General features: G+C 47.8%; 5 protein-coding genes and 1 pseudogene across 8 annotated transcripts; 3 read left to right on the top strand and 3 right to left on the bottom strand.

Annotated features, from left to right (window-relative positions):
• Window positions 1-23: 23 nt before the first annotated feature.
• ZNF786 (zinc finger protein 786) lies at window positions 24-15,816 on the bottom strand. The gene is made up of 4 exons (XM_046020108.1): window positions 15,707-15,816; window positions 8,339-8,465; window positions 4,371-4,523; window positions 24-2,474 (listed from the first exon to the last, which is right to left on the bottom strand). The coding sequence occupies exons 1-4, from the start codon at window positions 15,722-15,724 to the stop codon at window positions 499-501; spliced, it is 2,274 nt and encodes a 757-aa protein (XP_045876064.1). The 5' UTR covers window positions 15,725-15,816; the 3' UTR covers window positions 24-498.
• A 4,074-nt stretch (window positions 15,817-19,890) lies between these two features.
• Window positions 19,891-20,011, bottom strand: LOC123952353 (annotated as a pseudogene).
• Window positions 20,012-20,064: 53 nt separating this feature from the next.
• Window positions 20,065-32,785, bottom strand: ZNF425 (zinc finger protein 425). Of its 3 annotated transcripts, XR_006820468.1 has the most exons (5): window positions 32,696-32,785; window positions 31,582-31,708; window positions 28,352-28,507; window positions 22,338-25,480; window positions 20,065-21,195 (listed from the first exon to the last, which is right to left on the bottom strand). XR_006820468.1 is itself a non-coding variant. In XM_046020109.1 (4 exons), the coding sequence occupies exons 1-4, from the start codon at window positions 32,711-32,713 to the stop codon at window positions 23,526-23,528; spliced, it is 2,256 nt and encodes a 751-aa protein (XP_045876065.1). In that variant the 5' UTR covers window positions 32,714-32,785; the 3' UTR covers window positions 22,274-23,525. The 3 variants fall into 3 exon arrangements, 2 of the variants coding, with proteins under 2 accessions (XP_045876065.1, XP_045876066.1); XM_046020109.1 differs by lacking the exon at window positions 20,065-21,195 and having other exon boundaries at window positions 22,274-25,480; XM_046020110.1 differs by lacking the exons at window positions 20,065-21,195; window positions 32,696-32,785 and adding an exon at window positions 30,151-30,286 and having other exon boundaries at window positions 22,274-25,480; window positions 31,582-31,709.
• Window positions 32,786-51,904: 19,119 nt separating this feature from the next.
• ZNF398 (zinc finger protein 398) lies at window positions 51,905-78,669 on the top strand. Its single transcript, XM_046020113.1, has 6 exons — window positions 51,905-52,176; window positions 55,821-56,216; window positions 64,887-65,013; window positions 65,562-65,675; window positions 75,232-75,345; window positions 76,624-78,669. The coding sequence occupies exons 1-6, from the start codon at window positions 52,153-52,155 to the stop codon at window positions 77,772-77,774; spliced, it is 1,926 nt and encodes a 641-aa protein (XP_045876069.1). The 5' UTR covers window positions 51,905-52,152; the 3' UTR covers window positions 77,775-78,669.
• Window positions 78,670-88,515: 9,846 nt separating this feature from the next.
• Window positions 88,516-113,015, top strand: ZNF282 (zinc finger protein 282). The gene is made up of 8 exons (XM_046020111.1): window positions 88,516-88,770; window positions 91,081-91,500; window positions 98,008-98,134; window positions 98,654-98,773; window positions 100,055-100,174; window positions 102,059-102,172; window positions 103,275-103,388; window positions 109,425-113,015. The coding sequence occupies exons 1-8, from the start codon at window positions 88,606-88,608 to the stop codon at window positions 110,177-110,179; spliced, it is 1,935 nt and encodes a 644-aa protein (XP_045876067.1). The 5' UTR covers window positions 88,516-88,605; the 3' UTR covers window positions 110,180-113,015.
• A 7,191-nt stretch (window positions 113,016-120,206) lies between these two features.
• Window positions 120,207-135,567, top strand: ZNF212 (zinc finger protein 212). Of its 2 annotated transcripts, none has more exons than XM_046020116.1 (5): window positions 120,207-120,354; window positions 130,096-130,485; window positions 130,783-130,909; window positions 132,762-132,851; window positions 133,587-135,567. In XM_046020116.1, exons 1-5 carry the CDS (start codon window positions 120,208-120,210, stop codon window positions 134,441-134,443), a joined length of 1,611 nt encoding a protein of 536 aa, XP_045876072.1. In that variant the 5' UTR covers window position 120,207; the 3' UTR covers window positions 134,444-135,567. The 2 variants fall into 2 exon arrangements, with proteins under 2 accessions (XP_045876072.1, XP_045876071.1); XM_046020115.1 differs by having other exon boundaries at window positions 133,584-135,567.
• The last annotated feature ends 5,189 nt before the right edge of the window (window positions 135,568-140,756 follow it).

Below are 140,756 nucleotides of genomic sequence, written 5' to 3'. Positions count from 1 at the left end.
ACAGAAACAGACTGGGATTCAGAGAACTTGTTTTATTGGTCGGTTTCAAAATAAATGACTCAAAAACAAATCCAACATCATATCAGGCTTGCAACAAAATCCAGTGGATTTAAACCCCCCAGTTTAGGATCACACCGTGCAGAAGAGTCAAGTGGACATTTAAGAGCCACCGCACGTCCTCAGCTTGGAGAACAGTACTGGAGGGGCTGTCTTAGTTCCAGCGTGGATTTCTGAGCTAGCGTAGCATTTGCGGGGAAGTTACCACTTACGATAACAGGGAAAACAGGTATCTCTTTTATCAATAGATAGGAAATATGACAGGTGATGCGCTAAATGAGAAAATCCTGGGGGGTTTCTCAACTTCCTAACCGGAGTTACATTCTTGCTCAAAACGGGGGCCCTGTTCCTAAAATCTGTCTTCCAGTGGGTTTGGCTCTGGCTGCTGTGAATTTCCAGACCACATCAACTCCCCCAAGACTCTGTATACCCTCCACGGCCTCAACTCCAGTCAGCCTCGATCATCGCAAACAGCTGGCTGAGCCTCTTCTTAACGTCCGGCTCATCTGGAGCACTGTAGGATTTCGTGTGCACCCTGAGGTGTTCCACTAGTTTCGACTTATAAATGAAGCCCTTCCCGCAGTCGCCACAGGCAAAGGGCCTCTCGGGCCTGTGTATGCGCTGGTGCCGAAGCATGTGTCCCTTTTCCCGGAAGTTCTTGTCACACTCGGGACAGCGGAAAGGTCTCTCCCCTGTGTGCAGGCCTTGGTGGCTGAGCAGCTGCGCCTTCAAGCGGAAACTCTTGTCACACTTGGGACACTGGAAAGGCTTCTCCCCCGTGTGGGTCCTGATGTGCTCGATGAGTTTGGACTGCTTGGCAAAGCCCTTGCCACACTCGCAGGAGAAGGGCATCTCGCCGCCGTGCAGCAGCTGGTGGGCCTTCATGTCGGCCTTCACGCGGTAGCTCTTGCCGCACTCGGGGCACTGGAAGGGTCTCTCCCCCGTGTGCAGGCGCTGGTGACTCAGCAGCTGCCCCTTGAGGCGGAAACTCCGGTCGCAGGTGGGGCACTGGAAGGGCCTCTCCCCGCTGTGCACGCGGAGGTGCTCGGTGAGCTTGGACTGCCGGGTGAAACCCTTGCCGCACTCCCCGCACGAGAAGGGCCTCTCCTTGCTGTGCGTGCGCTGGTGCGCCTTCAGGATGCCCTTGAGGCGGAAGCTCTTGGCGCACTCGGGGCACTGGAAGGGCCTCTCCCCGCTGTGCACTCTCAGGTGCTCCCGGAGCTTGCACTGGTGCGTGAAGGCCCGGCCGCACTCGCCGCAGGAGAAGGGCCGCTCCCCGCCGTGGCGGAGCCGGTGCGCCCGCAGCATGCTCTGCAGGCGGAAGCTCAGCGGGCACTCGGGACACTGGAAGGGCCTCTCGTCGCTGTGCAGCCGCTCGTGCCTCAGCAGCTGCCCCCGCTGGCGGAAGCTCCTGCCGCACTGGGCGCACCAGAAGGGCTTCTCCCCGCTGTGGACGCGGCCGTGCTCCGTGAGCTTACACTGCTTGGCGAAGGCCTTGCCGCACTTCCGGCAGGGGAAGGGCCGCTCGCCGCGGTGCACGCGCTGGTGGCCCCTGAGCAGGCCGCGCAGGCGGAAGCTCTTGCCACACTCCGGGCAGCGGAAGGGCTTCTCTCCCGCGTGCTCCCGGAGGTGGCCGGCGAGCTTGGACCTGGCAGCGAAGTGCTTACCGCACTCGGCACAGGAGAACGGCCTCTCCCCGGCTCCTGTGCAGGCGCGGCGCTCCTCACACGGGCTCGGCCTCCCTCCCGAGGAAACAGCGGCCGGCTCAGCCCTGCCGGGGAAGGCGCCATCGCCTTCTCTCCAGGAGCCTAGCCTCTCCCTGCGAGTCCGCACGCCGCCCCCGGACCGCAAGCTCCCGTCACATCTGGGGCACCGGGACGGCGTCTCCCCCTCGTGCGGGAGGCGGTGGCCCAGAAGAGGCTGCTTGGGCGGGAAGCACGTCTGGCACTCGGGGTCCCGCAGGGCGCTCTTCCCCGCGTGCACAGCCAGATGCGCGAGCAAAGGCCGCTTCCGGCGGAAGCTCCTCCCACAGTCCGGACACCGGAAGCGCCTGGGAGCCTGAGGGCGGCTCCGCTGTGGCTGCCGATCGGGTTGGCGGCTGCGCTTCCTCCAGGACCTCCACGGCTGGTCCTTCAAGTGGCTTCTCTGGTGCTTCTCCAAGTGGTCCTTCGTCCAAAAGCTCTCCCCGCAGACAGCGCAAAGGTGCTGGGTGCCCTCCCAGGAGGAGGCCTCCCGCCGGCCAGGGAGACCCAGCGTTCTGGGGGCTGCTGGACGTGGAGCCTGAGCGTCACAGCTGGGTGGGTTCGGGAGGGCGATGCTTTGGTCAAGCCTGAAGGAAACATCTTCCCCTTCTCGGGAGGGTTCGGAGGGGCACTGGCCCGCTCCGCGATCTACTTGGAAACGGCACTCAGCTTCTCCTGAAATAGAAACAAACATTCAGTCAATATTCCTGCCTGTGGCATGACTAAAGGCTTATGTCACCAGGAGAGAGACCTTAGGGAACGGTGCCGTCTGGTGGCCTGGGAACCCAGCTCCCACGGGTCTCCACCGCCAGGGACACTTCATTGTGGTTCTGTGTCATGGCTGAGAGTCTGTCTGGTGAGAGTCTACTGAAAACTAAACTGAAAAACATCTTAAAACAGGAAAATATAGGGGTGCCTGGCTGGCTCAGTCGTCAAAAGAGCATGTGGCTTTTTCACAGGGTCATGAGTTCAAGCCTCACTTTGGGTTTAGAGATCACTTAAATTACACATAAGAAAAAAAAAAAAGAGGAAAATATAGGTCTCAAACACGGGGCCTAAGCTTTGGAATTTGGGTTCAAATCCCATCTCTCCACTGTGTAGCCTTTGTCAAGCTAATCCCTCTTTCTTGGCTTCAGTTCCTTCTGCAGACACAGGGAAGCAACAGGACATTTCACTGTCATGAACTTCAGGTGAGCTCCTGCATGTAAGGTGCTGAGCACGTGACTGGCATACCGAACACACCTGTGAGTGCTCACCACCATCAACCACGGGCTATCACACTTTGCCATTCTGATGTGCAGACATTCCTGAAATCAGTAAGTGATGACGGCACTGTCACTCACAGACCCTAACACCACAGTCATGACCCGGGGGATGTCCCTAAGGCCAGGCAGCAGGGCCTGGTCTCTTCTCCCCCACTTCCTCACACCTACCCCACAAACCTTTTAAAAAGGTTTTTGGAAGAATTGATAACAGGTGGCAAAAAGTGAAATAATTTGTGGAGCGAAACTCCTTTACTGTCCAGAAAGAGGCAGCCAAAAACTCAAGAAAACTGTTGACAAGATTTCTTGGGCTGATGCTCCCATTGGTTTTCTCATTCCATACTTTAATGCTGACTTTTAAGAATCCAAAAATCTCAGGGGCACCTGAGTGGCTCAGTCGGTTGAGCATCCAACTCTTGATTTTGGCTCAGGTCATGATCTTGGGGTCATGAGACTGAGTTCCAAGTTGGACTCCACACTCAGCAGGCAATCTGCTCAAAATTCTCTCCCTCTGCCCTGACCCTCACTCATTCTCATTCTCTCTAATAAATACATAAATATTTTTAAAAATTCCAAGAATCTCGGGCACCTGGGTGGCTCAGTGGGTTAAACCTCTGCCTTCAGCTCAGGTCATGATCTCAGTGTCCTGGGATCGAGTCCCACATCGGGCTCTCTCCTCAGCAGGGAGCCTTGCTTCCTCCTCTCTCTCTGCCTGCCTCTCTGCCTACTTCTGACCTCTCTCTGTCAAATAAATTAAAAATTAGAAAAAAAAGTTAAAAAAAAAATTCCAAGAATCTCAGACTCTTCCATCATAACAAGAAACAACACAGGAGAGCTGAGTTTTAGGTAAGCAAGGAGAGTCAACAGTCTCCAGACAGGAAGGAAGCAGTTTTGATCACTAGTATGTGGATAACCAGTCTCTGGGTCCTGCCATCCTCCCTCTCGCCTTACCTACCACTAACAACAGCTCACATTTACTGAGCTCTTAGTGTGTGCCAGGTATCACTTTAACACTTCATGTATGTTAACTTATATAGTCCTATCTAGGTATCTTCATTGTCTTCATTTTCTAGGTCACGAAACTGAAATACTGAGAGGCTGAACAACTTGCCCAAGGTGTCCCCAGAAAAGACAAGACCCAGACTCAGACTCTTGAACCCACACTCCCAACCACTGTACTTTACTGTGTTTCTCTAGAATACACCAGATGTCAAGCCTCAGCCCAGCCAAACAGGAAGACAAGATCAGAAAACTTGAACAAACTGAGTGTACTGTCTTGAGGACAGGGCCCTGGTTTCTTAATACTCACCCCAAAACTGATGGCCCTCGATAACTGGATCAAATTGCAAACGAGCAGAAGAGCAAATTATGGTTCCTGATTTCTGTATTTCTTGCCAGTTCTGGAAGAACTCTCTCTCCTGTTCCATCCAGGATATTAGTTCTGGTTTGGGGAGTCCATTATCTGTGCAAAAATGTCAGACAGGGTCGTTTGGTTTCTTTGAGCACTAAATTTAAGCACCCCGAGATGCTTTAAAGTTTTCAAAATGTACTCCTAGGAAAACGCATGAGACAAGAAGTAAAAAAAGTAGATTATAGGTTTACGCAAGGAGGAGCAAAACTGCCCACATTTCCTAACAGTACTTCCTAATCTATCTGGACCTGTTAAAGCAATTTAGTGTTTAAATCCTATCTTTTGGGGGCGGGGGCTGGATGGCTCAGTTGTTGAGCAGAGTCTGCCTTCAGCTCAGGTCGTGATCCCAGGGTTCTGGGATTGAGCCCCGCATCAGGGTCCCTGCTCGATGGGAAGCCTGCTTCTCCCTCTCTCACTCCCCCTGCTATGATCCCTCTCTGGCTGTGTCTCTCAAATAAATAAATAAAGCCTTAAAAAATAAAATAAAATAAATAAAATAAATCCTGCCTCAGTCCCCATCTATCTAGGAATGTGCATTTTGTCATGGGTTTCATAAAACTCACTAGTAGTATGCTTTGAGAATGGTGGAACAGGCCCACAGACAACTGGAGATGCCATGGGAAGAGGGGTGTATGCAAAATAAGAACTGGAATGCCTATTCTAGGAAATTTCAAAGTAGGTAAATATTCTCAGGAGTCCCCTGGTGACAGTGCTAATCACAGCCCAAAACATGGCAGATTCTGCTTGAATAAAAAGGGTTGCAAACAATGAAATAAGCAAATGAAAATAGTTACAAGATTGTCTAATATATGACCCCATGCCCCTAATAAAATGTTCATGTATTTTCAAGTAAAACTTTGTTTCAATAATATCTCTTTTACAGAATATAAATTATGCTTCATAGATTGCTAAAGGGAGATCAGTGTATAGTTCAGATCAGAGAAAGAGAGTAAGCCAGGTAATGCCTCAGGGACAAAATGTCAGAGTGGTGTAGTATGTGTGGAGACTGGTCACTCCATTCCAGATCCCTCCCTGCCCCCTGAAATCTGACTTCAATCCCAAAAGAATTCTAAGTCTGCTCTTAGAAGAAAAGGAATCACTATCTTTTATTTAAATCCATACACCTATCCTCAATCTTCATCTATTGAAACCTCAGCATCTTTTAATTTTTTAAAAGATTTTATTTATTTATTTGACAGAGATCACAAGTAGACAGAGAGGGAGACAGAGAGAGAGAGGGGGGCAGTGGGATCCCCGCTGAGGAGAGAGCCTGAGGCAGGACTCGATCCCAGGACCCTGAGATCATGACCCAAGGTGAAGGCAGAGGCTTAACTTGCTGAGCCACCCAGGTGCCCCCCAGCATCTTCTTAAAGTATTTTTCCAAAAATAAAACCAAGAAAACAATTCGATTTACAATAACACCAAAAAGCATACCACACTTAGGAATAAACTTAATAAAAGAAATGCAAGACTGACACAATAGAAACTATAAAATATTGCCGAAAGAGATTTTAAAAGTCATAAATAAATGGAAAGATATCTCATGTTCATGAATAGGAAGTCCTAATATTATTAAGATGACAATATTCCCAAAGGGGGAGGCGTGGGAGGACGGGGTAACTGGGTGATGGACATTAAGGTGGGCGTGTGATGTAACGAGCACTGGGTATTATATTATGTAACTCATGAATCACTGACCCCTACCTCTGAAACTAATAATACATTATATGTTAATTAACTGAATTAAAACTTTTAAAAATGAGTAAAAAGATTAAAAAAAAAAAGAAACCCTTGCTGCTTTTCTGATATAAACATTTAAACCTATACACTTCCTAGTGCTGCTTTGGTGCATCTCACAAATTTTGCTGCTTTATATTTTCATTATCGTCCAACTTTAAATATTTTCTAATTTCTCTTGTGATTTCTTCTTTGGTTTATAATTTATTTAGAATCATCTCATTTGAGGGGCGCCTGCGTGGCTCAAGTGGGTTAAAGCCTCTGCCTTCAGCTCAGGTGATGATCCCAGGGTCCTGGGATCGAGCCCCGCATCGGGTTCTCTGCTCAGCAGGGAGCCTGCTTCCCATCCTCTCTCTCTCTGCCTGCCTCTCTGCCTACTTGTGTTCTCTGTCAAATAAATAAAAAATCTTAAAAAAAAAAAAAAAGAATCATCTCATTTGAAAACAAATGAGTAAAAAAACACACAGCAAAATCAGACATAAATAGAACAAACTGACAATTGCAAGGGTGAAAGGGGAAGGAGAAGGGCAAAATGAGTGACAGGGAGTGGGCGACACAGGCCTCAACTATGGCATGAATGAGTCACAGGAATGAAAGGCATAGCACAGGGAATACAGTCAATGATGCTGTCAATGATACTGCACTAGCGTCCTCTGGTGACAGATGGTAGCTACGCGTGTGGTGAGCATAGCACACAGAGATGGTGAATCACTGTGAAATACACCTGAAACTAATGTAATATTGTATATCTATTACAATTTTTTAAAAAAAATTAAACAACATATAGCTATAATTAAACAATGTGAAAGTAAAAAATAAAAATAAATTTTTAAAAAATGACAATATTCCCCAAATCCAATCTGTTTTTTGTTGTTATGGTTTTTTGGTGTTTTTGTTTGTTTGTTTGTTTGTTTTTTGCAAAAATTGACAAACTGATCCTAAAAGTAATGGCAATCAAAACAGCATGGTGTTGACATGAAGATAAACATATAGATCAATGACACGGAATTGAGAATCCAGAAATAAACTTCTACATTTATGGCCAAATATACAATACATTTATGATTCTCCAAAAGGGTGCAATGGGGGAAAGAATACTCTTATCAAAAAATAGTGTTGGGACAACTGGATATTCATATGCAAAAGAAGTGGATCCCTACCCCCACCATATAAAAACCTTAACTCAAAATGGATCAAAGGGGCGCCTGGGTGGCTCAGTGGGTTAGGCCGCTGCCTTCGGCTCGGGTCATGATCTCAGGGTCCTGGGATCGAGTCCCGCATCGGGCTCCCTGCTCAGCAGCGAGCCTGCTTCCCTCTCTCTCTGCCTGCCTCTCTGTCTACTTGTGATCTCTCCCTGTCAAATAAATAAATAAAATCTTTAAAAAAAAAAAAAAAAGGGATCAAAGACCTAAATGTAAGCACTGAGGGATGCCTGGGTGGCATAATGAGTTAATGCTGCCTACACTCGATAAATCAAGTAATAGAGATCAAAGCATGGATAGTTAGATTGGAGGAAAGTCCAGTAAGAACTAAAACAGAAAAGGTTAACAGTGTTGCCTTGGAGAGTTATCTGAGTACAGGAGTGAGGATAAAGCAGAGACTTTATCATTCATTTGATAAATAAAAAAAATTTTTAAAAGACCAAGTAAGCAAAAAGACTAAAAAGAACATCCATTACCATAACCATGAAGAGACTGCTGCTATTAACTGTCTCAGGGTACAGCCTTACAAAATCTCACTGGAGGGAAATATTTTAGCTTTTCTGAGTTATACAGACCCCACAGTAAAAACTGACAAGTAGCGACATCCTAGGGTAAAGATACACATTATGGACACGAGCTGGGAGTGCTCCCATACGGAAATCACAGCAACCTGTGAGCGTGTAGTGACTACAAGCCCTTAGTCACCGCTGACCACCACACATCAAAGTCTTAAATATTCTCCTTTCTCAATGTCTACCCTTGAGTAAGGATTAGCAATGCTTACAGAAGTATTAACGAAGAGGACTCGGGGCTAAAAAATACCATTCTGAGTTAATTTCTAAGAAATCTGACCTAACAAACAGGACCATCTGAAAGCTCTTCCAGACCTAGTTCCATGACTTCCCCACAAAATTGAGTACTTCTTACCTAGAGAAACAAGAATCTCGTAATTGGTTCTCATAACATGCTTGTAAAGCTCCTTCTGCCATGCCTCTAGGTTCTGCCATTCTTGCTCCGAGAAATAAATGGCCACATCCTCAAAAGTCAGAGGTAACTGAAATTACAGACATAATACAAACACAGGCATTAGTGCTTCAAAAGGATTTCAGCTCCTTCTCATCAATTCTTTTTTTTTTTTTTCTTTTTATAAGTAAACTCTATCCCCTAGGTGGGGCTCAAACTCGCAACCCTGAGATCCAGAGTCACACGCTCTCCCCACTGGGCCAGCCAGGTGCCCCTCTTTGTCATCAATTTAAAAAATTTTTGTAGTGTACACTGCTTTTGTCTATTCAGCAGCTTCCTCCTTGGGAAATACTCCTTCCCCTACTCCAGTCATGTGGTTCTACTGTTACCGACTACACCGTCCACAGTTCTTTATGCTCATTCAAACTCTATATGCATATGGATGGTAAAGAATTTTTTTTTTTCTTTTAAAACAGTGGAAATAGGGTGCCTGGGTGGCTCAGTGGGTTGAGCCTCTGCCTTTGGCTCAGGTCATGATCTCAGCGTCCTGGGATCGAGGCCCACGTCCGGCTCTCTGCTCATCGGGGAGCCTGTTTCTCCTCACCCCTGCCTGCCTCTCTGCCTAATTGTCATCTCTCTCTCTCTGTGTCAAATAAATAAATAAAATCTTAAAAAAAATTGAAACAGTGGAAATAAATCAGTGGGTAACTTCATTCATTTAATATATTAAAGATACCTTTCCAGGTCAATATGTAGAGGCAAAACCAGGTTTTTGTAAATTGCAGTATATTTCATGCCATGAGTACATAAACCTCACTGATAGGACATATATTGTTTCCATTTCCTTTATAAACAATGCTCTGATATGCTTCCCAATATATTAGTACTTTTACCTCTGTAAGATAAAGCCTAAAAAGGAAAACTACTAAATCAAAAGTCATAAACATGTTCAGTTTAATAAACACCATTAGATTGCCCTCCAAAATGAATCAGCATTTTTGCCTTTGCTAGTAAGACTTTTTTTTTTTTTTAAAGATTTTATTTATTTATTTGACAGAGAGAGAGAGAGAGAAATCACAAGTAGGCAAAGCAGCAGGCAGAGAAAGAGAAAGGGAAGCAGGCTCCCCACTGAGCAGAGAGCCTGATGCAGGGCCTGGGATCATGACCTGACCAGAAGGCAGAGGCTAAACCTACTCAGCCACCCAGGAGCCCCTTATTTCTGTACACCTTTGCCAGCACAGGTTTTGTTTTGTTTTGTTTTGTTTTAAGATTTTACTTATTTATTTGACAGAGATCACAAGTAGGCAGAGGCACAGGACGTGGCAGAGGTGGTGGGGGGGAAGCAGACTCCCTGCTGAGCAGAGAGCCAGCTGCGGGGCTCGATCCCAGGACCCTGGGATCATGACCTGAGCCAAAGGCAGAGGCTTAACCCACTGAGCTACCCAGGCACCCCCAGCACAGGTTGTTCTTAAACATTTTTATTTTTTATTTTGCCACTGTAATGGGTAAAAAAAAATTGTATTTATTTTAATTTGCATTAATTTGTGAAGCTTAGCATCCTTTTCATACTTTTCTGGGGAGGGGAGCATTCCACATAACTTCGTGCAGGTCTGTTCACATCCTTTGCTCAACATTCTAGTGGGTTCCTATAATTTGAACGGACTTTATCACATTAGGGTTAATAATCCTTCAATTGACTAGCAAATGCTTTTTTTAAAAAAAGATTTTATTTATTTTGGAGAGAGAAAGTGAATGCAAGCATGAGCAAGGAGAGAGGCAGAGGGAGAAGCAGGCTCCCCACTGAGCATAGAGCCCAGTGTGGGATGTGGGACCGTGTGGGACTTGATCCCAGGACCTTGGGATGATGACCTGAGCTGAAGGCAGACACTTAACCCACTGAGCCACCCACACGCCCCTCACATTGCCTTTCTCTTTTATTATTATACTTTGCAGAAGAATGTCTTTTGGGGCTTCAGGGTTTAGTATGTGGATTTGGAAGACTTCCTAAGATTATAAATACTCTCCTAAATTCTTCATAACATTCTTGTAACTTTTGTCAGAATTAGACGTTCTTCATCTGGAACTTTTTTTTTTTTTTTAAAGATTTTATTTATTTATTTGACAGAGATCACAAGTGGGCAGAGAGGCAGGCAGAGGGGGTGGGGAAGCAGGCTCCCTGCTGAGCAGAGAGCCCAATGCAGGGCTCAATCCCAGGACCCTGAGACCATGACCTGAGCTTAAGGCAGAGGCTTTAACCCACTGAACCACCCAGGCGCCCCTGGAACTTATTTCTGCATATCATAACCAGAAGGAATATAATTCCTTTTGTAAGTGGATATTCACTCATCACAAAGGTTCTTGAACAGTCCATTCTTTTACCATTGATTTGGGATCATTTTTCATTAACTAGGTTTCCATTTATACTTGGGTATATTTTTGTTCCATTGGTAAATGTGTCTTTTTTGCTACAATACTGTACTGCTTAATTCTTAGTTGTTTTTTATAGTCTTTTTTTTAAATTAACATATAATGTATTATTATCCCCAGGGGTACAGGTCTGTGAATGGCAGGGTTTACACACTTCACAGCACTCACCATAGCACATACCTTCCCCAGTGTCCATAACCCCACCACCTCTCCCTAACCCCCTCCCTGGGGCAACCCTCAGTTTGTTTTGTGAGATTAAGAGTCTCTTAAGGTTTGTCTCCCTCCCGATCCCATCTTGTTTCATTTATTCTTTTCTACCCCCCAAACCCCCACGTTGCCTCTCAACTTCCTCATATCAGGGAGATCATATGATAATTGTCTTTCTCCGACTGACTTATTTCGCTAAGCATAATATCCTCTAGTTCCATCCACGCCACTGCAAATGGCAAGATTTCATTTCTTTTGATGGCTGCATAGTATTCCATTGTATATAATATACACATCTTTTTTTTTTTTAAGATTTTATTTACTCATTTGACAGACAGAGATCACAAGTAGGCAGAGAAGCAGGCAGAGAGAGGAGGAAGCAGGCTTCCTGCTGAGCAGACAGCCTGATGTGAGGCTTGATCCCAGGACCCTGGGATCACGACCTGAGCTGAAGGCAGAGGTTTTAACCCACTGAGCCACCCAGGCGCCCTATACCACATCTTCTTTATCAATTCATCTGTTAATGGACATCTAGGTTCTTTCCATAGTTTGCTATTATGGACATTGCTGCTATAAAGAGTAGGGTGCACATGCCCCTTCGGATCACTACATTTGTATCTTTAGGGTAAATACCAAGTAGTGTAATTGCTGGGTCATAGGGTAGCTCTATTTTCAACTTTTTGAGAAACCTCCATGCTGTTTTCCAGAGTGCTTGCACCAGCTTCCCACCAACAGTGTAGGAGGGTTCCCCTTTCTCACATCCTCGCCCGCATCTGTCATTTCCTGACTTGTTAATTTTAGCCATTCTGACTGGTGTGAGGTGGTATCTCACTGTGGTTCTGATTTGTATTTCCCTGATGCCGAGTGATGTGGAGCACCTTTTCATGTGTCGGTTGGCCAGCTGGATGTCTTCTTTGCAGAAATGTCTGCTCATGTCCTCTGCCCATTTCTTGATTGGATTATTTGTTCTTTGGGTTAATTCTTAGTTTTATCAGATATTTTCTATTTAAGAGGACGTGATCATCCACCACCAACTCCATCATTTTCCACAGGAGATTGTCTTAACTTTTCTTGTCTGTTTTCTCATCTACATACATAGGAAAGATACTTTGTCAAATTTATATAAATTCTATTCGGATTTTGATAAGAATATACTGATTTTGAGAGAATTGGATCTCTAACACAGGATCTTTCCTTCCAGAAACATCTCTCTCATTTATCTAGACATTTCTATGTGTTTTAGTAAAATTTAGTTTCCTTCATATAGACCTTATATAATTCTTGATAGGTTCATTCCTACAAACTGTAGAGTTTTTGTTGCTACCATGTTTGAGGGGTTTGTCCCATTAAATTTTTTTTTTTAAATATTTTATTTACCTGACATGGAACGAGAGTGAGAGAGAGAGAGGGCGTACAAGCTCCAGGAACAGCAGGCAGAGGGAACAGCAGACTCCCCGCCAAGCAGGGAGCCCCAAGTGGGGCTCGATCCCACGACTCCTGGATCATGACCTGACCAAAGGCAGCCGCCCAACAGACTGAGCCACTGAGGTGCCTCTCCCATTAAATTTTCTAATTATGAAAGCTTGGGAAGCTCATTTTTATGTTTACTATGGAAATGAATTTCCTTGTTGCCTAACACTGTCAGTTGACTGCCTTGGAGTGTCTGCACAGAGAATAAGATCTGCAAATTAACATTTCTTTTAATGATTAAGCCTGTAATTTTTTTTTTTTTTTTTTAAGAATTTATTTGAGGGGCGCCTGGGTGGCTCAGTGGGTTAAGCCTCTGCCTTCAGCTCAGGTCATGATCTCAGGGTCCTGGGATTGAGCCCCGCATCGGGCTCTCTGCTCAGCGGGGAGCCTGCTTGCTTCCCCCCCTCTCTCTGCCTGCCTCTCTGCCTACTTGTGATCTCTCTGTCAAATAAATAAGTAAATTCTTTAAAAAAAAAAAAAAAAGGAATTTATTTGAGAGAGAGAAAGAATGACAGAGAGTATGGTTGGTGGGGAGAGTCAGAGGGAGAAGCAGGCTCCCCACTGAGCAGGGAGCCCAATGCGGGGCTTGATCCCAGGACCCTGGGATCATGACCCGAGCCAAAGGCAGCCACTCAACCAAGCCACCCAGGTGCCCCTCTTTCTTGTTTTTTTTTTTTTTTTAAAGCAAAAGGTAAGTTGTTAATTTTAAACCAGTAGGTTTTTCACAGAACTCTATAAATTACGCATCTATAGTCTCCTGCATATGAGACTAAGCCTATCATTTCTTATTTTTATCTTATTGCATTGGCTGGAACGATGTTGAGTAATAGTGATGATAGCATGCAACTGTTTTATTCTTTAAAGGAAATGTTTCTAATGCTTCTCAAGTAATATTTGTTGGTTTCCTTTAAGTTATTAAACAAGATGCCTTCTGTTCCTAGATTACTAAGAGTTTATCCAGAACTGGTTTTCAATTTCACTGCTTTTTAAAACAATGCATTAGAAAAAATCACACATGCAAATGTGTTTAATAAAACATTTTTTTTATTGTGATAGCCTTGGATAAATCAAACACTTTCTAAGGTGTATAACTAGAAGCATGTAAGTTATATATTTGTTAAAGTACTCTAATTTCATTAAGTATACATTCTTTTAGGGGCACCTAGGTGGCTTAGTCGGTTAAGCATCCACCTTTGGCTCAGGTAATTATCTTATCTGGGGTCCTGGGATCCAGTCCCGCATCGGGCCCCCTGCTCAGTGGGAAGCCTGCTCCTCTCCTACTCCCCCTGCTTGTGTTTCCTCTCTTGCTGTCTTTCTCGCTGTCAAATATATAAACTCTTTAAAAAAACAAACAAAAAAACCTTTCTCCTGGTGTATGTCTTATCTTTTAATTTTATTTACGCTTATATTGTACATATATTTTCAGTTTCAATGCAAATGTATCAATCTTAGGTCATTTTGCTTTCTCTGTTTTAAAAAAAAATTCCTATATGTAGGTTGCAAAGATATACTAAATTTTCTTCCAAACGGCTCAAGTTTTACTTTTCATATTTAGATTTTAAATTTATCTGGAACTTGGTTTTTTAATTTTATATATTATATACAGTGGTGATTTACCTCAATGTATATTTTATATATTATATACGGTCGTGATTTACCTCAATGTTATTTTCCAACTGGAGAAGGCAATTGTCCCAATACTGCTTTTGAAGGTCTCTGTATTACTTTCCTAAAGCTGCTGTAACGAAGTACCCTAACTGGATGGTTTAAAACAATAAAAATGTATTCTCTTATAGTTCTAGTGGCTAGAAGTCTGGTATCAGGTGTCAGCAGGGCCATGCTATCTCCAAAGCCTCCAGGGGAGAATCCTTTCCATGCCTTACCCTTAGCTTCTGGCAGTGGCTAGCGATCCCTGGTACTTCTTAAGGGTGCATAACTCCAATCTCTGTCTCCACTGTAACAGGGTGTTCTCCCTTTCTGTGTCTGCGTTTCTGTACCTCTTCTTACAAAGATACCAGTCATGGTGGATTAAGAACTTACCCTATTCCCTTATGATCTCATCTTAACCAATTAAATCTACATCAACTTACTTCTAAGTAAGGTCACACAATCTTGAGGTTCCAGGAAGGACATGAATTTGGGGGAGACACTATCCAACACAGTACAGTCTGCATGTGGGTTCTCTTTCCATTTCCACTGCTTTGTGTCTGTCCCTGCTCAAAACAGCACTGTAGTAATTCGATGGGCTTATAGTAAGTTTTATTGTCTGCTAGTGCAATTCCCCTTTCGTTGTTTTTTTCAGAATCATATTTTGACCTTTATTTTTCCAAATGAAATTTAGAATCTGTTTGTCTAAATTCACAAAAATCTTACTACCATTTTAATAAAACTGCAGTAAATGTATATGAGGTTGGAAGAAAAGTATCATTTTTACTGTATTTAGTCTTCCATTTATAGGCCTGGTTATCTCCCATTTATTTATAGTTTCTCCATAAAGGTGCTGCATATCTTTTGAATATTTCATCCTAGAAATTACATTTTCTTAGCGGAGACTGTTAACGTTATTTGGAAATCAATAAGCTCATGAATTCGTTTAGTCATCAGGAAAAATGGTCAGAATGAAAATTTATACGCTATTTTTAAAAACACAATGGCCATTCCCTCTAAACTTCGATTGCAACAAAACTTTAAATAATTAAATAATGTATATTCTGTTTAAGTTTTTATATCCTATTCTATTCCTTCCAACTTGTCTTCTTTCCCTCCTTACACTCAACACAAACTGTAACACGCTAGCGGCTAAATTACCTTATTCAAGCCGCTGCCAGGCAATCTCTTCAACCCTCAAAATCTTAAGTCTTTCAAAACACTTGTTCTGAACTCAGTACCTGATGTAAAACCGGCTGAGCTCGAACACGCACCGCCGGCACCAGACCCATTTCTCTGCTCTCCCTTGCCCGCCTCCGCCACGCCCGGGCGCCCCGGGCCAGGCTGGGCCCGCTGCTGAGGAGGCCTGGTCCACGCTCGGTCTGTTAGCCAGGGCGGCCACGGACGAGTCCCAGAAGTGGCGGTCACCGGCCACTCGGAGCCTCGAGCGACCCCCGGACTCCGCTCCACCCGTCCACTGCAGCCGCCCCGCAAGGAGCCCGGACGGGTACCCGCCAAGCCGCAGCTCGGAGCCCGCCCCGAGCCCCGCACCCGGATGTCCGCGCGGAGAGCCTTTCTTACCGGAGCCGGTTCGGCCATGGCCCTCGCGCTCCCGCCCGTCGGCGGCTCGGTAGACGCCGAGTTGTACAGCGGCCCCGCGGAACCTACCTCGGCTCGCTGCTACCCGCCCGGCCCAGCCCCGCAGGCCCAGCCCCCGCGCGGTGCACGCTGGGACTCGAGCCTGACTTCCCCCCAACTCTCCCCACAGCGCCCCCCGCGGCCCGGAGGAGACAGCGTCGGCCGCAGGAGCCGCCCTCACAGAACTGGGCGCACTGGCCGCCCCGGTGCCGGTGGCGGATCATCTCGCTCTGCCCGGGGTCTCCAAACGACGAGGACCGAGACCCAGACGCGCTGAAAGGCGCTGGAGAGGGGGAGACAGGTGGTCGGAATTCATTCTCGGGGAGTCAGGCAGGCATATGGCTTAGCTGACCCCATGGACTTAAATTAGGAGCATGACTTATAGTCTATAAAATAAAAAAACCCTGTCTTATAACCTAAATATGAAATGGACCTTAAATTTAAGAGTCTTTCACTCTTAACCACCCAGCGTGGTTGAAGTGTTGAGATACATGTAATTGCTATCCCCACCTTAAAGCTTTTCTTAAAAAAAAAATTAAAAATATATGAAATTAACAATAAACAAACTTAATAAGTAAAAGTTGTTTGTAATTCTGACGGTCTCATGTAAATGCTCTATTTCTTCATATAAATTTCCAGTCTCTGTCCACAGACATGTACTTTTTATATGGTTCTGAGACACATATTTTTTGTTTCACTTACCACATCGAAGTTTTTCCATGTTCCTCATAATCTTATTAATTATACTCTTAAATGGATGTGATTCAAGGCAATATATTAATTTGCTAACGTTGCCATAACAAAGTACCACAGACTGGGCAGTTTAAAGAAATTAACTTTCTCACGGTTCAGGAAGCCAGAAGTCTGAGATCAAGGTGTCAGCGCGGTTGCTTTCCTCTCAGCACTCCTTGGTTTGCAGATGGGCAGGTCCTTGCTGTGTCCTGCCAAGGTTGTTCCTCAGTGGGTGTCCTAATCTCTTCATATTGGACTAGGGCCCACCCACAATGACCTCATTCTACCTTAACTGCCTCTCTAAAGGCCCTGTGTCCAAATACAGATCTGTTCTGAGGTACTGGGGATTAGAACTTCAACACAGGAATTTTTGGAGAATACAATTCAGCCCACAGAAGGTAGGGCAGTATTTATAAATATTTAGGGACAGTTAAAAAAAAATGTGGTCATAAATAATGCTGCTTGAGTATTTTCATATACACAGTCTTAAAATATAGAAAGTACAAAGTGCAAAGGATAGACCAATACATTAAATTAGATTAAGATCTAAAACTTTTTTTTTACATCAAAAAACGCAATAGCCCAGCCAAAATTAGGTCAGACTGGGAAAAGGTATTTACAACAAGGAAAAGCATCCAGAGAACAGAAATAACTTCTAAAAATCAAAAGACTGCGGGGGAGGAAAATGTGCAAAATTATGAACAGTGAATTCACAGAAAGGCGAAACAAATGAAATGGCAATAAAAACACAAAAATGTTCCATCTTGTTAGTCAGGGAAATGCAGTATCTGCTTATGAATACGTGCATATCCTCTCGCCCAGCAAGTCTTACCTTGGCGCTATTTTTGGCCATTTACATAGGAGCTATATTTAAGAATCTCTAGCAGCATTGTTTTAAGAGCAAAAACAGGTAAGCAACTTAAATGTCTAGCAACAAAAACTAACGAACTATAGCTAAAAACAGCATACATGCATAGCATTGACATAATGTTGAGTGAAAAGGCATGTTGCAGATTACATACAATATGGTACTTCTTACAGAAACTTTAGAACATATAAAATAGCGTATGTATGATTTAGGAGTAATACACATGTAGGAAAAGCGTACAGACAGGTGCATGAATACTCGACGGGATAGTAGCTACCTCTGGAAGCTGGGATGAGGAAGGGGTGGTGAAGAGAGGACCAAAACCAAAGTTACACAGGCGCTCCATCAGTACAGATGGCCCCCCGATTTGGGATGGTACCACTTACAATTTCTCAGCTTTACGATGGTGTGAAAGCAATATGAATTTTGATCTTTTCCTGGCTAGTGAATGCTGGGGGATCCTCTCTCGTGATGGTGGGCAGCTGCAGCTCCCCATCAGCCATGTGATCACAAGGGGCAAAACCCGATACGCTTACAACCATGGGTACCCACACAGCCTTTGTCTGTCACTTTCAGTACACCAGTCAGTACATTACATGAGATAGTCGACACTATTATAAAACAGACTTTGTGTCCGGTGGTTTGCCCAACTGTAGGTTAATATGCTTTGAGCACATTCAAGGTAGGTTGGGTTAAGCAATGATGCTCAGTAGGTTTAGGTGTTTTAAATAGTATTTTCCACTTATGATGGGTTTACTGTGACGTAACCCCATTGTAAGTCACAGATCTGTACTGTAATAACTTATTACTTAAGCTGACCCAATGGCTCACAGGTGAACATTTTTTACACCATCCGAATCATCTGAATATCTTTTTTTAAAAAAGGATTTTATTTATTTATTTATTTGAAAGGGAAGGAGGGAGCACAAGCAAAAGGAAGAGACAGAGGGAGAAGCAACCTCACTGCTGAGCAGGGATCCCAACAGTAGGGCTCGATCCCAGGATCAAGACCTGAGCCGAAGGCAGACACTTAACCGACTGAGCCACCCAGATGCCCCACACCTTCTAAATATCTTTAACATTGCAAAATACATGTAAATAAATTAATCAAGTCATCACTGAGTTTTGCTATCTCATGGGGAGGGACACAGGCTTGTGAAAAAACAATGTCAAAACAATATTCAGTAATACTATTAACAGAGGGAAACATGAAGCACTGTGGGAACATTAAAGAAGGGATTAGCAATCTCCAGAGGAAGAGTTCATTGAAAACTCCCTTTGTCCTGCTTTTTGACTATGAAACTATTCTCACAAAACTTTACGATATGTGTACAAATCACGATTTATCTGTCATTATAACTTCAGTTCACAAATACAGTAACATGTAACTTCTAACATTTATTCTAAAATTGCATTGTGATTTCCTCTTTAACCTATTAGTTCCTTAGGAGGGTATTTTTAAAGTTTCTAAGCCTAGCAAGTTTTGTTTTTAGTTTAAAGTTTTCGTACTTACTCCTAAATTAACACTTCATGGTAGGAGAAATTTGATCACCATGAAATGGTCTTTTAAAAATATGTTGAGACTTAACTGTAACCTACCACATAAGTTAATTTTCATAAGTCCTCTGTATGTGTTTAAAACCGATGTTATTTCCTATACAGGGCTTTCAGTTGGGCAAAACTAGTAAATTTTTTGCTGTTCATATCAGATTATTAATACTTAAGTTTATTGTCTGATGCACACATTTATGAAAGCTATGCTAACTATCCAACTAAAATTATAGTACATTTATTTTGGTCATTTTGTTAACTTTTGCTTTTCTTTTTTTTTTTTTTTGAAAGATGTTATGTATTTGGGAGTGAGTGAAAGTGAGAGAGCTCATAGAGGAAGAGGGAGAAGCAGATTCAGCTCTGAGTGGAGAGCACTGAGTGGCAAGCAGACACCTAACTGACTAAGGTATCCGGGCACCCCATAACTTTTGCCTTTCATATTACAAATCCACATCATTAGGTGTTTACAGTTCATGGTTCTCCCCCCGCCCCCCCCCACCAAACAAGTTCATGATTCCTAGATCTTCCTAGTGGATTTTTACGGATTTTGCCATGAATTCTAACTTGTTCTCATATAGTTTCACCGGACTTCATTCAGTAAATCCTTTTCTATCATTTTATTTTCATTCTTTACTGTCTGTAGTCATCACTCTTGTAAACTTTGTATAGTAAGTATGAAGTTTTAAAATATCTGACAGTCTTCGGTGTACTTAACTCATTACTTTATTATTTTCATCACCCTGGAAATTATTTCTTTTCCTGCCTTCAGGTGGATTGAAACTTTTCTGTATTCCTTTTTTCTTCAGCTGTTTCAGAAACTATATATTAACATATTAGTGATCGATCTTGATTTTTTTAACAACTTCATTGAGGTACAACTGATAGACCATAAACTGTATATATTTAAAACTTATAATTTGCTAAGTTTTGCCGTATGTGTAAGTTCACGAAACATCCTCAGAATCACGATAATAAACATACCTATAATGCCCCAAATTCTCCATGCCCTTCATGTTTTCCTCTTTATTCTCTTCAATTAGCAATAATCGTGCCTCAGATAAACCTCATTGGCTATGATACTGCCACTGCGCAAAGCTTCCTCTTTATTCTTTTCAAAGATTTATTTGAGAGAGAGCGAGAGAGCGAGCATGAACAGGGGTAAGGAGCAGACTCCCTGCCGAGCAGGGAGCCTGACTTGGAGCTTGATCCCAGGATCCTGAGATCATGACCTCAGCCGAAAACAGATGCCTAACTCACTGAGCCACCCAAATGCCCCGATTTTTCTCCTTATTCCTGAAGCGAGTTTCACCATCACTGTGGGTGTGGATTAATTTTTACCATCCTCCTATGTAATGGAAGTGCACTTCTCAGTTGAGAACTTTGGAAACCTCTCAGCCATTTTGAGGTATTGCTACTCAGCCACTCCCCTTATTGTTTTTTTCCTTCTGGAACTGTTAGTTATACATTGGAAGCTCTCAATTCTGTGTGTATCTTCACTGCTTTCATACTTTTTCATATTTCTCTCTCTACTTCATTCTGGGTAGATTCCTAAAGCTTGCTCTATTCAGGGTCTCAGGTGAGTCAGTAACTTTATCTTCTCGTTTCCAAGGCTCTTTTTCATATCCACTTGTTTGTATATCATTTCTTCACTTTTTATTAGTATTTTTAAATGTTAGAATCCATTTATATTTTGATGAATGAAGTGTACTGATTTTAAGGTATCTTCCAGAATTCTCTATTACTTTAAATTTATATGGAGTGAATTCATCTTCTGATTTTGTCTTGTTGGGCCACTTAAACTTAGATCTCTTTATGGGTTCTAAAATTAGTCTGCGGGATCATTCAGAAGGGGGTTGGTAGAGTTTCAGGGTTTTTTGAGAACATGCACACATCCAACTATTCCTGCTAGCTGCTTTGCAGCTGTGTCTACCTGATTCCCTAGAACCCTCAAGTCCATAATCAAGTCCTATGTGGTTCGGTGCTCCTTCACCCCGCCCGCCCTGTGTAAGTGGGTATAATATAGATCCAAGTATTAAGCCACAGAACGGCTTGATCTGGATGGAGAAAATGCAAAAGCAAGATCAAATTCCAGCCCTGGCAGGGGTTCAGTCTATGAGGGAAGCAGGCAGGTTACAGGTGGATGCGAAGAGTGCTATTAGAGAAAGGAGTTTCGTGGATGCGCTGACACTGTGCGCATACCCCAGACGTTCCTGGCGTTGAGACTGAATGCTGCAACCAGGAGTTAGGAAGATGAGGGAGGAGTTATGAGGACAGGATGCACCTGGGAAAGAGAGCAGTCATTTGGTAAGAGTGAAATTCATATGGTAAAGAGGTAACAAGCTTAAGCTGAAAAGGCAGGTCTGGGTCAGCTTGGAGGTTTTTTTCCTAATGTCATGTTAGAGTTTGCATTTATAATAAAATCACAAACTTCTAAAAGTATTATCTGGAGAATAACATTTGAGTTGCATTTTAGGAAAACCAATCTGTTACAAGGGGGATGAATGCACTGCCCGAAAAAACTGTTAATACGAACACTAAACAATTTTTAAAAGTTGGCTTCAGTTAGGGGTGATGGTAGAGATAAAGAAGGGGGTTTGGGAGGAATTTAGAAGACAGGTTGGGTGTAGGAAAACCTAGATCATTATCAGATCTGGAGACTAGTTAGTGCGACTTTAGAGGTGGGAAACACAGAAGAGTATACGAGGACGTGCAGAATGAGGGCTGATACGGACAAGGAGTCCTTTCTGAGGCATTTTGTGTGTGAGATGCCTATGGAAGTCAGAAATACTCAGGAGGAAGTTCAACTATGGATATGGATCTGTAGACCTGAAAGTCATCAGCACCCAAGAGAGAACACATGACATCACTACCCAAGCTGTGGCTCAGAAGAGAGACGGACAGACACATAGAGCTAGCTGTTAGTTTGGTTGTTTTTTGTTTTTTTTTTTTGCGGGGGGGGGGGGCAGGTGCTTCTTCACCATTCTTGGTATTTTTTCCCATTTAGGAAAGCACAGCACTCCTAATCTCTGTGCCTCCTCATTCACTTTGTTCAGGTCTAGTGCACATCTTTAGGTTCTCCAGTATCAATTAGTTAAGATGAAGAGGTCACAGGGTTGGGCCCTAATCCAATAGGATTGGTGTCCTCCTAATAAGAGGAAGGAACACCTGAGATTCGCCCGCACCCAAAGAAAAAGCCATATGAGGACCCAGGAGGCCAGTTCTCATCAGAACCCTGCTGGCACCTTGACCTTGGACGTCTAGCCTTCAGAACTGTAAGAAAATTAGTCTCTGTGGTTTAAGCTACCCAGGCTGTAGCATTTTGTTATAGCCTGAGCTAATACATCCCTAATGTAAGAAGCTTTCATCACAAGCAGCTTTATTACAAAACAGAGGAGAGAAAAGGCTGAAAGGAAAAGGCCTAACCTTAACTTCACGGGATGACAGAATGCTTTCAAACAGAGCTTTCCTTCTTCCGGTTTCGCCGCTTTCTACATCACATGTTCTGAAACTTTTCAAAGAATTTCACTTGAAAAGACTGTCACTCAGTACATCTGGGGAGGGTCCCCAGGGCCTGTATTTTCCACATGTCTGCCAGGCAGGCACAGAGTTGTCCTGAGGTACGCTGGTGAAAAGGCCAGCCAAGGTTGACGTCCAGCCCACACGCGCCTTGGCATGGGTTAGGGAAAGTGTCTTCTTCTTTGCACAAAGGCACCACTGATTCACGAGATGCTTGCAGGGATGGACCAACCGGAGGTGGCATCTCTCCTTTTTGTATAAATGCTGATTTGCAGGGTGCCCTTGGTTCCGGCTGATTCAGGTAATCCACGACCACCATGTACTATAAAAATGGAAAATTTACATAAGCCCCAAGGATTTCCTAAGGAAGCAAATCTATACATTTTTGTAGGAATGATATTAAAAGACAGTCCAAAAGATAGACAAAGGTTTGCTAGAACAGACTGGAAAATCACCTTATGATGACAGATTAAGCCACAGAACAAAACAATGGAGTGACGTCCTGGAATGGCAGTATTTTTCCCTTTGGTATTTACCTAAGAGACCCCAATATTAAGGCAAGTCTGTTTCTTGGCGAATTGACATACACTGTTGAAAATGCAGAGGGGTTAGATACAAGTCTTTGTTACTTGCAATCGTGGACTTTTAGGTGATTTAAATTAAATTAATCCAGAGGGGAAATGACACTTATGTGTGCCACCGTTAACAAAGGAGATGGGAGATGACATTTATTTTTGGCAACAGAGAGAAATCCTCCCGAGACACAGATGCTCTCTCACCACGCGGGAGAAAATGAAAATTCACTAAGAGAACACTGAAAACTTCAACACAAATTAAATAAGGAGGCCTGGGAACAGGAAGCGGAAAGAAAATGCTCCTTCCATGACTGGCAGGCCTTGCCCATGGGGATTACAGAGCAGAGATGTCTGGACCACTGGGAGTCTCTGTCAAGCAGCCATCATGCCCTGCCTGCTGCGCAGCTGGCCAGTGTATGAGGCCAGCGTTTGTGAATTCCTCATCCAGCTTATGCCATGGTTCCAAGAGCCGCGGGTTCCAGCTGAAAGCTGTCACTGCTTCCTTTCTGCACTGCTTGACCTAGACACTGAAGGGCTTCTCCTTGGCATGTACCGCAACGTGGGTGTTCAGGGCCCCCATGTACGTAAAGCTCCTTCCACACTCATCACAAGAAAACGGCCTCTCCCCTCTGTGATGGTGCAGATGGGTCTTCAAACTTCTCTTCTGGAGGAACCCCTTGCCACATTCCGAGCACCTGAAGGGCTTCTCTCCACTATGTGTATGCAAATGGACCTTCAAGCTTCCCCTTATGCAGTAGCTCTTGTCACACTCGGGGCACTGGAAGGGCTTCTCCCCACTATGGACTCGAATGTGTTCAGTGAGCCTGTACTGCTGAGTGAAACTTTTGCCACATTTAACACAGGAGAATGGCTTTTTGTCACTGTGCTGGAGCAGGTGGCTTTTCAAATTTCCTTTGAGACGGAAACTTTTGTGGCACTCAGGACACTGGAAGGGTTTCTCTCCACTGTGGATTCTCTTGTGTTCCGTGAGCTGTGACTGCTGAGTGTAGGTCTTACCGCACTCACCGCAAGCAAACGGCTTCTCGCCCCTGTGTATCCGCTGGTGGGATTTCATGGAGGCCTTCCAGAAGAAGCTCTTGTCACACTCGGGACACTGGAAAGGGTCCTCCCCACTGTGAAGTCTCATGTGCTCGGCAAGGTGCGAGTGTCGGCTAAAGCTCCGGGGGCACTCAGAACAGGAGAAGGGCTTTTCTCTGGTGTGGACCTTGAGGTGCTCCGTGAGCCTCGACTGCCGAGGAAAGGTCTTTTTGCACTCACCGCAGGAGAATTCCTTTTGCCTGCTGTGGACTCTGCCATGGCGAGTGAGCTTAGAGGGCCGGGTAAACCTCTTGCCACACTCGCCACAGGAGAACGGCTTCTCCTCACTATGTAAACGCTGATGGGCCTTCATGGCATTCTTCCAAGAGAAGCTCCGGTCACACTCGGGACACTGGAAGGGCTTCTTCCCACTGTGCTGAAACAGATGGGCTTTTAGGCTTCTCCTCAGGCGGAAACTTTTCTTACACTCGGGACACTGGAAGGGCTTCTCTCCGGTATGGACTCTGATATGTTCAGTGAGTTTCGTCTTGTGGGTGAACTTCCTACCACACTCGTCACAAGAGAACGGCTTCTCTCCACTGTGCGTCCTCTGGTGGGCCTTCACGGCAGCCTTCCGCGAGAAGCTTCGGCCACATTCTGGACAACAGAAGGGCTTCTTCTCGTTGTGCTGGCAAAGATGGGCCTTCAAACTCCTCTGCAGGCGGAAGCTTCTGTGGCACTCGGGACACCGGAAAGGCTTCTCCCCTGTGTGCACCCTGCGGTGCTCCGTGAGCTTACATCGCTGGGTGAAACCCTTGCCACACTGCTCACAGGAAAATGGCTTCTCCCTTTTGTGCAAACGCAGATGCTTCTTTAAAGTGGCTTCACCCTGGAAGGTCTTGTCACACTCGGGGCACGGAAAGTGCCGCTGCCCTGCGTGAACGATCCGGTGGTGAGTGACCAGGCTGCACCTGAGACAGTAGCTCTTCTCGCACTTGCCGCACTGGAATCGCGGCTTCGTGCGTGGGATCATCCGGTTCCACCTGAGCTCGGGGTTCCCTCTGGATTTGTTTTTGTACTTGGAGTATTTACAGGCCTGGCGCTTAGAGTGGCTTCTTTTGTGCTTTACCAAGTCCCTCTTTAGCCCAAAGATCTTCCCACAGACAAAGCAGGAATAAAATCTTGGTCCTGGTGGAATTTCCAGGTGGTCTGGAGTACCTGTCAGCTTATGCCATGGATTGTCCTTATCCTGACCAGATGCTCTGAGGTCGAGGTTTCTATGTACAATCCCTATTTCTTGGAGACTTGGATGCTGTAAGGCAGCTCTTTGATCTGATAAGATCTTTCTTTCCTGCCCTGCTAAGATAGCACGGGAACCCTGCTTTAGACCATTTACATGGTCTTCCTCCTCTTTGGCCCCGAGAGTTCCTTGGTCACCTGGAGAGAAAAAAAGAAGAGCCATCCTTACCAGTAATGTCCCTGGGGTATGGTGGCCTCAAGAATTGTCTTCATGGGGCACCTGGGTGGCTCAGTGGTTTAGCCTCTGCCTTCGGCTCAGGTCATGATCCCAGGGTCCTGGGATCAAGCCCCACATTGGGCTCTCTGCTCCACAGGGAGCCTGCTTCCTTCTCTCTCTCTCTGCCTCTCTGTCTACTTGTGATCTCTGGGATCGCAAGGTCAAATAAATAAATAAAACCTTAAAAAAAAAAAAGAATTGTCTTCATATCTCTAACAGCATGGGAAAAGGAATCTCATTGATCTCTGACTGTGCATCTGCCTCCACAAGAGAATTATATTTAAGGTTAACTGTGATATGCAAATCCTTCCATTAGGTGTTAAGAAATGGCTTCATGAGGGGAAAAAAAAACCGAGGGGAACTATATCTTGTGAACTTATGGATGACCCTCAGAGGGTAAGCAGAAGTTGAGAGAAAATAAAGAGGAGAGTCTGAGAATATGACCGTTCTATTTCCTGAAATTTGTGAACTAAGGCTTTGGGTCATATTCTTGCCCCTTCACCCACAGATTTCGGGAAAAGCTTTCTGGAAGAAATGCTCACAGGAAGCATCTTTCTTAGGAATGTCAAATGGCAAGTGATTAAATTCACAAAGAACACTATAGAAATAATTCTCTTTTTCAAGGAACACCGCGTTATAAGAAAGGTATTAATATGAGCACAGTCAGTGCTGTTCCCAAAGGAAAAGCCATGATGACAAGAAACGGGGAGCTAACGAGTTGGCACCTTATTTTCACCCACAAAAACCGGAGAGAACGATGGCAGCCTCTGTATTTCAGAACTGCTTTTTCTCCCACCTGTTGAACTGAGTCCTGGGGCTCTCCTTTTTTAAGTCTCTTAACAGAGGAGGAAAATTCACCTGTCGGGAAGCGTGGGCCTGCCCCCGGAAAAGGACTCTGATTATGCTCTGTGGTCATCTTAACGACAACATAGGTTATGCTTCCAACTGGGTGATGTCATTTAGTAAGCGCTCCACAGCTGGCGTCTAGATCATTCTTCCCTACCTCCTTGACTCCTCTATTTCTTACCACTTTATTATTTATTCCAGGCAGAGGCACAGTTCTGATTATTGGGTGAGTGCCACTTGGCAGGAAGGGAACATTAGTTTTTAGGGACAGCCACTAAAGTTGTTCATTCTTTGGTACTCAGAAACCTTTCTAGGTCCTACCTTTCTATAGGATGAAGTCAAACTTCTGCCTCGGCTTTCCTAGCCTCAGATAATCTGACATTACTTTATTTTTCCCCTTCTCCATGTCCATACCCTCCCAAGAATAACATTGGGCGATAGATTTTCTAAATACAATGGGCTTGTTCCCACTTCTGAGTCTCAGCTCATGTATGACCCCTGCAGATCTTCTCTGTCTAACCAAACCTATACATTCTTTGTTTTTTAAATCCTAATTCCTGGGGCACCTGGGTGGCTCAGTGGGTTAAAGCCTCTGCCTTCGGCTCAGGTGATGATCCCAGGGTCCTGGGATCGAGCCCCGCATCGGGCTCTCTGCTTGGCAGTGGGCCTGCTTCCCTTCCTCTCTCTCTGCCTGCCTCTCTGCCAACTTGTGATCTCTGTCTGTCAAATAAATAATAAACAAAATCTTTTTTAAATAAATAAATAAATAAATAAATAAATAAATAAATCCTAATTCCTTAGAAGTCCTCTTGGGAAACTGCTATTTCTACTCCACTCATTCTCCCCTAAATCCCTGCAACTCTACTACCACTGACACTTGTTTTATTAACTTGTATACAGTCCTACCTTATAGAGGACTCGTCCAACAGTTCAATACCATCGACTAACGTGTCATGTCAGGTCAGGAAGACAGTACACTCCGACAGCAGAATGTACATACAGATACGTAGATCGCTCCATCCCGCCCCAGCCCAAGTAATAACTGACAGTGCTATGAACATGGTAGAGACCATATACTCGTGACATGAATGAAATAAGAGACGGTGGCAATGAAATAACATCCTTGGGTGCCTGGGTGGCTCAGTGGGTTAAGCCGCTGCCTTCAGCTCAGGTCATGATCTCAGGGTCCTGGGATCGAGTCCCACATCGGGCTCTCTGCTCAGCGGAGAGCCTGCTTCCCTTCCTCTCTCTCTGCCTGCCTCTCTTGTGATTTCTTTCTGTTAAATAAATTAAAAAAAAAAAAAAAAAAAAAGAAATAACGTCCTTGGTAATTCTTTTATTCCTTTGATGGACCTCATCATACAGTCCCTGGGTTCAAATCCCCTTCTCTTCAAGAGAATCCTTTGGCTACCAGGGACTTAGAAGGTCTCCATTTAATAAAACATTAGCATAGTCTAAAAAATGACATATTCCCTTAAGTATTTAAAATGTGATAAAGTGTTTCCAATGTTTTTCTTACAAGGAATTTAAAAAGGAATCCTTCAAAAGGAACTTAAAAAAAAAAAAAACCAAAACCTAAGTTCTAAAACTGCATAATAAAAAATAATGTTATACCAAATTGGGCAGTTTTCCATTTCTCTATATTCAAACGGACACACTGGTGTGATGGAGAAGGTGGTTGTTTCTCCGGGCTCGGCAAGTGTGTCCTTTATTTGCTCTTTTACGGGTACTTCTTTCCAGGGTCATAATTTTTTTTTATTTGAATGAAACATACACAACGTCCCTCTTTATAAAAAGTAATACATTCTTGTGTTTGTTTCCTACTTGAGTAAAAAAACCTAATATTCTCCACCAAAACAGTGTTTCTTCGTCACTATGTCCAGCTGCCTATCCAGGAAGATTCAGGAAAATGAAATGAGTCATGACCCTAAATCCATCATACTCACCCAAATACAGCAACTTTCCAGTCTTCTGCAAGTCCCACTGCTCATCAGTAGAAGCGCTAAGTGTCACGTTTTTCTCCAGGGGTCCCCGGTCTCTGATTAACAGCATTCTCCCTTGTTCTATCCAGGTGATCAAATTCGGCTTGGAGAAAATGCCACCTGCAAGGAGAGTCCACACAGACTCAGTCTGGGTCTACCTGAGTATTTTACTAAACGTGATTTTCACAGTTAAGTTTGATTCCTGTGACACATCATCAAAGTTAGGTTAAAAAGATCAAAACCCTTGAAATTACGTGAATGACAATAAATTTTAGCCTAACCAAAACCGTTTAGCTTAGACGTCCTCTGCAATATTTCATAAAATTAAAGGAGAGAGAAGTGAAGGGCAATAGTTTTTTGTTTTTTTTTAAGATTTTATTTATTTGACAGAAAGAGAGAGATCACAAGTAGACAGAGAAGCAGGCAGAGAGAGAGGGAGGAGCGGGCTCCCCGCTGAGCAGAGAGCCCGATGTGGGCTTTCATCCCAGGACCCTGAGATCATGACCCAAGCCGAAGGCAGAGGCTTAACCCACTGAGCCACCCAGGCGCCCCTCTAAAAGGCCAACAGATAAGGCAGAAAGCATTAACAAATGATCATTATGAGAACAATAAAAAGCAAAATCACAGGGGGTCAGGGAGGGAGCCCGATCACTAAACACTTCTGACTAGACTCCCCACATCCAAGGAAACTAACTACTCAGTGAAGGAACCGGGAACCTTCAATGACAGCACTTATGATGGGGGAGACAGTAACGTGTCTAATGACGTAAGCATGAAGGGAAGAAGGGTGGTTCTAAGGCAATGGAGTGATTTTAGCAGATGCAACGGACAGGTAGTAGAATCACCGACTGCTCAGCCCTCAGGTCAGGGTTTATCAAAGTGCACTGGGTACCACCAGCATTAACAGCACCTGAAGTGCTTGTTAAAAATGTAGATTCCGGGGCCTGACGCTGGACCTGCTAAATCCTAATCTCTGGGGCTGGTATCTGGACGTCCTGTAAAGAAAATCATCTGTAGGGCGCTTGGGTGGCTCAGTCAGTTAAGCAACTGCCTTCAGCTCAGGTCATGACCCCAGGGTCCAGGATTAAGTCCCACGTCGGGCTCCCTGCTCAGTGGACTATCCGCTTCTCCCCTTTCCTCTGCCCCTCCCCTGTGCTTGTGCTCTCTCAAATATACACAATATTAGAAGAGCAAAAGAGAAAGAAAATCATTTGTAAATAATGCCCTTTGGGTTTTAAAATGTGGGAAAACCAGACTGGATTTTCCAAGCCCACAGACACTAGCTGTGTTAGCTCCAAACTCAACACTGGATCAGCACATGGCTCTAGTCTCTCGTACCCTACTGGCCTCAGACTGCTGAGCTTGAACTCCAAAAGCTGAAGGGTCCCGGTACTCTGTCCTATCTACACGTTCTCCCTAGATGATCCCATCTAGGCCTCAGGTTTAAAACACCAGATTTGTGGGCGCCTGGGTGGCTCAGTGGGTTAAGCCTCTGCCTTCGGCTCAGGTCACGATCTCAGGGTCCTGGGATTGAGCCCCGCATCGGGCTCTCTGCTCAGCGGGGAACCTGTTTCCTCCTCTCTCTCTGCCTGCCTCTCTGCCTACTTGTGATCTCTCTCTGTCAAATAAATAAATAAGATCTTTAAAAAAACAAAAAACACCAGATTTGTGAATCCAGTCCTGATCTTCACTTGAAATTCTGCTCTCGGATACCCATTTATATATAGTTCCATATAAATATCTAATAAGCATCTCAAACTTACGGCTCTCTCCCCAAGCTTCGTCCTGTCAGTGAATACAGCCACTGCCTCCAACATACTCGAGCCAAAAATCGGGGAGCTGATTCTTCTGTCACCCTGTGGCTCCACATCCAACCCGCCGGCAAACTCTGGATGCGACCTGCAGAAGGTATCCAGAGCCTGTCTACTTCTCTTCATTACTAACTACCCCGTTCAGCTGCCCCATGACACCTCACTTGCCCCGCTGAGATTCTTGGCTGGTGTCTTTCTTTTCTTTTTTTTTTTTTTTAAGATTTTATTTATTTATTTGACAGAGAGACCACAAGTAGGCAGAGAGGCAGGCAGAGAGAGAGGAGGAAGCAGGCTCCCCGCGGAGCAGAGAGTCTGATGCGGGGCTCGATCCCAGGACCCTGAGATCATGACCCAAGCAGAAGGCAGAGGCTTAACTCACTGAGCCACCCAGGCGCCCCTGGTGTCTTTCTTTTCATTGCTGTACACTGCCTTTCATTCTCCACATAGCAACTCAAGTAATTAACTTGAGTTAATTACTCAAATTACTCAACATTTAAACAAATGTTGACATATTACTCCTGTGTAAATCCTCTCATCATCTTACCTTCCCTTTGTCTAGAATAAAATCCTAAAGGCCCCTTCGTCATTTGGTATATCACCGTCCCCTTCTCCTAGCCTTCTATGCATGTGCTCCAGGAGCCTCCCTGTGCCTCCCACCACACACTGACCACATATATTCCAACCCTTAACTTTTGCACTAGTCCTTCCTCTGCTTAGAACTCTCTTCCCCCTGATTTCACACAATCTTGTCCTTTGTGTCTCAGATGGAAGAGGTTATAAACTCCAAAGGAGGGAGAGAATGCTACATGCTAAACTGAGATCACCTATTAAAGTGAAAACAGTAGAAATGGTTTTAATGATATATGAATGAATTAGAGCAAGCTGGATAAAGAGCAAGGTATAATCTCCACAAATTTCTCTTCAAATCTGCCCCCTCGCTATTTCTCTAGGGATACCTAAATGTCCCATCCCACTGCTCTTTCTCCCTCTACCAGAGACCTATTTTCCCAGTTCTTATGAGGACAGAAAATTCATCACATCTAGGCAACATAAGTAGGCATCAAAGTCTCAGTTAAAAAAAATAAAAGAGTACACTTAAAAAGAGAGAGAGATGATTGTATTATTTAGTGATTCTAACTGTGGGAGAAACAAGAGAGGGTTTGGGTGAAAGAGACTGCAGAATTAATAAGACTGAAATGTGCAGACGCCACTAGATAAAAAGGGATAAGTTAAATATTCCCAGGCCGTAATAGAAGTTAATGACATATTCCGAGCGTAAATTAGGCAAAGAATCATATGAAACCAGCAGTAGCTCATACAGAACAGAAAGCCTATTGATAGTAGGCAGCTTCCCCCAAAATGATTCCTTTGAAGCCGTCTTACCCAGGGACTCAAGAGTCTCATAATTGGTCTTCATCACTTGCTGATACATTTCCTTCTGCCACTTCTCCAGGATCTCCCACTCTTGCTCCGAAAAGTATAAGGCCACATCATCAAATGTCATCGTTACCTGGAATCACAAACAGCACATGCGTACGTTTTCACGTTCAAGCTACTGTCTTTTCAATGTCCACGCCTTTAACAGACAAGAGGAAACTATGCTAAAGTCTCCTTCTCTCTGGATGGTGCCATGAACGATGTAATAGAGGGGTCACAGAAGTCCACGGGACCCACAGAGTGAATGAATGACTAGCAGACCTTTGAGGACGTGTACCCTCTGCAGGGGGAATCCTTTACTTAGCAACAAGCAATTACTGCTATGCAAGACTTTTAAAAAACTTTTTATTTTGAAATAATTACAGACTCATAGGAAGTTGCAAAGATAGTAGTCCAGAAAGGTTCCCTGTATCCTACACCTGCTGCGGGAGGGGGTGAGAAGCAGAAGGGAAGAAAAGGCATTTCATTAGTAAGATTACGAGATGAGAAATTTCAGGAAGGGTAGAAGGAAAACGTGCACAGGTAGGCAGACTATACTTAATTGAACTTAACAGTTTCATGGATTAAGCTCAGGATATGCGTTTTAAACTCTAAAACCAGTGCTCACACTTTCCATTAACAACCCCAGTGGTTTCGCGTTTCCCCGCATCTCCTAGAGCCACAGTCTGCAGGTCCTCTCATGCCCACTCTTCCTTCCCCCAACTTTTTCCATCCGTTTATACAGCCGCAGCCGCAGAGCCCACCTCCACCAGCAGAGCCCGGACCAAGAGCCCGAGAGAAACCCCGACGTGCAAAGAGCCCCGACCCACGGCGGGAAAAGTCGGGTGACCTGAGGGGACGACCGGTAAGACCCTGGATTTCTCCACTCGGCCCCTCTCTTCCGGCTCCCCTGCAGAGCAACTCCGGCACCTCCGCCGCCCCTTCCCCGGCCGCGGGCTCGGAGCTCAGTCCTGGGTCACGGACAGTCCCCCGCTACCTCACTCCCCGGCTCGGGACCCCACTCCACACCGCGAACGGGACGAATTTCGACACGGCCCGCACCCTCCACGACCCCGCTTACCGGACCCAGCTCCGCCATGGCCCTTGGGGTCCCCGCCGAGTCCACCGCCCGACAGACGCCGAGACCCTAGGCGGCCCCGCAGCACCTCCCTCCGCTCGCGGCCTCCTGCCCCGCCCAGCCCCGCAGGCCCAGCCCCCGCGCGGTGCACGCTGGGACTCGAGCCTGATCCCCGCCCCACAGCGCCCCCTGCGGGCCGGAGGAGACAGCGTCGTCCGCCGGAGTCGAACCGCAGCGGCGGTGGCGCCATGGGTGGCAGGTCATCTTGCTCTGCCGGGGGTCTCCAAACGACGAGGACCGAGACCCAGACGCGCTAAAAGGCGCTGGAGAGAGGGAGACGGAGAAATGGACGTGCAGAGTGAGCCGCAAGTAGGGAGGAGACTCCCTATTCACTGAGCCCTGGACGCAAAAGGGGTGCGGGGATTGGTTCCTCCCTGAAGCGGACCCCAGGCGAGGGTTGGATCACTGTGAGGGACGTGAGCCGGCCAAGGGGGTCAGGGAGTCGGTCCCCACCGTAGGCAAATGCGGAGCCTGTGGTGCCGGGCACTCTGAGAGTGTGTGGATCTGCTCAATCCTCCCGCCAGGGCCCGGGAGGCTGGGAATCGATCCACCCAACCTGGCCCTCCTTCAGCGAGAGCACTTCTGGTCTATCTTGGACAAAGGCCGAGCTGATATTTAACTGTAGGTTTTTGTAGATAAGTCTTCCAGGTTGAGGACGTTCTCTTCTATTCCTAGTTTGCTGGGATTGTGTATTGTGAGTGGGATCTTTCTTTGCCCAATGCTTTTAATGCATAAATTTCTATTATTGTGTAGTTTTTCTCCTTTAAACGATTAATATGGTAGATTAGAAGGATTGGTTTCGGAGCATTGAACCAGCCTTGCATTCCTGCCGTAAACCTCACAGTAAAAAATGTGGAGCGTCTGAAATGCCACCCCTCGAACAAGCTGACAGATCCACCTGCCATAGTTTCATTTAGTTTGGCAAAACACAAGGCTCGTGGGTCATAAGCAGCATGAGCTTTAAGTTCACATCATTTGCTTGCCCCCAAGTCCCATGGGAATGATATGGTGTGACCAGGTGCTCACTACACCTATGATGGGTTTGTGTCACAGATGAGGAGCCCAAAGCTTAGAATTCCGACTCTTAAAATAGAGCTGCTTGCAATCTGCTCAACTACTCTGATAGTCTCTCTTTTATGTGTAGATCATTTACAATAAGTGTAGTTATTGGTAGATCTGGATTTACATCTATCATTTTATTATTAATCATCTGCTTCTCCTCTCTTTTTCATTTCTCTGTTCCCTTTTCTGGGTTATTTGAACCTGTTTTAGTATTACATTTTAATTTACTTATTATAATTTTCAATATATCTTTTTATATTTTATTTTGTGGTTGCTTTAGGAACTACAAAATACATACTTTATTTCCTTTTACTTTTTAAAGAAAACAGCTTTATTGGGATGTAATTAATATACCAAACAATTCCCCAATTTAAAGCATACAATTTAATAGCTTTTTGTGTATTTTGCCTTCTTTTTTTTTTTTTTAAAGATTTTATTTATTTATTTGACAGAGAGAGAGATCTCAAATAGGCAGAGAGGCAGGCAGAGAGAGAGGAGGAAGCAGGCTCCCTGCGGAGCAGAGAGCCCGATGCGGGGCTCGATCCCAGGACCCTGAGATCATGACCTGAGCCGAAGGCAGCGGCTTAATCCACTGAGCCACCCAGGCGCCCCATTTTGCCTTCTTTTTATTTATTTATTTGTCAGAAAGGGAGAGAGCACAAGCAGAGGGAGTGGCATGCCGAGGAAGAGAAGCAGGCTCCCCACAGAGCAGGACTCTATCCCAAGACCCCGGGATCATGACCTGAGCTGAAGGTAGACACAATAACTGAGCCACCCAGGCATCCCTCTTTCTTTTTTAATGAATAGGCTTATTTTGATCAGTTTTAAATTTACAGAAAAATGTGTGTTAAGTTTGGAGAGTTCTCATTACTCCTTTATCTTTCCTTTCTTACCCATATTAAAAGAAGCATGCAGGATTTTCAAAATTAAAAAATCCAAGGAAAAAGAACTACACAATGACCTGTATAAAATTCTAACTGTAGAAAATGCTAAACTCTGATTGTTTCAGAACTGACTGAACTGACTTGCAATGTTATTAACAATGTAAGAGGGTAACATGTCTCCCATCTTTTTTGAAACGTTTAAAAAATATATTTTTGGGACACCTGGGTGGCTCAGTGAGTTAAGCCTCTGCCTTCGGCTCAGGTCATGATCTCCAGTCCTGGGATCGAGCCCCACATCGGGTTCTCCACTCAGTGGGGAGCCTGCTTCCCCCTCTCTCTCTGCCTGGCTCTTTGCCTACTTGTGATCTCTGTCAAATAAATAAATAAATAATCTTTAAATATATATATATACACACACATATGTGTATATATGTATATAAATTATATACATATATATGTGTGTGTGTGTATATATATATATATATAATTTATTTTTTTTTTTTTAGATTTTTAAAAATTCGTTTGAGAGAGACAGAGACAGAGAGAGCACAAGCAGGGGGAGAAGCAGACTCCCAGCTGAGCTGGGAGCCCAACATGGAACTCAATCCCAGGAGCTGGGGTCAAGACCTGAGCCGAAGGCAGACGCTTACCCATCTGAGCCACCCAGGTGCTTGCAAAATATTTTATTTTTAATTAATCTCCACACCCAACATGGGGCTTGAACTCACAACCCCAAGATCAGGAGTCAGCCAGGAGGCCATGCCAACATTTTTCATTTGCTCTAGCATCCATGTTATAAGTTAACCAGAACTTAATTTTGTTTTGATTTGCATTCATTTAATTACTATTGAGGCTGTAGACTTTTCTAAATAGAAAAATTTATTCATATAATTGTAGATGCAACTGGAATTATAAGAAATAATACAGAGAGAGCCCATGTTTTACTGGTACTTATATGTGTGTGTGTGTGTGTTTAGTTTTATGAAGTTATAGATTTTCTATGCATTAATTCCTTTTTCCTTCATCATAAACTCTTTATTTATTTCCTATTTGATAATTTGCTGATGGATCCTAGAAAATGGACTTACATATTTATATAAATTTCATATCACATTTATTTTCTTTGAGTAAAGCCATTGACTTGTATAATTATAACAGTATATGGTGTTAGTTGTGAATGCAAAGTAGTTCTTAGCTATTCTAATATCCAGTTTTACTACATGGACAGTCTTTGCTCTATTACAGTGAAATTTACTTTATACCCTTAGCTAGTAGTGTTCATCAGCCTTCAAAGCCAATGGAGCCCCTTCTTTTTGATGAGTGTCTGGGGCACTCCATGACTTCTTTAGTGGTTCTTATATTTCTCTAGTGTTCTGCCTTCTGCTGCCAATGAGCATGGCAGGGTTAGCTACACATCACCACTGTTGTCCTTGTAGCCCATGGCTATTTCTTCTAGAGCCGCTAGCAGGTCCTCAAAGTTGGGGGGCATGATTTTTTCTAGAGTGATTATAGTTTTCAGTCTAATTAAGGTCTGGCTTCTGGGTTTACAATGTCTTTTACTGGGATGCTAAAATTATATTCCCAGGGGACCAGAGAAGTGAGCACCTGAAGGACACCACCACGTGTTACACACTTGCTGTGTACATGAGAGCCCACTGTCGTGATGTCTCTTCTATGTTTTCAGAAGCAAAGAAATCATGAGTAGGCAAGGGTGCAGCTATTTTTGTAAAATTCTGTTTCGTTTCCTAAACTATCCATACCAGGCGAGCCTGTCTGTTCTCCATGAGGAATGAAGATATTTCCTTACCTGGCCCTCAAGAATCTTGCCCCAAGCTTTAGGTCATCCCAAGCCAACATATCTCCATTCCCGAGAGTTCTTTCTGACTGACTTCAGGAAGTCCTATCCTATAAGGCAGCCAGCGATGGTAGGAAGACCTTGAACTTTAGCGTGAGAAAGAGCTGGGTTTGGATGTTGGCTCAACCATCTGCCATCTTTGTGACACCAGGCAAGTCATTTGAACACCCATAACTTTAGTTTCCACATCCAAAGGGTTACTATAATAATGAAATAGCACAGATAAAGCACGTTCACCACAGAATCTGGCATTCATTCCTCCTGGCCTTGCTTCCTTCCCACCTCCCGCGACCTCAGATTGTCCAGTATCCTGATAGGCACTCTCTCACCTTACCTAAAAGTCTCTTCATTCTCTTCTCTCAACTCTTCTTTTCTCTCTAGCCTGAATCTGTTGGTCCTGTGTCATTTCCCTGCAGATGATTCAGCCTAAAGCCAATATGTTAGGCAAAAATCATTTATATTCAAAATCACCTTGAACATCTCTTAAATTGCTCCTAACATATAAACTACAGTAAAAGTGGTTTGATGCAACTCTGTACAGCAATTCTTACATACATTAATGTTTTAGAACCACTTGCTTAGGTCAAAGGAAGAAGAAAATGGAAGTCCATTGATAGATGTCTATGCATTCAAACCATTCGGCCTCTAAGATAGTCATTAGGTCTTTGGAGGTAGTGAAGCGACAGATGGAGAAATTGAAAGTGTTGCTGCTGACCTACTGGAAATCCTCCCTTCCACATTAATATTAAATCTTAAAACCTTAACATAGTAAATAGACTTCTTTACTGAAAGGGTTACTCCACTAAACACACAGGATGTGACTTCAGAAGTATCTATCACATGGGCAACTATGAGGACTAAAAGCTACAGTGTTGGGGCGCCTGGGTAGCTCAGTGGGTTGAAGCCTCTGCCTTCGGCTCAGGTCATGATCCCAGAGTCCTGGGATTGAGCCCCGCATCGGGCTCTCTGCTCCACTGGGAGCCTGCTTCCTCTCTCTCTGCCTGCCTCTCTGCCTACTTGTGATCCCTCTCTGTCAAATAAATAAATAAATAAATCTTTAAAAAAAAATAAAATAGATAAATATGTGGTTAAGAGAAACCTGAGATTCTGAAAAATCATACCTACACTCATACAAGGAGGAAGAATCTTATCCAAAATTACCTCTCGTAATCTATAATGTTTTATTTCTACTTTTCCTCTCTAGGGCCTTACTAAGCCAGGATCTGTTTAAGTTACTAGGATTCCCTATTCACTGTAGGTGCTAGAAATTAGGGGGTAGGTGTACATTAACCCCCAAAGAGAAAACACACTGTAACCTGCGGCTAAGACTGTCATGGTTATATTTGTCAAGTTTGGAGTCTGATTTGAATCACTATTTATAGGCAAACATCGATATTTTCTCCTTAATAAGCAAGAAGCAAAATCTTGTTTTCCAAGCAGAAATGAATGGGGGAGTCTGTATTGAACGCAGGAATTTGGTAAGAATGTAGCTGTCTGGTCCCCAGTTGCACAGTATCAGAACCCTGTCATAGCGTTTTCTTTGGAAACCATGTCAGCCACAGCTACGTGCCGTAACAGGCAAAAGTGTATGACCTGGTAGTCAAATTACCCTTTCCTTTCTGAAGATCTCGTACTCTTACTTTTAGTCGAGGAAGCTTTTCCAGTTATAGTGAACATAAGAAAAAAATATGTTAATTCAAATCTCTCTGCCTGTAACTGTTGGAGAAACTGTAACAATAATACAGATAGGGAGTTCCTGAAATAACTCCCCCAGAGGCATATATGAATTTATAAAATGTGGATTTGGAGAAACTGGTCATTGGAAGCCTTGGGACCCTGTCGTTGCCTCATCATCTTATCGAATTAAGTGATGTTTGTTGTTCTGGCTATATTTTGCTTTCATAGTATGAACATTTCTATTTCTCACATAGTGGGGCGCCTGGGTGGCTCAGTGGGTTAAAGCCTCTGCCTTCAGCTTGGGTCATGATCCCAGGGTCCTGGGATTGAGCCCCGCATCGGGCTTTCTGCTTGGCAGGGAGCCTGCTTCCCCCTCTCTCTCTCTGCCTGCCTCTCTGCCTACTTGTGATCTCTGTCTGTCGAATAAATAAATAAAATCTTTTAAAAAAATATTTTCTATTTCTCACATAGTGAAACTTGGAGAAATCCTGTGTCAAAGTCTCATTTTGGAAGTAACAGAGAGGGCTTCCTTGGGACTTCAACACCCCAGACATGGTCAAGAGTTTCCTCTGATAAATCTTAAAACAGCCTCTGCTGTGCCAGTGCTGAGAAATCCAAGTGTGCCGATTTATTAGTAAGTATCTTGTGCTGTCAAAATGCCAGTGAACCAAAAGTATCTTAGAGACATACAAAATGCTTCCAAAGCCAGGCTGAAGTTTTGAGTCATTGCTTCATTCATGAAGACTTCTTCAAAAACTGAGAAGGATTAAAAAAACAAAACCAAAAAACTGAGAGAGGGGAAGGCCTTTCAAAGCAAGGTGCCAAAACCAACGTCATAAAACACTGAAAATGTTCACATAAAAATTTTAAATTTCTATTTGGCAAGATGCCAAATGGCAGATGTCTTTACTAGGTAAAATATATATAACATGAAAAACAAGTGTTTAATTTATGTACTGTATAAAGAGCTCATGCAACTTGAAAATATCAATGCATAGTGGAGGGTAAGATGGTGGTGGATGGGGGGACCCTAGGCTCATCTTGTCCTACCAATGCAACTAGATAAGTATCAAATCATCCCAGATACCCCAGGAATTGATCTGAAGACTGTCAGAACAAACTCCACAACTGAAGGTAGACCAGATGCCACACAGAAGAAGGTAGGAAATACAGGGACTGACTTGGGAAAGAAATGGATCCTGGTTGCTGCGGTGAGGAGGGAGCTGCAGTCTTCAAGAAAGAAACAAGAGATGGACTAGCACACAGGGGAGCCCATGGGGAAAATGAATCCCCATAGCAATTGGCTTGGAAAGTGAGAGGGCCTTAGAACCTGGAGTTTTAGAGGTCAGCCTGCTTGACTGTGGGAGAACTTGGAGGATATTGGGGCTACTTTTAGAGAGAAGGCAGGGCAAACAGCCCACAGACCTACAGTATGGAAACAGCAATCTGAAGATCGCATGGGGCACACAGTGGAGAGGTTAGTTGCACTTCTCAAAGCATGCCCCAAAGAGGCAGCATTCATGAGAGACCCCTCCAGGAACAAAGAAACTGTCAGGAGCCATTTCCCTCCCCAGCCCTCATGATAAACACAAGGCACAGAGCCAACACTCACTACTTAACTTGCTTATACCAAACCCCGCCTTCCCCCATGCTCTGGTGGAACCACCCTTCCCAGGCCCATTACAGTGACCACTTTCCTCAGAGGACCAGCCCAAACCCCTGCCAACACTGTGTCTCCCAACCAGGGAGTTCTGCAGTGCCTTGGTTCTGGTGGCGGTGGCAATAAGTCTCATTTCACAAGCACACCTAGTGCAAAACATGGAATATTTAGGCCAAGGACCAAACACTGCCCACCACAGGCAAAGAGAGCCTCTGCAGATGACCGGCCTGAAGGATAAAGCAGCCAGGACACAACAGCAGAGCCTACACAGCACACTTTGGAGATGCTCCCTAAGTGCCAGGCTCTGGGGAACAGAGGACACTACATAGCAGGGCACTACGGGACCTCTTCTTCATAAAGCAATTACCCTTAAGAACAGGAGACATAGCTGACTTTCCTAACACAGAGAACTTAGAAGGCACAAAAACTTAAGGCACGAAGACTTAGACAAAATGAGAAGACTGAGGAATTTGTCCCAGATGAAAGAAAAAGCAAGACCATGGTAGGAGACCTAACCAAAACAGATATAAGTAACATGCTTGATCACTGGACTTGAGAAAAGAGTGGAGGACATCAGTGAGACCGTTAACACAGAGATAAGGAATAACATAGTGGAGATAAGGGGCTCAATAAACAAAATGAGACACACACTCGATGGAATGAATGGCAGTCTGGAAGAAAGAGAGGAATGAATTAATGACCTAGAAGACAGAGTAATCGAAAGTAATCAAGCTGAGCAGAAGACAGAAAAAAGAATTATGTAAAATGGGAATAGACTTAAGGAATTTAGTGATTCCATCAAATGTAAAAACATTCATATTATAGGAGACCCAGAAGAAGAAGAGAAAAGGGAGCACAGAATTTATCTGAAGAAATAATAGCTGAAAATTTCCCTAATCTAGGGCAGGAAACAGATATCCAGATTCAGGAGGCACAGAGAACCCCCAACAAAATCGACAAAAGCAGATCCATGCCAAAACACGTTGTAATTAAAATGGCAAAATATAGTGATAAAGAAAAATTTGTGAAAGCGACAAGACAAAAGACAGTTACCTGAAAGAAAACCATGTAAGAATATCAGCAGATTTTTCAGCGGAAACTTTCCAAGCCAGAAAAGAGTGGCATGGCATATTCGAAGTGCTGAATAAGCAAAATCTGCAGCCAACAATACTTTGTCTAACAAGGTTATCATTCAGAATAAATGGACAGATAAAGGGTTTCCCATACAAACACTAAAGGAGTTCACGAATTATAACAGCCCTGCCAGAAATATTAAAGGGGACTCTGAGTGGAGAGGAAAGACCAAAAAATGATAGGAAGGAAGGTAGAAACACAAAAGCGGTAAATGTAAATTTCTGTAAAAAATCATTCAGGGGGGGTACCTGGGTGACTCAGTGGGTTAAGCCTCTGCCTTCGGCTCAGGTCATGATCTCAGGGTCCTGGGATTGAGCCCCGCATCAGGCTCTCTGCTCAGCAGGGAGCCTGCTTCCCCTTCTCTCTCTGCCTGCCTCTCTGCCTACTTGTGATCTTTCTCTCTGTCAAATAAATAAATAAAATCTTAAAAAAAAATCATTCAGGGAACTCACAGTATAAAAGGATATAATATATGACACCATACACCTAAGATGTGGGGAGAAGAGGAGTAAAGAATGGGTTTAAACTTAAATGACCATCAATTTAATGTAGACTGTTACATGCAGAAGATGTTATGTACAAACCTAATGGTAACCACAAGCCAAAAACAACTAATAAATATGCAAAGAATAAAGAGAAAGAAATCCAAATTTATCACTAAAGAAAACCAGCAAACTATGAAAGAGAGACAAGAAGGGATCAGAGAAAATCTTCAAAACAACCACAAAACCAGTAATAAAAAGGTAATAAATACTTATCTATCAATCATTACTTTGAGTATAAATGGACTAAATACTTGGATCAAAAGACATGGGATGACAGAATGGAAAAGAAAAAAAAAAAAAGATCCATCTATATGCTGCCTGCAAGAGATCATTTTAGACCTAACAATACCTGCTGATTGAAAGTGAGGGGATGGAGAAATGTTTTTCATGCAAGTGGATGTCAAAAGAAAGCAGAGTAGCAATATTTTTAGCGGATGAAATAGACTTTAAAACGAAGACTAAATGGGTGCCTGGGTGGCTCAGTCAGTTAAGTGTCCCAACTCTTGATATCAGCTCAGGTCTTGACCTCAGAGTTATGAGTTCAAGCCCTCTGTGGCTCCACATGGGGCATGGAGCCTACTTTAAAAATAAAAATAGGGGCGCCTGGGGGGCCCACTTGTTAAGCATCTGCCTTTGGCTTGGGTTGAGATCCCAGGGTCCTGGGATCGAACCCACACTGGGCTCCTCACTTGGTGGAAAGCTTGTTTCTCCCTTCCCCATTCCCCCTGCTTGTGTTCTCTCTCTCTCTCTCTCTCTCTCTCTCTCTCGCTGTGTCTCTCTCTGTCAAATAAATAAATGAAATCTTTAAAAATAATAATAAATAAACAAATAAAACAAAAGCTATGATAAGAGACAAAGAAGGACACGATACAATAATGAAGGGAAAACTCCAATAAGAAGATATAACAATTATAAATATTTATGCACCCAACTTGGAATACAATATACAATACAATACAATACAATATACAATAAAATACAAAATACAATAAAAGTTAAAAACATAAGGAACTAATCAAAAATAATTCACTAGTAGGGGACTTTACCACCCATCTTACAGCAATGGACGGATTATCAAACAGAAGATCAACATGGAAACAATGGCTTTGAATGACACACTGGAACAGATGTTTTAAACAGATGTATTCAGAAAATTCCATCCTAAAACAGAACACATATTATTTTCAGGTGCAAATGGAACGTTCTCCTGAATAGATCAGATCACATATTAGGCCACAAACCATGCCTCAACAATTTTTAAAAAAATCAAAGTCATACCGTGTATCTTTTCTGACCACAATGCTATGAAACTAGAAATCAACCACAAGAAAAAATCTGAAAAGACCACAAATACATGAGGTTAAATAACACGCTGTTAAACAATGAATGGATCAAGCAGGAAATAAAAGAAGAAATAAAAATGTACGCAGAAACAAATGAAAATGAAAAAAATGGTTCAAAACCTCTGGGATGCACCAGAAGCAGTTCTAAGAGGAAAATTTATAGCAATACAATGCAATTTTTAACTTTCTGAGGAACCTCCATACTGTTTTCCAGAGTGGCTGCACCAGCCTGCATTTCCAACAACAGACCAAGAGGGTTCCTTTTTCTCCATATATTTGCCAACACCTGTTGTTTCTTGTGTTGTTGTTGTTGTTTTCTTTCCACTCACATGGGATTTAAGAGACAAAACAAACAAGTGAAGTAGGGAATAAAGAGAGAGAGAGAGATACAAACCAAGAAACAGTGTCTTAACTATAGAAAACAAACTGATGGTTACCAGATGGGAGTTACTGGCTGGCGGGGGGAAGGGGGGCACCGGGGAGGGGGGGAAGATGGGTAAAATAGGTGATGGGGATTAAGAAAGGTACTTGTCCGGGCACCTGGGTGGTTCAGTGGGTTAAGCCTCTGCCTTCGGCTCAGGTCATGATCTCAGGGTCCTGGGATCGAGCCCCGCATCGGGCTCTCTGCTCAGTGGGGAGCCTGCTTCCTCCTCTCTCTCTTTCTGCCTGCCTCTCTGCCTACTTGTGATCTCTGTCAAATAAATAAAATCTTTTAAAAAAAAAGAAAGAAAGGTACTTGTCATGAGGAGCACTGGGTGATTAAAATAAAAACTTAGGGGTGCCTGGGTGGCTCAGTTGGTGAAACAGCTGCCTTCGGCTCAGGTCATGATCCCAGACTCCTGGGATCGAGTCTCACATCCGGCTCCCAGCTCCACGGGGAGTCTGATTCTCCCTCTGACCCTCTCCTCTCTCATGCTCTCTCACTGTTTCTCTTTCAAATAAATAAGTAAGATCCTCAAAATAAAATAAAAAGCTTAAAAGAATATATCAACAACTCATCAGAAAAATGCTTAAAATGTGAACATTCACAGAAAAGGAAATTCACAAGACTTTTAAGGGTAAGATGTTCACCTTGGCTCATAATAAGAGAAATATAAAGCCATACTAAATGAATTTCCACTTTTTACTTATGAAGTTGCCAAAGATCAAACAACGTCAGAATATAGTCCCCTCAAGTGGGGAATGAAACAGATACTCTTAGGCATCGTTGGTGAGGGTTTACGGGTATGACCTCTACGAAGAACTATTTGTTGATGTTTCAGCGTTTTAAGTGTACATACCTTTTGACCCAGCATTTCCACTTCCAGGAAATTTTCCGATAGCTGTTTTTGTACCTATGTACGGAGAAGTATGTTCCAGGATATTTGTAACAATATTGCTTATAATAGTAATATTATCTAATTAGATTAGAAATAATCTCAGTGTTCCTCTGGGGTTAGTTTCAAGTAAGGAACTATGGGCTCTGAAGTTTTACTCTACTTAAAAAGTGACTAGTTAGGGGTGCCTGGATGGCTCAGTGGGTTAAAGCCTCTGTCTTCAGCTCAGGTCATGATCCCAGGGTCCTGGGATCAAGCCCCACATTGGGCTCTCTGCTCAGCGGGGAGCCTGCTTCCTCCTCTCTCTCTGCCTGCCTCTCTGCCTACTTGTGATCTCTGTCAAATAAATAAATAAATAAAATCTTTAAAAAAAAATTTCACTAGTTAGCCTGCCATAGTTTCTAGAGATGCTAGAGAAGGCAGGAGACTCCTGGGTCAGAGACAAAGGACTTTATTACGCCCAGACCTGCAGGCAGCATGAACTTCATGTTCCCATCAATTCACTCATAAGGACAATGTAGTATGGCCCAGGTGTCTGTTTCACACACAATGGATCTGTGTCACAGTAAAGGGACAACAACAAGCTTAGGAACCTCTCGATATGGAGTTGCCAGATTTAGCAAGTAGAAATATTGATGTTAAATTTGAGTTTAACTCAAATTCAAAAATTAAATACTGAGTTAAATTTGAATTTCAAATAGACAAGAAATAAATTTTAGTGTTAAGTATTGTATAGGGAAGGGGCACCTGGGTGGCTCAGGCAGTTAAGCGGCTGCTTCAGCTCAGGTCATGATTTGGGTGTCCTGGGATCAAGTTCTGCCTCTGGGTCCCTGCTCAGCGGAGAGCATGCTTTTCCCTCTCTCTCTGTCCCTCTGCCGCTCCCCCTGCTTTTGCTCACTCATTTTCTCTCTCAAATAAATAAATAAATAAATACAATTTTTTTTTTTTTAAGAACACAAGTAGGCAGAGCAGCAGGCAGGGGGAGAGGGAGAAGCGGGCCCCCTGCTCAGCGGAGAGCCTGATGCGGGGCTCGATCCCAGGACCCTGGGATCATGACCTGAGCCAAAGGCAGCCGCTTAACCAACTGAGCCACCAGGCACCCCAGTAAATAAAATTTTTTAAAAAAAGTATTGTATAGGGCATACTTGCTGTTTATCTGAAATTCAAATTTAACTAGGTATCCAATATTTCACCTGGCAGTCCTGTCCGGATCTTATTAGGGTGATGCTAGCGCACCTGTGCAACCTCTGACCTGGAGGAAGGCGGTATCTTTATTATCCTGGTGAAGAAACAGATCTGCCTTCTCCCCCAGAGGGAGACGCTACCTCTGTTTTCTCAGGCTGTTTGCCAAACAAATACCCTTGAAAAGCTTGTCCAAGATAAAAGCTGTCACAACACATGTAGAAACACCGTGGAGAATTGCCCAGCAAAATTTCACATAAACTAAAGTGTAAAACACACACACACACACACACACACACACACACACACACAAACTGGCGACATCCACCTGACATAGCTAATGTAGGGATTCGATGATTCGATGAGCTGATGGTGTGAAGTGCTCAATAAATGTTAATCACCGGTTCAACGTTAGTTTAGTACCTGACTGGTACTTGTTTTTCTTTCAAAACCCCTTTCGTCAAGCTTCTATGAATTCCTTTAGCTTGCCAACCTCTCTAATCCTGTGCGCCTGTGCTCTCCACCCACGTTTCCACGTTTTAAGATCGCACTGCCGTTGCAACGTGGAATAGCTGGGTGCTCGCTCAGTGTCGTCGCTGGTGTCCTTAGACCTGTCCGAGAGTGATGGCTGTGCGGTTGGGTCGATTTCTATCGCGTCCCATGGGTGCATCAATCTTCGATAACATAAACATAGCGTGTCATTCGTAGTTCTTGTTAATATCTGAATATCTACTTTCAAGTGTAGGTATTCTAAATTCCAGATTACTTGGTACTTGAAATGCTAAATTTGACGATGTGCTTTCTCTGTTGAACTGCGAACAGTCGGTTGAAGTATATATGATTGTATGTTTAATATCGCCAAAGTAAGAGGTGCCTGGGTGGCTCAGTTGGTTAAGCGACTGCCTTCAACTCAGGTCATGATCCCAGAGTCCTGCATTGGGCTCCCAGCTCCATGGGGAGCCTGCTTCTCCCTCTGACCTCCCTTCTCATGCTCTCTCACTCTGTCTCTCTCTCTCTCTCTCTCTCTCAAATAAGTAAATAAAATCTTTTTAAAAAAATATTGCAAAAGTAAAATGCTGGGGACACCTGGGTGGCTGAGTTGGTTAAGCCACTGCCTTCAGCTCAGGTCATGATCCCGGAATCTCCACGGGGAATCTGCTTCTCCCTCTGACCTTCTCCCCTCTCATGCTCTCTCTCATCTCTCTCTCTCAAAAGGATAAATAAAATCCTTTAAAATAAAAAAGTAAAATGCTGCAATAATTATTATGGAAGGATGGAAGGAGGATTATGAAAGATGGTAGTTCTATGTAATAAACAAAACTTTCAAATTATTAAATAAATACATGAATGCAGTTAATGTGAATATTGAAAGAATACTATCCAAATAACTTTAGTTTTTAAAAATTATTTATTTATTTATTTGAGACAGAGAATGAGCAAGAGAGAGCATAAGCCAGAGAGAGGGGTGAGGGAGTGGGAGAAGCAGACTCCCTGCTCAGCAGGGAAGTCAACAGCAGAGGCTTAACAAACTGGGCCACCCAGGTGCCCCAGATAACTTTAGAAAGAATATTTTTTGAGCCTACAGATATTTATAAACATATAAATACTATTACGGGGCAAAATAATAAAGATTAGATTATATCATAACTCTAATTACTGTAGAATTCTCTGATGCAATCGCGTTCATAACCCTGAATAAACTCCGCACGGGAGCACCGGGCTGGCTTGGATAGGTAGAGCATATGTGACTCTTGATCTCAGAGTCAGGAGGTTGAGCCCCATGTTGGGCGTACAGCTTACTTAAACATTAGTTTCTATGTATTTTGTATAAAATATTTTTTATTTTATTTTTTAGTTACTTAATTCCATTTAGTCTGTGAATCTTAAAAAGCCTTATTTCATAATTTTTCACATATTAGGAGGCTAAATTAACAGCAAAATGTCAACTTGGCTACCCCAAAATTTCACAAAGACGTAAAAACTCAGGTACAACACACATATGATAAATCATCTTTGAGTCGTGATTTAAAGTACAGACACGGTATTTAAAAAGAAGAACATGTAGATAAAATCAGACACCCAAAATACAATTTATTCTCTCCAAACAATGAACTTTTCAAGAATGCCTTTTTTTTTTCTTAATATTTTATTTCTTTATTTGACAGAGAGAGATTGAAAGGGCCTACTTAGCCAGAGCGAGTCCATCTCGGATTAAACAGCCATTTTGTTGTTTATGCAGTAAAATATGGTGACCAGTCCCTGAAAACAGAGCCCAAATACAAGGGCGGGTCAGGTCAGGTGGAGATAACAGAGCCCGAACGCAAGGATGAGCCAGGCCAGGTGGAGACATCCAATCACTATCCCCCTAAAGAATGTGGGCCCCGCCTCTTGGGTGCCAATTCTGACCAAGGTGATAGGCTAGTTCAAATAGCTACTATAGGGTAAATTGTAATTCAATTGGCCACCCGCGTGTGACCTAGCATGACTATGCAACTTTCTCTGTATATTACAATCTCACTGGCCACCTGTGTGTGGCCAGGCTCAACCACATGGCCTTTGCTCTATAAAAATTAGTCTGTGAGGCTGGGAGTGGTCGCTCTCTCTGTAAGAGGTGGCCCCCACCGTCGGTTTGATTCTCGATGCTTGGCGCCAAAAAAGCTTTGCTTGACCTTCGCTTTGTATCAGTCTCGCTCCTCTGAACACGGACCCTAAGAAGATCACAAGTAGGCAGAGAGAAAGGAGAAGCGGGCTCTCTGCTGAACAGAGAGCCCGATGCAAGGCTCAATCCCAGGACCCTGAGACCATGACCTGAGCCGAAGGCAGAGGCTTAACCCACTGAGCTACCCAGGCGCCCTGAGAATGCTTTTAATAAGACAATACCTAATGGTTTGGTATCTGTGAAGCCTTTTCAAGGCTTGTAGAAATAGTTGCAATGGATTAACCATTTCAGCAGGGGTGCCTGGGTGACTCTGTTACTTAACTGTCCACCTTTGGTTCAGGTCGTGATCCTGGGGTCCTGGGATCGAGCTCCACAAGGGCTCGCTGCTCACCGTGACTCCCTGCTTCTCTCTCTGCCCCTCCCCCTCCCCCTGCCTATACTTTCTCTCTCCCTTGATCATTCTCTCTCTCGCTCATAAATAAATAAAATCTTTATTTTTTTAAAGAGTTATTTAAGGGTGCCTGGGTGGTTCAGCCGTTGGGTGTCTGCCTTCGGCTCAGATCGCGGTCCCAGGGTCCTGGGATCAAGCCCTGCATTAGGCCCCCTGATCTGCGGGAAGCCTGCTTCTTCCTCTCCCACTCCCCCAGCTTGTGTTCCCTCTCTTGCTGTGTCACTCTCTAACAAATAAATAAAATTTAAGTAAGTAAGTAAATAAATATTTTGCTTATTTATTTGACACAGAGGAGAGAAGGAGTGAGGGGTATGCTTGGGCAGGCCAGAGCGAGAAGGAGAAGCAGACTCCCCAGTGAGCAGGGAGACAATGTGGGACTTGATCCCAGGATCCTGGGATCATGACCTGAGCCAAAGGTAGACACTTAACCGACTGAGCCACCCAAATAAAATCTTTAAAAAAAAGACCTAAAAGAACAAAAACCAAACAAAACATTTCAGCAGTGGAAGAGAAAGGATATTTGAGATTTGCTGAAGCTATAGATTCTATTTTTCTTTTCTTTTTTTTTTTTGGTGGGCATCAAAGCAAGGTTTATTGAGTGATAGTGAAGCAAAGTTTATTGAGTAATAGTACAAAGCTCCCAAAGAGGGAAGGAATCCGAAAGGGTTACCTTAAGCTATGGGTTCTAAATATTGTTTCATTTTAGAAAACATTCCTAAAAACCTTTTCCTGATTTATATTTTGTTATGCACAAAAAGGTTAATGAAAACGCTGAATGTGCTCCCAAATTATATGGTGTGACATCTGGACACGAGGTTGGAAGAATCAGCTTTATTTTTAGATTTGACAACATAGAGGATTACTTTCCTCACTTTATGAAAGATTTTTGTGTCTCACATAGTGAACCTGACTTTGAGAAATATTTATGGAATATAAAATCAGTAAAGACAAGTATACAAATTATCATTGACTATACAACAAATTTGGTAAAGGCTCTGAGCACAAACATACTGTAATTTGTTCACACCTTTCAGTTTCATATTCATAAAAATCATTATAGCTTTAAAAGACATAATAAAAGATGACTGGCTGCAAGCAAAAAGATTTTAGACACTTCCATAATTTTTCTTCACCCCATAACAAATTATACAATACAAAAGAGATTGTGAAATTGTCTTGTCACATACGTATACAAGATATTTAACCAAGGTGGAACAGCAGCTATTACGTCTTTCAAAGGCTAATCAATAAGGCCTTAGTTTTGTATTTCCCAAGGAACATTACCAATATTACCAATATACTAATAACCAATGGTTGGTTACATAGAAAGCAGTTTATTGTAACTTGCTGAATAAATTGATGTGCCTTAAGAGTGTATTTCCTGCATGATGATTACCTGCTGAAAAGATCTTTCTTTGATTCTACTCCAGGGAAGAAGCTGAAATCGGTGTGCATGAAAGGAAAGCCAAGATACAGATGGAAACTTTGATTATTTTCTTGACTTGAGAGTAATTAAATTGCTTCATTGTCATATTTCTAGATCCACCCAAACTTTAAGGACAAATTTTTCTCTAGTGATTTGCATAGCGGCAAGAATGGACAAGAATATTAGAAATTAGACATTAAAATATGAATACGACCATCTTAAATCTGCTTCTGAAAATATCATGCATCTTCTTGAAAATACACAAAACTGCAGTCTGTGAAATTGTTTCCATGGAATCAGGTCATCGCCCAAGAAATTATCAAGGCCAAGAATTAAAAAGGACCAAAGTCTTTACCATAATAATTTCCTATTAGAGGAAGAAACAAAATAAACTGGTGGCAGTATTACCATATTACTGGCAGAAGTAGCCTTTGTTACTCCATGAAGCTCAGTTGGAAGTGTCTTATTTAGTAACGCAAATGTTCCTCTTTGTTGGCCATAAGAACATCCATCAGTCTGGGGGGGCGGTGAGAAATGACTGTTCTTGCCTTATAAGGTCAAATTTTAACATTTTATTTATTTTTTAAAAAGATATTATTTATTTGACAGGCAGAGATCACAAGTAGGCAGAGAGGCAGGCAGAAAGAGGAGGAAGCAGGCTCCCTGCTGAGCAGAGAGCCCAATGCGGGGCTCCATCCCAGCACTCTGGGATCATGACCTGAGCCGAAGGCAGAGGCTTTAACCCACTGAGCCACGCAGGCGCCCCAAACTTTAACATTTTAGCTACTACTTAAAAAAAGATTTTATTTATTTATTTGAGAAAGAGAGAATGAGAGAGAGAGAGAGAAAGCATTAGAGGGGTAAGGGTCAGAGGGAGAAGCAGACTCCCTGCTGAGTTGGGAGCCCCATGCCAGACGCAATTCTGGGACTCCAGGATCATGACCTGAGCTGGAGGCAGTCGCTCAACCAACTGAGCCACCCAGGAGCCCAACTACTACGTTTTTAGTGATAAGATCAGAAAAATGAATTTCCTTTCCAAGAAAGTTCCCATTTTTCTTTACTTTCTACAAGTTCACTCTGTTACGGCGACATTCTCATTGAGAGAATAGCGATTTTAACTATCAAACATTCACCATTTGACCAAAATATATTTTCCGGCCGACTTCAAACTGCAGTTGTGACTACACCGTAAAAATAGCTCGTGTGCTCAATCAAGAGCAGGTGTCCCAACGGGACGGTCTCACACTTTAGTGATCTGGTACTTTGTTATGGACATTGACTTGATTCATTTGTCGAAATACAGGTTTGGGAAGATCTTCAATCATACAGGGCATGTTTGAAATGAGGACTGAGCTGGAAACTCGGTGTTACGTGCTTATCCTAACTGCAACTCACACTCTGTCAACCCGAAACACATACCCTTCGCAGACCACGCCGGGCTCTCCCCGTCCACTAGTACAGACCCAGCAAACTGCAACCTCAGTAATCCGAGAGGTCAAGACCACTGCAGACTTCAGTTTGGGTCCAAACAGGGGCCGCGCGCGACGCGAGCCGCCACCCCGTGCTCGCCGCAGGTGCTGTTTCTGCAAACGAGGAACGTCCGCCCATCACGGATTTGGGCTACTCGGTGCAACGCACGGGCTCGCTCCGGCCGCTTTCGCTCTCGCACCCCGCCCACCGCCGCCGTTCCAAGTTGGGCTGCCCGAGCGCCCGAGCGCCTCCCTTCGGGCGGTGCCCGCTTAGTGGGGCTTCGGGAAGAAAAGCGCGCCCCAGAGAGAGCCCGGGTTTGGGGCTGGGCCCTGACTCTTCCGTGGGAAAGCCTCCCGGCGTGAGCGAGCAAACCACCCGCGGGCGCCGCCGGGGCGGAAGTGGCCGCCGGGGCCGGCAGGGGGCGCGCTGCAGCGGCGGGCGGGCGGCGCGTCTAGGCCGGAGCCGTTCCCAGGGTGCGCTCGGTGTCCACAAAGCGCCAGCTGAGGGGCCGCTGCGGGCCGAGCGCCGCTGAGCCTGCCCGCCGCCTCCCAGGCTCGCCGGCCGGCCGCACCACCTCCGCTGCGTCCTCGCGCCCCAAGCAGCCGCGCGAGCCCAGACAGGGAAGGCAGGGCCGGGAGGGCGCCGCCTGCGGAGAGGCCGGGGGCCGGCCTGCGTGGGACCGCGCGGCTGCGGCGACTCCCGCGACTCCGGGCCGGGCCGGACACAGCGCAGGGCCATGGCCGAGGCGGCGCCGGCTCCGGTAAGAGCGGCCGCGCGCGGAGCGCTGCGAGCCCGGGACGGTCTGGGCGCCCAGGGCTCTGCGGCGCAGACCCGAGGGAGGGGAGCAGGACGGGGCGCCCGGCCTGTCAGGCGCCGGGCCCCGGAGCACAGGCGCTCCCGGGGTCCCGCTGGCGGGGAGAGGCCGGAGGGGCCGGGTGCGACGCGGACGCCGAGCTCCGGGCTGGGAGGGCGCGCCCCCTCCCCCGTGGCGAAGCCCCCGCGCCTGGGGTGCGAGGCCCAGGGCTCCCCCTTCCCATTTGGACGTTCGTGGCGAAGAGCGCCTCTTCCGCTAATGAAAGAGGAATGAGTGAAGAGGGGCTCCTCCCGCTTGGTGTCAGCCCCCCTGCAGCCCGCCAGACTTGGGGGCCATCAGCCGTTCTCGGCTTCGGGAGCCGTGGGCACAGGATCGCCTGCGTGCAGGCCACCTGAGCCTCGCACAGCCGCAGATGCGGCGGTGACGGGAGCTGCTAGGCGGGAGGAAGGTCCGCGTGAGCGCGGGGACCCCCAGTGCCCAGTGTCTGACAATGCCCGCCGCGCAGGAGGCCCTCGGCCAGGACTGCTCAATGACGGACTGACTGGTTCGGGCTCCGAGGATAGACGGGATAAGCTTTTACGTGTTTATTCATTCCGCGGGTGTTTACCGCAGGCGCGCAGCGTGCCAAGCCGTCTCCCGGTTGCTATAGCTGCAGAGATGACCAAGAGAGTCCTTGCGCACAAGAGCCACGTAGGACGAACGGGGACGGGTCCAGTGGCATAGCACTGAAATACGCCTTGGGTTTGTCAGCTGAGAAGCCTTTGGTCACCCCCAAGGAGCGCCGTTTTATGGGCCAGGGGCCAGAATGGGCAATCGAGGAGTACCTGCAAAGTGAGACGGGAAGGAAAAGAGGGAACAGTAGCAGTGGGGTGGGGAGTAGGGCGGAGGGGAGTGCAGTTTCGGCCCTGAGACCTATTTTCCTTTTTCCCATGTATGTATGTATGTATGTATGTATGTATATATATATATATATATATATATTTTTAATGTGGTAGAGATGATTATGTCTCTAAGGCCAACCCTATCTAAGAAATATGATGGAAACTACAAATTTAACATTAAATTTTTTAGTAGTCAGATTCAAAAAGTAACAAATCGATGAAAATTTTAAAAAAGATTTTATTTATTTATTTGACAGACAGAGATCACAAGTAGGCAGAGAGGCAGGCAGAGAGGAAGGGAAGCAGGTTCCCTGCCAAGCAGAGAGCCGCGTGCGGGGCTCCATCCCAGGGATCATGACCTGAGCCGAAGGCAGAGGGTTTGACCCACTGAGCCACCCAGGCGCCCCTGAAATTAATTTTAATATATTTTATTTAACCCAGTACCTACAGAATATTTCAGTGTGTAACCAATATTAACAACTTAATTAAGTTTTACATTTTCCCCCATACTGAGTGTGCAAAATCTGGTGTGTATTTTATACTTACGGCACATTCCAATCAAAATAGCCACATTTCAAGGACTCAGTAGCGACATGTGGCTACCCTACTGAATAGTGCAGGTCTGTCTTCCAGAGAAAAGAATCAGAAGAGATCGAAATACTGACCATAAAATAAAGAAAAAAACAATATCCCTAAAAATGGGGCAAGAGTTGCCTTTTTTAAAAAAAAAATTTTATTTATTTGACAGAGAGAAATCACAGCTAGGCAGAGAGGCAGGCAGAGAGAGAGGAGGAAGCAGGCAGGCTCCCTGCGGAGCAGAGAGCCGGATGCGGGGCTCGATGCGGGGCTCGATGCGGGGCTCGATGCGGGGCTCGATGCGGGGCTCGATGCGGGGCTCGATCCCAGGACCCTGGGATCATGACCTGAGCCGAAGGTAGAGGCTTTAACCCACTGAGCCACCCAGGCGCCCCAAGAGTTGGCTTTTAGATCCTAAGTGGAGCGATTAGTTTTAAAGAGGATGAAACTTTTCCTGTGGGAATGGAGAAAGCATGGGCTAAGCTACTGATGAGTTTGAAGCGGGAAGGGATGTGGGGAAAAAGGAGAAAGTTGAGAGAGTTTCAGTGTCATTATTCTAATTTTCTCCTCAAAGTAGGAGGCCATGTTGTCCCCTGAGATTGAGGGGGCCTGCAGAGGACCAGAGTCTTAGTGCTGGTCCCATTCTCCCTGCACCACCATCAGCATCAGAATCAAAATGCAGAATCGGAGTTTTCCTCCCAGACCTCCTGAATCAAGTCTGCATTGTAACAAGCTCTCCAGATGATTCTTACACACATTAGTTTCAGGAGCGTGCTGGGGGTTTGTAGTGGCCACTTTATGGAGTGGGAAGAGAAGCCCTGGGGGGTGAGGGGGGGGCACCAAGCAGCACTGAATTCCTGCTTGTTGTGTGGTGACACCAGTTTTGCCTGTTGTGTGACTTCCTTCAGTAGGGTTTACCAGCTTGCTTATAGGAAGAGAGAAAGAACAATTAGATTCAGAGCTGGAGCTGGTGAGGCAGAGAAGGGGCTGGAGGTGGTTGAAATGATCAACTGAGGAAAAAAACAAAGGCAGGAACAGGCTAGTAAGCCAGGAGCAAAAGGCATGGTCAGGGGTTTAGTAGGATTGAAGAGCAAGTAGCCAGTGAGCTGGAGAGTTGGAAGGTTGTGGCGGGGAGGGTATTATCAGATTCACGGAGTTGGAGGGCTTTGTAGAGGTCGTTCTGGTCCACTCCTATTTGTTGTCAGAATTTTTTTTTTAAATCTTTTTTTTTTTTTAAAGATTTTATTTATTTATTTGACAGAGAGATCACAAGTAGGCAGAGTGGCAGGCAGAGAGAGAGGAGGAAGCAGGCTCCCTGCGGGGCTCGATCCCAGGACCCTGAGATCATGACCTGAGCCGAAGGCAGCGGCTTAATCCACTGAGCCACCCAGGCGCCCCAGAATTTTTTTTTTTTTTTAAGACACTTTTTGTCTTGCAGCATTTTCAGTGACTAGGCAGCCTGTTATGTTCTTGGAGAGCTCTAGTTTCAAAAATTATTCATATAGGCCAGGGTTTGCCTGCCTAAGAATTCCACGTTGGTTCTAGTTCTGCCCTCTGGAGTGAACGCAGTATACTGTTGAACAAGTGTGTTCTGCCTTCTGTTTTATAGCCATCAAATATTTGATGATAGCCGTCATGTTTTCTCCATGCCCAACATTCTCAGCTTTAATTAACTATTACTGAATGGTATGGTTGTGGTTTGTAAGCAGGGTGGTGGACAGGGCCAGAGCATGTCAGTAAAGGGTTTATCAGAAGGCAGTGAGTTCAGTGAAAGCTGGAAGGATCTGATGCACTTAGGCCTTTTCCAGGAATAGAGGGTACAGCAGCAGCCTGAGCCTCTGGACGGTTGGCTCTAGGGCCTAGCGTCCCAGGTAATAAATATGCCAGCTTGGTTCTCCACCCCGTTTCACTCATGCACTGTCTTACTTAATTCATCTCTGACCCACCAAAGCAATTCTCTTGGCTTTTGATGCTGATGAGCGCCACAAAGATGAGACTTAGCAGGCAGTATGAAAATGAGATCTAGATTCATCTTAGCTGGTCAACCAGTTAACCAGGCCTCCTTTGATTTTAGTTTGGCGTAGGGCTCCTTCCAACACTCAATGTCTTGTCTCGTCTCTCCACTGCATGTAGACTTCTGAATGGGACTCTGAATGCCTCACATCCCTGCAGCCCCTTCCTCTTCCCACGCCCCCAGCAGCAAATGAGGCGCACCTGCAGACTGCAGCCATCTCCCTGTGGACGGTGGTGGCAGCCGTGCAGGCCATCGAGAGAAAGGTGGAGGTCCACAGCCGGCGACTCCTGCACCTAGAAGGACGGACAGGGACGGCCGAGAAGAAGCTAGCCAGCTGTGAAAAGACAGTGGCTGACCTTGGGAACCAGCTGGAGGGCAAGTGGGCCGTGCTGGGGACCCTGCTGCAGGAGTACGGGCTGCTGCAGAGGCGGCTGGAGAACCTGGAGAACCTGCTGAGGAACAGGAACTTCTGGATCCTGCGGCTGCCCCCGGGCATTAAAGGAGATATCCCAAAGGTAATGGCCTCCCTTCTAGATGGGAAGTGGGGCCCCTGGTCCGTAGATGAGGAGGAAGCCTGTTGGCCAATCAGGCTAAAGGAAAGACGAAGATTTTTTTTGTTTATCCATTTGGGAAGCATTTTATGTTCTATCTGGCAGTGATTTGAAGTGTCAAACCTAAGACTGGCAAACTCTTTCCAGTTCACAGTTGACTACCTGGCAGATTTTTTTTCTTTTATGCTTTTTCCTACCCTCTCTCTCCAACTCACTTTTTTTTCTTTTCTTTTCTTTTTGTTAACCCGCTTGCCTCAATATTGGTGTGGAAACTAAATTAAATATTTAAGGGATGCCTGTGGCTCAGTTGGTTAAGCCACTGCCTTTGGCTCAGGTCATGATCCCAGGGTCCTGGGATCAAGTCCCGCATCAGGCTTCTTGCTCAGCAGAGCGTCTACTTCTCTCTCTCTTTCTCCCTCTCTGACAAATACATAAATAAATAAAATCTTTTTAAAAAATTAATTAAATAATTAAATATTTAAATCAGCCTGTTTGAATCTGTTGGTAGTTCTGGTAAAAAAGAGGACTAGGGAAGGGGCACCTGGGTAGCTCAGTGGGTTAAAGCTTCTGCCTTCAGCTCAGGTCATGATCCCAGGGTCCTGGGATTGAGCCCCGCATCAGGCTCTCTACTCCGCGGAGAGCCTGCTTCCTCCTCTCTCTCTGCCTGCCTCTCTGCCTAGTTGTGATTTCTCTCTGTCAAATAAATAAAATATTAGAAAAAAAAAGAGGACTAGGGAAGAGTTGTAGGGTAAATGGTTAATATAAGGGTTTGGGGCCCTATAGGTCTGGACCCATAGTGGTTGGACCTTCAGCGTCCTGACCAGAAGTGTGCTGTGCTAGGATGGGCCCTGCTGGAGGGAGTAGTCCATAAACCAAAAGAAGATGAACATCCTTCTTAATAAGCCATGGACTGCAGGCTTGAGGCGGCTAGTTTCCTGGAGCACGAACTGTTTGCTCCATATCTATATCTTGAAGGCACAGCATTGAACAATTCACGTAAGGGTCCCTGGAGCTTAAATTTTAGTGGAGAAAGACAGATAATATAAACAAACGAGAAAATAAATCCATTTAAGTGCACAGATAAAAATAAAAGTGTGTTTGGCGACTTATTTTAGATGGGATTTTCAGAGAAGCCCTCATAAAGGTGCTGATGTTTAGGCTGAGACTGGACGACAGGAAGGACCTGGCTGTGAAGGTCTGAGGAAGCGCTGTCTCGGCGGAGAGAGTGCCCAGTGCGGAGTCCCAGAGACACAGACAAACGCAGAGCACTCGGGGCAAGGGGACAGGCCCATCAGCTGGTGTGTGGTGACTAGAGGAGGGGGTAGGGGTCAGTCAGGTCATGCAGGGCAGTTTTTCAGCCCTGACTTCTTACATTTGGTGGACACCACAGCTAGAGATTCTGATTGAGTGGGTCCCAGATAGGGCCTAAACATTAATAATGCTTGCTTGCTTGCTTTTTTTTTTTTTTTAAGACTGATTGATTGATTTCAGAGAGAGAGAGAGAGAGAGAGAGCGCCCCAAGCACGAGGCATGGGTGGAGGGGGCGGAGGGCGAAGCCGACTCCTCTCTGAGCAGGGAGCCTGATGCAGGACTTGATCCCAGGACTCTAGGATCATGACCTGAGCTAAAGGCAGACACTTAACCAACCGAGCCACCCAGGTGCCCCGACATTATTAATTCTTACAGCTCCATTAGTGAAGTCTAATAATGCAACCGGGGCTGTGAATCACTGACATGGGGGTCTGGAGACCAAGGCAAGGAATTGGTTTTATCTTGGGTGTAATGGAAAGAAATTGAGGGTTTTAAGCAGAGGAGTTATGTCTGGTTTATATTTTGAACAAATCGCTTTGGCTCGGGTTGAGGTGGTAAGAACAGAAGCAGGGAGAAACACAGTAGCCGGCTGTAACGAGGGGGGCGTGGCTTGGACTAAGGTAGCAGTGGGGGAGATGGACAGTGGACAGATGCAGAACGTTTGGTGGAATTGATGGGTGGGGGTCACAGATGGGAATTAGGGAATGAGGAACGAAGAACAGCGATCATTGTAAATTTGCTGTGTGATAATGCACTTAGAACTTAGGGGTTTTTATTTTAAAGATTTTATTTATGTTTGCGAGAGAGAGAGAAAAAGAGAGAGTGCACACGCATGCCCAGGGAGGGGCAGAGGAGAAGCAGACTCCCCAGTGAGTGGGGAGCCTGATGTGGGGCTCCATCCCAGGACCCTGGGTTCATGACCTGAGCTGAAGGCAGCTGCTTAACTGACTGAGCCACCCAGGAGCCCCTAGGGTTCTTATGAAAATTATTGAAGCACTTAGAACAACCCTAACTTGCCCAAGATCACATAGGTGGGAACTACAAATGATTGAGTGATATCGTAACGCAGCTGGCTCCAGAACATATGCTCTGACCCACCGTAGGTTCACTGACCCGCAGGCTCCCGGATGGGAGGTGGTGGCATTACCGAGATGGGGACTGTCTTGAGGGGCGGGAAGGAGTGAGGACTTCTCTTCTGGCAGTACTGGGTTTGAGATGCTCGTGACACGTTCAGGAGAGATGTTAAGTGGTCTCCGCGGCTCAAAGATGAGGAGTATTTGGCAGTCACGGGTGCACAGACCACACTGTAAGTCATGAGGCTGGAGGTCATTGCCTCAGGAGAGAAAGTGGAGAAGCAGGGGGAAGAGTCCCAGGATCATCTCCAGGAGCAGCAGAGCCGGCCCAGGAGGCTGAAAAGGAGTGGCCGGTGAGATGGGAACAAGAGGGGAAAGGATGTGGGGTCACAGGACAAGGAGAACAGGCATTCCAGGAGAGACTTGTCCTTTGGGTTGCATGTGACTGAGAGGTCCGGAAAGACCATGACAAGAGTATGCTTTGGCAACACAGACCTAACCCTTGACCTTGCCAGGAGTTCTCTTGGCCCCGTGCATGTGTTGGGGGTGGGGGTGGGGATAGAAATCTGAAAGGGGGCGGGTTGAAGAGTGAGTGGGGAAGAGAGAATGACGACCAGTGCCTCTGTCCGGGCTTGCAGAGAGGGACCTCAGTCCACATCTGACAGAGAGCCTTCCCCGGTGTGATTCACATGTGTGTCTACAGCCGCTCCCAGAGTCTGTGGGATAATTTAGACTTAGCTTTTCTGCTAATCGTATGGCAAATACTAAGTTAAAGTGTGTATCCATTGTCTTACCTGGATAAATGGGTAACATTTAAACTCTTAGGGCGCCTGGGTGGCACGCGACTTGGCTTTGGCTCAGGTCATGATCTCAGGGTTGTGAGGTGGAGCCCCGTCAGGGTCCGTGCTCAGCTGGGGGTCTGCTTGAGTCCCCTCTCCCTCTGCCCCTCCCTCCCCAAATAAATAAAATCTTTAAAAAAAAATGTGAACTCTCCATCTTAAACTCCAAAATCATATATAAAATAATAGGGTTTTTCTTAAAGATTTCTTCGTGAAATTAGAATATACTGATGATTTACCAGCTTTAAGTAGTGGGAAGTAAAATCTTTCTTCGCTTTGTTGAAAATGCTCTTATTCCGTCCTTACTTTTGAGGGCCAAGTTCAGAATAATTTTCCCAAAGTTTTCTTCCTAGTTTCAATTTTTAAAATTGTGGTAAAATAGGGGCACCTGGGTAGCTCCGTTGGTTCAGTGTCTGCCTTCCGCTCAGGTCATGATCTCCGGGTCCTGAGATTGAGCCCCACGTCAGGCTCTCTGCCCAGTGAGGAGTCTGCTTCTCCCTCTCCCTCTGCCTGCCCCCGCCGCCCCCCACCCCCCGCTGCCTTCTGCCGCTCCTGCTCTCTCTCTCAAATAAATAAATAAAAGCTTTAAAAAAATTCATGAACGGGGGCGCCTGGGTGGCTCAGTCGGTAAAGCGGTTGCCTTTGGCTCGGGTCATGATCCCAGGGTCCTGGGATCGAGTCCCACATTGGGCTCCCTGCTCAGCAGAGAGCCTGCTTCTCCCTCTCCCTCTGCCTGCCTCTCTGCCTATTTGTGCTCTCTCTCTCTCTGTCAAATAAATAAAATCTTAAAAAATTCGTGATGAAATAAATACAACAAAAAATTTACCATTTTAACCATGTTTAATGTAGTTTAGTGGCATTAAGTACATTCACATAACTGTGTGATCTTCACTACCGTCCATCTCCAGAACTTTCCAAACTGGAACTCTATCCCCATTAAACACCCCAGCCCTCCTGTCCTACCCCTGGGACCACCATTCTGCTTTCTGTCTCTCTGACTATTCTGGGGACCTCATATGAGTGAAATCATCCACTCTTTGTCCTTTCCTGACTGGCTTATTTCACGCAGCATAACACCTTCCAGGTTCACCCATGTTACACTGTGTCAGTGTTTCCCCCCCCGCTTTTTTTTTTAAGATTTTTTTATTTATTGGTTTGACAGAGGAAGTAAGAGAGCACAAGCAGCAGAGGGAGAAGGAGAAACAGGCTCCACAATGAGCAGGGAGCCCGATGCAGGGCTCAACCCTAGGAGCCTGGGATCATGACCTGAGCCGAAGGCAGTTGCTTAACAAACTGAGCCACCCAGGCGCCCCAGCATTTCCTTTTTAAGGCTGAGTAATGCTCCATTTCTCTCAGAACTTTAAAGGCATTGGTCCTTTGTCTCAACATCAAATGCCATTGATGAAAACTATAGTGTCAAATCAATTCCAAATTAGTATTTCGGTATTCCAAATAAATACAAAATCCATGTGTAAGAAATGTATTTTCTTCTCTCTAGAAGTTTTCATCTTCCATTTGTACTTGTTTTTCTATAATGTGTTGGAGTTGTGTCTGAGGTAGGTCTTTTAATATTTCTGTCAGGCACTTGGTATGAGCTTTCAGTCAGAGAATGGGTTTTCCAGCTCTGGGACCTTTTCTTCCATAATTGTGTTTTTATAATGTCTCATCCCCATTTCTCCTGTTCTTTCAGGAAAGATGGATCATCATCTTTGTCTCTAAGTTTCCGTTCTTGTTATTCACCGTTAGTGGAATTCCCTGACCATACTTTCCAGCCTTTCTCATTTTTATTTTAACAACTTAATTTTCAAGGATATTTATTTCTAGCTCCTTTTTTTGAGGCAACCTGAATTTTTTTTTTGAAATTTGACAGAAAGAGACAGTGAGAGAGGGAACACAAGTCGGGGACGGGAGAGGGAGAAGCAGACTTCCTGCTGAGCAGGGAGCCTGATGTGGGGCTCGATCCCAGGGATCATGGGATCATGATCTGAGCCAAAGGCATACACTTAACAACTGAGCCACCTAGGCGCCCAACCTGAATTTTTTTAAATGGATGCAATATATGAATTTCCCTGGAAATACGTGTTAGAGGTTTGTTTGATTTGTCGGTGTTTTTTTCCTTCTAGGATAGTTCTTAGTGTTTGTTCATCCTTGTGCTGTAATTTTTTTTAAAATATTGAATGATGCTAGGTTGTATATGCGTAAGGATTTGACTGATTAATAGGTTAATTATAGGAAGCTGGCCTGTTTTCTCTGCCACCACGTGAGTCTGTTTAAAAGGTTTTATTTTTCTAAAGATTTTATTTATTTATTTATCAGACAGAGAGCACAAGCAGGGGGAACAGGAGAGGGAGAAGCAGACTCCCCACCAAGCAGGGAGCCTGACGTGGGGCTCGATCCCAGGACCCTGGGATCATGACCTGAGCCAAAAGCAGACACTTAACCAACTGAGCCACCCAGCCGCCCCCATGTGAGTCTCTTTAGCCCAAAGGTCTTTCTTTTACAGGAGAGAGCTGTCTCCGCTGATGCTAGATCTCAGTGGACTTCACTTTGACGTGCTGTAGCAAGGAGCGGATAGGGAGTGCAGGGACCACCCAGAGGCCGGGAGTAAGGCAGTGCCGTGTTGTCAGCACCCACCCTGGGACCGCATGCAGTCTCCAGGCACGCTGTTCCATTTCCTTAGAGGTGATGTCTGCGGTGTCAGCTTTGGGGTCAGTGCTGCTGCTTGGTCGCTCTGCTAGCCCTGCTGAGATGACGGGAGGGGTCCCCGCTATTCCGAAGACAGGCCTTCAAACTGCTGTCTCTAATCACCTTTATTCCTGCTCCGTGTCTCTGCAAGATTTGAGCTTGGAATTCTCTGGATTCCTCAACTGTAGGCCTTCCTGTGCGTGGTCAGAGCGGCAGCTTCCTCGCCCACCTTGGGGCCTGGCACATGCCTGTCCTCTGTGTCGCAGTGAGAAGCTCATCAAAAACTCTGGCCCGGAGATGGCTTCTCCCCATTCTTGGCACTGCTTTAGATTTGGGCCCTGCTGATCTGATTTACTGGCATTTCAGGAGCGCTATGGGAGAGAAGGGAAATACGTATGGGCTTAGTTCATAGTCCTGAACCGGAAGCCCATCCTGACCCTTTATTTTTATCATGATTTTATCGTATGTTTCTCTTGTACGTCACAAATCTCTTGTGTAGTGATGTTAGATGAAAATATGCTATTGAGTATCTGTACTTGTCCCCACCCTGGCTTTAGAGGCTGAGCAAGGCGTAAAATGACTAATTATCGTCCTAGTCCCTAAAAACAAAATTTCTAGATGGGGGGAAAATTCCACAAATGAAGCAATTGGAAAATAAAGTCAGTTGCCTCATAGTATTGTATAGACCTTTGTTTGTTTCTTTTTTTTTTTTTTGTAAGATTTTATTTATTTGATAGAGAGAGCACAAGTAGGCAGAGAGGCAAGCAGAGAGAGAGAGAGGAAGCAAGCTCCCTGCTGAGCAGAGAGCTTGTTTCGGGGCTTGATCCCAGGACCCTGAGATCATGACCTGAGCTGAAGGCAGTGGCTTAACCCACTGAGCCACCCGGGCGCCCCTAGACCTTTGTTTCTTAATGTGTATGTTAAGTTTATGAAGATGAGTATGTATGCTTTTTTTTTCAAGATTTTATTTATTTGAGAGAGTGAGACAGAACAAGCAGGGGGAGCAGTATAAGGAGAGGGAGAAGCAGGCTCTCCAATGAGCAGGAAGCCTGTTGTGGGTCTCGATCCCAGGACCTTGGGATCATGACCTGAGCTGAAGGCAGAGACGTAACTGACCAAGCCACCGAAGTGCCCCGAGTATGTATTCTTTTTATTGAATTTTTTAATCTTAAGAAAACGTGTGTGTGTGTGTGTGTGTGTGTTTGTGTTTGTGTGTGTGTGTGTAGCAGCAGCAGCTACCAGGTGTCTTTCTTGTTCTCTGATTTTCTCTTGTTGTCTTGATTTTCCGGGTGCTGTGGTATCTCAGATCTTTGTGGGGTTACTAATTAGGAGGTGGCAGTAGTGTGGTTTGTTTTTTAAATTCTCTTGCCTACACATTTCTGGTCTTTACACAGTTTACCCCCTCGTTTTCTTATTTTTTTTTAAAGATTTTATTTACTTGTCAGAGAGAAAGAGAGGAGCACAAGCAGGGGGCACGGCAGGCAGAGGGAGAAACAGGCTCCCCGCTGAGCAAGGAGCCCAATGTGGGACTCGAACCCTGGACCCTGGGATCATGACCTGAGCCACCAGGCATCCCTCCTCCCTCATTTGCTGTCCATGTGGCAGGCTGTTCTAACTGGTCATTGGGACTTCGTGCTCAGCTCGTTTTTCAGGGGTTAACGACAGGAAGCTCCAGTGATGGGAGGGTCAGCTAGCCTCATGACGAGCAGCTGAACAGAACGGAGAAGCGTTGTGCGAGGGGATAATACCCACAGCGGGTACCTGGGGAGGCAACTCTTGTATTTCTTTCCAGGAGAACCTTCCACTTTTTGCCCAGGGAAAAGTGCCTCGCTTTAGAAAAAACTATGCCGGAGGACGGGGGGATTCTGTTCTGCAAATGACCATTCCCTGCAAATGACCATTCCCTACGTGAAGCCTGAACTCCAGCCAGGCAGGCTTCAGAATTCTCCTCTGAAAGTACTCAGCAGACTTCTGTGCTTCCGTGTTTTCCCATTCCCATCAGGCCTGTCTATAACCTGTCCGTCTTTTAGGACTAACCAGAGCCTCACCTCTTCTAGACTCATTCCTGAATACCTAAATTTTTGAATTTAGGTATTAAATTTTTGAATTCCTGAATACCTAAAATTTCTGGTCCATGTCTTTAATTTGAATGTAATCATAGGTTTATTTTGGGCAGAAACTTTTTTTTTTTTAAAGATTTTGTTTGTTTATCTGACAGACAGAAATCACAAGTAGGCAGAGAGGCAGGCAGAGACAGGGGGAAGCAAGCTCCCCGCTGAGCAGAGAGCCCGATGCGGGGCTCGATCCCAGGACCCCGAGATCATGACCCGAGTCGAAGGCAGAGGCTTTAACCCATTAAGCCACCCAGGCGCCCCCAGAAACTGTTTTTTTATAATCTTGATAATTAGGATAAGCCTTGTACTTAGTGGATATTCAGAATATGTGGTATTGTGTGAACTTAATAGCTGCTCTGCATTTGTGCCTGTCTCTGTGAGGGACTGTTTACAAGGAATGGCTTCCGGCCTCCCGAAACTCGGAGCCTTAACTTATCACCTTTCTCCCTGAAGCCCTCTTGGACTCCTGGAGGCTGAATCTGTGCCTTACGTTTTTCCTGTATCCTTCCCGCAACTCACACAGTGTTTTGTGACAAGTCGGGACTCAGTGAGATAGACTGAATGACTGAACTACAGCAGGAGGGTCTAACCCCAGTGTGATTATCCTTCCAGGTGCCGGTGACATTTGATGATATCTCCATCTACTTCTCCACTCCAGAGTGGGAAAAACTAGAAGAATGGCAAAAAGAACTTTATAAGAATATCATGAAGGGCAACTACGAGTCTCTCATCTCCATGGGTGAGGCCAAGCTGTCACCTTTTGAATGAGGTGACCGCGGCTCCAAGGGGGTTTGAACAGGCCCTTGTCCCCAGCAGTCCTCATTTTTACTCTGTCCTCACACGCTTCACGCTTGATAGCAAACCAGAGGTTTCCACTTTGCCCTACCTAAGTGGGAATTCATGAGCTCTCCTTCTGCCAATTTGCAGGACGGAGAGTGCAGCTCAGGGTTCTGGCTGGGCCGCGGTGGTTTCCCTGGGTGTCCTTCACTTTGAAAGGGCCTTGTTCTCCGCCTTGAGGCACATCGTCCCTGTCCCTCAGTGAAAGCAGCAGGCGGCCAGTGCTGACGTGGCATGCGTACCTTCCCACGCGTTACCGCCCCTCTTTCGTGCTTTCCAGAGAGAGAGCATCCATGCAGGAGGCAAATCAGTGGGGCCAAGTGCTACAGATTGGGAAAGGAATCCCCTGGGACCGTGGACCTCAGAGCCTGTAGCTCAGGCTTAATGGCAATTCGTTGTCGTCCTCATTGATCTCTTGTTCATCCCCCCTTTCCCTTCTTCGTCTCCTAGATTATGCCATGAATCAACCTGATGTCTTATCTCAGATTCAGCCGGAAGGAGAACATAATACCGAGGAGCAGCCAGGACCAGAGGAGAGTGAGATTCCCACAGACCCCAGTGAAGGTTAGTAGCAGAAGAGCGTATCCCCTCCTTGTCTGCCTTTCCTGGTCAGAGACAGTGTGGCTCGGAGCCGAGTAAGCAGGACTTGGGGCTTCCAGAGGCTTCCCATGCGAAAGCAGCTAGACCGCGAATGGATCCTCAGGCATTTAAACAGGAGCGAGCACTTAGACACTGCGGGTCCTGTGAGTACTGCCAGTCTGGGGCTGTTAATGGTACCCATGACAAAGTTCTGAGACCTAATTGTTCAGTAAAATAAACATGTCCTTAGATGGCAGGGGAAGTAGTGGCGCTCACGTGAGGGGAAGTGGCTTCAGTGAGCGTACACCCAGTTGTTCAGAAATGCTGGGGCTGGGCTGGGCGTCTGCACGGTCCCCCGGAGACGCACCGAGCCAGCCGAGCCCGAGGATGTCCACTTGGGCCAAGTGGACTTCACCTGGCTTGGGAGGCGGCTAGCGCTGCCCAACGCTCCCTGGTTTATTCGGCGGCCGCTGCCTGACACTGAGTGGGAAGGACTGCTCAGCCCAGTCCAGCGGTTTTCTTTCTCTCTCGTCCCACCTCTGCTGTCAGCAAAAGCTCATCGTTTCGTTCTTTGCTGGACAGAAAGTTCACCCTTCCGACATCTCTATTAGATGAACTTTCCTTACCACCTACCCCCTGTCCCATACACTGTTATTTTTTTCTAACATCTTATTACGAGACTTTCCAAACAGAAAAGTTGAAATAATTTTGCAGTGAACACCTAGATACGTACTACCTAGATGCTGCCGCTAATGTTTTACTCTTCTTCATTAACAGTATTTATCCATCTCTGCATCTCTGTCAATCCATCCTATTTCCAATGTGTTTCCAAATCAATAAAGACAGTAATACATTTCCCCATAAATAGTTCAGGATGAATATCATTAACCTAGAGTTCAATATTTTTTTCTTTGGAGGTAAATTTTACATACAATGAACTGCTCAGATCTTAACATTCTCTGACTTTTGAGGAATGCGTGTGTCTGCCACACATATTCTCTTTAAGAATGTGTGGCTGAGGGCGCTTGGGTGGCTCCGTTGGTTAAGCCTCTGCCTTCAGCTCAGGTCATGATCCTGGGGTCTTGGGATCAAGCCCTATGTGGGGCTCCCTGCTCGACGGGGCACCTGTTTCTCCCTCTCCCTCTGCCTGCTACTCCCCCTGCTTGTGCTATTTCTCTCTAATGAATAAATAAAATCTTTTTTTTTTTTAAAGATTTTATTTATTCATTTGACAGAGAGAGAGATCACAAGTAGAGAGGTAGGCAGAGAGAGAGAGAGAGAGAAGCAGGCTCCCTGCGGAGCAGAGAGCCCGATGCGGGGCTCGATCCCAGGACCCTGAGATCATGACCTGAGCCGAAGGCAGCGGCTTAATCCACTGAGCCACCCAGGCGCCCGAATAAATAAAATCTTAAAAAAAAAACAAAAACAGGAAAGAATGTGTGGGTGATTATATTAAGTAATGTAACAGGTTGTAACCTGTAACAGGTGTGATTAACTTTATGTCATGGATATAAATAATCTGAAATCATATCAAAAAGATGGGTGAGTTGATTACAGTAATTATTGGAGATTACTCCTTAGTTTACATTATGAGTTCTCTGTTCTCTGACAGTTTTCAGCTAGTATAAATCAGTGTGTCATTTTATTTGGGGGGACAAATGGCAGAGGTGTAACTTGGTTTTGTAATGATGTGTGAAAATTTTAGTTAGCTGCCGTCTTGTCAGTCCATTTTTACCATGGTTTTTAAGACTCCATTTGGGTGGTCAACCAAATATGTTAGCTCAGATTTACATAAAATTAAACCAAACATTGTAAGCATTGGATTTCTTTAATGCTTTGGTTAGATTCTGTGCAGTTTTTGCTTACATTGCTAATTATCAATCTAGATATTTATTAGAACTTGAGGATAGGATTCAAATGATTTGGACTGATCAATATATAGTATTTTTTAAAAGATTTTATTTATTTATTTACTTATTTGAGAAAGAGAGCAGGGGGAGGATCATCGGGACAAGCAGACTCTGCACTGAGCAGGCGGGGCTCAATCCCATGACTCCAAGATCACGACCTGAGCCAAAATCTAGAGTCAGATGCTTAACCGACTGAGCCACCCAGGCACCCTTATTTTTTTTCTTAAAGAGTTATTTATTTATTTGGGAGAGAAAGTGTGTGTAATTGAGGGGCAGGGGGAGAGGGAGAAAGAGAATCTCAAGCAGACTCCCTGCTGAGTGAGGAGCCTGACGCAGGGCTTGATCTCATGACCCTGATCTTGAACTGAGCCAAAATCAAGAGTCAGACACTTAACGGACTGTGCTACCCAGGCGCCTCAGTACTTGTTTTCTTAGAAGATATGTTCCAGGGACACCTGGGTGGCTCGGTCAGTTAAGCATCTGCCTTTGGCTCAGGTCATGATCCTGGGGTCCTGGGATTGAGCCCCAAGTTGGGCTCTGCACTCAGCAGGGAGCCTGCTTCTCCTTCTAACCCTGCCCCTCCCCCTGCTTATGATCCCTCTTTCTCTCTCAAAAAAATAAAATCTAAATATATACACACACACACACACACACACACACACACACACACACATGCTCTAGGCTGTGCTGGGGATCCCCACCCCCAGGTTCGGTCCTTTATGAGGAGGACACACAGGATTCAGCATAAAGTCATGCTTAGGTTTAAGGTTTACTACAGCAAAAGGATCCAGAGAAAACCAGCAAAGATAAAAGGCGCACAGGGCAAAGTTTGGAGGGAACCAAGGGCAACCAGAGGCCTCTCGCCATAGAGTCTCACAGGACACTTGCTGTCCCTCTAGCAATGAGTTGTGACAACACGTGCAGAGTGCTTTCTCCCAGAGAAGCTCATTAGAGCCTCGGCATCCAGGGGTTTCACCGTGAGCTGGTCACGTAGGCCTCCTCTGCCTCACACCAGCATTCTAGACCCCGGAAGGCAGACGAGGGCTCAGCATCAGCGGCAGCGCACTAACAGGCTAGGCCTGGTGCCGCACTCCTGACACGGCGGGCAAGTTTTCTGTCCGCGCAGCGATGTAAACCTTGCAGGCAGGCCCTTTGGAGAGTAGGCAGTCTCAGGCTGCCTCTTTCAGAGTTCCTTTCTCCTAACACACAAAAAAACTCCCGATTCCTTTCTGTAGAGAATAGTAATAAACTGTCTGCTTATTAGGGTTCATAATAGATTGTCCCACACAAATACTAGGTAGAGGTACTAATTCGGGGCCACTTTAGTGATATAACTAGCAAAATATCTTTTTGATAGATTGTTCTCCATTTAGGGTTCTTTTTTTTAAGTAATCGCTTTACCCAAAGAATCATTTTTTTTTCTTTTCAGCAAGCAGCCTCTCTTTTCTAAAACATCATAGTTTTTAAAAATCAACTTTCATATACTGTGTAATTTGTTGTTAGACCGGCATGTTTATATTGGAATACTGATGTACTTTTAGAAACCTTATTTTTTTTTAAGATTTTATGTATTTATTTGACAGAGATCACAAGTAGGCAGAGAGGCAGGCAGAGAGTGGGGGGAGGCAGGCTCACCACTGAACAGAGAGCCCGATGTGGGGCTCGATCCCAGGACCCTGGGATCATGACCTGAGCCGAAGGCAGAGGCTTTAACCCACTGAGCCACCCAGGCGCCCCTAAGATTTTATTTATTTGACAGAGAGAGAGAGACAGTGAGAGAGGGAATACGAGCAGGGGGAGTGGGCAGAGGGAGAAGCAGGCTTCCTGCCAAGCAGGGAGCCTGATGCGGGGCTGGATCCTAGGACCTTGGGATCATGACCTGAGCCGAAGGAAGCCACTTAACGACTGAGCCACCGGGGTCCCCTAGAAGCCTTAATTTAAAACAAACAAACCAACCTTAATTTTCTGAAATACATTTGGATTTTATCCATATTTCTTATAAAGCCCATAATTTATTATTGTATTTCATTTTGGAGCTTTAGAAGATCTGTGCATTATGATTAAGTTTATAGGTAGAATGGTAGGAGGGTTTTGACGATAGTGATGGTAAAATGTGACAGCCCTTCCCTTTTCTGTCCAAATATCTTGGAATTAGTTTTATATTCTGTCTCTGTCCCCATCATCTGAATTTGATGAAGAGAAAGAAAAATTATCATATCTCCCTAAGGAATAGTCATTGATGCCTGGTGTCTTGGATAAAATTGCATATAATTAGTGGAGAACAGTAGTGAGTGGGAGGATGCCGAAAAATATAATCTTGAGATTTCCTGCAATTCTTCTTCAACTGTATGTATCGCTAGGACCACGTGCAGACCAGCTGTGTGTGTGTGGCCATTATTTGGTGACTTAGAACTTGAATATTGAACTACCAAGTTTTTAGAATTGTTTGGAGAAATACTTGACCCAGGAAGTTCAAATGGAATAATTACTGAAAGTCCTTTATCTTTGCCTTTCTTCTGGTTCAGAAGCCACGAACTCATGCCAAGACTGTAGCATGACCCAAAAGGAGAGTGAATTCATTTCTAAATCCTGCAGCTGTCGGGAGACTCTGTGGGTCATTGTTTCGGGTGCATTGTGATGATGCTGCCTATCCCGTCTGCATCTGTTCCTTCTGGTCCAGCAAGGCTGTCTTCTCCTAAACAAAATCAGTGATTAAGGCACATCCCAATATGATAATCCTTTTATTTTAGTTTAGCGTATTGGAGAACAAGAATCATTCTGGGAATGATAGAACTTGGAGGTTTTAACTTATTACACAAACATTTGACACATTCACCTGGCAGTGTTTTAGTCCCACATCTGTTTCACAGAAAGTTTTAAAAGAAAGTTGTCGTATTTTTACCCGTGGTTGTTTCACGTGTCAAGTATTTTTTGTTGTCTGCTTTAAAAAGTCCGATCTCAGCACCGTTTGAACCTGGTTCATACTTTCGTGCACACCCCAGAACCTCAAGATTCTAGCTTCTTTGCAGACAGCATGGGTCCTCACACACACACACACAGACACACACACGCACAAGCACACGCCATCAGATTTCCTCATAGTGAAAATGACATGCAAACAGTATAGACATCAAATTTTTATGTTTTCTCGTGATCAGCTTTTCTATTTTATTTATTTATTTTTAGTTTTATTTATTTTAGAGAGAGCGTGCGAGCAGGGGAAGGGGCAGAGGGAGAGAATCTCAAGCAGACTCCCCACTGAGTGCAGAGCCCTACACAAGGCTTGATCTCTCGGCCCTGAAGTCATGACCTGGGCCAAAACCAAGAGTTGGGAGCTCAACCGCTGGCACCACCCAAAGCGCCCCTCAGCTTTTCTATTATTAACTTCCTGTCAAAACTAGAACCTCAGCACTTTTCTTCCATTTCCTCCTACCTGATTAGTATTCAGTTTTTCTCTATTCTCTGGCTTTCTCCAAAGCCTGCTGCTGGCGTGAACCAATGATTTTACTCGTCCCGTGGTTCTGTATATCTCCACTGTTGGGGTTGCCCAGGCCTGTGAGGGTTGTGCTTTGAGAGCTGCTCTGGTGGCCTGACCAGCAGTTGCCATGTCCTGTCACCACGCAGGTGTCTGTAGGAGGCCATCACTTCAGGTCCGCTCCTTTCTTCTCACTTCCAGAAGGTCCTCACGCTCTCCTCGCACCAAGTGACAGGAGCCGCGACAGTGTGCCGTGCATTCTGTGACAGGAGAGCCAAGCCCCAATTATTTTATCAAATCAGTATTTCCTTCGTTGTACTGATCTAGTTAAACGAGCAGAGGAACTTTCAGCATCATTATTCAACAGGAAGGGTTAGCTTCCTGGGATTCTCATGTTCGGTGAAGATATACTTAGCCAGTGGGTTCTAATAACAACAGCCGTTTACATTTCTGGAGAACTGAGTCACTTTTTTTACCCTTGCGTAGTTTTTATGGTTGACTGCTGACTAGTGTAACAAAAGATTGGAAAGAATCCAAATACCCATCCATAAGGGATTCTTGAAGAAACAATGGGACGGCTACCTAGTGCGGCTGTGAAAGGAATGAGAAAGATCTCTGTGTACAGCTACACACGGATGCCCGGAATATACTGTCAAGTAAAAAACGGGCACAGAACAGGTTGAGTAGTATGCCATATAAAGAAGGGGAAAAAATGAAGGTGTATAGATGTTTGCTTATATTTTTACAAAGAAACAATGGAAAATTAAAACAAAAACCAGTAAGAGTGACTTTCTATACAAGGAGAGAGAGATTTGAGATGGAAGCTAGTCCTCTCTGACTGTATTTTGTAGTTTTGATTTCAGAACCTTATAAATATTTTATAAAATTAAAAAAAATTTTTAAAAATCAGGCACAGGCTGAAATAACTACCATATGATATGTGTGTAACATACATATGTAGAATAGATTTCTTTCAAATGACTAAAACAATATTTTAACTGTATATCCCTAGAGGGATAGATCCTAAAGACTAAGGGTCACAAAATAATCTTAAATTGAGTTCATATTTTTGTTGATATATTGGTATTATTTTGACACAAGTATTCAGATGAAGCAAAGATTATGTTAATGTCATGAGGAACCAAAACTCTCAGGGTAAGGGAGATAATATACAAATATAAAATCAAAGGACTTGGGGCACCTGGGTGGCTCAGTCGTTAAGCGTCTGCCTTTGGCTCAGGTCATGATCCCAGAGACTTGGAATCAAGCCCCGCATCGGGCTCCCTGCTCAGCACAGAGCTGCTTCTCCCTCCCCTAAGCCCCCTGCTTGTGTTCCCTCTCTCGCTGCCTCTCTCTGTCAAATAAATAAAATCTTAAAGTTAGTTAATTAATTCAAATAAAGTAAAAGGACTTAAAACCCTGTAATCTTAAATATGAATCATAAATTTTAACATAAATTCATGAACTTTTTTCTAAGGGTACCTGGGTGGCTCATTTGTTAATCAGTTGCCTTCAGCTCAAGTCATGATCCCAGAGTCCTGGGATGGAGCCCCACATCAGCCTCCATGCTCAGTGGGAAGCCCACTTCTCCTGTTCCCGCTTCCCCTGCTTGTGTTCCTTCTCTCGCTGCCTCTCTCTCTGTCAAATAAATAAATAAAATCTTTAAATAATTAATTAATAAAATAAAGGACTTAATTAAAACCCAGTAGTCATAAATATGAATCATAAATTTTGAGATAAATTCATGAACCTTTTTCTACAAGATAACATTTTAATAGCTCTGTCCACGGAAAGGAGCTAGAAGCAACAGCAACTTATGAGCAGTTAGCATCCTTCTCATCCAGATCGCAGTCTCTAAATTCCACTTCCCAGATGGGCGATTGTGTGGACGGAGCCGGAAATGTACAGGATGCACCTGGGATAGTCTGTGACATCAGAAATGAAGGAAACTAGATGTTTGATATGTGAAAGGACAGAGCTGCTCTGAAGAGGCTCCTGCTGGCCAGAGAAGGGACAATTGGAGCAATGAATTGAAACTCATCAAAAAGATAACATTCTATGAGTTCATAATGATAAACCAAAAAAAGAAAAAAAGTCAAAACCATTTGAATGACATTGGGAGGTTTTTACTTTTTTTTTTTTTTTTTAAGATTTTGCTTATTTATTCAACAAAGAGCACAAGTAGTTAGAGAGGCAGGCAGAGATGGGGGTGGGGGGAGAAGGCTCCCCCCTGAGCAGAGAGCCTGATGCAGGCCTTGATCCCAGGACCCTGGGATCATGACCTGAGCCAAAAGCAGAGGCCTTAACCCACTGAGCCATCCAGGCGTCCCGATGTTGGAAGGTTTTTAGCGCACTAACTCATTCAGAAACAATTGTGCATTTTAAAAGTCTTGTAGTTTTGATGAATAGAAAGTTCTTCCTCTGGATAGCTGCGAAAAGATCCTCCTCCTCAAACCCTGTCCATCCTCTCCTGCTTTTCTCTTTCTACATGTGTGGGTATAAAATCTGGGAGAAAAGAAAGATAAGGTTGGACTGTGTTTAATACATTTCATCCTGTAGTTTAAAGAGGGAGCTGGAAGGGCAGCCTGGCTGCGTGCGCCAAAACCTGCATCCCGTAGTGTCGCCGCACATCAGCCAGTCTTTTGGGCATCAGTCTCGTCAATCTCGTATTTCTGCTTTGGGCACACCTTTAGATTTCCCTGGTCTCTGATTTAAAAGGCACTGGGCAAAAACAGTGAGTTCTGCCTATTTGTTACACATAAAACCAGAACCTGCCTACAAGGCTCTTTGGAGAAATAGTCTAGTTTGAATTTACTCTCTACACCTTGTCAGCTTGCCAGCTTGTCCTTTCAGGCCAAAAAAGGCTATATAGGCCTTGCCTGGGATAACACGCACAGCTGTTTCTGTACTGACCAAATGAGCCATGCTATGTGCAAAGCTTTTAGAGGCTGTCTTTTTTCTTTCCAAAAGAACGCCCCCTCTCCCCCCGCCAGGCTGGAGGGACTCACAGAGACTATTCTCCTCTCTCCTGGGGGTTTAGGAAACAATGAGCTGTATCATTTAATAGGCAGAAGTAATACAATCTTTTAGAGCCCAGAACTGGGAACCTGGAAAGTATGTTTAAGGAGTCAGATCTGTGTTTAAACGGACCTGACTTTGTAATTCTGGGGATGCCTTTGTTTTTTTAATTAACATCTAAGAAAAACCTTTTTGGGGCGCCTGGGTGGCTCGGTGGTTTGGGCCGCTGCCTTCGGCTCAGGTCATGATCTCAGGGTCTTGGGATCGAGTCCCGCGTCCGGCTCTCTGCTCTGAAGGGAGCCTGCTTCCCTCTCACTCTCTCTGCCTGCCTCTCTGCCTACTTGTGATCTCTCTCTGTCAAATAAATAAATAAAATCTTTAAAAAAAAAAAACAACCTTTTTGGTCAATCTTGGTTTCTTCTGCCTTTTTCCTATATATTTTATTTTTATTTATTTTTTTTATAAATTTTTAAGATTTTATATATTCATTTGACAGACAGAGCTCACAAGTAGGCAGAGAGGCAGGCAGAGAGAGTGGAGGAGGCAAGCTCCCTGCTGAGCAGAGAGCCCCATGCGGGGCTCAATCCCAGGACCTTGGGATCATGACCTGAGCCAAAGGCAGAGGCTTTAACCCACTGAGCCACCCAGGCGCCCCTTTCCTGTATATTTTAAAGCAAACCTTTGATAATGTGACATTTCATCATAAATACTACCTTACTGGCAATGTATTTAACCTCTGGGGGCCCTCTCTACCAAAATGGAGAAAATAGACCCTGCTTCATTATTTCATAACCAAAGCTGTGAGAGGAAGTGAAAACATTTTGGAAGTGAGCATGCTAACAAAACGGAAGGCACTGCTGATTCTAGAAGTATATCAAGGTGTCCTCTCCAAAATAAAATGATTTGTTTTAAACTGAACACAGTCACTGACGTTGAGTATTTCATGTAAAAATACATAAATCTGGCTTCATTTCGAACTGGTTCTCCAGATGCTGTATGCCTTTTTTCAAAGGCTGGTGCAGTTTTGGTTTTGTAATCAGAGATAAATATTTGGGCAAGACAGTGTTCAGTAAGTCAACATGATCATTTTCACTTTCCGAGTCGAGCCCTGAAGGCCATTCTCTTCCCCCCCAAACAGAGCCTGGCATTTCAACATCAGATATTCTGTCTTGGATCAAACAAGAGGAAGAGCCCCAGGTTGGGGCCCCACAGGAGACCAAGGAGAGCGACATGCACAAGGGCGCCTATGCGGGTGAGTGAAGAATCCGGGATGCCCACACCCAGCCTCTGCTCAGGCCGGGACCTGCGGGGAAGCCGCAGATGGAATGGGGCTGTGGAGGCCAGGAAGTGGAAAAAGAATGGGGGCGGGGGCGACAGGCTCAAGGAAGTTAGAGATGAAAATGAAATCAAACTAAGATGAATTTTAAATGAGAAAACACACTCTTTTAAGTAAAAAAACAAAGTAGATTTGTTAGAGGAAAAAAAGGGCACTCAGAGGGACCAACGGCAGGAGAACGGGGAAAGACACAAGAACATGGGAGGATCATGTAGAAAAGGATAGAACAAAAACGGGAGGAGACTAGCCATAGCAACCAGGGTGCCTTGGAGAAGCACGAATGTCGCCGAAGCGCTCTCCCTCAGGACAGACGTGGCGGCAGAAGCAGCAAATAGTTTCTTTCCAAGAGCCTTAACTTCAGCGAAATGTTGCCTTCTGAGTTGTAGAAGAGACCCTTGAGGCCAGAAGGAACCCATTATATGACTTAATGCAAGCTATTTTTAAAGATCTTCTATTCCCTATGTTCTTTTAGACTCTAGGAAACAAAAATAAATAACTTTCTGCTCCTCGGGTATTTATTTCGGGCACACACACATGAGTCCTGGGCGTGCCTACTGCTAAGTGTCCGCGGTGAGTGGGCCGGGTGACTTCTATAAAAGAAATGAGGAGTTTGGCGAACATACGTCCGTTTTAGTTTGGATGTCCAGATAAGGCCCACGGCAGGCTGCGAAGCCAGAATTGGGCCCTACAAGATTGGCGTGATAAGGCTGGCCATACTTGGGGAAGTCGGGAAGACAGGGGTGCGGGCTACAAAAGGGAGGGCAGCCTGAGCAGAGATGCAGAGGCAGAAACGGGGGCTCGGCTTTCAGGGAAAGCAGGGAGCGCTCACGGGCAGGATTCATCCGGCAGACTGAAGAGGAGTAGGCGTGGGTGAACGCGGCATTTTAGGCCTTGTCGCAGAAGGGAACAGAGTCAAAGGCCGGGAGCAGAGGAGAAACCTAGCGAGAGGAGCGTGGGCAGGGGGGGAAGCCGGCGTTTCTCCCTTTCCGAGCAGGGGGCCCGAACAGGCACCGGCGGGGAGCTCTCTGATGATTTGCCGCAGGGACCGTCCGGGTCTCAGGTGGCCACCGACTTCCTCTCTGGGCCGGTTACAGCTCGGAGCGGCCTGCGGCAGCCGGGTAGCATTGCGGGGAGCGCCGCGAGGCCCGGACCGGACCGCTGCTGCCAGGCGTGACTCTGAGTCCCTTCTTTCAGATGAAGATCTCGTCATCAAAGCCGAAAGCCTCGCCAGAGCCTCCTTGTGCCCAGAGGTCCCCGTCACCTTCTCTTCACCACCGGCCGCGAAGGATACTTTTTCGGATGTGGCTTTCAAAAGCCAGCCGTCCGCCTCCATGGCGCCTTTCGGACGTCCGGCCACGGACCTGGCCGAAGCCTCCGAGGGCCAAGTGACGTTTACTCAGCTGGGCAGCTACCCCCTGCCCGCTCCCGCCGGGGAGCAGGTGTTCCCGTGCCACCAGTGCGGCAAGAGCCTCGGCCAAGACATGCTGCTCACCCACCAGTGTGGCCGCACCGGGGAGCACCCGCTAGCCTGCGCCCCGTGCCCCAAGCACTTTCCCCCGCGGGCCGAGCTGGGCGGCAGCTCCCAGCCCCACGCCAGCGAGACGCCCCCCACCTGCCCGCACTGCGCCAGAACGTTCACGCACCCGTCGAGACTCACCTACCACCTGCGCGTCCACAACAGCGCCGAGCGCCCCTTCCCCTGCCCCGACTGCCCCAAGCGCTTCGCCGACCAGGCGCGGCTCAGCAGCCACCGGCGCGCCCACGCCAGCGAGAGGCCGTTCCGCTGCGCGCAGTGCGGCCGCAGCTTCAGCCTGAAGATCAGCCTCCTGCTGCACCAGCGGGGCCACGCGCAGGAGCGGCCCTTCTCCTGCCCGCAGTGCGGCATTGACTTCAACGGCCACTCGGCCCTGATCCGCCACCAGATGATCCACACGGGCGAGCGGCCGTACCCGTGCCCGGACTGCAGCAAGAGCTTCATGCGCAAGGAGCACCTGCTCAACCACCGGCGGCTGCACACGGGCGAGCGGCCCTTCAGCTGCGCGCACTGCGGCAAGAGCTTTATCCGCAAGCACCACCTCATGAAGCACCAGCGCATCCACACGGGCGAGCGGCCCTACCCCTGCGCCGACTGCGGCAAGAGCTTCCGCTACAAGCAGACGCTCAAGGACCACCTGCGGTCGGGCCACGGCGGGGGCTGCGGGGCGGACAGCGACCCCTCCGGGCCGCCGCCTGGCCCCCCGGGGCCCCTCCTCCAGGCGCTCGAGGCCCCCGGCCTGGCCGCGAGCACCGAGGGGCTGGAGGCCAGTCAGTGGTACGGGGACGGGAGCGGAGGGGGCGTTCTGTGAGCCTCGCTCCTTCGGTGGCTGGCTGTGCTCCCCGGCTTCCTGCGCCCAAGAGCCCCTCCCCACCCTCCACCCCCTGCAGCGATCGCTCTGTGGCTCGCCCTCGACTGGAGATCGCAGACATTTGACTAGAGACATGCTGGAAGTTTGGAACTTCGCAACATCCCAAGAACACATTTCGAAATCCAGAAAGACCTGGAAGGGAGCCCAGCATCCTGATCTTTACAGAAGTATTACCTAAGCAGAAGTTATGTAAGAGGGTTGCAGAGAGGTTGGAAAGTGGGATTTGGCCCCAGTTAGTCCATCCCAGGGTGATAAGTTGATAATGACTGTGGCTCTAGGTAGAGACAGGTGCATGGGAGGAGCCTCCAGATTTGGAAGCCCATCATGAGGCATGAGGGTGTTTCATTGAACCTCGTTGATTCCCTGATGGTAAGATGGTTGTTAGAAGAGAGTGTTGGACCCTCGGGCAGTGGTACCGCTTCTCCCTGGTGGGAGCTTAAAGTCGGCTCCTGTGCTCATGCGCTGCCTCTCCCTGAATGGTAACTCAAGACTGCCTTCCTAGGTTTCCTAGATTAATTCTTCTGATACTTTTTGTTTAATTTCCGGGGGGTGGGAGCAAAAAGTCTGACTTTTAAAGCTTCTAAAGGAGAACGGGTCTTTGAATAGTTTGAGTTGCAGAATTCAGGCTTTTACTGGCATTTAAACTGCTGGGAATATTTGCCGAGGTCCTGGTTTAAAAAGTGGGAGCAGTGTTCTCCGAACTAGCTTTAAAATCTAGGGAGCCCAGAGAAATTTCAGATCAGCCTAAAATTTGTGCCTGAACCATGTTTCTTGTAAGGAGTCATTTATGTCCAATTTTTCTGTCTTTCCAAGCTAATAAGCTGATTTTTCCGTTCCTGGTGTCTCGTGTTCTTGACAGTTCTCAGCAGAAAAGATCACAGCACTTTCCGGAAGCATGATGGAACTTCAGAAAATGCCAGTGCATCTCAGCTTTCATTTCCCCAGTTGTGAGATGGTGGTGTTACAGTGCGGCTTTCTTGAGCCAGCAGGGTGTGTGTTCACCCCCTCTGACTCTCCTCATTGGCAATGGGCAGATTGAGGAACTCTCTAGATCCCTGAGCACGACACACTACATACAGACGAAGATAACCTCTTGCTGCTTGTTCTGCTTTTAGGGATCTTGGCGACCATGTGTCCTTTTGTCGGGGATGTTCAGTCAGAGGAGAGCGGCTGAGTGTGGTCCTCCTCCTCAGTGGCTTTGCAGTGGGGCATAAGTCCCTTTCCCTTTAGAGACTGCAGATTTTCATCTGCACAATGAGGCTGGTGGAAGGATTAAAGTGAGCTGCTAGAAATTAAAAAAAAAAATCATAAAACTTGTGACACATTTCTTCTGCCAAAATTCTCTATCTCTGGCTTCTATCCAGGCAAAGCCAAATAAGACCCCCCAAATCAGAGCAGAGACATTCTTGTTGAAACTTGATTGAACTTGATTTGTTTTACTCTTGCTGGGAGACAGAGACAACCCTAAGTCTTGGGCAGTAAAGCTGTTTATTCCTATACTCTGTTTCCCTTCAATCCTTCCAAGATGCCTGGAAACAAGGTCTGCAAGTACTTAGAACACTTTTTGATGAAATGATAAGGGAGAGACCCATTTTTTCCTTATCACCTAGCTCAGCCTTCACCTGGCCTACCTCTGCCGAAACACACTAAGAAAAAGTGTTACCCTAGCTAGCTTTGCTCCTGGGAAGGCTCTGTCTGAACACGCTGCTTTTTAGAATGACTGCATTTATGGAACATCTGCTTGGGACATTCACACCACCAGGGGTCTGGGAGACGTAAGAAATGGGTGTGAAACCTAGTCTGTGGCTGTAAATTATAGTCTGAAAGTGATTTAAAAAAATAGAGCAAATCAAGACAAATGATGAACAGAACCCTGGCATATTGGGATTGAGAGCTTTCTAGCTAGAATCCGGACCCATGCCATGCGTAAATGTGGGGGTTCTGGGGCTCCCAAAGCCAGGGTTCCAGCTTCACTGCTGACCCGCTAGGAACTTGGTGTGCGACCCAGGCCCGGTTTGCACCTTGGTCTCCTAATTAAAAGGGAGAAGAATCAGAGTGCTATCTTTAGGTGGTGAGCTCCCTTTTCTGGAGGCATGTAAACATTTGCCAGGGTATGCTTGAAAAGGATTCCTATGTTGGTCTAGATAATATCAGAAATTCTTTTTTACGCGAAGATTTAATGAGGACACAGAGCTTGTTAATGAAAGAGACCTGTGGGTTAAAATGCTGCAGATCGATCCCACAGTCCTTTCTGCAAGGAACTGTAGCCAGCAGGGACCCAGACTTCGGCAGGCTGTGAGCACGGTTCACATGCCAATGAGGCAAGAGCCGTGAAGCCGAGTGAAAGGGAATGGGCAGGGCCATGCCAGAAGGATGGAAGTGGGGTTCTCCTAGTCCTCAGCCCCACGCACCCCAGGGCTTTTCAGCTGTGCATTCTGGTCTCCTTTCCCTGGACCTGTCCTCTACCGGGTAGAACTCCAGGCCGGCTCGAGAGTTTGTTTGCTTAAGATTCAAGGGCAGATACCTAAAATGCGCTCGGTGGGAAAGTTAAGTCCAGTGGAAGGGTTTCACTGTGTGGAGACACTTGGTCCGTCGCAGGCTCCTGGGAGAACCTGTGCACTTAATTGTAGTTGAAGTACTGAGGGTTGGTTGTCAGGACAAGACAGGAGAGAGGAGGACCCAGAAACGTGCCCCTTATTGTGTGTCCCCCCGGGGCGAAGAAGCCCGTCACACACAATAGGCCTCTCTCCTCAGAGTAGATCCAGATGTCAGTATGACCAGATTCACTCTGCTTACTACGTGTTTCACTGTCGCCGTTAGACGAGCCTCTGTTTCAGCCACGATGTGAAAATAAATGGAAGTCGATTGCTTGTCTAGAAAGTGAGAGAAGTCTCTGATCCTTTTTGCTGGATATTCGATACTAGAAACACCACAGCTGGGCTCTGGCTAGCGCAGGGCTTTACATGACTTTCTCAACATTACTAATAACTGCAGAGTTCCCGGTGGGGGCCTCTGCTGGGCTTTTGGGCGCATTTTGGAGAGACTTGGATGACCCATGCCTGGCTCAACCAGGATCAGACCCTATGGCTTACTGAGCAATAACATGTTCATGGTCTTAGTTCCTTTAGCCATTCCAAACGGGATGGAAAACCCAGTTTCTGCTCACATTTTGTCTCAGGAGAGTCAGGTAGCCCAGGCCTGCTCCCCACCTCTCTCGCCATGTCGCAGCTGCTTGGACAACAAAAACCTATTATCTGGGGGCTGCTCAGCGGCGGTGCCTAAAAGCCAGCCTTTCCCCAAATGGCTTACAGATGAGGAGCTCTCACCGTCAGATTTGGTTTTTCCTGTGTGGTTGGTGGGTCCCTCGACCCTGCTCTGTGCTCTTTACAAAGGAAGCACTCACTCCTCACAGGGTCTGTGTACAAGACGGTCTTAGACCAGCGAAGTGTCGGGCTCTTAGCAGCAAAAAGACCTCAAGTGAGGTCAGACTGGCCGGGAGTGGAGGAGGGTGGGGGAGTGCACAGACACTTCACTTGAGGACACACGTGGGTGAGTACAGCGAAATGGGCCTCGATGCTGAGTCAGACCTGTATTCAGGTCCTGGCATCATCACAAGTAACATATGTTACTTAACCGTCAGGAGCCTAGTTTCCTTATCTGTAAAGTGAGAACATGGTCTGGGTCTCAGAGGGAAAGGAAGCCGGTGTGAAGTCCCAGCACAGAGCCTGCCGCAAAAGGTGTCACTACGGCAGCTTTCATCAAAGGTGTCCAGGACCGACCGGACAGATGGCCAGGTCTGGGCTGCTCCACCGAAGCACGCACGCCACTGCCGGATGTCTCAGCTTTCTGCCTGCCATCTTCTCTGGCGTTTAACCTGTCCTTGTGCCCTGTATTCTCTGTGTCTGCTGGCTCCCACCAGGTCCCGTGTACTGGGACACCGTATGGCTCTGGTTCTTTTGTTGTTCTTCGGATTCCGAAGCGGGGAGCTGGCCCAGCTCCTCCTCCTCGACCAAGTCACACAAGTTTCCAGCCAACACTTGGATTGGCTGCCCTCGGGTTACAGGCGCACCTTGGTTCAGTCCATTACAGTCAGGAGGAAAGGGCCTGTGTTCCCGCCATCAGCGTCCGTGGGCCTGGTAGAGTCACTTGGGAATGGCAAATGGTGGCCCAGACTGCACTTCTAGCTACTATTACTAGGATAGGCGAGAATCTTTGTTTTGCCTGTGACAGGGTTCCTCCAAAGACTTCTACTTCATTTGGACTCTCATAGACCAGTGCTTCTTGTCCTTAGCGTAAAGGACCTGGAAGGTACTATTTATGTATCTTGCAAAAGGAGCAATCTCTCACTTTCTGGGGGTTCCTCCTCCCTTTATGACCCTTCTCTAGTTTTCTTTTTGAACGTGTAACTCTGGTCATAGTCATACACACATCCACAAGGACTTTGGTCAACTTGGTCGAGTTGCCGCTTCGAAACAGAAAAATTCACCCTGGGACCAATCAACCGCTAAAGAAGGCAGATTGACAGAGCGCAGTCCAGGAGACCTCAAAAGCAGTGTGCTGTCACTGTCACGCTCTCAGACGTCGCCAGGTCCATTTCAACCATCTGACAAAATCTCGTTGAGCTGTGTGGCTTTGTGTTTGTTTATCAGCGAAGCCGGTATTTACCATAAAATCTTATTCCAAAAAGTAAGCTACCCAAGAACAGAGGCCGCGTCTTGTTTTGTATCCCTCGTGGGCCCCGTGCTGGGGGGACGTGGGTGCTCAACGCATGATCGCCCAGTGGGAAGACCCCCAGGGTGGGGGTGAAGAACTGGGTTCCGGTCCTTGTTGAACACTACCTGCCTACTTGATACCGAGCAAGCCACTGAATTTGTGTAGATCTCATTTTCCTAATTCAGATGGAACACAATGGTAATATCCAGTCCCTTCCAGCTCTAAAATCATGGAATTTAAGATTTTACGTCTGGGTCCTGTGTTCCTTGTCTGGTTTCTCCCCACCTTCTGCCCTATTGAGAGATTGCTTTGACGCAGCTGAATAAACGCCTTGGAGAGGTATGATCCCTGGAATCCTATAAGTACTCCAAAGCCACACAAACTGACAAAGTTCTAGCGAAACTATAAAATGTTGTTTTAAATACGCAGTAGGCATTTCATTGCATTTGTTTAAAGCATAGGAAAATAAAAAGACCTACCAAAATAATAATGATGGTTCTAGGGTACTGGGGTCATTCGGTGGTTATTTTTCCTTGTGTTTATAACGTGAAATATTTTACATGCAGCATTTATAATACTTTATAAAAATAAGGATTATTGGAATGGAAAAGTTCTTGGAAACGAACTCAGGAGGTGAGAGTTCTAATTGTGCTTCCGTTTTCTCATTCCTAGCATGAGGATAATATCCACTCGGTCATCTCTACGTAGGTGTTGGGATGCTCAAATGAGGAAAGGTCTTCAGAATGCTTTGAAACATTCCAGGCCAGTGAAAGTGTTGACATAGTCGATGCAGAATTACTTGTTGAGCAGTTTGACAATTTCCTGGGTGTTTCTGATGCTTCTCTTCATTCAAGACTGGGCAGTGATCGTTCCTTTACTCCTAGTTTGCTCGCCTGTGCTGGGGAGAAGCTAGCCTGAGATTACAGTCTGGGGAACAATGGAAAAAAGCAGTACGTGTGAGGAGAGATTAAAAACTAAGTGCTCCAGAAAATGCCGGGTCGCCCTATTATTGACTTGTACCAGCAACTTATGCAAGATAACCGGTTTTATGTACCCGAGGAATTATAACGAGTTAGGAAGGCAGGCATGTTACTGGAGAGATTGGGTTAAGCAAGCAGAAAGCGCAGAAAGCAGTACATATAAGTCATTTCTTGGCTTTGAATTACAGTTTTAAAAAATTGTGTAAGAAAAACAATATCTACAAGCCAACCTCACCGAGTAAGCAGCAGGATAAAAACAATAGACAATAATTAAATCAATCCTACATTTAATAGCCACTAAGTAATAATTCAGGGTGTTCGTTTCTGCATGGTGATCCCGTGAGGCTGGGACAAGCACATGGGGAGGGAGACTGTTACACTGGTTTGTTCTTGGCTGAACATTAGAATCATCGGGGAACTTAAAAATATTTACGCCAGGGCCCACCCTGGCAGGATCTAATTTGCCTGGGGGCAGAACCTGAGTGTTTTGAGTTCCCCCACATGATTCTAATGTGCCTGCAAGCTGAGAGGATCACAGAGAAAGTGAGTTCTTGGACTGGAAATGACCAGTTAGCCAGCTTTCCTGGAGACTGTGGACTGTGGGCGGCTGTGGGCTGGAGATTAATAAAGGGCAGATGAATCCGGATTGGGATGTCACAATTTAGTAGGAAATCAGACTATGAGAATTGCTGTGGAAAAAGTTCTGACCGATCTCTAAAGTTAAGTTAGGACCTCTAGAGGCCGTGGGAAAAGCAGCATTCACTTCAGCGGTGCCCACTTGTTCATGCTGTCCAGAGACCTGGTCTATGAAACACCGGCGGGATCCCACATGAGCACACACGGGAACCGGAAACTAGGAACCGTCCGGGGCCTGCGCTGTACCCTGACTTCTGTTGTGGTGACGCTAGCAGATTGCTGAAGAATGAAGAAGGACCATGGTGATGTCGTTACCAGCTCGGATTTAACAATAACGCGTGGTTTCACACCCTATTTGTTGCATCTAGAAAAACCAGTATTATTCCATGTGCGCTCCAGACTTGATTTTGAATGGATTTTGGCCATTTTTAGTAATCAAATCCACACTCAAAAATTGAAGAGATACCCATCGAGATTTGAGAGAACATACTGCAGTTGTTAATTCCCAACACAAAACCTGTGTCCTGCCTATACAGGGTTTCTAAGCCCTGAGGACCGTTGGGGTAGAACCCTTGAACAGCTAACTCGCTTAGTCACCTGAACCATTACTTGTTTATTATGACTGAGCAAAGTACCACACAGTCATTAAGAACTGAAGAAAAGCCAACAAACTTCACTTGTCTACTGTGTCAAGACTTGTAAAAAAAAAGGTGATGAAATGCCTATTGGAAGTAGGCTGAGAATAAACTCAGGAGGGAAAAAGTACTTTCTCTAAACTTTCTGAAAAGGAGGCATTTTCAGAAGTTAGTGAGAAAGAGGGAAAAATTGTGTGTGCGTGCACGGGCACGGGCACACTTAAGTCTGAATAAAAAATGTCGGTAAAAGGCGGATCTGAAAAGGCAAGCATGTTGAAAACTCCTCAGCGAGAGCAAGCTGACCTAAAAACTGTGAGATACAAAATATTTTACTGTGATCCCCACATCAACACTTTCTCCCTTTTCTAAATAATGCCCTCCCCTCCATAAGCCCTGCCTCTGACTCTTTATCACACTTAGGATGCCGAAGACTTGGACGCCTACAGGTTCCCCTTCCTTTGGAGGTCGGCATAACTAGATCCTCAAGTGAAGACGGCAAGTTGTAGCCCCAGATATGTCAGTGGGTGAGGGAAGCTGAAGCTGCTCTCCTTTTCCCTTCCCATGGATTACACTGTCGTCACTAAGCCTGCTTGTTAAATTAGACCTGGGGAGACAGCAAGACAGCAATGCAAATCTGGTTACGCTGTTCACTTAGCTGCATGAATCTGGAGGTTTCCTTTCTCAAATGAAGCTTGGAGCTGTCGGCGGGGCTTGGAGTGCAGGGGAGCAGCAGGAAGACTTAGGTAGCGACGGACACGTGTATTGGGGTTCTCCAGAGAAACAGAACTAAAAGGATATACGGACACCTTATGAGTTGACATTTATTCTAGGAATTAGCTCTTGTAATTATGGAGGTCAAGAAGTTCCATAATCTGCCATTTGCAAGCTGGGGAACCAGGCAAGCCAATGGTGTAATTCATTCTGAGTCCAAAGGCCCAAGAACCAGGACAGTGAATGTCCAGAGGCAGGAGATGGATGTCTCAGCTCATCTGCATCCCCTCCGCCTTTTTCCATTCAGGCCCTCAGTGGATTGGATGTCACTTTTGTGAGCGCCGCTTCTCTGGTCCTTGGATTCAAATGCTAATTTCTTTGGGAAACACCCTCACAAACACACCCAGAAAAGTGTTTTACCAGCTATCTGGTCATCGTTGGCCCAGTCAACTTGATGCATAAAATTAGCCATCACGACACACAAACCTTCAGGAACTTACGCATCCCCTCTCCTTTGGCCTCTCCCACATGCTCTGGTTCAGCATCTATGACTTCAAATTCCCTTTCTAGAGCAGTAGCTCTAGAATCCTAGTGAGGAGGTGAAAAGCAGCTCCCACCCGAGAGACGGACGGGCCAGTCCTGGGTCCTTCCCTTCCAAGAGATGCTCATTAACACTGACACTTGACATTTTATGTTCCACGTCGCCCAGGGGCGCTGACTCTGCTCCTCAGTAATTTAGACAACTGCCTCACAGTTACCCAGTGATTCAGAGGAACAAGCCCAGTGACCCGACAGCTCTCCTAGGACAGGATCTCTCCCTTCCTAGCCCAGCTCCCAGCCCTGCCAGTCCGTTGGTCACTGGAGTACTCAACAGAGGGTCCACGGGCAGTGCAGCGACAGGATCCCCTTCCTCACGCCCTTCTTGTTTTCCTTCTGGGAGATGTCCCCTGATCCCCCCCCACACACACTTCATGTCCCCCTGCTGCAGCCACTTTTTTTGTGGCCTGCAGTCGCTGGCATGGCTGGTATAGAACCGCTCTAGTACAGCGAAACCCACGCACAAAAACTTCTGAGTCGCTTTGTGTATGTCATGGCCCTGAACGCAACCTCCGGCCCTGGGCAGCCACTCTGACTGCAGGGGTTTCAGGTGTGGCTGGCTTCATGAAAATCCACCCTCCGTGAAGGAAAAACACACAACGGATGTCCTGCGATGGTGACTTACTGTGTAAGTCAGTTATAACTAGTGTTATAACTAGTTTAATACTTGAGGGGAGAAGTTTTAACTGCTTTTTACTGAAAAGATGGCTTAAACCGTTGGGGCTAATCCAGCCTCTCTTTCCCACCTTTAGGAAAGCTAGAAGATGATTGTCGATTGGTAGGTCAGAATATGCACTCTGAAATGTGTCTCACTCGTGGAAATGAATTTACCTGGAACTTTTCAGACTCTGCTTGTCTGGTTCCCCTGATAACAGTGGACATGGTTTTTACAATCAAGGGACAGCCTGTGGCCAGGGAATGGAGGGGAGGAGATCATCGACTTCTAGGAACATAACCTTCACAAGTCTGTAAACCGCTTGAGGATAAGAGGGTCCACAAGATACTTACTCTGCATCCGATGGCTAACGGAGAAAGCACCTGGTAATTGTTCTGAATATGATGCTCTAAGCACACAGCTCACTCGGGTGGATGATGCCCTTTATTTTACTAAGTGCAGTGGGACAAAAGGGTACCCGCCTCAGGTGATTGTGTGGTAGGTCTGCCTCTACACAGGGCAGTAAGTAGTTTTGGAGATCTCTGTCTTAAGAAGATAGGAACCAGGGGCGCCTGGGTGGCTCAGTGGGTTAAAGCCTCTGCCTTCGGCTCAGGTCACGATCCCAGGGTTCTGGGATCGAGCCCCGCATCGGGCTCTCTGCTCTGCGGACAGCCTGCTTCCTCCTCCTCTCTCTCTCTACCTGCCCCTCTGCCTACTTGTGGTCTCTGTCTGTCAAATAAATAAATAAAATCTTTAAAAAAAAAAAAAAGAAGATAGGAACCAGTCATTTAGGAAAACAGAGTAGCCACAATTTTAAGGATGATTGGAAGACTTATCTCTGAGGGGAAACTACCCTTGCTGGGTGCCTGTTTATGGGCTAAGCACGGATCTCACCTCATTTGACTATACAGCTGCAAGGTAGACATTATTGGCTTCATTTCTATTTGAAGAGACTGAGGGAAGCTCAGAGAAGTGAAATTGCTCACAGTCACAGCTAGAGAGCTGTGATTTGGGAACTTAAACTCAGGTATATGCAAATGCAAAGCCCACCTCTGCCTAAGCCGTACCTGGGGCATAGTAGCTGCTCAATAAATATTTGTGGAATGAACAGGTGAATTTCCCGCCCACACCCTCTTCTCCCGCAGCCTACTTGGGCCTTCCCCTGGTTCCTCCTCTGATTTGGCTTGATGTTTCAAAGTGATGTTGACCTACATATAAGGGTTTCGGCAGAGCCTACTGTTAAAATGCCCTGCGCCTTACTTGGGAGGGAGAGTTCCGCCCTCTTCTGACACATTATCCCAGATCCCTTCTGTATCATCCAGACCAATGCAAAGGCCTGGAACTGGCCCCAGTAAATTTGGACTGGGGAGGGAGAGTGGGAGGTAAAGCCTGCAAAGGCAGGAGGGAAGGGCAAAGGCCAGGATTAGTCTTGCAAAAATTTCAAAAGGGTCAGTCACCATTTTCCTCTGGGATACCCAATACATATTTGCAGAATTAACAGGAATCAGGACCTGGCATTGTTTGGGATTTTAGGGCAGGCCGTCCCGCACGGAGGGCTCCCAGGAGCAGATCCTACCAGGGCCACTTTGGGGGCGGCGGGGCCGCTCCCACCGCCGCCCCCCCCCCCCCCCCCCGCAGTGGCCCCCGCCATCCCCGCAGGCGGGCAGGAGCTCGGAGACCATTGGCTGGCGAGCTGGCTGCGCAGGGGCGGGGAGAGCCGCCGAAGGGGACTGTTTGCTCCTACGGGCTGTAGATGGAGCTGTCCGGCCCCGGCGAGGGGGAAGGCGCCTGGAAAACGTTCTTCTTCTCCCTGGCCGGCCCGAGCGGGGAACAGCACTCCCAGGATGCAGTTTGTGTCAACACGGCCGCAGCCTCAGCAGCTGGGCATCCAGGGCCTGGGGCTGGACAGCGGGAGCTGGAGCTGGGCCCAGGCTCTGCCCCCGGACGAGGTGTGCCACCAGGAGCCGGCGCTGCGCGGGGAAATGGCCGAGGGAATGCCGCCCATGCAGGTGGGTGCAGCCCCCGCCCAGCGCCATGGCCGCGCCGCCTGTCCGTGGGGGCGGGGCGCGGGGCGCGGGGCTGCGGGGCTGGGGGTGCGGGCGCGGGGCTGCGGGCGCCGGGGGTGGGGGGCCGTGGGGAGCGGGGTGGGGGCGAAGCGCCGGGGGCGGAATCCGAGGCCCGGCGCTGGCCGGGGCGCGGGCGGACTCGCGCGGCAGGCGGGGCGCAGCGGCCCCGAGCAGGCCTGGCCCGCGCGCGCGCGTAGCCGAGCAGCAGGCCCCGAGGCCGCGTGCTGGCCGGGCCCGGTGCCGGCGCCCCGAGGAGGCCCGGCGGGGAAGGCGGCGGGGACCCGGCGGAGCCATGACCGCGGCCCCCACCCCACCCCACCCCACCCCACCCCACCCCACCCCATCCCATCCCACCGCGGCCCGGGCTCCCCTTCGCGCTGGGCGTTGGAGCGCTCGGCCCGCCGCGCTTGTCCCCCCCGGCCACCGGCCGTGTGCGCCCCGAAGTGCCCCCGCGGGGTCACACCCCAGCCACCTGGACGGAAAGGCGTGCACAAGTGCTGTATGCCGTCTCTCGCCAAGTGCAACGAGTAATTTACCTTCCCGTTGCACCGGGTGTGGCGGAGGAAGGGGGCCGTTGAGAGGTGACTTTGCCTCGTTTGCAGCCGTTGGCAAACTTGGCTTCACCCAGGAGTCACCTGAGCAGCTTTTCAGACTCCCGACGCCCAACTTCGTCCCCAGCCTGTGCGATCGGCGTCGTCGCGGGGTGGAGAGTGGACCGCCGTCGGGTCTGGAAGCCCCGTAGGGATCTCAGCGCGCGCTGGAGTCTGAGAGCCGGGCACTGCGCAGAGCGTGAGAGCTGAGTAGTGTTCCCCGGGCCAGTGTGGGAGCCGCCGCGGGCTCACCCCGCAGAAGCCCCCGGTGCCGAACCTGCTTCTCCACCCGGCCGTCACCAGTTAGCCAGGAGTTGCTGTGCTGTGTGGGATCGTTGTTTGGTCTCAGGGCTCCCAACCTTCCAAAAGTCATCTGGGCCTGGTGACGCCCTGAACTTCCACCATCAGCCCTGTTCTACTCTGGGCGGGCAGGAGCGAGGCCACCGTGAGCTCAGACGGATGTGGCTTTGATGGAGACATCGCCTCTTCACTTAGCAGGGTCTGGCCCCGAGGCCCTGCTCCCCTCTATCCCAGGTCTCCGATGGACTCCCTGGGAGCTGTGGGGTGTTCCTCCGTGGCTCTCACAGCTGCTCAGAGTTGGAGAGGACAGTTGGCATGCCTGTCCCTGGCCAGCCCACGGTCACCTCTCAGCAGCAGGCTCCACTTTGCCCAGCCCGAGGGCCTCAGCAACAGCAACGGGGAGGAAAGAAAATGACACCCCCTCCCATCCCACATGGCAAGGGGAGTTGGTTATCAGCCCTGCTGTTGGCCGGGAAGCCCTGGGTCCTGGTGCAATATGGGACCAGTTCCCAGGTCACCCGTGACCTGGGACCACCCTCTCTTGGTCAGAGCTCAGCTCCCTACGTGGACTCATGGGGCCCCAGCTTCCAGGGGTAGGAAGGGCCTGGGAAGTGTCCTCACGGGCACGTCCTCTCCTCTCCTCCTCAGTGAGTGACGTTTTTTAGCAAACCTATTTTCATTTTAGAAAATGTGAATCAGGAGTTGGATATGGAAAAAAACGCTGCTCGTCTGCTCACTCTTGTGGGCTCTCTGGGGTCTCCCTTGGTCACAGCTGCCTGGACGGGGGCAGCAGCTTACCAGAACCGAACCGTGCTTTTGTTACCCGCAACACCTCGGTCCTCCCGCTGGCAGTGAAACCAGGAGCCGTGGAATGGCCAGCGCGGTCTCTGCCGCAATCCCATCATCTTTAAAGCAGAGATAATCATTCTTGCCCCAACCTGCTTAGAGATGGCAGGGGAGATTAGGGTCAGATGACTTAAACGGGGGAATTCTTACTTTGAATCAGAAGGCACTAGGCGAATCTAGAGAGAGTTCATCATCAGGCCTCGCCCCTGAAGAGAGCAGCTGTGCTGTGAAAGGGGTAGGTGACATCGTGGGTGTTGGTCCACAGCCTTGACTTGCGAAGGGTCAGGTGGGTAAACCAGTGACTGTCGTGACTCCTGCAGGCCGGAAATGGGAAGGTTCGCTGGGGGACTTGGAGCTATTGCTAGGGACAGGAATGAACACCCTAGCCTGGGGGGCGGGGACGGCAGAAGGGCGAGAAGCTGTGGCATCTGATTCGTTGTTCTCTGTTCTCAGGCTCCCCTCCCCGCCTCACATAGGGTCTCCGCCCCAGGCTGTCACTTTCTCCCTCTGCACACAGGCTCAAGAGTGGGACATGGATGCTCGGCGACCGATGCCTTTTCAGTTCCCGCCCTTCCCAGATAGGGCACCTGTCTTCCCTGACCGCATGATGCGAGAGCCCCAGCTGCCCACGGCGGAGATCTCACTCTGGACCGTGGTGGCCGCCATTCAGGCCGTGGAGAGGAAGGTGGATGCCCAGGCCAGCCAGCTGCTAAATCTGGAGGGGCGGACGGGGACGGCCGAGAAGAAGCTGGCGGACTGCGAGAAGACGGCCGTGGAGTTCGGGAACCACATGGAGAGCAAGTGGGCCGTGCTGGGGACCCTGCTGCAGGAGTACGGGCTGCTGCAGAGGCGGCTGGAGAACATGGAGAACCTGCTGAGGAACCGAAATTTCTGGGTCCTGAGGCTGCCCCCGGGCAGCAAGGGGGAGGTGCCCAAGGTATGTGGTGGTCCCCAGGGGCAGAGATGGACGTGAGGACCGGCACAAAACTCTTGATTTCATTTGGCCAGTCCTTCTCACGACACTTTCTGGCTCCCTCTTGTGTGGGGGGCAGGCGGGGAGGGAGGGCAGAGGAAGAGGGAGAGCACCTTAAGCAGGCTCTGTGCTGAGCGTGGAGCTGGACGGGAGGCTTGATCTCGTGACCCCAAGATCATGGCCTGAGCCAAAATCAGAAGTTGGACACTCAACCGACTGAGCCACCCAGGCGCCCCTGATTTCAGTGTCTCTGATAGCCTGCCTCTGCTTAACTTAGTCACGAATATTCTGTCTCTCTGAGGCTGCCCTCCACCCGTTCCCCACAGACTGTGCCTGCTTTTGTCAGGTTGTCTGGAGACTCCTGCCACTCTTCATGCTTGGGTTTTCCACTTGGCGCCTACAGAGGACCATTGGTCGTTGGTTATCTTTGCACGTGCACATTTGAATGTGGCTGAGACAAACTACACTCACAGGAGTTGCTGGGAAGTTGTGACCATCCCCTCTGCGGGCTTTCTCGCAGCTTAGAATTCATGTTCCATTTCCCCCCTTCCATTCCCTTTCCTGTACCCGCCCCCACGCCCCACCTCCTGGGTCATCAACACTGCACTGTCCATCGATGACCCAGCCTTCTGGTCTACTGAGAACGTAGAGGCACTCCAAGAAGCAGCCACTATGGTCATCTACCTGATGCCACCTGGAGCCTGTTGGCTTCCCTGTTCCTGCGGCCTTGCTGGCCCACTCTTCCACCCCTCACTGACTCCCCGCACCCACTCACCTTCCCCCCTGTCTCCTCTGTGTCATCCACTCTTCCCCGCGGGCCGTTCTAGATGTCCTAGACGTCACCCATCTCTGTGATGAAAACCTCCCTAGGCCTTGCCTCTCCCTCCAGTTAGTGCCTCATTTCTCTACTCCTCTTTAAGCAGAATTCCTTAAACGTATCGTATTTACTGTCTCCAGTCCCTCCTCTCCCTCTCCTTTTTAACGTTTTTATTACAGAAGACAAGCATGCTCACAAGTACACAGAATAGTGTGAGGAACCATCACGGGCCCATCGTCCAGCTTCCACAGCTGTCAGCTCGCGTCAGGCTTGTTTCCTCGAAGGCCCCACATCCCCTCCTGTTTTATTTATTTTTCTCTTTTCAACTCTTTAATCTTTTTTATTAACATATAATGTATTATTAGCCCCAGGGGTACAGGTGTGTGAATCCCCAGGCTTACACACTTCACAGCACTCACCATAGCACATACCTTCCCCAGTGTCCGTCACCCAACCACCCTCTCCCGAGTCCCCTCCCCTCCTGTTTTATTTATTTATTTATTTATTTAAAGATTTTATTTATTTATTTGACAGAATGAGATCACAAGTAGGCAGAGAGGCAGGCAGAGAGAGAGGAGGAAGCAGGCTCCCTGCTGAGCAGAGAGCCCGATGCGGGGCTCGATCCCAGGACCTGGGGATCATGACCTGAGCCGAAGGCAGCGGCTTAATCCACTGAGCCACCCAGGCGCCCCCCTCCTGTTTTATTTTGAAGCCAATCTCAGGCATCAGTTTTGTGTTTTTTGGGGTTTTTTTTTGTTTGTAATACTTCAGTGTGTAGCTCTGAAAGGTAGAGACTCTTTTTCTGAAATAAGACCTCAGCGTTACTTCTGCCACCACAAAAGCCTCCACTACTCCAGGATCCAGTCAGTGTTCAAATGTTCTTTTCTTCCAAACGCAGTTTAATTTGTTTTCTATTAGTTTGTTTGAATGAGAACGTAAGAAGGGGCTGTGTCTTTTATGTCTCGTTAAATCTTTCGGTTCTTCCTCCACCTGTCATTTTTCCTTGAAATCCGTCTGCAATTGATACTAGGCCACGCGTCCCCTTGAGTTTCCGATTATCCGCATTCTGACGCTGCATCCTCCACAGTCTCGTTGCGCATGTTCCTCTATTCTCAGTATCCCCGTAAGGTGATGATTGGATCATTCCGGAGCCTCTGCCCATCAGGCTTCTGCTCCCACCTCTCCATCCTGTTGGTCTTACGAACGCCCTTGTGATGCCCATAGTCCATTCTGCCATCATATTCTCTGCCCTCGAGGTGACGTTGCATGCAGGTTGCTGCCCCCTCCTTGAGACACCTTTTCCCCGGGCTTCCAGGGGACCTCTCTTGATTCTGTTCCTATCTCCTGATGGTTCCTGCTCAATCTCCTTCACGGGCTTCCCCACCTCTTCCTGACCTCTTAGGTTCGGGGTGGTCCAGGGCTGGGTGGTGTTGGCCTTTGGCTCATTATCTCCATTCCCTCCCTCATGATTTCAGGTTTTAAGTGCAGCCTGGGTGCTGTCGGCTGCCAAAGGCCGTCTCCCCCGCCCACTCTCTCCCCGTCTCTTGCCCAGACTTCCTTCTTGAAAGCCACATTCACATGCTCACCTGCTACTGCAGCGGGGCTCAGGAAATGTCTAGGTTTAACCCAGCTAAGCTGAATTCCTGTCTCCTCCCTGAAACCTCTTCAGCCCCATCTTCATCTCCATGAAGATGGCTCTGCCCTTCCAGTGGCTCGAGCCAAAAACTTTGGGTTCATGTTTGTTTCTCTTTCTCAGTCCTCTTTCTGATATATTCGTAAATGCCATCTGACTTTTCTTCAAAATACCGTCCCCAGGCTGACCACTCCTTTCCACCTTCACGGCTCCCGCCATCGTCTGGGAAAGCCACCGTCACCTTGCCTCTGAGAGTTGCCATGGCCTCCTGCCTGGTCTCCTTGTCTCCGTCCTTGTCCCTTCCCCTATACAATCTGTTCCCAGCAGAGCAGCAAGAGTGATCCTTTAAAAATATAAATCAGTTACCGCTGCTTAAGTCCCCAGCTGGCTTCCCACCTCATGCAGCTTAAAAGCCCCCATTCCATCAGGGGCCCCCTGCCCGGCCCCACCTTTCTGACCTCATCTCCCCTCTGCCCCTCTTGTCCACGCCTATCCAGCCACACAGTCTCACCTCAGGGACTTCCCTCCATGGGAAAGCTCCCTCTCCGTCGCTTCCATCAGGGGTCTGCCCTTCCATGGGCCCCCCAACACCAAAGAACCACATCCCCCCAGTCCCAGCATCCACTTTCCCCGTCCCTGCTCCCATTCTCTCCACAGTGCTGTGCCATCGGGCACCTTAAATATTTACTTCTTTTTTGTCTTCATGGTTGGTCTTCCCTGACCAGAACGTAATTTCTGCTTGGTTCACCACTGTCTCCTTGCCTGTAACTGCACCAGCTTCGGTTGGTATCCAGAAAGTGTTTGCTGCGTGACTCTGTCTAGCAGGAGAGCTCAGGCTTCCACGCGAGGGACTGAGTCTTCTGGGTCTCCATATCTTTTGAAAGAAGTGAAATATAAGTACAAATTTCGTCAGTAAATACCTGGCTGAGTTTCAGTGTTCTCATCTGTAAGATGAAGATGAGAACACATTTATGACCCGGGTTGTGAGGAGTCACTGATTTTGTTGATGGACAAGACCATGTAGCCTACTGTCTTAGTTTTCTATTGCTGGGTAACAAATTACCCCAAAACTTGGAGCCTAAAAATATAGTTATTTGCCATCTTGCATTTTCTGTGTGTTAGGAATTCAGGAGCAGCTTGGCTGAGTGATTCTGGCTCAGAGTCTCATGAAGTTATAAAGAAGCTGTTGACTGAGTTTGTGGTCATCTGAAGGCTTGGCTGAGGCTTGAGGCTCTGCCTCCAGGACGGCCCATTCGCTTGGCCATTGGCAAAGCCTCAGTTCCTCACTGTGTGGACGTTCCAACATGGCTGCTTGAGTGTCCTTACAACATGGCAGCTGGCTCCGCCCAGAGTGGGTGAGCCAAGAGAGAGACCCGGATGGAGCTGTCTATCTTTTATGGCCTAGTCTCAGAAATTGTGCACGTCACTCCTTACTGTGTTGGTTAGAAGCAAGTCACTGAATCCTGCCCACGCACGAGGGCAGGAACACTGGGCTCTACTTTTTGAAGGGACTGCCAGAGAATTTGTGGATGTATTTTAAAACCCACCACCATGAAGCACCACAAGAGAGTTAATTAATGTTACTATTAATAGTTATAATTCACTGTGTACTCTCAGCCACGCTAAATGCGTTCTCTTTGTGGGATTCAGGGAAGGCTGTTGTCTCTCAGATCCCTCGCGCCTCTTGGATTCTAGTGTGTCTGTTAATTGGCTGACAGATAACTCACAAGTAGGCTCCCTGCCGTCTCTGGCCGGACTCAGACTTCTGCTGTATCCTGGCCCAGGGAAGTTTTTATGCCCTGATGTCTCTTTCCAACTGTGCGACTCTGATTCCAGAACTGTGACACTTCATAGAAATGGTGAGGTGACGCAGAGGGGTTGGCATGTTGGAAAAGATGATGAACTTGGTGTTGGAGACATTTAGTTGAGGTACTTCAGAGATGATTAAATGGAGCCGCTCAGCGGGCCCTTGAAATCTGAACCCGGAAGGGAGCAAGGAAAACGGAAGAGTATCGTTGGCAAGGAGGTAACCACGGGAGTTGTGTGAAGAACGAGCTTGCCGAGGAGAAAGCAGAGGGACGGGGAAGGGCAGAGCCAGGGGGTTGGGGGAGGAGGAGAAGGCAGTCAGCTGGGGGGGCCCGAGGAAGCAGAGTCGGGGAAACCAGGCAAGAGTGGATTCCAGAAGGGCGATCTGAAAGGGTAAAGGTTAACAATGGCTACTGGCGGCCTTCCAGGGTGTGGTTTCAGAGCATGGGGGTTGGTTCATGGGAAAGGATGCATGGATTGTGAAGAAGCACAAAACGTGTCTCTTGGGGTGTTTCAAGTGAAGAGGCAGAGTAGAGTTTGCTTGAGACTGTGGGGTTGAGTGGCCGGTGGTTCGTCTTAGGTTGGGTGACTTGCAAGAGAAAGCCGCTGGGGAGGGAGAGCCTGAGATGTCAAAGAGAAAAGTTTGAGTGTTTGAGTTCCACAGGCAGGTGCTGGAGGAGAAATGAAGGGCACATTAGCAGGGGGTTGGCTTGGTGAGAAGAGAGCTTGCCAGCAGCCACCTGGGATCAGGCTCCTGGACTGATCCTGGATCAGGCTCCTGGACTGATCCTGGATCAGGCTTCTGGATGGGGAAGATGAGGGAGGGGCGGGGGCTGGGGAGAAGGAGAGTTGGAAAGAAGCCTCCCAGGGAGCACAGGAGACGTCCGCAAGATCCCCAGAGGCTTCCAAAGCAGCCATGGGACGAGTGGCATGAATGTATGGTGGGTGTCGCTTGCAGAATTCCATGACTTTTTTCTAGGGGCAGGACATGAAAATGAAGAAAGTGGTCTGTATCCATTTTCGCGGCTTGGGGATATGCCGCAGTCTGGTGGAAGGTCCACGAAATTAAAAGTTGGGTTCTGTCTCTAAAGCTGGGTGGTGGGCGAGCTGTCAGTGGTGGGTGAAACACGTGTGGCCACCACACCCGCACAGGATACCCGCGGGGCTATGAGCACCTGACGTGAGAACAGACCTTTCTAATTCATGGGAAGGTGCCACCCGCTCACCGAGCTGGACACCCGAGGGCTTGGAGCCCAGAGGGCTGTCCTTTCCTGATGGGGACAGAGGTGCCGCTTGGGCTAGCTTTGGCCCTGTGTGCAGGTGTGAAGACCCGTGGACTCAAATTAGGGCCGGGGAGACGGGGCGGGGGTTGGATTTCCTAGTGTGAGTGGAAGACTGGTCCTGTGGGGGTGGGGTGGGGGACAGGGCTACGCGTCCTAGAAGGGAAGTTCAGACGTTAAAGTCGTGAAGTGAAACCCTCTTGAACAATGCGGACCAAGGCAGGGCCACGCTGGTGAGTGTCTGAGATGAGTCCAGACGAGGACCCTTGTCAAATCAAAGTAACAGTCTCATGGAACAGACGAGACTGCCTGGACGGTCAGGGGCCCAGCATCTGGGACGGATGACTCGGGCTGCCGGCGCTCTTCCTCGTGTTGGCAACAGCCGCTCGACATAGTCGACAAATATTTGCCGGCTCCACATTGCTTCTAGAGGCGGGATGTCGCCGTGAACGAAACAGAACGCGGTCCTGGACCTCCAGCGCCTGCCCTTAGATTTACGTTTTAATGGCAAAAATGTAACTGCGTACCTTGCTGAGGTAGTAACCTGGCTGGAAAGACAGGTTTCCTAACAGGGTTTTACTGTGCTCGGCTCACTGGTCCCCTTGCCCAGAACCTTCCACACCGCTCTCACCCTGAGTGCCAAAAGCAGCCTTGACTTTGGCTTTACCTTCAGGGACCCAGTTCCCCTGAAAGTGAAATTACAGAGGATATGGTGAAATGCCTTAAAAAAAAACAAAACGCGGTGTTGACCATCTTTGTTTTGGGAGCGTGAGAAGATCCGGAGTAGGGTGGGCTGACTCTGCTCCAGGGGACCGGGCTGGGATTTGGGGGACGGGGAGCCGGGGTGAGCAGAAGCGGGCTCTGGGGCAGAAGGGGCCCCGCGGCTGATGGAGGGGGGACACGCAGGTGTCAGACTAAGACTCTTCTTGGCCAAGGTTCCTGTGACGTTTGTGGACATCGCCGTTTACTTCTCTGAGGATGAGTGGAAGAACTTGGACGAATGGCAGAAGGAGCTTTACAACAACCTCGTTAAGGAGAACTATAAAACCCTGATGTCCCTGGGTAAGAGCTCCTTCCCTCCTCCGGGGCAAGCAGTCTGGGCAGAGCGCGGTGGAACGGTTATCAGACGCGGGCAAAGCGTTGGCGTTCATCCCTAATGGAGATGCGAGTGGCTGTCTGCTCGTGAGGCCAGAGAGATAGAACGGGTATAACCAGGTGACAGTTAGAAACCCAGTAACAGGGCCTGTCACTATAGCATTGAGCTGCTTTCGTTCTGGAATATGGCCAGACCGCGTCACTGGCACGTGACCCTGAGCCGCCTCCCTACAGCCTTGCACGAGCCACAGCCGGTCTGCCGCTGGCTGCTGGGGTCCAGCTGTTTCTGCACCAGAACTGGGAATCTGGTGCCTTGTTTTCAGGGTTCCTCCCAAGAGATTCGCTGATGTAGGTGAGGGTACCACCTAGAGGGGCTCTCGGCTGGGGCGGGGCTCTGGAGCGGGGGGGAGACTTCTGCCGCCGCCCTTGATCGGGGTCCGTGGGTCAACTTCACCATGTCCTTCCTTCCCCTCCAACTCATTCCAGACACGGAGGGTGCAGGGCCCAAGCCAGATGCCCCATCGCAGGTGGAGCCCAGGGAAGAGCCTTGTGTGTGGGAGCAGCGTGACCCAGAAGAGAGAGAAATCCTGATGGACCCAGACACAGGTGATGGAAGCTGACGAGAGCCCCAGGTCCAGGGAGGGGCAGGACCGGAGCCGAGGAGACCCGGTTCCAGACAGTGCTGCCCCTGGTCAGCGCTCACCGAGATGGAAGGTGCCAGGGCTCTGGTCCCGGCTGTGCCCCGGAGGCCTTTCCTCAGGGCCTCCGCTCTGCAGAGTGGGGCTGCCCCGGGCGCAGCCGAGCCTGAGCCGTGTTCTCTGCCTTACCGTACAGACTCTGCCCTTCTTCAGGAAGGTCCCTTAGAAGCTTGCTCGGAGGCAGCCCCCTCCTTTCCAGTCTGTTCTCCTCATTGGGATATAACCCATATGCCATAAATAAAGCCACCCCTTAAAAGTGTATAATCCAGGGGTTCACAAAGTTCTGTAACCAGCACAGAGCCTCTTCATCACGGGAAACCTGGACTCGGGAACAGTCACTCCCACATGCCCCCAGCCCCCGGCCGCCACTGATCAACTCTGTCTCTGTGCATGGGCCTGTGGCGAACAGTTCGTCTGAACGCCCTGCGCCCCATTTTTCAGCACTGCAGCTGCTGAGCTCAGCAGGGCCCTGGCCCTCGGCAAGGTCGCCTTGTCATCCATCCCCGTGCATGAGCTGGGACCGTGACTGCTGAGCCCGGGTTGTGGGTGGAACGAGCAGGCCATGAGCCAGAGGGGTCGGCCGCCTCCCCTGCTGGGCTGGGGGCACAGTGGGAACCAGGACCCAGGTCTTCCGGTTTTTCCTCTGATCTTGCCCCCGACCTGAGCTACCTGCTCTCAGGGGTCGTACCCTGCATCATGGAACATCAGAAGGACACACCCCGCTTGTCACACCATGGGGTCTACAGAGAGGACGTGTCATTGTCTTGTATGTGTGAGGACACGGTGGGTTATCCATCCAGGATGCGGCCAGGTGGAAGGCTTGTTAATGAGTGTGTGTGTGTGTGTGTGTGTGTGTGGCCACCTCTCTCTGACTGGGGTGAAAAACGAAAAGGAACCTCTGTACCGGCCTTGTCCTGATGAACACAAAACCCAGGTTGGGCCGTTCTCGGGAACTCTCTCCCGGCCTTATTACGCCTCATCCTAAGGCTTGGCCTGCCCCTTCGTCCTGAATACTGATGATTTCTCCGCTCCCGAGACCTTCTGCTTCTTGGGGTTCCCCGCAGCCGTCCGCGGGAACCCGAGGTCTCCCATGCTGACAAGTGCTATCGCCTGCGTTCCCGACGCCAGGAACATCTGGGTGAGGACTGTTCCAAAAAGCGCACCAAATGACACGCTTTTCTCGCCCCAGGAGCAGAGCCGCTGGTGCCTGCCCAGGATTCGTCCTCGCAGGTCAAGCGGGAGGAAGCGCTGTGTGTCCGGGGGCAGCGGGGCCTGGAGGAAAGAGCCATCCCCACGGAGTCCATTACTGGTGAGTGGGCCCAGTGGCGGCCCGAGCCAGGGAGGGAGCGGAAAGGGCCCGCATGGTCTGCAGGCCCCACCATTGTCCGCTGCGTGGGGCCGACCAGAGGCCAGAGCCGGAAGTGGACGAGTTGGGTCGGGGATGGGCGCAGAGGCGGGATTTCCCTTAGGGTATCAGCAGCACATCGGGGCTTAGCTTGTCCTGTTGCCTCTCTTTTTTTGTATCGGTTTTTACCTGTTCCTCCCCTTGAAGAGGAGCATCAGGGCGGAAGTACTGAGTGTAACGATAAGTGACGGGCGCTGTGGTCGGGGAATATATCCGTCTGTCCGTCCGTCCGTCCGTCCGTCCGTCGCACCTGCTCCCGACTGGGAAGGGCTTTCGTTGTCTTCAACAAGTATTTATGGATTGTTGCCTCTGCGTCCGTAGGGTAGGCTGGGGGGTTCCTCTTACATGACGTTCCAGCTGGACTCTGTGAGAAGCCTCTGAGAGCCTATGTGTGTGAGAATGCTCCAGAGAAACCCCGCAGGGTGTGTGTGGGTGTGTGTCTGCGTGTGGAGAGAGGCGGACGGACTGATTTTAGGGACCTGGCTTCAGGGACTGTAGAGGCTGCTGTGTCCACAGTCTGCGGTCTGGAGACCAGCACAGTCTTCTGCCCGGACTCCTTCATCCCTGGGAGTGAGCCATCGTTTTCTGTGGAAGCCTTCACCCGTTGGGAAGAGCCCCCCCCATTATGGAAGACAGGGGTTACTGATGGAAATATGAATCTTCTCTAAAAAAACACACACACACACACAAAACAAAACAAAAACTCCATTTACAGAAATATCTAGAATAATGTCTGGGGGCACACGGGTAGCTCAGTCGGTTAAGCGTCTGCCTTCAGCATGAAGGCATGATTCCAGGGTCCTGGGATCAAGCCCCGCATCAGGCTCCCTGCTCAGCGGGGAGCCTGCTTCTCCTTCTGCCCCCGGTCCCCCTGCTTGTGCTCTCACTCTCTGACAAATAAATAAAATCTTAAAAAAAAAAGGAAAGGAATAAAGTCCGTGCAACTCTGTGGGTACTGTGCCCTGGCTGTCACAAAATTATCCGTCACAAGATCTAGGAACATACTTATCTGCAGGTTGGAACCCCACAAACCTTAGCCCCCCTTGGTTAGAGCCTCACCACCCCCCCCCACATAAGTGATAGTGGCGTCCGAGTCGGTTTGTCCCTTTACATCAGGTGTGCCCCTGGACAGCGGCCCAGTGTTAGTCTTTTCAAAGAAATCTGTAAGAGATAAGAAGGCAATAAAGTTAAATGAGGTTTAACAGACCGCAGAAGAAAGAAGACGTAGCATACATCTTAGAAAAATCCCAATAAGGGGGCGCCTGGGCGATGCAGTCAGTTAAGCATCTGACTCTTGGTTTCAACTCAGGTCATGATCTCAGGGTCGTGACATCAAGCCCTACATGGGTCTCGATGCTCGCACAGAGTCTGCTTGAGACTCTCTCTCTCTCTCTCTCCCTCTCCCTCTCCCCCGCTCACGTGATCACTCTGTCTCTTGCTAAAAAAAGTACATAAATAGAAAAAGAAAGAAAAATCGCAACGAAACGTTGGATCTAAACGGCTTCCTGGAAGGCATTATGTTCCTGGAAAATCCCCTTAGGAGTGCCTGTGTCCGTGCTGGTGCTCTGGAGTCCTCAGGAATGGCGCTCCCTGTACGATACCCTTATTGGCAGCAAAAGCTCCATTAATTGGGGCCAAGCCGACTTAAGCCTTTAATTAATTAGCATCCTTTAATTATGCCTGAATTTTAGGGAAAAGAAGTAATTGCAGGAAATGAGAGATTTACCCAGCACACAAACTGGCAGGCTTGTCGTGTCTCCTGACGCGTCCTTTGCTCTGTTCCCGCAGACTCACCGGCTTCTGCCCAGGACCTCTTGTCCCGGATTAAACAGGAGGAGCACCCGTGCGTGTGGGATCAGCAGGATCTGGCCGAGAGAGATATCCCAACGGACCCCAATTCAGGTGAGCAAGATACCAGGATGATATCAAGGACGAGGAGATTCTTACTGAGTTTTGTGTCCCAGGAAATCAATCTGATCGCTTCTGGTTAAGGCCAATGAAAGGCTCAGAGAATAAAATGCAGCGTATTCCTCCAGTAGCCGATTTGGGAATATAACCTTCGTAAAGTGCAGAGGGCTTTTCGAAACGAATCATTAAATGGATCTTCTATTGTGTCAGTGTAGCCAATACTAAAATTATTTCTGCAATGGCAGTTTCAGAACAGTAAGTATAACCTGAAAAGCTTTTGAAAGTTGTGTATATTTCTGTGACAGAAAGAAATTTACATTTTCTGCAAGTTTTTGTGGGGGAACATTCGTTAAATAAATGTCTTCCAAGAAACTTCTGGGTAGGGTCCAGGTATATAGAACAATAAAGAAGATCCACTGTCTGAGGCCTGCACGTGTGTGTGTGCGTGCACGTTTGCACGGGTGTCTGTGTGTGTGCATATACGCATTGCACACGTGTGTTTCACAGCTAGAGAAGTCCAGTGTCTTCTTGTTTGGTCACGATCCCAGAGTCTCATCCAACCCCACATGCCAGGGAGAGAAGAGCAGACATAAGACCTAGCATTCCTTGTCGTTTCCACCGCACAACCTCACGGTGGAGACGCTGAAGGGCTCCCGGCCAGGTGGTAGAGCAGCCCTTCCTGGTAGCGTCAGCAGTCACACCTCCGCTCTCCGGAGACCTGGCTCACTGCTTCTCCCACTGCTGGCTCTGAAGTCCTTCTCCTCAGCCCTCCGTCCTGTCCCACGGGCCGTCAGACGGCTGGCTGCCCTCTGGCCTGTTGTGGACCCACGGTTTGCTGTGGGGCTCCGCGGACAGAGCTGGCAGACTTCGGGCCGCGCCTCCCCCTCCCGGGCCAGCTGCAGAAGGAGTGATCGCAAGCGACATGCCGTGTCCGAGGGCAGCTGGGAGGGTGAGGACGGCCAGTATCAAACAGACCACAGCTGCCGCGTGTCCTGCGAGCGCTGGCAGTGGCCTCTGCACGTGGCGGTTCTTTCCCCTCTGAGGGGAGGCTCCGTGGAAGGGAACAGGGCTCAGGCTGCCTTCTTTCCGTCCGCAGAGTCTCTGATCTCAGCGCATGACATTCTGTCGTGGATCAAGCAGGAGGAGCAGCCGTACCCATGGGGCCCGCGCGACTCGATGGAAGGAGAGCTCGGCTTAGATTCCGGCCCCAGTGAGTAACGTGCCCCCACCTCGGGGCCCCTGGGTCTTTCGTCCACAGGGACGGTGGTTTGCCTCCGCCTCCCCCCGCCCCCCAGAGGTGCTGTCCTGTCCTGGCAGCCTTGCCCCCGTCTCCATCGAAGCGCTATCCCCTTTCCTTTTGGAGGATGGCACCTGGGTTTCCGTCCGAGGGCTGTCTTAGCCACGCACCGCAAAACGGCTGGCTTAAAACAAGAGAAATGTGCGGTCTGTTCGGGCTCTGGAGGCCAGAAGTCCAAAGTCAAGGGGTCGGCAGGGGCACGCCCCTCCGAAAGCCATCGGGGAACCCTCTCTTGCCGATCCTTGGCTTCTGCCATTGTGGCGATGGTTAGCGTTCCCTTGGCTTGTAGAGGTGTCTCTCGTCTCTGCCTTTGCCCCGCCGTGGTGTTCTGCCTGCGTGTCTGTGTCCTCACCTGGCTGGCTGCCTTTAAAGACATACGTCAGAGCGGATCAGGGCCTCCCCCTCTCCAGTATGACCTCATCTTCACTAATTACCTCTGCAAAGAGCCCCTTTCCAAAGAAGGTCACTGTCTGCAGTCCTGGGCTTTGGATTTCAGCGCAGCTTTTGGAGGGACTTAGCAGGGCCGCTAAGAGCAGGGAGAGAAGGGTGGGCTGGGAGGGGGCTGACCCGCTGGCACCGTTGCAGGCAGTGATGGGGGCAGGTGGCTCGCGCACCAGAAAACACTGACCGGAGCCCCAAGCCGCCCCGAGCAGGTTCCCCACAGTAACTGGTGGAGAGACCGAAGGCCGGCTAGGGGGAGGGGATCGTTGTTTTTTAACCCACAACAGGGATGGAACCAAACGTCTCACCTGACTTGGGCCTCCTGGGTGTTTTTTTTGTTTGTTTAAATTCCACTCACTGGCCAGTGACTTGCGCACATGCTCGTGGATTATTGAACACTCTTAGCGTCTGGCTGGCGGTCCTTGCCAGAACCGCTACCATTGCCTTGTTTTCAAGATAGCTGACTTAGCGTCTGCTGGTCAGACCTCTGGAGTAGCCAAACAGCCAAACAACGTGTTCCTCATGCTCTCCCCGCCAGGAGCGAGGGGAGAGCTGAGGACATAGATTGTTTCTGACCGGGAAGGCCATTATAAGTCAGGTAAGTGGGTCCCAGTGTCTGAGACAAGTTGAGTCCAGCCTGGAAGGGCAGGCGGGGGCCAGAGGGCTGGGCAGGGAGCCGAGAGGAGCAGATTATGCCCTTGTTTCAGGTACAACTTAGAGCCGTTCCTCTCCCGACCTGCCGCTGGGGTGGGGTGGGACGGGGAAGCCAGGCCGCCATCTGCGAGGACAGGAAGAAGTGACAGCAATTCCCACTTCTTTCTCGTTTCTTCTTTCTTGTTCTTCTTCTTTCTAGACCACTATTTCTGACCTTGCAGGCATATGTACTAGTTCGTCCGACCTCGTGCCAGGAATTCCCAGACCTTTGTCCCTCGATGCTGCCGTCCAATTTGTCCAAGTTGGCTAGGGGTGCGTGGGCCTGGATGAGCCTTTTCCTGGAGACCCGTGTGGTCGTGGGGGTGGATCTGGGGAAGCCTTGTACCAAGCGTGCAAGACCTTGCAAGTGACCAGACCATCTTAGCTCCTCGGTTTGGGTATGCCGAGTCATAGAACAATTTGCTTCATGTTGTTTTATCTCTGGAGGGCCTTCAAACCTCAGCACTGGGGGGGTGTGCAATGCCCAGAGTTTGGGCAACAGAAGCCTCTGGAAATGCTCTTCCTACCGGCCCAGTCACCAGAGCCTCTTGACGTTCTCCTGAAGTGGGCCTGCCTTCCACTTTCTTTTTTTTTTTTTAAGATTTTATTTATTTATTTGACAGACAGAGATCACAAGTAGGCAGAGAGGCAGGCAGAGAGAGAGAGAGGGGTCTAAGGCTCCCTGCTGAGCAGAGAGCCCGATGCGGGGCTCGATCCCAGGACCCTGGGATCATGACTTGAGCCGAAGGCAGAGGCTTGAACCCACTGAGCCACCCAGGCGCCCTACTTTCCACTTGTTAATGAAATTAGTATCTCACCTGTGATTTCTTTGAGGTTTAAAGACATGGAATCGTGTTCTGGAGAGGAGCTGGAAGGGGAGAGGGTCGTGGGAGTCGAGAGTAAAACATGGAATTATAGGGACCCGTCCCTGTCAAACTCCTTCCCCAGCCCGGGGATTTACAATAAAGACCTGGTATCCTGTTTGACTTCAGCCTAACTGGACATTACACTTTAGTAAAAGGGATTCCTCAATTTTATTAAAGAATGCGTATTTTCTTTAAGATTTTATTCGTTTATTTGAGAGGGAGAGCGAGAGAGCACGAGCAGTGGGGAGAGGCAGAGGCAGAGGGAGAAGCAGTCTCCCCTCTGAGCAGGGAGCCGGATGTGGGACTCGATCCCAGGACCCTGAGATCATGACCTGATCCAAAATCAATAGTCAGATGTCAAACCAACTGAGCCACCCAGGTGCCCCCTAGTTTACATTTTAAAAAGATAAGGTCAGGAACGGACTGGAGTGGGGAGGGGACCATGAGCCAGAAGCATGGGAGCCATTGAGGAGGCTAACGTGGTTGGCACAGAGCAGGTGAGGAGATGACCGTCGCCCAGAGTTGGGATGGGGGCAGTGCGCCGGGAGAGAAATGGACGGATTCAGGACAGACTCCGGACGCGTCACTGAGCGGTTGTGTGTGGCGGGTGAGCGGTCACGAGTGACACCCAGGGTTGGGCCCTGAAGAACCAGGAGGCAGCAGTGCCCTTTAATGACTTGGCGAGTGCTGGGAAGGAGCCAGTTTACCAAGTAAACCCCGTGCTCTGCTTTGGGTCTGTCTGATCTGAGATGGCATCCTGGTAGGCAGATGAACGTTCAAGAGAGAGCGCGGGGCTAGATGACTTTGGGCGTTGTAGCCTGCAGTGATTTCTATAGCAACTACCCGGAATTAGAGCAAACTTTGTAGGTGAAGTTGACAGGACCGCTCTTCCTTCAAACCCCAGCTGCCAGTTCGAGGGTCCCCAGCCCACTCACTTCCGCCCAGCCCTACAAATGCAGGGGTTCCCATGAACCCCTGTGCTTCAGCATTTGACTAGAACAGCTCACAGGACTCAGGAAAGCTGCTACACTCATAATTAGTTTTATTAGAGCAAAAGGATTCAAATCAGAACTAGCCAAAAGGAGAGATCCATAGGACTAATTCTGGAGGGGGTCCTAAAACAAGCCCCTGTTGTCTGCTCCTTATGGGATCAGGAAGTGTCACTGTCCCAGCACAGCGATGGGTGACCCTATGCAGAGTACTGGCCATGAGAGAGCTCACTTCTGTGTCCGGAGTTCTTACTGGAGTTTCTTTACATACTTATTGATTAAACTGCCATTGTTGAGGTGAGCTGTTCTCTAGCCTGTCGGCTCTCCAGAGGTTGGGCTCAAAGCCCCAGCCCTCTAATCCTGTCTGTGGATGGTCCTTCTGGCATACCGAGCCCCCATCGGGGTCCTCCCTTTGGCTTAAACTGTTTGGGCACTTACCATGAATTACTCCATGAGCATAAAACATCGGAGCCCACCGTGAATAACAAAGACACTCCTCTCACCCTGGAAATTCCAAGGATTTAGAGGCTATCTCCTAGGAACCAAGGACAAAGGCCTGTTAAATTATTGCACAGAGGCTGTTTTAAGGCCGGGGCCTCTCTCTGACCTAGGGAGAATGTAGACAAAGAATGAAAGAGGAGCAGGTGTGAGCCTGGAGGAAATCCAGAGGAGCCTGGCATCAGGGTGGCTAAGAGAAGAGACTCTCGAGAGAGGGAGGGGTCAACTAGCTCAAACCCAGTGATGGGTTAGGATGTATGTGCAGGCTTGGGAAGAGGCAGGCGGGTTGATCTGGCAGGCTGGAGGCTGTTGGTGACCTTGACAAAAGTTGTTTCAGTGGTGTGCTGGGACACATGCCGGACTCTCAGGAGTTCCAGAGCAAACGGTAAAAGCAAGAGTAGAGAACTCATCAGGAATACTGGTCTGAAAAGAAACAGAGATGAGGTCAGAGATGAGGAGAGATGGTGGCTGGAGCCTGGGAGCACGTGGGGTGCAGGAAGAGAGTTCTTTTAAGTTGGGGGATCACTGGACCCCTGTGTCCAGTAGGGTGCGCTCCATTAGCTTTAGAACCCTGAGTCAGACTACCTTGAGGGACAAAGACATCTCTTCTCCTATAGAGCTAAGAGGCAGTTCAGTTTCGGCCTCAGTTGATTCAAGGATGAGGCGAGGTCATCTGGGACCCAGGTTCTTTCCAGCTCCCCGCTCCGCTTCCTTGGTATGGCTGGAGCTAGACGGCGGCAGCTGTTCCAAGCAATCGCCTCTAGACCAGAGGGAAAGGAAGGGTCATCCTTCTTCCTACACTCTAAGGAGGTGAGGAAATTCCCAGAAGCCCCCTCCTCACATGTCATCAGCCAGAACAAGGCCACGTGCTTGTGTCTGAATCAGTTCCCGGCCAGTGACGTCCAGGGTACAAGTGCTCACGTTAGAGGCTGGAGGAGAAGGTGTGACGACCCCCTTGCAGAGGATGGAGAAGTGGGGCGCGCTGAGGAGAGCAGCAGGGTGCCCGGCTGAGGGGACGGGGCTGCTTGGAGATTTGTGCCGTTTTCTCAGCTGTCTTCGGCTGCCTGAGTACGGTTGGGGGTCCCCAGGCAAGCAGGGCAGAGGGGACAGGAGCAGAGGCATAAGGGGCGTGTCATGGCGAGTGACCCCAGTGCTGACCGCGGCAGCCACGATGGGTCAGGAAGGAGTTCAGAGGGTGAGAGAAGCAGATTGACACGCACACCGAGTCTGAAGCCTTATCAGGGTAGGAACAGGACCGGGTCAGGCTGCGTTTCTGGGGAAACAGCCCCTGAGATGGAGGCTCCCATGTGTGTGGTTTCCTTGGGGTCCTCCGGAGAATACGGCCTATGAAAGAGCGAGTAGCAGATTGTGTGGAGGGACAGACGACACTCAGAGTCAGCCCCCCAGGACGGAAGTCCTGGCACCTGGGGTCAAGGTCGGGAGAGTTTCTTCAGCCTCTGCTGCTGGCCCGTGTCCGGTGGAGAAGGTTCTCTGCCTGCTCAGTTTTGATGGGGATGGACAGGGCAGTCTGGGCCCTGTGTGCTTAGGGGTGTCAGGTAAGGAAGGATGGGCCTCAGGCAGACACCGATGAGCAGGGGTGGAAGCTGGGCAGATGTGGCCCGAGAAATGGCCTCTGGGGAGCAGACGGGACCTGGGCGGAGGATGCCAACAAGAAGTGGGAGCAAAGGCTTCTTTACTGTTCTACCAGCTGCCCTCAGTGGAGGAGGGGCTCCTCCAGGGAGAGAGGACGGAGAAAGGCACATGCGGTGGGGGTGGGGTGGGGTGAAGGGGTGAGAGGACCCCTAACTACAGCGGGCACAGTGGTCAGGGCGCAGATGGGGCCAGACGCCAGGGTGGGCCTGGGACCGGGCAGCTGTTCGAGTCCGAAGGCCACTTGCTCAGAGGAAATGGGACTGAAAAACGCCGCATGATTTTGGTCCCCGCTCCTTGCGTTTCGTTTCCGTGGGCCTCCTGCCTGGCTTTCACCTTGGATACGTTCTAGTACATTCTTTCCTCCTGGGGAGACATTCGCCTTAGATAAATTAGCACTGAACATCAGAATGCAATTAAGTCTCATTATCTCCTGCCAGTTCTGCCTTCCCAGTGACTTCCAAATAGCTCCACCCCCAGGCCCCCAGGCCCGCAGGCCCCCAGGCCCCGCCCCTACTTTCTGGAGGCGTTTCCTCTCCGAACTGCTTGCGGCTACCTGCTCCACGCGCTTCTGGTGCTCACCCCCAGGTAGCTTTGGACAGGTCGAGGGTCAGGGAGCCCCAGAGCCATAGGGAACGTGGCCGCCGGCCTTGCTCAGGTCCAGATCGCCTGCGACTGGCACCATGCCACGGGGGAGTCGGTTAAGGTCCCCCGGGCCGCTCTCCTGGGGGCGGTGGGGGCGGGCGGTGGTGGTGCGGGCCCGGAGCGAGCGCGGTCCAGCCGGTCACGTCTCCGTGTCTCCTCCTCCGCAGGTGACAGCCTGCTGCTGGTGAAGAACCCGCCGCCCGCCCCGCAGCAGCCGCCGCCGCCGCCGCCCGCCCCGCAGAGCCTGCCGGTGCTGCCCGCGGCCGAGAACGCGAGCGCGCCGGGCGCCGGGCCCCCGGACGAGGGCTTCCCCGCGCTGGCCGGGGAGCGGGGCGCGGGCGGGGCGCAGGCGGGGGGCGCGGGCGGGGGCCCCGGCGGCGGCGGCGGCGGCTGCGGCAGCTGCTGCCCCGGCGGCCTGCGGCGGAGCCTGCTCCTGCACGGCGCGCGCAGCAAGCCCTACTCGTGCCCCGAGTGCGGCAAGAGCTTCGGCGTGCGCAAGAGCCTCATCATCCACCACCGCAGCCACACCAAGGAGCGGCCGTACGAGTGCGCCGAGTGCGAGAAGAGCTTCAACTGCCACTCGGGCCTCATCCGCCACCAGATGACGCACCGCGGCGAGCGGCCCTACAAGTGCTCCGAGTGCGAGAAGACCTACAGCCGCAAGGAGCACCTGCAGAACCACCAGCGGCTGCACACGGGCGAGCGGCCCTTCCAGTGCGCGCTCTGCGGCAAGAGCTTCATCCGCAAGCAGAACCTGCTCAAGCACCAGCGCATCCACACTGGCGAGCGGCCCTACACGTGCGGCGAGTGCGGCAAGAGCTTCCGCTACAAGGAGTCGCTCAAGGACCACCTGCGCGTGCACAGCGGCGGCCCGGGGCTCGGCGCCCCTCGGCCTCACCAGGCGCCCCCGGAGCATGACTAGGGCTGGGCTGGGGGAGGGGAGGGCCCAAGGCCGGAGCGGGGCTGGGGGAGCGGGCCTGGGAGGTGGCCGGAGCACCCCTGATCCTGCCCCTGGTTCTCTCGGCGCGCCTTCCCTCCCTCCGCCTGCCACCTGCTGGAAATTGGGAAGAGAGATTGCACTCCAGACAGGGTCCCCCGAGGGTCGGACAGGGGTCCCCTAGACCTGTCGGGCCTGAATGGATGGCCAGCTCGTCTCGTGGGGGTGATCCAAGGGGCCAGCTGAGCGTCTTTTCCCCAGGGAAGGTGCCAGAACGGACAGTGAGGAGGCGAGAGGCCTCGGGCAGCCCCCTCGGACGCCTCGCCACCTAGCGTGCCCTGGGTCAGACCTCACTTTGTCCAGTTCGGCCACTGGAGTCACAGTTGGTGACCGGGGGAAGCAACCAAGATAAATAAGGCCCTAAGGTTAAGAGAGGCTGGATAAGGAAGCAGAAATGTGACGGGAGGTGAGGGACGAGCTAAGGGATACCATCTCCGATGACAGCACTGCCTCGCGTTCTAGTAGCGCTTTCTACTTTTTTAAACGTGTTTTCTATCCCTTATCCGTTCTCACCCTTAGCCTGTCCCTCTGAGGGGTAGGATTGTCCCTACTGAGAAAAGAGGCCCAGGTGGCTGGCTTACCAGGATCACACAAGAAGAGAGCCGCAGGGCTGGGACCAGGGCTCCTGACCCCTGTGCAGTGTCCCCCACCACACACACTGCCTACCTCCCATGGCTGAGAGGCTTCTTGGCCTGGCCTCTCTCCGTCTCTCTCTCTCCAGTCTCCTCCCCAGACTCAGGGCCAAGTCCCGGGGTTTCTGGGGGGCTGGGAACTCATCAGCTACACAATGCCCTGGGTCGTGCATCAGAAAGGCTCTTCCGGAGTAGGCATTCCCAGGCGGCAGGTCCCCTCCCCCAGTCGGTCCTTCCCATCTCCAGTCCTTCAGTCTGGTGCAGCATCTTGTCACTGCCCAGTAGTGCCCCGGCCCTCCAGAGGCAGCTGTCGCCCTGGGTCAGACCTCACTTTGTCGATTTATTCCAGTTTCCCCAGGGCAACGGGGTGAGGGAGGGGCTCCTGCTGCCGGAGCAGCCGTCACAGGAAGTGAGTCTCTTCCCAGGAGGGCCGGGCAAGTGGGTGCTAGAGTCTGAGAGCCTCAGTCTCCTGCCCTGAGCCTCCCCACTGGTGCTATCTGTTCGCTGACCATGCTCAAGGACATGGACACAGACCCTACTCGGCCCCAGACCCTGCAGGCGCCTCGGGGAGGCGCCCAAAGGACTCCCTTGAGCTGGTGCATCCACTCCGTGGTCCTGGGGGGCCACGGTCTCCATTTCTGCATCTTGCATGACCAGGCACTGGGATGGGGTGGCGTGCCCCGACACCCTTGTTTGTGTCAAGAATGACTTTCCCTGCTCCTCCCGTCGATCCTGCTTCTCTCCCGGTTCAGGGAGCACCGTGGGCAGCCGGCAGCCGGCACCACGTTCGCCAGCGTTCCGCTTCCACCCTTCCCCTCCTCTGCGCGGCTCTGCTTTCCTCAGACCCCTTTTTGCCATGCAAAGGGAATTCTCGAAACTAAATAAACGGTGTCCAGATTGCAGACTGCATTTTCGCAAGGCCAAGGGGTTCTGCAGTGTGGCTCCTTAGAGAACTGGAATCCAACTAACTGGGATTTTTTTTTCCCCCTCTGCTTTCTAAGAAGAGTTGAGAAGTTAAACAGACAAATTCAGTGGGGTTTGGGGGGGGTGTTTGTTTATTTGTTTTAGAGCAGAAGAGAACACTCTAGTCCAGTGTTTTGGTTGGGAGGAGGCAGTATTCTGCTTTAGAAAGTATATACAGGAAATCAATATTTTGATAATATAAATCGTGGAGAGTAAGACCAACATTTTTATTTTAATTTTTAAAATTAATTTATTTTTGTGACTGTTGAGAGCGTGAAGGGGGAGAAATCCCATTTGAGACATGGGTTTGGAACACCTGACCGCGTAGCTGGAGTCCCTGCCTTTATTTTAACCTCAAGGAGCTGATTCCCAAAGAGGGTTAGTGACAGCCAGTAAGAGGGCCAAGGCTTCTGGTTCCCACATCTGGCTGATGCCACTGCACCAAGTGTCCCTTGGCTACACCAGGAGACACCTGAGTGCCCCTGGCACTGGCCCTGGGCATGTCCTAGACTGAGTTCCACCCCTGGAGCTGATCAGAGGTGATAGCACATGGTGTGGACCATTACCAGGCAGCAGGGGTCCTCAGAGTGGACCCTGGAGTCCACTTACTGAAGCAGGACAAAGGTCAAGGGTCCTGCTTTGGCGGTGGATTTTTATTTTCCTTCTGATAATGTGTTAATTAAAGTTAACTATTTTAATTTAAAAAATGCATGCAGTAAAAATTTAAATGGTTAAAAAAAAAAAACACACACAAGAGTAAAACTCTTTCCTACCAGACTCCCTGTTGAGAGAGACCCACTGCTAAGAGCTTTTTATATGTCCTTCCAGAACCGGAGAAGTCATGGCTTGGAGGATGAGTTGGATGGGTTCGGGGGAGAGGAGGCCGGAAGCAGTGTATGATGAAGATGATACTTGGCAGGGAGGCAGGAATTGGGATTGTAAGACAAGGAGACTGGCCTGGTCATACTCAGGATGTGAGAAAGTTGTAGGCGATGTAGTTTCAAGGTGAGTCAAGGCCAGGCCATGGAAGGCCTTGAATGCCAAGACTATTCCACAGACAGGCTGTCAGTTAGCCTGGGATCTGCTGTGCCACAGATCCCTCGGAGCCCCCTTAGAGCTCTTTAGAAACCCAGGGGTGCCTGACTGGCTCAGTTGGTAGAGCATGTGACCCTTGATTGTGGGTTCGAGCCCCACATTGGGTTGTAGAGATTACTTTAAAAACTCTTTTTTTTTTTTTAAGATTTTATTTATTTGAGAGCGATACCAAGAGAGGGAGCACAAGCAGCTGGGGGAGGGAGAAGCAGGCTCCCCTACTGAGCTGGGAGCCCGACGTGGGCTTGATCCCAGGACCCTGGGATGATGACCTGAGCCAAAGGCAGACAATGAACCAACTGAGCCATCCAGGCAGCCCTAAAAAAATCTTCAGATGCCCAGAGTGTATAGCTCTAAGAGGTCAGAAGGAATGAAAATGGAAATCTTGAGAGCAAGTTTAAACTAGACACCACTGGAAATGAGCAATGACAAGGGACCAGTTCTCTCACAATCAAGGCTTTGGGCACCATAACCGGCTCTCTCAGATCTGGTCCCAGAATACTGGGTGTTGGAGAGTAAGGGGAAGGAGGGAAAGTCACACTGGGCTCAAGACGGACCAGCCTATGACGATATTTAATGGTATTGGTTTATCCGATTGTTGGAAAATCATGCAACGGAGCATCGTATCAGCTTAGGGCCCTGAATAGGACCATTTGGGGAAGGCCATGGCTGCCATTCTGTCTGCCACTGACGCAGAGCCATTGTGGAGGGATATTTCTAAAAGTGTAATTTTTTAAAAGATTTTATTTAGGGGTGCCTGGGTAGCTCAATGGGTTAAGTCACTGCCTTTGGCTCAGGTCATGATCTCAGGGTCCTGGGATGGAGCCCCACATCGGGCTCTCTGCTCGGCGGGGAACCTGCTTCTCTCTCTCTCTCTCTGCCTACTTGTGATCTCTGTCTGTCAAATAAATAAATAAAATCTTTTTAAAAAAGGAGAGAGGGGCACCTGGGTGGCTCAGTGGGTTAAAGCCTCTGCCTTCGGCTCAGGTCATGATACCAGGGTCCTGGGATTAAGCCCCACATTGGGCTCTCTGCTCCGTGGGGAGCCTGCTTCCTCCTCCCTCTCTGCCTGCCTCTCTGCCTACTTGTGATCTGTCTGTCAAATAAATGTATCTAATCTTAAAAAAAAAAAAAAAGGAGAGAGATTTTATTTACTTAGCAAGAGAGACAGTGAGAGAGAGCATGAGGAGGGAACCTGACATAGGACTGGATCCAAGGACCGTGGGATCATAACTTGCACTGAAGGCAGACGCTTAACCGACAGCCACCCAGGTGCCCCTAAAAGAGTAATTCTTGAGAAGAGGGATCTTGGGTGTGAGAATCTCACTCCCCTCTCCCGGCCCACACCAACCTGTGAGGCTCCCAAAGGTTCCCTTCCATAAGAATCTTTCTTCTAGTGTGATGCTGGCACGGTGTCCTAGAGGTTGAGAACCTCTATTCAAATCTCTTGATATGTATTTGAAACCAGCAACCTACCCCAGCATAGTAACTTCTGTAGGTTTCCTTCTGTTAAAAGAGAAAACTGCCTTTGATTTGTATCTCATTCAAGATTCAAGGGAGACCCCATATCCAGTTTTAGAAGTGAAAGCCCGTGTTGGTTACCTGGGGGTCCCCACAACTTCCATCCCTGTGGGGCCAATATCCTTTGACCATAAAATGACTTGAGTCCCCAACCAGCAGCCCCTGCTCCACGTCAGGGATGTGGGGGTGAGGACAGGTTCGTTTTCCTTTGTTAGCTCATACTTCCTGGATTCACAGATTGACATATGTCTGCGTTCATGCTGCTGGCCTGCTCTCAGCTCTGCATTAACCCGGACAACTCTTCGTCTTTGCTTTCCCTAGGTAAGATTTTATGTGTAGTAGACTTTATCCTTTGGAGATTATAGAGAGGGTCTCATCTCAGACATCTCAGATATAAAATGTGTACCATTTCTATTCCTAAAAGACCGTGAACAATTTTCACCATCAGGAATTTCTCACAATTCACCAGCTCCCATTCTTGATCTTGTATCTTACCTGCCTCTCTAAGGAGTAGCTCTCTTCCCCCTTTCTGAGGTCTCATGCCCTCCCTCCCAAAGTATCCAAGGGAATCCCCAAATCCTAGTTTATTATGGAGAGCAATTTAGTTTTATCTTGCCTCACCTTCTGCCTTCCAAGCCATTCCCTAGGGCCTGTTTTTCCACAATTAAAATGGCCAGTAAAACTCTCTTGCAAAACAAAATGCTGTTAGAACCCTAAGAGGAATTCTGCGTCAGGTTTTAAGCCATGTATGGAGTTTCAAATAGATTTTACAATAATACATTCAAAATTCCAAATGGATAAAAGGGTGTGCAGAAGAAAACAAAACAAAACAAAAAACTTGTCACCCAGTCACCTAGTTCCTCTAGCTGAAGCCGACTAGTCAACTATGGAGAAAGGGGAAGTTTCTGGAAGGAAGCCAGAATCCTTCACGGGTTCAGAGGAACAGTGGAACGATCAATCCCGGACAGAGACAAAAATGTGTCTCTCATCTCTGCTCCTTTATGTTGGAATTGTTTTCTCAAACCAACTTACCCCAAGAAATGGGGACAAGACTGTTGCCGACCCATACGTTTATAGCTTTACCACAAAGGAAATTAACCTGTCCCCTCGGGTCTAGTTAGCAAGATCCCAGGGAGGGGCTCCTTGTGGCTCTGATGGTCGAGCATCTGCCTTTGGCTCAAGTCATGATCCCGGGGTCCTGGGATTGAGCCCCACATCTGGCTCTCTGCTCAGCAGGGAGCCTGCTTCTCCCTCTCCCTCTACTGTTCTCCCTGCTTGTGCTCTCTTGCTCTCTTTTCAAAGAAGTCAATAAAAATATTTGATAAATAAATGATCCCAGGGAAGAGCTCTGATTGGTCCAGCTTAAGTCATATGTCCACTGCTGGGTCAATTACTGTGGCCAGGAGGCTAGGATGGTATGATTGGACTGGCTTGAGTCAAATGCCCACCCTTGCACAGTCACTGTGACCTGGCTGCCATGGTCATGGAACAAGATGGCAGTACCATTCCAAGTACATGGCGAGAGACTAGGGAGGGGCTGTCCCCAAAGGGGGAGAGGAGCCTGTATGCCCAGAAGGGAAAAGTGCAAGGTTGACAAAGCTAACATGTCCACCACCTGTGGACACGTTGTGTGCGAACTGTCCACCGTGTCCCTATATGCATACATAGATGGGGGCAGGGGTGTGTGCAGCTTGAACCGAGATGGATTCATTCTAGGAGTCCCGCTGAGCTGGAGGCAGGGGGGCTGTGCTCCCCAGGAGGTTATTTATGTGAGAGAAGGAGCACGACAGACTTGGTCTCTGCCAGCTAGAGGCTTGTGGGATAATAAGGGGAACAGAATAGAAAGGGTCTCAACTAAGTGGGATAAAGCCACGGTCTATAACTTTCTCGAGTAAAAAAATGTTTGGACATAACATTACATGTATGTTAATATGTGTGCTAGAAGTCATATGCACAAGAGAACATTTAAAGGACAAGAGAAATATTTCTAAAGATTTTTTTTTAATTTGTCATAGAGAGTGCACACAAGAAGGCAGAGAAGCAGGCAGAGGCAGAGAGAGAAGCAGGCTCCCTGCTGAGCAAGGAGCCCGTTGCGGGACTTGATCCCAGGACCCTAGGATCATGACCTGAGCGGAAGGCAGCGGCTTAACCCACTGAGCCACTCAGGCATCCTGAGAAATATTTTTAAAGCATTATTTAATTTAATTTATTTTTTAAGGGTTTTCTTTATTTATTTGACACAACGAGAGGGAACATAAGCAGAAGGAGAGGGAGAGGGAGAAGCAGGCTTCCCATGGAGCAACGAGCCCGATGCGGGGCTCAATCCCCGAGCCAAAGGCAGACGCTTAACGACCGAACCACTCAGGTTCTCCTAAAGCACTATTTGAAATTTAATTCGTACTGTATGTGAGTCAAAGGATACTTTTTTCTGTCACTAGAAACAAAGATGTGGGTGAGATGAGGTCTAAGATCACTTTCAGCTCTGCATGTCACATTTATGCCTTATAGACACACAGATGACAGGTTACAAGTACTAAGTACATTTTCTCGAGTCTTTTAATACCACGGCCACAATGGGAATAATTATGAGTCATATTTAAAACTTTATTTAAAGGCCTGTGTCAAGATCTTAGTGTCATTGGGAAAGGAATGGAAAGCTTCTAAAAGACACAACATGGTGACGTTTCTGTTGGTATTCATCGCAGCTCAAGGCTTGGACCTTCTCACAGCAAAAACATACCCAAATGAAAAGTCGCTGCTCACAGAGCGCTTGCTACACACCAGGCATTCAGCGACACAAGCTCTTTACTTACATGTGTGTATTCTCTTAAGCCCATCAACAACCCAAGGATGTGATGTTTGTGTTCTCTGTGGGAAGACACGGAAGCAGAGGCCACACCACTTAGTGAGGGAAGGAGCCAGAACACAGAGAACTATAGTGATCAGGAGCACTTTTTGAACTCTGCACCTGACAGGCACTGTTCTAAGCACTCGAACGAACACCTTTAATCTGCACAACTCTGTGAGGTATGAGCTGTTACTATTACTCACTAATAATGAGGAAATGGAGGCGCCAAGAAGTTAATGACTTCCCACATCTAGTAAGTGGGAGAGACCAATGGTCTTGCTTTTCTCTTTCTCCCTTTCTTTCTCTCTCCCTTGACATCAAAGTAGACACTATTATTTTGCCCCAAGTTTTAAAACATTTGCAATTTGAGGGGCGCCTGGGTGGCTCAGCTGGTTAGAGCCTCTGCCTTCAGCTCAGGTCATGATCCCAGGGTCCTGGGATCGAGCCCCGCATCGGGCTCTCTGCTTGGCTGGGAGCCTGCTTCCTCCTCTCTCTCTGCCTGCCTCTCTGCCTGCTTGTGATCTTTGTCTGTCAAATAAATAAATCTTAAAAAAAAAAAAAAAACATTTGCAATTTGAAAAAATGGTTTCTTTCTTTATCCTTCCCCCCCCCCCCCCAGTAATTCAACAGTTCCGTGTATTACTCAGTGGTCATCAAGATCAGTGTGCTCTAGGGGCGTCTGGGTGGCTCAGTGGGTGAAAGCCTCTGCCTTCGGCTCAGGTCATGGTCTCAGGATCCTGGGATCGAGCCCCGCATTGGACTCTCTGTCAGCGGGGAGCCTGCTTCCTCCTCTCTCTCTGCCTGCTTCTCTGCCTACTTGTGATCTCTCTGTCAAATAAATTAATTAATTAAATCTTTTTTTAAAGGCTTTAAAAAAAGATAAGTGTGCTCTTAATCCCCTTCACCTATTTCCCCCATCCTGGGCTCCACTTCCTAAAGCATCATGCACACCGTCTCGGCAAGCCCATGAGATTCAGACCAGTGCCTGCTGCCTCCTTTGCACGCTGGAAATTTGATCTAAATGTTTTCACACTGTTCCAGGCTCAGAGTTGGGTGCTGAATCACGATGATGCTCAAGAAACTGATGGATACGCCAGAGCATCCGTTTACTCATTTCCAGGGGGGAGACTGGATGTTGGTATCAGCCTGACCAGTAGCTGTGTGCAACGTGCATCATCAGACTGCCTGGTGAACACAGAAACAGAAGAGAGGGTTCTAGAACTGAACTGCTAATGACCCCAGTACCCAGTATCCTATGTCCTGATTATGCCTGTCTCCACAGACATGATACATTTTTTTCTCTGACTGACAGTAAGGTTTTTTGGTCTGAGAAAGTAGGTCAGACCCCAGACATATCTCAGTGACTGACTGGTTTCCTCAGCTTGACCCATCCTTTCTTTATTTTATTTATTTATTTATTTTTTAAAAAAGATTTCATTTATTTGACAGAGACAGAAATAGAGGGAACATAAGCAAGGCGAGCAGGAGAGGGAGAAGTAGATTCCCCACTGAGCAGGGAGTCAGATGCGGGGCTCAGTTCCAGGACCCTGGGATCATGACCCAAGCCAAAGACAAGGACTGAGCCACCCAGGTGCACTGACCCAATCCATCCTTTCTTTAGATGTATTAATGATTTGGTGAGTCTCTTGTTGATCTGGTTGTTGTGGACATTATGCCTTCTCTTGGAGGTGATTTTATCTACCCTTATTCTCTGTTTCACCATTCTGTCATCCAAAGATATATATGAGCACTTCTGTGTGCAAAAAAAATGGTGTATATTGTGGAGAGACGTTTTAGTGAAATGGACAAATCCTTACCGTGTAAACTGATGAAAAAACATTATTTCTGTTAGTGATAATACTCTGAAAACTTTTGATCAGAGAATCAGGATTGAGGGTTGGGATGAAGAAGGGTGTTGGGCTGGAAGCAGGGGGACAGGGAATGTATCAGAGGAGGTAAAGTCTGAGCCCTGCATGCGAAGAAGGAGCCAGTTTGTTGATCTTAAGAGTTTAGATCTCAGAGGAAGGTCTTCAGAACTATAATTCAAGTGGAAGTTCATTGCCTGTCTCTATAGAAACCATGTGGTACAAATTAGACAAGTCTGGTTGCAGTAGTGATTTGTATTGGGTGATCAAATGGAAATGCAGCCATGCTTTCCAAATCAAAATTCCAAACTCATCATTTAACAGTAACATGTGGACGGGATTAAACATTTGAAATCGGGGCTATCTTGGATTTTCCAAGGCATGTGATTGCAATAACTAATAGGATACAGTGGGTTGGCCTGGGCACCGTGATTCCACACTGTTGATGGGAAAGTGTATTTCTAGTTTTCTTCTTTTCTTTTTTTTCTCTTCTTTTGAGAGAGTGAGAGAGTATGAGCAGGGGGAAGGGCAGAGAGGGAGAAGCAGGTCCCCCAAGAGCAGGGAGCCCAATGTGGGGCTCGATCCCAGGACCCCAAGATCGTGACCTGAGCCGAAGGCAGAGGCTTAACCAACTGGGCCATCCAGACGCCCCATGTGTTTCTGGTTTCTAGAAAGCCAAATAACAGATGAAGAAATGGAATAAAACACATGCCATTTGGCACCATATCTCTTTTCCCCAACTAAGCTACATATTCTTCCCTCAGAGCAAAGTCTGACTTTTATGCGTTTTTGAATCGCTCAAAGCACCTCGCCGAGTGCTGGGCACGTAGAAGACACACAAATCCCGCGTTTGCCTTCAATTCTCAACCTAAGCTTGACTTGGAGGGAGCAAGCCCTTTCCTGGTCGCACACTCTGGCCCGAGCGCTGAGATGCTGTTCATCCTCCTGCCGCAAGGGGGCGCCCTGGAAATGCCGCGCGGTGAGGACCAACCGCTGGAGAGGCTCTTGGCGCGGGAGGGCCGAACTCCCACAATGCACCTTGTATCAACACGGCACTGGTGGCGGCTTCGAGGAGGGGCTGGGGCGCCCACCGGTCCGGCACGCAGCGCGAGGGGTATCGGGCGGGGCCCGGGTGCTGAGGGGCGACTGGCAGCCATGGCGGAGTCGGCGCCTACTCGGGTAAGGGTGCTCCCGGCACGGATCGCGGGCGCGTTCGGGATGGCGGAGCTCCTGGCCGGGGCGGGGCTTCGAAGCTCGCACCCTGGTGGGGCTGGGGGTCCCGGGGCTCCCCGGGCTGTTTCTAGCGAATACCGGCCTCCTCCCACGACCCAGGTCACTGCCTTCCCCCTTTCTGGCTCCTTCCTCGTCGGGCCGGTGCCCCAGCGCCACACACCGTTGCGAAGAAACTTCTCCGAGGCTTGTTTTGGGTTTTGGGGGGTTTGGGGGTTTTGTTTTTTGTTTTTTTTTTTGAGAGTGCGCGCGAGAGAGCACGCGCACGAGCTGGGGGAGGGGCAGGGGGACAGATTTTCCTTTTTTTCTTCTGAGAGAGAGAGAAGAGCGAGCCGGGGGCGGGGGGAGGGGCAGAGGGGGAGAGGGGTTTTTTTTGGTTTTTATTTTTTTATTTTTATTTTTTTAAGAGAGAACGCAACAGGGGGGAGGGGGAAGAGAAATATATGCATGTTATATCTATATTTTATATATGTATTTTTTTTTTAAGAGCAGGAGCGGTGGCGAAGAGGGAGAGGGAATTTTTTTAAGAGCTTGCGGTGTGGGGGGTGTAGGGGCAGAAGGAGAGGGAGAATCTTTTCTTTTTTTGAGTGAGAGACGGGGTGGGGAGGAACGGGGTGGGGGCTGGGGGAGAACGGGGTTGGAGGGTGAGAGAAAATCTTAAGCAGGCTCCATTACCATCGGGGAGCCAGAAGCTGGGCTCCACTTCATGACCCTGCGATCATGACCAGAGCCGAAATCAAAAGTCAGTGGCTTAACAGACTGAGCCACCTAGTAGCTAGAAAATGTAAAGGATATACCAGGTAAAAGGAAAATTATCCCAAATGTAAAGCCTGAAAATGTAAGAAAGTGTGATGACGCATGGAAACGGATAAATCTGAACATGTATCGATTGACTATAACGGGAATAATCTCTTGTGAGGTTAAAAACAAAGGGAAATTAAAATACATGGCAGCATTGGTGTGAAAGTTAGGAAGAGATCAGAATTCTTTTGTTTCAAGGTTGTTAGAAGTATGCTTCCTGTAATATCTAGGATACTTGCTCTAAAACATTAGAAATTGGCTGTAAAACTTACAAGTTAGAAGGGGAAATAGAGTAAGAAAAAAAACCACCTAAAAGAAGGCAAGAAAGACAAGGTCAAAAAAGGGCAGAAAATCAATAAAAATAGATCAATAATTACAATAAATGTCAATGGGCTAAATGTTCAGTTAAAAGGCAAAGAGCTGTCACTATATGGTTTGTAAGAGGTACAATTAAAAGACAAAGCTACAGAAATGGTTGAACATAAAAGAATATGAAAACATACCAGACGAATCAAAAAAATTGGTTCATCTGTATTAATACTGCTAGAGATCGAGGCTACTACTTTTGTAATGGTGAGATTCATTTTATCAGCTTGATAAGACATTTTAGTATTTTGCATGTAATTATATAGCCTCAAAATATATAAAGATAAACAGAATTACAAGAAAAACTGGAATGGTAGAAGACTAACAAAACCTTAGTTTCTTTTAGGCAGAAAAAAAATTAAGGTGTGGTGTATCCAGTAGAACTTTCAGAGATTATGGAAATATTCTGTTTTGTACTGTTCAATATAGTCACTAGAAATCTATGGCTATTAAGCACTTGAAATGTAGGTAGTGTGGCTGAGGAACTGAATTTTTTATTCAGTTTTAATTAATATGGGTTTAAATAGCCATGTGTTTCTAGTGGCTTTTGGACAACACAGGTAAGATCTTTTTGTCCATATATCTGTCAATACATAATATCAGTGTATAGGCCTACCTCAGGTTGGTTGAGCTTTGCTTTATTATACTTTGCAGATACTGTGTTTTCTTTCTTACATTCTTTCTTTTTTTTTTTTTACAAATTGAAAGTTTGTAGCAACTCTGTGTCAAGTCTCAGCTGCCATTTTTTCCAACAGCGTCTGCTCATTTTGTGTCTCTGTCACAATTTGATAATTCTCACAGTATTTTAAACCTTTTCCTTATTATATTTGTTACGGTGTTCTGTGACCAGTAATTATGCTTGCTAAAAACTCAGATGATGGTTAGCCTTTTTTTTCTTTTTGCAATAAAATATTTTTTAATTATGGTATGTACATTTTTTTAGATATAATGCTATTGTTCACTTAATAAACTACAATGTAGTGTAAATTTATATGCACTGGAAAACAAAAAAATTAATTTTACATGCTTTATTATGATACTTGCTTTATTATGGTGTTCTGGAACCAAATTTGCAGTATTTCTGAGGTATGCCTGTATAGAGAGATTAATGAATAAAAAGTGAAGAGAGCAAAGAGCCCTTTTAGGGGCACCTGGGTGGCTCAGTGGGTTAAGCCTTTGCCTTCAGCTCAGGTCATGGTCTTAGGGTCCTGGGATTGAGGTCCCTGCTCAGCAAGGAGCCTGCTTCCCCGCTCTCTCTGTCTACTTGTGATCTCTCTTTCTGTCAAATAAATAAATAAAATCTTAAAAGAAAAAAAAAAGAGCCCTTTTAGAAATGAAAATGTGTTCTGGCAGCTGACTGTAGTCTGGGACCTTAGGTTGGGCTGTTGAACAGAATATCTCAATATGCTTTCTCCATGTGGCTTAGGATTTTTCAGGTGTTTTCCAGAGCCTGCCTGCCTGTGATTTGTTCCACTTAACATGGAGTGGAGCAGAGACAAACTGTTCCTCACAAACCCTTCTTGAATTGCAGATTCATGAGCAAAGTAGATGTTGTCTTAAGCCATTAAACACTGGGATTACTTGTGTGGTAATCAGTGGAATATGTTAAAATATTGAAAGATACTAAAAATACCTTAAAAAGGAGTGGCAAACTGTGTATGGATACATTTATCTATGGATTTGATGTAGACAGTCTCTAAAGATACTTTTATGAGACTTTTTAAAAGATATTTATTTGAGAGAGACTGCACACACGTATGTGTTGAGCTGGTGAGAGGGGCAGAGAGAGAGGAAGAAGCAGGCTCTGCTCTGAGCAGGGAGCCTGAACAGGGCTTGATCCCAGGACCCCAGAATCATGACCTGAGCCAAAGGCGGAGCCACCCAGGTCCCCCGGTGAGAACTTTCAAGTGTGTAAAGAATATCAACATCCACTATAGTAAAGATAATACCATCAAACAGGGAGGTGGGACTTGTCTTACCAAATATCAGTAATTACTACTTTTTTAAGGATATACCTTTTTTTTTTTTTTTTTAAAGATCTTGTTTATTTATTTGATAGAAGACCCAGTGAGAGAGGCAGCACAAGCATTGGGAGTGGGAGAGGGAGAAGCTCAGCTTCTCAGCTTCTCTCCCTGCTCAGCAGGGAGCCCTATGCAGGGCTTGATCCTAGGACCCTGGGATCATGACCTGAGCCAAAGGCAGATGCTTAACGACTGAGCCACCCAGGTGCCCCTCAATAATGATTTTTTAAAAACCTATGGTTGTTAAAACTATAATATTCGTAAGGCAATACAAAAAATACCCTATAGAACAAGACTAGAGATGCCAGAGACAGATTGCTATGTATGAAAGCTTGTTTCGTGACAGAGATCGCATTACAAATCTTCGGGTAAATCGATGGATTTTTCATCATATATTAGATCTGTTGATTTCCCATGTGAAAATTGAGCCCTGCACCACACACAAATATCAGTTCTAGTTGAGTTACTCAAATGTGAAGACAAAACTATGGAATGTTTAGAAGAAATATTCTGGATTATTGATATTTTTCTCACCTGACACAGAAGTTCAAACCATAAAGGAATTGATGAAACTCAACTACATTAATTTTTTTATTAAAAAATAAAGTGAATTTTTGTTTTTTGTTTTTTTATTTTTAAAAGATTTTAAAAAATTTATTCATTTGACAGAGAGAGATAGCCAGCCAGTGAGCGAGCAAACGCCCGTGCGCACAAGCAGGGGGAGTGGTGGGGAGAGGGCGCCACTGAGCAAGGGCTCAATCCCAGGACCTTGGGACCCTGACCTGAGCTGACTGAGCCGCCCAGGGGCCCTAGTGAAGTGAATTTTTAAAATGAGGCACAAATAAGGAGGAGGTGTTTGCAACACATACAGTGTGGATAAAGAGTAGTATCCAGGGGTGCCTGGGTGGCTCAGTGGGTTAAAGCCTCTGCCTTCGGCTCGGGTCATGGTCCCGGGGTCCTGGGCTCGAGCCCCGCATCGGGCTCTCTGCTTGGCGGGGAGCCTGCTTCCTCCTCTCTCTCTATGCCTGCCTCTCTCCCTACTTGTGATCTATCTGTCAAATAAATAAATAAAATCTTTAAAAAAAAAAAAAAAGAGTAGTATCCAGAATTACCAGAGAAATTCCGAGATAGAAAGGAAGAAAGGTAACCCAAAAGATGAACAGATAAAAGACTTGAGCAGGTAGTTCACTGAAAGGTATTTGAATGGCCAATAAATATTTATTTTTATTTTATTTATTTTTAAAGATTTTTATTTATTTATTTGACAGACGGAGATCACAAGTAGACAGAGAGGAGGAAGCAGGCTCCCCGCTGAGCAGAGAGCCCGATGTGGGGCTCGATCCCAGGACCCTGGGATCATGACCTGAGCTGAAGGCAGAGGCTTTAACCCACTGAGCCACCCAGGTGCCCCAGGCCAATAAATATTTAGAAGATGCTTATCCTTGTTAGTAATCAAAGAACGAGTAGATGGAGATCGTGATGACATTTCAGACCTCCTTGGAGGGACAGAATTTTAGTCTGACAGTTGCAAGTGTTGACATAGTTGGGAAACATCCAGAATACTTAATACTTTTGACAGGAAAGAAATTCGTACAATCACTTTATAAAATATTTAGAAAAGCATTATTTACTGAAGTTCAAGTTGTGTATATACTCTATTAGCCAATAATTCCTTCCTAGGCCTATACCCTCAGGAAACTTGCCCATACGTACTAGCAGCCGTGCACAGGCCTGTTCGTTGTAGCACTACTTGTAATGACAAAGATGGGGCAAATAAATAATGGACTGGAAAAGGAAGTTGTGGTATTGTCACAGAGGAATGTTACGCAGAAGTGAAAATTAATTATAGCCATCTGCAACAGTAGGATATTCTCAGGTGGTGTGGAATAAGGATGCCATTTATGTAAGGTCCTAAGATCGGCAAAACTAAAGAACACGTTTTGGGAAAAAAGCATTTGGTGAGTATATGAAAAGGACAATTACTAGTGAAAAACCAAATTCAGGATCGTAGTTATGTAGGGAGTCATAAAGAGGACTTCAGAAGCAATATTTGATAACGGAGTGGTAGTTGATGGAGATTTGTCGCCATTCCCTTCCGTATCTTAGGTATCATAGAAGTTGTTTCTTTACTATTCAGTATTAAAAAGTCGTAGTATCTCAGAGTTGGAAGTGATCTTAAGTATTATCTAGTTCACCTTAGATTCCACTTTCGAATGTTACTTATTTTGTATTTTACTCTGGCAGATGAAGGTGTCTCAGCACCAGGGACCGTGTCTTATACTTACGGTGACAGGTTTCGGACCGTAGTGGCAGGCCCATTGTATTAGACTCGATCTGATAGTGTGATAGGAGATCCAACAGAACTGCCCCAGAAACTCCAGAAGCGTGGGGAATGTAGGTGTACTTTTTGTATCGCTCACTGTGATCAGGAATACTCTTACATGTGGAATTTATGTAAAAAGAAAAATTACTAAAAAAATACGCGTCTATTGAGGAAGTTAAACAAGCAATAGTTAACAAGGAATGATGAAAATCTCTCCCTCTCATTTCCCTGAGGTAAGTCCTGGTACAGTTCAGTTCCATGAATCTATTCCCAGACCTTTCTGTGGACTGAAACACACATATACTCATGTATTTTCTTTTCTTTCGGAAAGTAGGATCATAATAAATATATTTCCCTAAAAGTTGAATTTTTAACCAGCATGGTATGATGAAAACTCTTCGAAACCATAATACAGGTCATTATTTTTAAAGGTAGTATAGTGTCATTTTTGGTTGTGCCATAATTTAACCATTCCTTTATATTTCCAAGCTTTGACTTTTCTAAAGAATATTACCAGTAATTGTCTTATTTTTTTATTTTGGATGTCAGTAAATAATGCCTCTTGTTTTTATAAAACAGATTCCTGGAAGTGGGATTGCTAGGTGAAAAGGTTTTTAGTGACTTTTATGAGATTGCCTTCCATGAAGTTTGTAGTATTTTTCATTCCTTCTGGGAATGTTAATAAAAGTGCCAGCTTTGGGGCACCTGGGTGGCTCAGTGGGCTAAAGCCTCTGCCTTCGGTTCAGGTCGTGATCTCAGGGTCCTGGGATCGAGCCCCGCATTGGGCTCTTTGCTCAGCAGGAAGCCTGCTTCTCCCTCTCTCTCTCTGCCTGCCTGTCTGCCTACTTGTGATGTCTCTCTCTGTCAATAAATAAGATCTTGAAAAAAAAAAAAAAGTGCCAGTTTTATATCCTACTCATCTTGTAGTTCCTTATCCCTCTTTCAAGTGGGGCATCCTGGTGGGTGAAAATGGCTTTCCTCGGTTGTGTTTGTGCTCCCAACTGCTTCTTGGACCGCCTGCATTTCTATTCTTATAATTACTTACTGTTATGCAGGTTTATTTGGGGTTATTTTTTTTCTTTCCATTTTATACTTTGTTTATAAATATCCTCTCCCCATTTGTTTTTTTTACACTTTGTTTATGGCATCTTTCCTGGCAGCTAACATTTTCTTCTCTCTTGATACTAAGCCGTGCTTACTGAGATAATTCACTTACAACATTCACTCATTCACACGGTTGAGTGAATCTTGATAAATGTGTGCTATCATCAGACTACCAAAATGCAGAAAATGTCCATCATCCCAGAAAACTTTCCTTTGCATTCAGTCTTCCCCCACCCCCAGCTCCTGGCAAACACTGATCTGGTTTGGTGTTTTATTTTTTAAGATTTTTATTTCTATATTTGAGAGAGCAAGGGAGCACACAAACAGAGGCAGAGGCAGACTCCCAGCGGAGTAGGAGCCAGACATGGGGGTCAGTTCCAGGACCCTGGGATCATGAGTTCCGCTGAGGGCAGACTCTTAACCATCTGAGTCACCCAGGCGCCCCCACTAATCTGTTTTCTGGCGCTATAGTTTTGCCTTTCCTGCGTGTCCTGCAAATGGAATGGATCGATATTGTTATGTGTACCAGTAATTTGTTCCCTTTTTATTGCTAATGTGACGTGCTTAACACATTAATTATGACTGTGTTAATAATGTAACAGTATTTTATTGTGTGGTGTATTAATACCCTTAAGGCTGCTATAATAAAGTATTGCAAATTGAGGGGCGTACCCACCGGAAGTGTACTGTCTTACAGTTCTAGAGGCCGAAAGTCTGAAATCAGCATGTCCCCGGCCTTGATGCCTTCTGAGGGCCACAACGGAGAATCTCTTTCAGGCTTCACTCATAGCTCCGGATGGCCCCACGCGTTTTCTTGGCTTGTGGCAGCACAGCTCCGACCTCGGCCTCCGTTGCCACGTCCCTGTCTTTTCCCTGTGTGTCTTCACATGGTTTTCACTACGTGCACGTCTGTCTGTCCAGATCTCTCCCCTAGTTTATTTTTTAAGAGATTTTATTTATTCATTTGACGAGAGAGAGTGCACAAGTACGGGAGGCAGCAGGCAGAGGGAGCGGGAGAAGCAGGCTCCCCGCTGAGCAGGGCCCTGGGAGCACGAGCTGGCGGACGGCAGCAGATTAACTGACGGAGCCGCCGAGCCACGCAAGCACCAGGTGCCCCTCTCCCCTATTTAATAAGGACACCAAATCATGTTTGACCAGAGCCCATCTGATGACCTCATTGAGCTTGATTACCTCCAGATAAGATCACATTCTGAGGTCCTAGGGGTTGGGACTAAAACATATCTTTTTGGGAAAGGAAAATTCAACCTGTAACACACGGATGGACTGTGGTTTGTTTATTGAATCACCAGTCAGTGGAAATTTGAATTGTTTCCATCTCAATAGGTAGTTCCAAACAGAAGCAGCAGCTTGATTTCACACCTCTTTTCTGCCTTTTGCTTAGTGCTCACATCCTGACTCCCCTTCCTGTGTGAAGCAAGCAACAAAATGCTGAGCCGCAGAAAGGCAGGAGGCAGCTCCGAAGAGCTAGAGATGGGCGACTGGAAGTGAAAAGCAGAACATGGGATAAAAGGAGCCTGCCCAGCAGTCTGACGTTCTGTCTTGTTTCGTTTGTAGTAACTGACAGAGACAGACACAGAGAGGGAGCACAAGCAGTGAGAGCTGGAGAGGGATGATCTTTTACATTAAATTCTTACTTAAATCCTTCTTAGGGGGGTCAGTTAAGCTTTAAACCCACATGTTCGGTAATGAACTGAGTTGAGTCACTGGAATAGGTCATGGCCAAGCTTACATGTTCATTTATGTGCCACTTGGGTTCGTTTTGTCCCAGTTCTCCAGACACTAAGTCTGGCCCCAGCGCTTCTTTCAAAACCGGTTCCTCTTAGTGTCTGTTATTTTATTTTTTTAATTAACATATGATGTATTATTTGCCCCAGGGGTACAGGTCTGTGAATCGTCAGGCTTACACAGTTCACAGCACTCACCACAGCCCATGCCCTCCCCAATGTCCATCACCCAACTTAGTGTCTATTCTTATGGATAGAGAAGCAGCTTTGAAGAAAGTGTATGCCGTAGAAAATCGTGAAGCTTTGGGGGTTAGGACTGAAGTGAACATGCAGTGGTACTTCAGGGTCAGAGGAAACTGAGGAGATCCACCCCCCCCATGTTGGCTTTAGTAATGTTGAGCTTCAGCTGTAGTGATTTTCCTCCTCAGGGCTGGATCATAAAAATGAGCCGTGTAAGGAAAATGTCAGCAGGCTTCGTCAAATCATGTCCGTAAATATTTACGGAGGATTTAGTTGGGGATGCCCGAGTGGCTCGTCGGTTAGGCATCTGGCTTCGGCTCAGGTCATGATTCTGGGGTCCTGGGATCCAGCCCCGCGTCGGACTCATTGCTAAGTGGGGAGCCTGCTTCTCCCTCTGCCTGCCTCACCCCCTGCTTATGGCTTGCTGTCTCGCTCGCTCTCTCTGACAAAAAAATAAAATCTTAAAAAAAAATTTAGTTGGTGTTATTCACTGTTCTAGCTGCCTGAGTGCAAAGGTAAATGAGTTGAGCTTTATTAGTCCTGCTGAGTAATTGTGTCCTGGTTCGTCTTAGAGACTGTGGCGGGTGTGAAGGGCAGGTAATAAGACATCATGTACAGTATTATTTCAACTTTGGAAAACCACTTAAAAGATTAAAAAAAAAATCAAAATTCTAACAGGTTATTTCTGAATGGTATTTTACATAACTTTTCTTTGTACTTTTCAATGTTATAATGTACATGTATGTGTGATCTATAGTAACAGAGTGGAAAAGAGCATACTTTTGGGGCACCTGGGTGGCTCAGTCGTTGAGCGTCTGCCTTTGGCTCAGGTCATGATCCCAGGGTCCTGGGATCGAGCCCCAGGTCGGGCTCTCTGCTCGGCGGGAAGCCTGCTTCTCCCTCTCCTGCTTGCCTTGCTTGTATTCCTGCTCTCGCTGTCTCTCTCTTTGTCAAATAAATAAAGCCTTTAAAAAAAAAGAAGGTAGAAACTAAGTAGCTGTAATACTCTTGGACCCACTGGACCCATTGTTTTCTTGACTTGCTGTTGGGAAGTGACACTGACTGGCCCTGTGTCTGATTCTTCATTCAGCACAGGAGGAAACGCCGCTCCACACCTTTGACCTCTTCCACACCCCCCCCACAAGCGACAGAGAAAAGCTCTTACTTGCAGACCACAGAGCTCTCTCTCTGGACTGTGGTGGCCGCCATTCAGGCCGTGGAGAAGAAGATGGAGTCCCAGGCCGCCCGGCTACAGAGCCTGGAGGGGCGGACGGGGACGGCCGAGAAGAAGCTGGCGGACTGCGAGAAGACGGCCGTGGAGTTCGGGAACCAGCTGGAGGGCAAGTGGGCCGTGCTGGGGACCCTGCTGCAGGAGTACGGGCTGCTGCAGAGGCGGCTGGAGAACATGGAGAACCTGCTGAGGAGCAGCAACTTCTGGGTCCTGAGGCTGCCCCCAGGCAACAATGGAGAGGTTCCCAAGGTAGACCCCTTGGGAATTAAGAGTTAGCCTAGGGCGCCTGGGTGGCTCAGTCGTTAAGCGTCTGCCTTCGGCTCAGGTCATGATCCCAGGGTCCTGGGATTGAGACCCACATTTGGGCTCCCTGCTTGTGTACCCTCTCTCACTGTGTCTCTCTCTCTCTGTCAAATAAGTAAATAAAATCTTTTTTAAAGAGCCCGAATGGGGAGCCCTACCCTTTATTATTTAAGATTCAAGTTGCTGGCTTTTCTTTCGTGGCTATGACAGGAGGCACTCATGCTATGATATTTGCCATTTCAGGTGTCCAGGTCACTTGAAAACGATGGAGTCTGTTTCTCGGAGCAGGAGTGGGAAAACCTGGAGGACTGGCAGAAGGAGCTCTACAGAAACGTGATGAAGAGCAACTACGAGACTCTGGTCTCTCTGAGTGAGTAGCACTTTTGTCCCGAGAATTCTCTTGCAGACGTCTGCACATCCCTGGCCCAGTAGCGTGTGACTCAGACTACACCCGTGACTCTAGTTGGTTTGGCTCCTCTGGGACATGGATGGGGGATAGGCTGGGTGGTGATGGGCATTAAGGAGGGCACTTGTGATGAGCCCTGGCTGTCATATGCAAGTGATAAATCACTAAATTCTGTTCCTCAAAACAATATTACAGTATATGTTAACTAACTAGAATTTAAAGTTTTGGGTTTTTTTTTTTTTTTTAAGATTTTATTTATTTATTTGACAGAGATCACAAGCAGACAGAGAGGCAGGCAGAGAGAGAGGAGGAAGCAGGCTCCCTGCTGAGCAGAGAGCCCGATGCGGGGCTTGATCCCAGGACCCTGGGATCATGATCTGAGCCGAAGGCAGAGGCTTTAACCCACTGAGCCACCCAGGTGCCCCCTTACTAGAATTTAAATAAAAATTAGAAAAATAAGAAAAAAGAAATGGGAGTCTTTAGATCCTCAGTTCATGAAGACTTGGAAAGGTCTTAGTGTTGTGCATTTTATATTTCTTCTCTGTGGTCACATAGTTCATGATAATGTTTGTTAAAAGATGTCATCATTATACTGTCATGTGTATTGTAGTGTTATGTGAGCAGGTTCCTCATGCGGTTTTTAATACTTAAAACTGTTTGACAAGAAATCCTTTTGTTACCTGAGATGAGGCGGGCAGTACAGATTAACCAAAAAATTTTTCTTGGCCTTGGGTGGAATTACATTCAGTCCCTGTGAGCTCAGTTTTTGTTTTTTTATTTTTTTAATGATTTTTGTGTGTGTGTGTTAATTAGAAGTGCTGGTAAATAGATATACATCTTTGGGGCGCCTGGGTGGCTGGGTTGGTTAAGCAACTGCCTTTGGCTCAGGTCCTGATCCTGGAGTCCCGGAATCAAGTCCCACATCAGGCTCCCTGCTCCATGGGGAGTCTGCTTCTCCCTCTGCCCTCTCCCCTCTCATGCTCTCTCTCTCATTCTCTCTCTCTCTCAAATTAGTAAAATCTTTTAAAAATAGATATACATCTTTATAAAATATTAGTTATTAGTAAGTAGATTTTGGTAGACAGAGTTTTTGGTTTTTTTTTAAGATTTTACTTATTTATTGGAGAGAGAGTGAGCGTGGGGAAGAACAGAGAGAGGGATAAGCAGACTGCGCAGAGCCTGATGTGGGGCTCAACCCCACAATCCCGAGACCATGATCTGAGCCAAAACCAAGAGTGGACACTCAGCCGACTGAGCCACCCAGGCACCTCCAACAAAATCTTTGAAAACTGAGCTCCAGGGAGGAGTGTCAGAAAGGCCAGTGTGACTGCAGCAGAGAGGGAAAGAGCAGAAGGGGCGGAGGGGAGTGTGTGACCTGGGCGAGTCCTGTGCTCTGCTCGTGGCTGTTTCCTTGTCTGTCCCAGCTGGGGATAACGGTGCCCACCTCACCTTGCAGCGTGTCAGCGTGGACGAAATCAGATACGCTGAAAGGAAGCAGCCCTTGAGACCATGTGCACGTGAGGGCAGGGTGGTCGGGGAAGGGGAGCGCGCTGGGGAGCCTGAGTGCCTGAAACGCAGCGGCTAAGGAAGGACCGTTGGAGGCAGCAGCCGACTGAATAGATTTCTCGTATCGGCTCGAATTTTCCAGTCATCTCAAGCTGCCACTGGAGGGGAAGTGGGAAGAACAGTAGCCTTTTAATCTTTGGAACTTTTAATATCAACTCCTGACATGGGTCACCTTGTTCATTGGCACCTGCGCGGTGCATGGTGAGCTTGTACTGTCTCCTGGGCTCACACTGTGCCTATTCCAAACCAGAGGTCCTTGGCCAGCCAGAAGAAGAAGCGGAATTGGGTGCAGGGATGCTGGGTGACTTGGAGGAGGAAGGCCCTGGCGATGTCCACCCAGGTGAGTGGATCCAGAATATTCCATCCCTCCACTCCCTGCGGCCTGTAGTGAGCTTTCCCACTGCCAGACTGCTGAACACTGGTTATCAGCAGCCTATCTGGTGTTACTTATTTTAGATTTCTTTATGAGTTTCATGACATCTCTGTGTCTTCATTTCTTACCACTGGGGAGTCTTATGTGTTGTGACGGATCTGCTTCACATCTGCGCTACCGTACAGAGCAGAACAGTAGCTCAAGGGAAAACCTGCTGGATACTGAGGATCGGGTTGGTCAGATCGTAGGAGTGAAGCTTGCGGTGAGAGGCAGGCAGAGCATTTATAAGCCAGGTATTGGGCGGGGAGGGATGTGCAGAAAGACTGGGGCTGGATACGTGAATATTTGAGCTTTAGGTTTAAGGGTAGTTGGGTTTGTTTTTTATTTTAATTGTTCACGTTTATTATTTTAAACTGTTAAATTAGTATAGTTATAGTATATTTTGCCATTTTTTTTTACAGGAATTGAATACAGATTTATGGACAAGCTTAGAGAACTGTTATTTATAACATTGTTCTAAAAAAAATGGGCTTAGTTTTTCACGTCTTAGAACCCAGTCTCCTTCTCCAAATTGTCCTAATGCCCTTATCATGGGGTGCTTTGATTAGTGCTCTTGTGAAATTCACAGGTGTTTGTTTAGCTCTGAAGAAACCGAAAGTGCGAGAATGTGATCTTTTTTGTTGGTCTTTCTCTTGGCAGCAGAAGGGGTTATGATCAAGCAGGAGATCCAGTACGCTCAGGAAGGCTCTGCGGATTTTCCTGGAGAGTTCCCGGGCATTGCCGAAGAGCAGGCTTTCCTGAGCCCAGAGCATACTGAACTCTGGGGTGGTCAGGGTGGTTCTGTCCTCTTGGATTCAGGCCCCAGGGACGCTAATCTGGAGGATCCCATGGATCCTTCTGCCCCTAGCGGTGGCAGAACTCTGAGCTGCCCCCCGAAGCCGAAGCCTGGTAGGCAGGTGCAGCTGGGTCAGGAATGCGGGCAGGGCCTAAAGCCGAAAAGGGACGCTTCTGGCCCCTATGAATGCTCCGAGTGCGAGGTCAGCTTCCGCTATGAGCAGCAGCTCGCTGCGCACCTGCAGACCCACTCAGGGTGGGGGCCTTACACGGCCTCAGAGCCGGAGGAGAGCCGTAGACCCAGGCCGCAGCTGAAGCCCCAGTCCAAGAGGGCGAGGCTGCACCGGTGCGACGTGTGCATGAGGAGCTTCAGCTGCAGGGTGAGCCTCGTGACGCACCAGCGCTGCCACCTGCAGGAGGGGCCCAGTGCGGGCCGCCGTGTCCAGGAGAGGTTCTCGCCCAACAGCCTGGTGGCCCTGCCTGGCCACATCCCTTGGAGGAAAAGCCGGAGTTCCCTCATCTGTGGTTACTGCGGCAAGAGCTTCAGCCATCCGTCGGATTTGGTGCGGCACCAGCGCATCCACACGGGCGAACGGCCCTACAGCTGCTCCGAGTGCGAGAAGAGCTTCGTCCAGAAGCAGCACCTTCTGCAGCACCAGAAGATCCACCAGCGGGAGCGGGGCGGGCTGGCCCTGGAGCCCGGAAGGCCCAATGGCCTGCTTTAAGGGTGCCAGCCCCTTGTCCGTCCGGGTTGGGGGGGGCAGAAGGGGCTGGCATTGGTCCCCCCCCCACCGAAGAGACACTGTGCGCAGTCAGGGACTGACTGCTTCCTGAGGAGAGTCGCTTTGATTTGCTTTCCCTTGGCCAAGCACCAGGCCAAGCCCAGAGGCTGTCCTGGAAACTGTGGAAGAGGAGGAGTCCGGGGGCCGCTCCTCTCCCTGCCGTCTCTACCCTGCTGTGGAGCTTGTCGTCTCCGGCGCCTGCACGTCTCTGGTTTTCCCGTTGGGGCAGCATTTCAGGTCTTCCCAGAGGTTCGGTGGGCCGGTGGAGTGAGCAGGTGTGTGGAGTTGTGGGACACACACCCCTCTCTTTCCTCTTTTGTAGTCTCTCTGTTAAAAACACGTAGAAGAAGTAATTTAAATGACTGCTTACCCTGTTCGGAGGAAACTTTTTTGGAATTAGATTTGAGTTGATTTGAAAAAATACAGTCTGACACTTTTTTTAAATTTCCAGCATTGTAGAAGTCGTTCCTAACATGGGGACTGGCCCTGCCCTCTACGAGGGATTAGTTTATGGGGCTCTTTTAGCCCAGCCACACTTAGATCAGAGATCGGGGGCAGAGTGCTGAGCTCCTTCTTGTGGGGGTCCTTGCTCACGTGGGTGACCGAAGCCAGAGGAGCGAGAGGAGGAGAGCGGGGAGACCTCACCGCCCCTGCTGAGAACAGAGAGCCCTGGGACGCAGCTGAGAGCGCGCTGCTGCTGCTGCTGCTCCTCGGGAGGCCAGGTTTCTCACCAGAACCTTCCTCTTCCGTCGTCGTCCTCGCTGGGTCCTGCCGCCGCCCAGGGCAGAACGCTGCTTGTTACTTATGGTTGTCTGACTTGTTCCCGTGGGTGTTGGAGTTTGTTCTTATTACACCAGTTGTTTCTCGTTGTGTAGATCACACATTTTCCAGATTAGTTCTGGGATCGACTGTTCCAGAGGTGGTGGAGAAAACGCACAAAAATGCTTGTTTCTCAGGAGTGTTGAATGCCTGCCCCGCTGTTTGGGGAGATGGGAGTGGGCTCCTGGGTCCTATGTGAATGTCCCCTTTGATGATTTATAGTTGCTTAGAATAAAACTTGGCTATTAAAAAAAAAAAGCTCACGTTGGATATTTTTCTCCCTTTGTTAGGAATACCAGGGTGGAGGAGGTGGCTGATGGGGAGCAGTGACAGAGGCCCGAGGTCCCGGCCTGACGTGCATTGTTCCTTAAATGTAGAACAGATGAGCAGAGGGCATGTATGAGCGTAGTCCTGGGACCCTGTGTGTGGCAGTCGAGGGCTGCAGGCATTCTGGCTGTTGGAGATGGTGGGAAGATGGGGCGGGTGAGCTACCGGGGTGCACTGGGGACTTCTGAGTAGCTCTTAGGGATATTGGCTTAGAGAAATGTACAGCGCCGAGTAGGAAAATGGAAGCGATTGATTGAGATCGATGTCAGTACTGTGTATGTACAGTCCAAACGCATGTTCACAAAACAATATTGGGCAAGAACACGTAGAAACCCAGAGTTACACCTTGAAGGGCCTTACTGTTGCTTGTGGGAACAGCGAGTGGGATAAGGGAATAAAAAGGAATAAATAAATCGATAAAAATAAACTTGGGTCGCTGTAACGAATGGGATGGTCTTGGTGTGGCAACTGAACGCGGAGGGACGTCTTGGGCGGGCGCCGTGCTCAGCTGAGGTGTCAGCCGCACTAGGTGTGGGAGACCCTAAGGAACTGCTCTCCTGAATTCCTTCTGTAGTCTCCTGCCCTCAAGCTTTTGCCTCATAGAGTCCCCTATTCCCCGTCCTTGATTAGTTTTACGTCCCAACGGAGTGGTGAGTGTGTAGGTCTGTGTCTGTGTGTGTTTAGAGAGCATGAGTGGGGCGAGGACCCAAGGCAGAGGGAGAAGGACTCTGAAGCAGACACCGTGCCCAGCATGGAGCCCGCCCCAGGGCTCATCTCAAGACCTGAGCCGGATGCCCCGGGGACTGAGCCCCGCAGGCGCCCCCGCCCCCCCACCCCCCAACCCCCCATTGAGCGTTTTAGTGTGCCCCATCTGTCCTGCATTGCGGGGAGAGAAAGTTGTAGGGTAGGATTCTGGTTCTCTGGCAGTGTTGTTTCCCTTGAGGCAGGAGGATAATTGCATTAGGCAGGTGGGCAGTAATAACGGCTAGTACTTGAGCACTCAGTGTGCGAGGGAGTCTTTTTATTTTTATTTATTTATTTATTTCTAAAAGATTTTATTTATTGGGGCGCCTGGGTGGCTCAGTGGGTTAAAGCCTCTGCCTTCGGCTCAGGTCATGATCCCAGGGTCCTGGGATAGAGCCCTACATCAGGCTTTCTGCTTGGCGGGGAAACTACTTCCCTTTGTCTCTGCCTGTCTCTCTGCCTACTTGTGATCTCTGTGTCAGATAAATAAATAAAATCTTAAAAAAAAAAAACCAACTCAGAACGTTTAAAAAAAAAAAGATTTATTTCTTTGACAGAGATCACAAGTAGGCAGAGAGGCAGGAGGAAGCAGGCTCCCTGCTGAGCTGAGAGTCTGATGCGGGGCTCGATCCCAGGACCCTGAGATCATGACCTGAGCCAAAGGCAGAGGCTTTAACCCACTGAGCCACCCAGGCGCCCCACAAGGGATTCTTTTTAAAATCAACTTTGTCCTCACACAGCGCTATGTGGTAGATATGATTATACTATCGCACACTTGGATGTGGGAACATTCTGAGAAGTGAAGTAGCAGGCAGAGGCAGCTGCGAGCCCAGGCCGTCTTGCTTCGGATCCCGCACACTCAGCCACGGTCCCTGTTGCTTCTGCTTGACCACAAGCAGGTACTTCGGGTCCGGCTGGATTCTGAGTCCTTGTTTCATAGAGTGTGGACCCTGTGCCAGTAGCATCGGCATATCTTGGGAGCCTGGTGGAAATGCAGACTCTGACCCACTGAATCTGAAGTTTTTTTTAAAGATTTTATTTGAGAGAGAGCATGTGCGAGTGAGAGAGAGGAGCAGAGGAAGAAGCAGACCCCGCCCCGAGCAAGGATCCCAATGTGGGGCTTGATCCCAGGACCCTGGGACCATGACCTGAGCCGAGGGCAGACGCTTGACCACCTGAGCCACCCAGGTGCCCCAGAATTTGGAGATTTTAACCAGATAGCCTGGTCAATCTCTGTACACAGAAATACCTTCTTGAAAGAGAACAAAATATCAACCTGTCCTCCCTGCTTCAATTGTCTATCAAAAGTCAGCTCTGGGGACACCTGGGTGGCTCAGTGAGTTGGGCATCTGCCTTAGGCTTAGCTCATGGTTTCTCAGTACTGGGATCAAGCCCCGCATTGGGCTCTCTGCTCAGCAGGGAGCCTACTTCCCCCTCTCTGCCTGTCTCTCTGCCTACTTGTGATCTCTCTCTCTGTCAAATAAATAAAATGTTAAAAAAAAAAAAAAAAAAAAGCCCTGTTAGGTGCTGAGAAGGAAACAGGAAATGGAGCTGTCTGAAGGACAGGGATGATCAAGTTAGAAAGATTAAATCAGGGGCGCCTGGGTGGCTCAGTGGGTTAAAGCCTCTGCCTTCGGCTCGGGTCATGATACCAGGGTCCTGGGATCGAGCCCTGTATCGGGCTGTCTGCTCAGTGGGGAGCCTGCTTCCTCCTCTCTCTCTGCCTGCCTCTCTGCCTACTTGTGATCTCTGTCAAATAAATAAGTAAAATCTTTAAAATAAATATGTCAAATCCTTAACAAAAAAAAAATAAAAACACCTGATATCTAGGCACTGTTTTAAATACTTGGCATACATAAGTGTACAAAACAGATCTTTGCCCTAATTACATTTATATTCTATCAAAATCTGTCTCCTTCCCATGCTGCACATTTGTATAAACCATTCCCAGACTAGCGTGAGATTCCATTCTGTTTGTCATGCACGAGTCTCTGAGTAGCCCCCACGTGCATGGTCCGTGGTGGCCTGTACGGTTAAATCTGAGATCTTGCTCTTGGGTTTTTAGGCCGTTAAGGGAATCTACTTCAATTAGAAAATTACAGGTCCCAAGTGAGGCTAAAAATGGTCGAACTCAGAGATAAATTACATTTAGTTGTGAGGTGTTGGGGAAGACTAAGAGGTGACTTTTGAACTGGATCTTTAAGGGTGGGAAGAAGGACATTGTAGTTGCAGCAACAAGAGGAGGAGAGAAGACACTCTGGCCATATACACGTAATTCATGTGATTTGGCTGGAGGTTAGGATGTGAGAAGGGGGTAATGGGAGACGTGGTTGGAAAGATGGGTTGGAGTCAGGCTACGGAGTTTGGATTTTATTGAGTTAGTAATGGGGAGCTGAGACTTTCAGCAAAAGGGTGACCTGATTCTAGCTGTGATTTAGCAACATGAATGAGGGTTCTATCATGTGGGTTTTTGGTTTGCTTTTGGTTGGGGCTGGGGGATGTTAGGTTTCTGAACGAGACCCACAAGAGCCAGTGAGGGCTTGACTGGGAGCAGCTGCCGTGGGAAGAGAGCCATGGGCAAGGCTGGATGGATGAGACCACCAAGGCGGAATCAACAGGATGTGATGCTTTTCGTACAGGGACAGACTCCGCAGCTGTGCACACTGGGGCTTTGCACGTACTCACGATATTTGCTGAGTGAACATGTATCATGCGTATTCACAGAATAGGGAGCTCAGTCTTGTCTGAACTCGGGAAAGCTCCTTGGAGGACTTGGTTATACTTCTGGTCTTCCTCTGCTAAGACTTCCCTTCCTAATGCTTTATAACTCTGCGGGGATCCACTTCTGAATCTAACTTACGTGCCTGGAAATTGGGGGGGGTGTCCTAGGCATTTTCCCTTCGAGCTGCCCTGTCTCTTGGCTGGGATGTGCTGGGGGGACACCAGTACCTTAGCATCTTGAGCCCACTTGAGTGACCCTAGATGGTGGTTCATGGGCCCTCAGCTAATGACGACACCCCCTTCTGCAGGAGAGGCGTAGTGACGGGCTGTTTCAGTGGCCTGTGCCTTGGTGGAGCCCCGCCCCCCGTTCCTCCAGGGTCTGCGCCTCCACTTTGGAAATGCAGTGTCGGCTCCCCGGGAGGTGTTCAGGCTCGGGAGGTCTCCCCCAGAAAAAGAGCAAACCCAGGAAACATTAGTAAACAAGGATGGAGGTAATTGTAGTTTATATTCGAGCTATACGGGGCTGGTCTGCTCAGCAAGACACATTATGGGGTAAAGATTTTGCACTTTTTGTTTAAAATATTTATAAAATGAGAGCATGGGAATGGGAGGCAGCTGTAGGAACCTGATAAACACAGTGTTTCTCATAGCGTGATCACCATGCCAGTAGAATCAGCAGCACCTGGGAACTAGTCAGAAGTCCAAGTTGTGGCCACCGCCACCCCTCCAGCCTCAGACCTGGGCACTCTGATACAGGTGTCCGGCAGTCTGTGATGTAACCAGCACACCAGGAAGCATGACGCACACTCAAGTCTGAGTACCACTGGCTTGCAGAAACTTTCTAAAAATCCAAGACAGGGGGCGAAAATTAGAGCTTTTTTTTCCTGAACAGAGCTTAGGAAATACTAGTGTTTTCTCGCTCTCCCATCCATTTTCCAGACTCTTTGCAATGGGCATTGAATCTTATAGGCTCAGAACTTACCAGTATTTTTAAAAGATTATTTATTTATTTATTTATTTGATAGAGATGACAAGTAGGCAGAGAGGCAGGCAGAGAGAGGGGGGAAGCAGGCTCCTCACTGAGCAGAGAGTCCGATGTGGGGCTTGATCCCAGGACCCCAAGATCATGACCTGAGCCGAAGGCAGAGACTTTAACCCACGGAGCCAACCCAGGCACCCCAACTTACCAGTATTTTATAATCCTTAATATTTTGGTCTGATCAACCCCCGCTGAGAGCCTACGGATGCTCTTGATGCTTTCAGCACACATCTGCAAGTTATTAGGTTGGGTTATTTCAACAGAGATCCCCACAATTAATGATCTACATATTGATTGTATTTCTTTTTTTTTTTAAGATTTTTATTTATTTATTTGACAGAGAGAGATCACAAGTAGGCAGAGAAGCAGGCAGAGAGAGAGAGGGAGAAGCAGGCTCCCTGCTGAGCAGAGAGCCTGATGCGGGGCTCGATCCCAGGTCCCTGAGATCATGACCTGAGCTGAAGGCAGAGGCTTAACCCCTGAGCCACCCAGGTGCCCCTGATTGTATTTCTTAAACTTCCTAAGCTTGCTCTAAAGTCTAGGGGCGCACCTTACTTGGAGAAGGTATCAGTTTCTTTCTTACATGTCAGCTGACCATGCCTTTGC

The sequence above is a fragment of the Meles meles genome, chromosome 10, assembly GCF_922984935.1.
Source record: "Meles meles chromosome 10, mMelMel3.1 paternal haplotype, whole genome shotgun sequence".
Classification (NCBI taxonomy): domain Eukaryota; kingdom Metazoa; phylum Chordata; class Mammalia; order Carnivora; family Mustelidae; genus Meles; species Meles meles.
This window is presented reverse-complemented; position numbering and strand designations above follow the sequence as displayed.

Bases quoted from the DNA above. Each gene is read 5' to 3' on its own strand.
- ZNF425 (XM_046020109.1), bottom strand. The intron at 28,508-31,581 runs GTAAGACGGCTT...CTCTCCTTGCAG, and splicing joins TGAGACTCTTGAGTCCCTGG to GTGGCATTTTCTCCAAGCCG. The intron at 25,481-28,351 runs GTGAGTATGATG...TTTTCTCTCCAG, and splicing joins TGGAAAGTTGCTGTATTTGG to GTGACCAAGGAACTCTCGGG.
- ZNF212 (XM_046020115.1), top strand. From the start codon at position 120,208: ATGCACCTTGTATCAACACGGCACTGGTGGCGGCTTCGAGGAGGGGCT. The intron at 130,910-132,761 runs GTGAGTAGCACT...ATTCCAAACCAG, and splicing joins CGAGACTCTGGTCTCTCTGA to AGGTCCTTGGCCAGCCAGAA. The intron at 132,852-133,583 runs GTGAGTGGATCC...TTCTCTTGGCAG, and splicing joins CCCTGGCGATGTCCACCCAG to CAGAAGGGGTTATGATCAAG.
- ZNF786 (XM_046020108.1), bottom strand. The intron at 4,524-8,338 runs GTAAGAAGTACT...ATTTTTGCACAG, and splicing joins CGAGATTCTTGTTTCTCTAG to ATAATGGACTCCCCAAACCA. The intron at 2,475-4,370 runs GTGAGTATTAAG...TTTCTATTTCAG, and splicing joins CGAGGGCCATCAGTTTTGGG to GAGAAGCTGAGTGCCGTTTC.
- ZNF282 (XM_046020111.1), top strand. From the start codon at position 88,606: ATGCAGTTTGTGTCAACACGGCCGCAGCCTCAGCAGCTGGGCATCCAG. The intron at 98,774-100,054 runs GTGATGGAAGCT...TTCTCGCCCCAG, and splicing joins CCTGATGGACCCAGACACAG to GAGCAGAGCCGCTGGTGCCT. The intron at 100,175-102,058 runs GTGAGTGGGCCC...CTGTTCCCGCAG, and splicing joins CCCCACGGAGTCCATTACTG to ACTCACCGGCTTCTGCCCAG.
- ZNF398 (XM_046020113.1), top strand. From the start codon at position 52,153: ATGGCCGAGGCGGCGCCGGCTCCG. The intron at 52,177-55,820 runs GTAAGAGCGGCC...CACTGCATGTAG, and splicing joins CCGAGGCGGCGCCGGCTCCG to ACTTCTGAATGGGACTCTGA. The intron at 56,217-64,886 runs GTAATGGCCTCC...TTATCCTTCCAG, and splicing joins TTAAAGGAGATATCCCAAAG to GTGCCGGTGACATTTGATGA.